General features: G+C 44.1%; 2 protein-coding genes across 3 annotated transcripts in view; both read left to right on the top strand.

The window, feature by feature from the left end:
• The first annotated feature begins 37,979 nt into the window (after positions 1–37,979).
• On the top strand, positions 37,980–101,027 carry CTDSP2 (CTD small phosphatase 2). Its single transcript, XM_075591608.1, has 8 exons — positions 37,980–38,332; positions 70,187–70,335; positions 71,320–71,358; positions 74,124–74,225; positions 75,456–75,512; positions 81,023–81,115; positions 81,957–82,142; positions 98,930–101,027. Exons 1-8 carry the CDS (start codon positions 38,269–38,271, stop codon positions 99,053–99,055), a joined length of 816 nt encoding a protein of 271 aa, XP_075447723.1. The 5' UTR covers positions 37,980–38,268; the 3' UTR covers positions 99,056–101,027.
• Positions 101,028–117,201: 16,174 nt separating this feature from the next.
• The window catches only part of AVIL (advillin), a 61,676-nt gene continuing 34,698 nt past the window's right edge, over positions 117,202–144,179 (top strand). Inside the window, exon 1 of one of the 2 annotated variants that reach the window (XM_075591607.1) lies at positions 117,202–117,394. The gene's annotated coding sequence lies outside the window, so the exon portion shown is untranslated. Of the gene's footprint in view, positions 117,395–126,842; positions 127,031–144,179 lie in introns of those variants that run through there. The other variant, XM_075591606.1, reaches the window with a different exon arrangement.

Below are 144,179 nucleotides of genomic sequence, written 5' to 3'. Positions count from 1 at the left end.
GCAGAGACACAGACACGCAGAGACACAGACACGCAGAGACACAGACACGCAGAGACACAGACACGCAGAGACACACTCACGCAGAGACACACTCACGCAGAGACACACTCACGCAGAGACACACTCACGCAGAGACACACTCACGCAGAGACACACACTCACTCAGGCACACACACAGGCACACTCAGACACACACACGCAGAGACACACTCACTCAGAGACACACTCACTCAGAGACACACTCACTCAGAGACAACACTCACTCAGAGACACACTCACTCAGAGACACACTCACTCAAACACTCAGAGACACACACTCACTCTGACACACACACACACACACACACACACACACACACAGACACACACACACAGGCACACACACACACAGGCACACACACTCACGCAGAGACACTCATGCAGAGACACACTCACTCAGAGACACACTCACTCAGAGACACACTCACTCAGAACACTCAGAGACACACACTCGCTCTGACACACACACACACACACACACACACACACACACACACAGACACACACACACACAGGCACACTCACTCACAACGCAGAGACACACTCACGCAGAGACACACTCACGCAGAGACACACTCACGCAGAGACACACTCACGCAGAGACACTCAGAGACACACACACAGGCACACTCAGACACACTCACTCAGAGACACACACGCAGAGACACACTCACTCAGAGACACACTCACTCAGAGACACACTCACTCAGACACACACACACAGACACACACACACAGGCACACTCATGCAGAGACACACTCAGAGACACACTCACTCAGAGACACACTCACTCAGAACACTCAGAGACACACACTCGCTCTGACACACACACACACACACACACACACACACACACACACCACACACACACACACACACACAGGCACACACACACAGACACTCACTCACAGACAGACACAGACACTCACTCTGGCACTCACACACACACACACACACTCACCGGGTCGCACGCGGCAGCAGGCCCCTCCGCACGGCAGCAGGCCCCTCCTTAAGGCAGCAGGCCCCTCCGCACGGCAGCAGGTCCCTCCTTAAGGCAGCAGGCCCCTCCGCACGGCAGCAGGCCCCTCCTTAAGGGCAGCAGGCCCCTCCGCACGGCAGCAGGCCCCTCCTTAAGGCAGCAGGCCCCTCCGCACGGCAGCAGGCCCCTCCGCACGGCAGCAGGCCCCTCCCCCCCCCCGAAGCACGCTCCCGAACACCAGATGGGATCGGGGGCAGATGATTAGGGGGAGATCATGCGCAGGAGGCGCGCACGGGGGAAGCTGGGTTGGCGCTTCCCCCTCCGTTCCACGTGGGTTGCGCGCGGGGCTTGCTTTGGGCTTCCCCCTCCGTCCCACGTAGGGAGCGGAGGGGGGAGGGAGCGGAGGGGGCTAAATTGCGCGCGGCGCTTGTTTTGGGCTTCCCCCTCCGTCCCACGTGGGGAGCGGGGGGAAGAGGGGGGGAGGGTGCGGGGGATTCTGGGTTGCTGGGGGGAACAGGCAGCGCAAATGGCAGGACACTCTGCTTGCCCTGTGCACGCGCGCCGGGACCAGACCACAGGATTTGCCGCCATTTTTTTAAACTTTTTTTTTTAACCCAATCAGGGAGGGGGATTATTTATTTATTTATTTAAAAAAAAAAAAAAAAATTGGCACGAGCAGGGGAATTCATTGAGCTGCAGCACGGGTCGCCAGCTGCCTAAATCCACTCGCAACGGGCGACTTGTTATCATTATTTGTCGAGCACTGTATATATATATATATATATATATATATATATATATATATATATATATATAGTTTCAGTTACTAGAGAAATGATAGCGGCCAACTGGAAACAGCTTGTTCCAGATATCGCAATAATAAAAAACAAAATGTGGAAAACCATTTGTATGGAGACATTAGCCGGGTTTCTATAATAAAGCTGTGAGTATTGTTTTATAAAGGTTAATGGTAAAAAAAAAAGTGGGTTTTAAAAAATAAATACAAAATTGGTACTTCATAATCTCTAGTACAATTACACTTTTATCACTGATAATTACAGTCCTCCTTTTTAGCTGATTGGATAATAGTGTCATCATTCTTGCTTTCTAAAAAGAAACTACACACTGAAAGTAATCATTTGTATCATTGAGTGATCATTTGTAGTGTTAAGAGCAAGATTACGTAAATATAATAACAGCAATCCAATGCATGGGAACATTTACACTTTAAAAAAGATTATAAAACATCTCTACTCTTGTGTTTTTAAAGCTGCCAAACATCAACATAAGGCACACCACTTTGACTCCAGGTTGGAGTTACCTTAGACCAGTGGTTTTCAACCTTTTTTTGGTTAAAGAAGTCTATAATTATATTGGAAAATTCTACAGAACCTGACCCTTTCTAATAGTGTGTCTGAGATCAGATACATTGTAAGGAACCCCAACCCTTTCTAATAGTGTGTCTGAGATCAGATGCATTGTAAGGAACCCCAACCCTCTCTAATAGTTCGTCTGAGATCAGACGCATTGTAAGGAACCCCAATAGTCTTTAATAGCGTGTCTGAGATCAGATGCATTGTAAGGAACCCCAACCCTCTCTAATAGCGCGTCTGAGATCAGATGCATTGTAAGGAACCCCAACCCTCTCTAATAGTGTGACTGAGATCAGATACATTGTAAGGAACCCCAACAGTCTTTAATAGCGTGTCTGAGATCCGATGCATTGTAAGGAACCCCAACAGTCTTTAATAGTGTGTCTGAGATCAGATGCATTGTAAATTCTTCTGTATTTAGTACAATTTTCAAATTACCTGAAAATTGCAGGGAACCCTTTAGGGATGCCCACGGAAATCAAGGGTTACTAGGAACCCTGGTTGAAATACACTGTTCTAGAAACATGGTTTGTGTTTCTGAAGTGCAGTCCAGACAGTTTATCATACTGTAGCTATGAACACAAGAACAGATATTTACAAGGGACCAGTAAGGTAAATGCAGGCTGCAGAAATACCTCAGTGTGAGTTTAATAACGTTATTTATGTTATGCTGCAAGTGATTCTCAGGAATACACTGGCGACACACTTTATTCGAGCTTGGCTAGTCCCACGAATTCGGGTATACCCGGGCGTATTGAGGTTTGTGACTGTTTTCTGCCCGAGTGCATTGAGGTATTTTCCAGGCAGGAATTAAAGCATTTTATTCCCTCTGGCTGCAATACTGCACAGTATATATATATAAACTGCAATACAATTCATGAATTTATGCCATCTGGTAGACACGCGAAGCATTGCAGCCTATTAAATCCTAATCATTATCATTTAACAGATCAGCCGCCCATCAGCCAGGCATGAACCCAGGCTGGGAAGGCAAATGCAACGGGGCTTGTCAGAGGTGAGGAGCGGCGCATTCCAGGTATCTGCCAGGTACATACCGGGTATTTGCTCGAATAAAGTGTGTCGGTGCAGTACTTGTGTCTAACAAAAGTTACTGCACTGAGCTTGTAGAATAAACGTGTACAGTGGTTAAAGAATTAGGACGTGTTTTTTTTTTTAAACAAAATGCCCATTTATGAGCTAATTATGACTGCCCCTTAAACTGCCTTAAAATTACAAAGAAATAGTTAACTTGATAAAAAACCATTTAATCTTTCAAATGCATTATAAAAACTGGATAGTTTTTTTTTCCAATGGAAAATAACAAGGTTGTAAAGCACAATTGGTGTTAAGGATTGAAATACAGTAAACTTCATATATATTTAATTTTACAAGTAGTACAAACTTACAATAGGGATTTAGAAGTGATCTGATGCAATTAAATTATCCTAGCGCGAATTTACTAAATAAACGGCGTATACAAATATAATACATATATGGCAATATTGTAAGACACGGAGCACTTCAAGCAGGGAACTCATGTTTGACTCCAGCATAATTAACTGTTGAAAGAATGCAATATATGTTACTGGTGGCTAGTGCCTCACTTTCCCTGGTTATTCAAAATATTAGTTTAGTGGTAACGTCACTGCCTCTAAACCCAGCAAAAATTCCAGCCGTCAAGGACATTTGGTCGCGGCCGTTTAGCCACCACTCGCTTCGCCGCAGGGACATCTCACTGTCGGCCGCTTCGCTGCCAAGGTAAGCCCCTAACCTTACCCTTTATCCCCCTAATCTTAACCCCTAATACTAACGCTATCCCTTTACCCTAAAACCTTAACCCTTTACCCTAATCCCCTACCCTAAAAATCCTATACTTAATCCCCTATTCGCTGAAACCCCTTACATGAACTTACCCTATTGGCAAAACGGGCGGCGGCTGAGTGTCCAGCAGTGGAGCGGTGGTGACGAAGGGTCCCAAGTGTCGCCGAGACTTGCTCGCGGTGAGACGACCGCAGCCCAATATCCGATTCCGGAATCCCAGTGTCAGCGCTGCTTGGGACTTTGGGAAGGTCACTCTCTCCCCCTTTATATTATAGAGATTATAAACTCAACAAATGTGCATGCAAAAATCCTATCCTACCAGGCTGCATACAGTGTCAATGCTGTGGAATTAGAAATACGACTATTATTATTATTATGAATGAGAAAGCATAGTTAATGTTTTGTCAAGTGACCGGGAATTCATGCATGTCAGCTGTGCGCTACTCCAATTCACACTATATTCTTCGTGTGTCTGAAACATGAGGAGAATGTATCAGGTGCATGTTGAAGCAAATAAAGTATATAGGCCTGTATTTACATCAGCGTTACTTTGTTTTATGATGCATCTGGGAAGTATGTTTTTTTGTGCATCTGTAAACAAAGGTGGGAACTGTAAAAGTTTTGTTTAAAGTGATATTTCCATTAACTGTCTACTTTTGCACTGTGATCAGTCACCATCACAGAGGTGTTGAGAGCGCTATGAGAGTGCCATGATAGCGCTATCTACTCAGAATTAGATGAAAAAGAATTGGGTGTTGTTAAAATGATTAGTTTGTTTTGCTCTCTTTGGTTTTCCTTTCAGCGTCTGGTCCCCATTTGAATCCATCCCCGGGATAGTCCTTTTTAGGCTTATGCAACTAAGGAACTGAAAAATCTCCCAATGAACCAAAAAGATGGTGTATGAGAGTGGGGCAGGATGCAAAACATAACTGCTCTAGAGTGGAGTTGTGCAGTGTTGCTTTTTAAAGGCCATTTGAAAGCTGACATTAGCGCCCCCCATCCCCCCCAAATAAAAGCCATTATGAGAGTATGAGAGATGTGACCTTTTATAAAGCACTGCTACATGTCAGCATGTGAAAACTCCAACCAGCAATACTCCCCAGCTAGGGTTGCCAGGTGTCCAGTATTGACTCAGACAGCCTAGTCTTTGGCTACTCTGTCCTGTAAAAAATGAGAGATAATACCGGACATGTATGTGCAGGGTATATGCAACTACACACGTGGTTTTCTTGACAAGGCTTATTTATTTAGCCTTAAAAGATATACAGCACACAAAAACAAAAATAGCTTTTCATCAGCAAACAAAAGAAAATCAGCAAACAAAACAGTTTCTATTTAGCAGACAGTCTATAAATAAGGTAGCTACCCTTTTTCTATGCAGGGGACAGACAGTTCACAATTCATCTACTTTGCTAATAGACCTTGTATCAGTAATCTCTTCAGCAGCTTACTCCTCTCTCTCATCAACAGCCAGCCTCATGTGTCTAAAGCCTGGGGTTTTCACACACCTTGATTAGGCAGCTGGGATCCAACTAATTGTCCTGAGATTCCCAGCTGAAGTTAACCTAGTTAGTGCTGCACTGCAGACTAGACATAGGTTTTCCAGGCATATAGCTGGTGGCTTTTATTTACCCTGTCACCTTCCTCCCCTGTTAGTGTGTGGCTGGGGCTACGCATGGCTAAAGCCCGACCATCCACACTTCTCTAGAAAAGAAGTCAGCATTTGCGTTCTCTTTTCCCGGCCTGTGCTGAATCTCAAATGAGAAGGGTTGGAGGGCCATATACCACATAGTCAATCTAGCATTGGAATCCTTCATACTATTTAACCACTTCAGTGGAGCATTGTCCGTCACCAAAGTAAAATGGACTCCTGCCAGGTAATGCCTCAATGCCTCTATTGCCCACTTTACTGCGAGGCACTCTTTCTCAATCACTGAGTAGTTTTTTTCCCTCGGTAACAATTTCCTACTCAGGAAAAGGATAGGGTGTTCAACTCCCTCAAACTGTTGTGACAACACTGCCCCTAGCCCTATCTCTGATGCATCTGTTTGCACTATAAAAGGGCTGTTGAAGTCTGAGCTTCTAAGGATGGGACCCTCTGATAGACACCTTTTTATGTCCTCAAAGGCCCTCTGACAATCCCTTGACCACACCACTTGTGTCACAGTAACCAATCGTGGGATTTCCCCTGAGAAGGGAGGGAGCAGGACTGCTGCTGCTAGGGGGCTGGGCAGCTTCCTCTATCCTGATTGGCTGCTGCTGTGTAATACAACCATTCAGGAGCAGGTGGCAGGAGCCTGGGGGTGGGGCCAAAGAGCGAATGAAAAGCATGGAGTAGAGAGAGGTGAAACTGTGTCCAGTGTGTGTTCTGTGTCCTGCCTGTGTCTGTTCTGTCCTGGTGTGTGTTTGTGTATGTGTTTTTTCTCGGGCTGTCCTGTGGGGGTTATAATGACAGGGAGGGGGGGTGAGAGGATGAAGGGTGGTGAGAGAGGATGAAGGGAGGGGAGATGATAGAGGATGAAGGGAAGGGGGATGAGAGGATGAAGGGAGGGGGGTGAAAGGATGAAGGGAGAGAGGATGAAGCGAGGGGGTGAGAGGATGAGGGGAGGGGTGAGAGGATGAGGGGGGTGGGAGGGTGAGAGGATAAGGGGAGAGAGAGGATGAGGAGGGGTGCAACAATCTTGGAATTTGTAGGAGGAGCAGTAAGATCAGTATTGCTCGCTATATACAGTATGGCTGCAGGTCAGTTATTTATAAATGATCTGACTATTACGTAATTTGTTCTAAATTTCACTCCAAGCATGCACCAATTTGCATCAATTTGCACTATTTCATATTCTATTTCCTAAAAAAATCCACGGAAGGGCACTCGCTCCCTAGACTACTCCCCAGACTTTTTATGAAACAGCATATAATTTGGTGGAAATTGGTGAATACTTGGAGTGAAATTTAGAAAAAATTACGTAACAGTCAGGTCCTTTATAAATAACATTCTTCCCCACCAACGATTCTCGCGCACGTCGCACCTTTCGCCATTGTATCCAGTATTTTTGGACAAGCCACCTGGCAACCCTACCTGCAGCATTGGGAAGACGTATTGAATAAGGCCCTTTGATGGGAAACGAGAGATCTGGAATTCACATGCACTGATGTTACTTAAATAGACGACGTCTGGTAGCTTCCCTGAGTTTAACGGGTATCCACAGAGCTAAATGTATGCAAAACCAATGGCCGTTAGTGATCTCATTAGCAGACTCTTAACGCCATGTGAATTTAGCATTGCCTTGCGTTGGCTTGAAAGATGTGTTACTTCCATGCAGACACTGAATAGTTGTTCAATTAAAGTTAAAAAGGAGAGGGAACGAACCCTGTAAATAACAATATGATAGTTAAATCATACTAAAACTGGTCTTACACTTATTCACAGCCTGTAGAAGACCTATTTCAGGGTCTGGATGTGAGTACTGCCACCTTTTGCTAACGTTACGTTAAATCCCTGCGTACCTATAATGGAGCTTTGGGGATATGCGTTGTTAGAGAGAACATCTCTTTTGTATATCATTAGCACAAAGGCCTGTTATAGTAACGCAAGGGCTTGTTACTGCTGAAAACAGCACTTAATGCATCGTTACTGAGCTTTGAAGAGCCCCATTAGAGAAGAGAGGCGAACTGGCGCACAGCCAAAAGAGTGGGTCACCAATGTGTGGTTGAAGTATAATTCTTTATTGATCCATAAAAGCAAGCGGAGGTAGGTACCCTCCTACGCGTTTCATGTACCACAGTACACTTTATCAAGGTTGTACTTTGGTACACGAAACGCGTAGGAGTGTACCTACCTCCGCCTGCTTTTATGGATCAATAAAGAATTATACTTTGGTGACCCACTCTTTTGGCTGTGCACTAGTTCGCTTCTCTTCTCTACGCTACCAGCATTTCCACGCGGCTGCATGCCACCCAGGACATTACGATTGGGGCAATATGTGAGTACTTTTGACAATCCATTCAAGGGACCATCCCCATGAGTTATACATAGGGGCTACACTTACAGCCTCATCTTCAGGGATTAATTGGCCCCACAGAGGATTTTGCATCTTCACTAAACCTCACTAGCCCCAGTCTGTGAATTTATTTGTATTACATGAATCATATGGATCCAGCACTGGAGCGCATTAATCACTAACTACTCTTCAAGATCCCCATTAGCACTTAATGAGCACTTACTGGTGTCATTCACTGAGCTCTGTGGATCTACCCCTATGGATCTAATCCCTGCCCTGAGAACTTCCAATTTCATTATCTACTTCTCCAGCCTCAGCACAACAAAAGAACTTGTCCACATGTCTCTTTCCCTGTGGCCTCAGTGAAAACCCCAAATGTAATCAAAGATGTATTTCTGTGTACTCTCCTGGAATCCTACAGCATGCAGTGTCAGTGAAAATAAATGATGAACGTATGTGGTTGGAAACAAGGACCCGAAGGAAAAATATGAAACGCATGAATCTTATACAAAAATATAAAATGAAAATATTAAGCACTACCAAAAAATTATGGTTGTTGACTTGACAGACACATGATTATTCTTTTTTTTTCCATGTACTGTATGTAGCAGGGTCCCTTTCCCCGGATCCCCGTTTCCCCATGTACCTCCGTGGCAGCAGGGGGATGTGCCGAGAGTTGTGGCAGGCGAGCGCATCGCCGGAGGCATCGGCTGCTCCCATTGCAGGGTGTCGCCATCTTGTTATTGCTCGCCCTTGCGCAGTACAGTCGCGCATGCGCAGTGCAGTGTTTTCTGTTGTTGCGGCTTTCTTGATTCTGGAATCAATGGTAAAGGATAGCGGTTTTTAATGGTGATCTTGTTAAGGCTTCTGTAGCCAATACAGGGTCGTAGTGATCCGTCTTTTTTCTTCACAAAAAAGAAACCTGCACAGGCTGGAGAAGAAGATTTACGAATTAAACCACTTTGTAAATTTTCATGGATATACTCCTTCATAGCTTTAGTCTCGGGGAGAAAAAGTGTATAAGAAGTTCCCCTGGGAGGTACCGAGCCAGGAAGCAAATCAATTGGACAATCGAAAGGACGATGCAGGGGTAAGACCTCAGATCTGGCTTTATCAAATACGTTGTGAAATTCAGAGTAGACCACTGGCAATTTTACCTTTACTTCTTTGAGAGTAGAGACCCCACAGATACTTTTTGAGGATACCGTACAGTTCTTGGAGCAGAGGGGGCTCCACAAGACAGAATCCTTGCCAAACCAATTGATGCATGGATTGTGAAGTTGCAGCTATGGGAGACCTAGAATCACGTCCACCGAAGGGGTGTGGATGGCATCCAATTGGATCTCCTCTGTTAATGCTGGTTGCAGAGGTCGGCAATCAATGCTTCCAATCCCACCGGGCATCTCTTGCGACACGGAATCCACAAAGGCCAGTGCAGAAACGTGGAAGTCCTCGCTGGTGAGCATAGAAGGAAGCAAAATCCTGGTAGGGGGTTACTCTGTGATAGGGGATAAAAAAAAAGTGTTCCCAATGTGATTCCCCTGGACTTCATTGGGAGCTGGCGTTTCCCAACTTGTGGGGACAATGAAGTACCAGATGACCGGGATTTCCACAGTACAGACAGAGTCCGGCGTTGCGTCAGTGTTATTTCTCCGTGGCAGACAACTTATTACCACCTAGTTGCATGGGTTCAGGGATATCGGGGTGAAAAGATTCCGGTGTGCTCACCTGGGAAGAAGACACTCTTGGAGTGTGCAGGCGATGGCGGGATCTCTCGGACCTCCTTTTCTGTACACGTTGATCAACGCAGATGCAGATAGCGATCAGCTCCTCAAGATCGGTAGGATGCACTTGTGCAGCGAGTTCATCCTTTAATGTCTCGGAGAGGCCTTGCCAGAAGGCAGCTGATAGGGACTCGTTATTCCATCCGGTTTCAGCAGTGATAGTATGAAACTCAAGAGCGTATTTAGTGACAGGATGGTTTCCCTGGGAAATGTGGAAAAGAGAGGAAGAAGCAGTTACCTTGTGACCAGGTGTGTCCAAGACTCTGCGGAATTCCCAGGCGAATTGTCCTATGTCCTGAGTAACGTCCGATCTTTGCTCCCACATGGGGGACGCCCAGGCCAGTGTCTCATCAGTGAGTAGCGAACTGATATACGCCATCCTGGATCTTTGAGAAGGAAAACGAAAAGGCATAATTTCGAACTGAATAAAGCATTGATTAAGAAACCCTTGGCATCCGTGGGGATCTCCCGCGTAACGTTTGGGTGGGTGAAGTCGGGGTTCGAATGTCATTATCATAGGCATAAGAGTAGACGTGGTGGCAGAAGGACCCGAAGGGGCAGGAGCAGGAGGAGGGGCTTGCGCCCAGACCGTGAGCGACAGTAGATTCTCTTGTAATAGGTCCATGCGTCGTTCTGCTCTAAATATTTCTCTATCTTCAAAAACATGCGGGCATGCATGCTCAAACTCGCCCCACCTCAGCGGGGTCCATGTTTGCTGGCCTGAGCATACTGTAACGATGCTCTCACCACAAACAAGGTGTGACCGCGAGGCCGAGGTGGGGATTTGATAAATGCCAACCCACCTGGAGAGGTGTGGATTGTCATGGGTAAGCCAGGGTCAGGAGCGGAGAGGTACGGATCATCGTTGGTACGCCGGGTCAGGAGAGGAGAAGTGCGGAATCCAAAGAACAAGCAAGGTCAGGCAACACAGGACAAGACAGGCAAGGCTCAGACAGGAGGCAGGACTGCAGTGAACACAGTGCACATAAACAAGGTTATGCACAGCCAATGTGCCAGAGGGCAGGCTGAGCATACTGTATATAGGAAGAACAGACCAATGAGGCGGAAGCATACTCCCTAGACAAGGCAGGTGAATCCATTTACACAGCGGAATGGAGGAGACTATGCACTCGTGCACGAGTGCCACGCATAGCGGGTGTGCGCTGAGCGACGATGACGTCACCACGCGAGCGAAGCCTGGAGGCGGGACCAGCGGGAACGGCATTTAGTGCCGAGTGAGATCTGCTGTGAGATCTGCGCGCGCGCCCCTTGAAGGTACACTGGCAATGGCTGGTCTGCGAGGCAGGACACCCGATCGTGATTCTGTGTAGGTTGAGAGCGTGACAGAAGGGGCACGGATGACTGACCTTACATTGTGGAAGAGTCTCTACCTATGGGCTTTCCATGCAGCACCCACAAGCTGAGGTGAGTGGGGCCTAGCTGGGACCTGTGGGGAATCTGGCCTAGTCTGGGAGCCACCTGCACCCAGACACTACCTAACCCCTTGCTGTCCCTGTTCCGACTGACATGCTCCCCCTCAAGCGTGCCAAAAGTATCTCTTAGCCTGCTGAGATTCTCAGAGCTCTATTGGCTGGACTGCAACATGTGGCTAGCAGCCCCTGGGGCTGCTGGGATATGTAGTCCCCACGAGGAACTGTATTTTTTAAGATGGTCGCCGCTCGCGGCCATACTGCACATGCGCGAGGCGTCCATTGCGTATGCACGAGCATTCCAAAGATTGCGGTGCCCTGCAGAGGCGTCCGCCACAGAGCTCCGGCAATCCGCTCGCCCTGCAGCCCTCCTGGAGGCCCCCACCTAGCCGGGTCCCTTCACACTTATGCCAGGTCCGTCCGCAACTCTGGTGGCACCCGGTGCCTTCCTGGAGCCTCCCCCATGTGCCGAAAACCTGGAGGTAGGGGACCTGGCTACAATTATTTTTATTTAAAAAGGCCCAAAGCTTGCAGTAGAGTGTCCACATGACAACTAATGCATTGTTTATAGTACAGGCACGCCTGACGCCCGAGCAATATGTGCACTGTACATGGAGGCGATGGGGAGGTGTGGCGGAGGCTTGGCGGATGCGTCACCAAGCTGGTTTGCCCTCATTGGCTGAACCGCTCATGTGACGCGGCCATCGCGCGAAAAACTAAAATTATTTGTCGGCTCAAAGTTCTGCCACACAATTGCTCTTCATCGCGCGCACACTATGGTCAGCCAAATAGAGCTGCTGTATTTTGTTCATGCCATTGCACGCACCGTCGCGCACTATAATCGCGGGCTTATACTGTTTATTCTCGCTTTCTCTACCCAACCAGGCAGCACTGATATGTTTTCCGTGTAGACTACAAAGTGTCCAACAGAAAAAAACATACGGTTCTTTGAGGTCTTCTAATGTTACTAAGTGAGAGGTGCTGGCATCCATATTCATTTAGGTTTTGGGCAAATTTATTAAAATTACAATACGCAATTGAGGGGGCAGAGAGACAGACAGACAAGGGGGCATATGGAGAGACACAGACAATGGGGCATAGAGATTATTATGGCCTTAAGGGGTTAACTGTAGTGTACAGAGTACTGAGTAATGCCCCTTTCTCCTCACATGATGCTGTAGAGACTCAGAAGAAGTTAAGTCCTGCCCCCTTCTGCCTGGATAAAGTGACATCAGGCTGGGGTATAAACAGAGAGTGAGGAGCTCCAGATCCCTGGAGGAGACACAGAGGAGGGATCTCATTGTATATAGTAAGTGTTTATGTAAATAGGATAGGATCCCCTTTTTATTGTTTGACAGTTAGGAAAAGTGTCCATTTATATAGTGGCCTTAAGAATGGTTCATTGCTACTCTGAGTTCATATAGCAGAAGCCTTTGTTCTGAGGGGGCTAGAAAGTGCACAGCCCTAGGGGATAGTTGGACCAGCCACTTCAGAGGGTCCATAGCTTGCCCCACTACAGATCGCCACGAGGTGGCATACAGTGCCCATGGGAGGGACACTGATCACATACAGAGAGAGCAGCATAAGGCCCAGCAGAGGCTGTCATTCTTTTCTTTAATCTTATATCTTCTTTTTTTGTAATCCAATGTACCCCATGACAAATCCAGCAACGGAAGTTGCTTCATCGTCTTTTTGAGCTAAAATGAGACTATCAATCAATCAGATGCTGGCCGTACACAGTGGAGTTTTTCAGGAAGAAGAAACGTATTCCTTTGCAGTGTTACCAGAGCCCACCAGAGCTTAGTAGTCCTTCTATGGTTCATGCTGTCCACCCCACGCGTTTCGCTCGAGATCAGAGCTTCAACAGGGGTTGTAGAAAAACTTCGCTATGGACGGCCGTCACAGGTGGAATAACAGAGAAGGAGGAAGTGTCGTTTTTTTGCCATTGCCTAAGTCTTATATGTATTTGTGAGTGTAAACTTTTACATTTATTTTTTCTGTTATACAGCAATTTTGCATTATTTTCGTATCCTCCTGTAAGGGAACCAAGGAGTTAAACTCCCTTTACAGGGCAGGAGACTGAACTAGCTGTCAGGTTTCATGCAATTGGAGATTATTGGAGATAAGGAAAAAGCTGAGGTATTAAACAAATTCTTTGCCTCTGTGTTTACCAGGGAAGAATCAAGTTCAATAGTAGTGCCGCAGGAGGAAGCCACAACCTCCATATTAATGAACAATTGGTTAACTGAGGAAGAAGTTCATAAGCGACTTGAAAAAATTAAAGTAAATGAGGCACCTGGCCCCGATAGCATACATCCAAGAGTTCTCAAGGAGTTAAGCTCAGTAATAGCAAAACCATTATATTTAATATTTAAGGACTCCATTTCCACAAGCTCAGTACCACAAGATTGGCGTAAAGCAGATGTAGTGCCTATATTTAAAAAGGGAGCTAGATCACAACCGGGAAGTTACAGGCCTGTAAGCCTGACTTCAATAGTAGGGAAACTACTTGAAGGTTTAATACGGGATAATATTCAGGAATACCTAATGGAAAACAAAATTATTAGTAATAGTCAGCATGGATTTATGAAGTATAGATCTTGCCAAACTAACCTTATTTATTTCTTTGAGGAGGTAAGTAGGAATTTAGACCAGACTAATGCAGTTGATGTGGTCTACTTAGATTTTGCAAAGGCTTTTGATACGGTTTCACACAAGAGGTTGGTGTACAAAATAAAGAAAATTGGACTCAGTAATAATATATGCACCTGGATTGAAAACTGGTTAAAGGACAGACAAGAGAGGGTTGTCATAAATGGAACTTTTTCAGGTTGGGCTAAAGTCGTGAGTGGAGTACCTCAGGGATCGGTACTGGGACCCCTGCTTTTTAACTTGTTTATTAATGACCTTGAGGTTGGGATCGAGAGCAAAGTCTCCATCTTTGCTGATGATACTAAATTGTGTAAGGTAATAGAATCAGAGCAGGATGAAATTTCTCTTCAGAAGGACTTGGAGAGACTGGAAACGTGGGCAGGTAAATGGCAGATGAGGTTTAATATAGATAAATGTAAGGTTATGCATTTGGGATGCAAGAATAAAAAGGCGACTTACAAATTAAATGGAGATATATTGGGGGAATCCTTGATGGAGAAGGATTTAGGAGTGCTTGTAGACAGCAGGCTTAGCAATAGTGCCCAATGTCATGCAGTAGCTGCAAAGGCAAACAAGATCTTATCTTGCATCAAACGGGCAATGGATGGAAGGGAAGTAAACATAATATGCCCTTTTACAAAGCATTAGTAAGACCACACCTTGACTATGGAGTACAATTTTGGGCACCAATCCTAAGAAAAGACATTATGGAACTAGACAGAGTGCAGAGAAGAGCCACCAAATTAATAAAGGGGATGGACATTCTAAATTATGAGGAGAGGCTAGCTAAATTAGATTTATTTACATTAGAAAAGAGGCATCTAAGAGGGGATATGATAACTATATACAAATATATTCAGGGACAATACAAGGAGCTTTCAAAATAATTATTCATCCCATGGGCAGTACAAAGGACTCGGGACCATCCCTTAAGATTGGAGGAAAGGAAATTTCACCAGCAACAAAGGAAAGGGTTCTTTACAGTAAGGGCAGTTAAAATGTGGAATTCATTACCCATGGAGACTGTGATGGCAGATACAATAGATTTGTTCAAAAAAAGGTTGGACATCTTTTTAGATGGGAAAGGTATACAGGGATATACCAAATAAGTATACATAGGAAGGATGTTGATCCAGGGATTAATCCGATTGCCAATTCTTGGAGTCAGGAAGGAATTAATTTTTCCCCTTAATGGGGTTTTTTGTTTGCCTTCCTCTTGATCAATAAGTAAGTATAGATATAGGATAAAGTATCTGTTGTCTAAATTTAGCATAGGTTGAACTTGATGGACCTACGTCTTTTTTCAACCTCATCTACTATGTATGTAACTATGTAATATTGAGCAGGGATAAAAAGCATGAAGTAGCTGCTGTCATTGTCCCTGTTGGAGGTTCTGTGAGATGATCACAGATCACAGAGCTCCCGCCTGCAGGGATCCAGGCTTGTTGACCAGAGGTATTTGCCTGGCAAAAGTGGGGAACTCAAAGCCCCACATAGCAGAAAAGCCTGTGCACAAAGAAGGGCAAAAGACTTCCTGGGAGCAGCAGGAATTCAACGCCTGCAGGTGGAGAAATCGGAGACGACAGACCAGCATGTCAGATAAGACTATATATTGTTCCCTAATATTGTTTTTAGACTTTTTACTTGTAACTGGCCTACCCAGCCAGTCAGATAGAACGGGCCACAGTAATGTTTAGTCAGTCTCCTGAAAGTAGAGGTGTAGGTTTTATGATTAATGTTTTGCTTTAAAGGGGCAGTAGCCCCAATGTTTTAGTTGTTTTTATGGCGAATTAAACCACTCATATTATGGTTTACCCAAAAGTGCAGGTGTGGACTCTTGTCTGACCTCACCTACAGGCCATGCTGTCACACCTCCATTTCCATATATGGGATTATCATCCCCTGTCTCTATGCACGACTGTATACTGATGGACATCACTGCTGAAACCAATACCATAGGTGGTCACTCCTAATAACCAAAAGGCCTTGATCACTCACCGAGAATGTGAGTGATATTGCATATAATTTATTCCTGTTACGTTTATCAAAAACTTTTTTGCACTAAATGGGTTTGTTTTTTCTTCTTTTTATATACACCTCTAAACCCTTATCTGGACTTGGATCGAGTCCACTCAAGGAGCAGCATCCTATTCACCTTCACAAGTGTGATCAGTTGATTTAATACAATTCAGTATTTGCGCTTGTCTTTTGTTGTCACGTTCCCTATATAGTTAGAGTCCATTGTAATGGCCCAAAATTGTTCTTTAGCCAGAAGAGTAGTAAGCATACGTTCAACATGGAGTTCTCAGAGTTGAAGCTCCGGAGCATAATCAATCGTCTCCACCGGAAGGTCCTAAGTTAACTCCTGATCCAATATGCAAGGACGAGGTAGGCAGTACACAGAGTGACGATATACTGATCCCATAGAAAAGTGTGTATTCCCACCATAGGCCACCTTGATAAAGGGCTTTTTGCCTGAAACGCGTACGTGTCGGCTCATGGCCTACATGTCTGCTCTTTTGATCCAATAAATCTGTATTTTTTTACCACTATGGGAACGTTTTCTCTGTAATCCTTTTTTCAATTGGAAACTAGTGCTCTGCCTTTTCTTCCATTTTTTCCTGTTACCAACTTCAAGCGGATGCACATCAAGTACCCCAGGACAAGTGGATCTCGATCTCAAGATTACAACAACATTTAGAAAAACTGATGGTCGAAATAAAAGATAGAAAACAGCGAAAATATCATCATAGCAGGCGACAAACACGTGCAAATCTATATACACCAATGGAAGCTTATGATCACCTTGACCTTATGAACATTCGTCTCCTGTGTGACCTACTAAAGGAAAGTGAAAAAACTCCAGGTGAAGGGCCTTTTACGAGTGTTAGGAATAAATCAAAATTCATGCCATCACTCGAGACGTGCACTAATATTGACATGTTTACTCGCCTGGTCATGCAAGATATTGTGAATATTCAACAATGTTAAAGGAGTCACTTTAATCTAAATAAACAAGAAATGATAGCCCTTAAAGGTCTAGAACAAGATGAGAAGATCATAATTAAACCATCTGATAAGGGTGGAGATACAGTTGTTCTAGATAAAGAAATGTACCTTTCAGAATGTGTACGCCTCCTTAGTGACACTAAATGTTATAAAATCTTAGAAGTAGACCCTACTTCTATCTTCCAGAAGAAACTCAGTCCATCACAGAAGGAATTAAGAACAAAGTAATAATGAAAGTCGAGCATGATTTCATCTTTGTCAAATTCCCTAAAATAGCTATGTTTTACCATCTCCCCAAGGTACATAAAGGGATTTCCCTCCCACCTGGAAGCTCATCTTAGGGATCGGTAATCTTATCTCGAATGCCAGTATCTATCTGGATAAGTTTCTGTGGCCATTTGTTAGCTCCCTTCCCTCACACCTTAGAGACACCAAGGACATTCTCGTAAAACTTGAGGGTATTTGTATTGATGAAGAAATGAATCTGGGTGGTTTAGATGTGGAAATTTTTTATACTAGTGTAACGGTTGGACCCCTACCCTATCTCATATGGGCCCCTAGGTGTAGAAACTGACCCCCGTTACATGTCAGTGTAGTGTGGTGCACCTGCTGGGTCACAGGACTCCTGAGTCTCCCGTTCGTTGGTAGTGGGGATTTCACCATGACAGGCGTGTGAGGTAGGGCTTAGTTCTACTCACAGTCGGTACAGCGCCTCCATCCCTTCCAGATCCCCACGATAGCAGGGAGGAGTCTCTGGAAGAGAACTCCTGGGTGCATCTTCTTCCTGATTAACTCCAGTCACAGGCAAGAAGGGTCTTTAAATCAAGGGCATCTTTATTTGCATCATGCATGGCAGAATGCCCAGCATAGCGGCCGGTACTTAGCCGCACATCATATAGCTGCACACCTCAAGGAAGTTCCCTCTTGACTCTGTAATAGAGACAGGGATATTTCTGCCACCTCTCCCCTAAGGGAGGGCCACCAGCTGTGCCAGAGCCCTGGACACAGTGTGGGGTCAGCTTGTCACTCTGTCACTACTGACACTTGAACTTCACAGACTTGATTCCAGACAGAGCAGACTTGATCTCCTAACTTTAGGAAGTGATGCGTAATATATAGCTTCCAGAAGACCCACCCCTGTGTCACTAATAGTGGACACAGAGCATGCTGTCACTTCCTTTGCTACACCTTACACATCACAGGGGTTGAGGGCAAACCTCCATGATGACTTCTGGCAAACCTGCCCTCTTAACAGGGATTACTGCACAGAATGAGAGAGATATGTAAACCCAAAATTACATAGGGCTACACTAGCATAACACACGAAGTGGGTATGAGATCTGTCAACCATTTTCTAAGATCTTGCAACACTAAGGCAAAACTACATAATGAATTTGTCATCAAATTACTTGATTTCGTGCTTAGCAGTAATTTCTTAATCTTTAGTGGCAAGTATTGTCACCAGATCCAGGGCACCGCATTTGGGACCACATGCGCTCCCACCTATGCCAATCTCTATCCAGGCTGGGGGGAGGAAGCTGTGGTCTTTGGTGAGGCACTGGATCAATATACAGACCAGATTATACTATGGGTCCACTATACTGATATACTGCTCCCGTGGAGGGGCACGGAGATTACACCATGTGAGTTTGTGAATAAACTTAACGTAAACTCACATAACCTAAGACTAACTATCCAGTTTGATCCCGATACGATCAATTTCCTTGACATCACTATTAAAAGGGGAAAGGATGGCTACCTGGAATCTACTATCTTCAGGAAACCAGCATCTACGAATAGTCTCCTGAAGGCAGATCACCCGACCCATTAGGAATATCCCAATTGGACAGTTTTTGCGTCTTAGACGCAACTGTTCAACCCTCTCTGATTTTTTTAATACAATCTAAAGACATGAGTAATCACTTCTATGAAAGGGGCTACAACAAAGGTGTGGTGAGAAAAGCCTTTCATAGAGTACTAGATACCCAACGATCTACTCTTCTGATAAATAATGTAAGAAACGACACACAAAAAGAGGTTATACACTTTATTGGGACCAATAATGATAGATGGGATGATGTCAGATGTATCTTCACTAAGCATTGGCACCTACTAACGGAGGATAAAGATCTCACCCAGGTCCTTAATGTAACACCAAGCATGACCAGTAGGAGGTCAAGAAACTTGAAAGACAGACTGGTCAAAAGCCATTATCAAGGCATGTGCCCACATGACGACAACAAAAAATTTCACAGACTCAAAAAGAAAACAAAACTTTCTGATTAAGGAATTCATTAATTTGCAAAGTAAGGGAGTCATCTACCTAATTCAGTGTAAGTGCAACAAATTGTATGTTGGGAAGACACATAGGACACTCAAGGTCCGTATCTTAGAGCACATTGGATCTATAAGAAATAGCCAGGATACACCGGTGGCAAAGCATGTAATTGAAGCGCATAAAGGTGACCCCAACGCATTAAAATATGTGGGTATTGAGTTAATCCCATTAGGACCGCGATAGGGAGACTGGGATAGGTGTTTGCTACAACATGAATGCAAATGGATATTCAACTTGCAGACACTAAACCCATCAGGACTAAATGACGGTTTCATATACTCGCCCTTCATATGATATGGGTTTACTTTTAATATACAGAGAGTTATGTCCATCTACACTTACTTTGTATATAACCAAATGTATTGACTATCTTCCCATCAGTATGCTCTTCATGCACTTCTATTATTGGTATTCATATCTATACTATTCAACCATCTAATTAATGACCAGTGACCCAGAAAAAAATAATTTATGATGTCGAGGCAATCGCTAACTAAACAGAGAGTGGTTTAATATTATAGGACTGTATTGACTTTATAGGCAGTCCATTCAGTTTGAGGACACTCCTACACTACAATTGTAGATGTAGTTAAAAATAATATCTACTATGGACAGTATTGACCATAGGGGCGGTCCACTGAGAAGCAGGTCATTTCAACACCTTCATATATGAGTATTCACTCCTGCAACGCCATCTGTATACATTTCTTGGGCCACTGATCTTTTTGATATTTCTTATATATATATACAGTATATACATATACCCTCTACAGACTCAAGAACAGTCCTTTCTCTATATCTGAGCGGAGCCAGACAAACTGTAGGCTCTCATTATACCACACTTTTTATATGTGTATACATATGCAAAAGTTGTACTAAGTTGTATATAGCTGTACAAAGGGTTCATGTCTTATTACTCATTTATTAATTTGTTCACATAGTTCCCAGTATAAATGAGGAACTACCTAGGCGGCTAAATTTAGTGCGTCCATAAAATATTATATACGCCCCTGTTCCAACACCGGCTGTGAACGCGGCACGCTGCGAATGGTTGTACGGCGGTATTATCCCTTTACACTGAAATGTATTCCGTGTGCGCTCCAACTCCTGGGGACCGTTGGGTATCGCTATCAGCATCGGTGCTTCATGGTATAATAATATGTGTGACTGTGTGGATTAAGCATAATAGCTACTGGTACCACTATCGTGATATGAGACAGTCCGTACCAATGTGTGTTTTACTGGCACACTATGGCAGCAACTGACTGTTTGACTACCGTGCGGTTTGTTTTGATTATTTGGCCACACTGTATTCACTCTAGACTTTGTGCATACTTTGGTAGTCTTTTTGATGTGGTAGATAGAACACACCAACCATTACTGTGTGTCTATTATGGAAATAATGTACATAATATATAGGTGCTCTATCTACATCCGGTGTCCTTTCGGGAGCATTGGAAGAGTGGAATGAAATATACTACTCATTTGCATTTCTAATAACATTGTAATTAGCCCTTATCCCGAAGAACCAGTCATACCACTGGGGATTTGTAACCATTTAATGTTCACTGTACAGTATATATCTATTTCAGCACTTGGAAGAGTTTAAGACTAATTAAAATGTTATTGTTTTATTTTAACAGTTAAAACCCCTTCTCAGTAGAGTGTATCACTGTGATCAGTGATCATTCACATTGCCAAGATATTTATCTTCTATACATATTATTTATGTTTGGCTGATTAATAGGGGTTTCTTTATGCTGACCACATTTTGATCAGTTTTTGTATATGTTTATCCTCATTCCCCTTGCACCCATTCCCCTATTCTCTATCATCCTTAGAGTATTAAAGTTGAGTGGTTGACACTTTCTCCTTCGTATGTTTGTATTCTCATAAGAAAGGCTCATGTAGTTAAACTCTTTGGCCAAAGCGTTATAAGCTTGCAGCCACTTCACGACATGACCACTATGCAGGTCCTAACACTACCGGTTAATATTCTCATTTACCTCTACAGTGGAGGGAGAAATGTCTCAATAGACTTCCACAGGTGCATGAAAAAACCCGCTCCTTAAAAAGTGAGGAATAGTGAGCTCAAACCCAGGGAGGAGGAGTCACTAACCTCCAAACAACTGTTACAAGTTGAATATTAACAAACACACAAATCCCAGCAAGCTCTAACACCAGCACCCACATCATTATATATATATATATATATATATATATATATATATATATATATATATATATATATATATATATATATATACATATACATATACATATACATATACATATACATATACATATACATATACATATACATATACATATATATATATATATATATATATATATATATATATATATATATATATATACACAGTTAGGTCCGGAAATAATTGGACACTGACACAATTTTCATAATTTTGGCTCTGTACGCCACCACAATGGATTTGAAATGAAACAACCGTGATGCAATAAAAGTGAAGATTTTCAGCTTTAATTCAAGGGGTTGAACAAAAATATCGTATGAAACATTTAGGAATTGCAACTATTTTCATACACAGTCCCCTTTTTTCAGGGGCTCAAATGTAATTGGACAAATTAACACAATCATAAATAAAATGTTCATTTTTAATATTTTGTAGAGAATCTTTTGCAGGAGTTTAAATGTCTTCCGGTTGCCAAACACTTCAGAGATCAAAAACACTCATTGGCAACCTTTAGATGTATGCCCATTTCACAAGTCCCAGTGCCCAGTCGTGGTGGGGACAGAAATAGACTTCTATTACAAAGTGAGGCGAGACATATCTTTAAACTCCGGACTATGGCTCCGTTTGGCCTTAATGAAGATTTATATTTGGGATGCTTTTTGTGATGCTTATAATTTACTGTATAACAATTTCTACTGTATTGGGGCGCTTTATGTTCACTTTTTGTTCACATGTTGTAGGTGTTACACAATCACTAATAGTTGTTTGGTGGCATGGTAAATGGGTTTAGGAATGTTGGTTGCATATCACATATTGTGATTCCTTTTGCGGTATACATGTGAGCACTATATGGACATATAGAGCTTGTGAATGTTAATTTTATGTAATTAATTAAACGAGTTGTGCTATATATGTATATATATTTATTGTAGGCACACGTGCGTTTCTTCTATGCTCCATAGTTAGAGTGTGCATAGTATCAATCTCTATATATTCTTGTGCTCTACTTGATTGTTTGATTATCTTTCATGTTTTCGCATATTTAGTCCAGCAGAATCGTATATTTCATTTATGGATGCACTGGCCCTTTAAGTCGCATACGAATATTTACAGTTGATATAGTGTGCCAGGACTACTATATATGAACCCCATACTTGTGTGCAAAGATGTGGCAACATGTATTGTGGTACAGTACCAGACAGTCACTGCTGTAGAGGCTATTGTATGAGATTCAATAGCGCCCGCGTCGCGCATGCGCAGTGAACCCTGAAAGGAATGAATGAACCTTGTGGGCACCCATAGCACTCCGAAACTGCAATTTTACTTCTAAACAAGTTGGTGGTGCGTTCCAGCACAGGGCTGCGGTCCACAACGAGAGTAACACATGGTTTAAGTGGTTTTTTCATTTGTTACACAGGTGAGCACAATTATTTATTTATTTGATGTGATAGAAGTGGGTATATAAGGGTAAGCACTAGCATTTACACACTGCACATCCCTGAGGAAGGTCACATTCAGATGACCGAAACGTTGGATGCAGTGCCTATGTATCTGTCTTGAATACAACAGCTTTGGATTTCCCTGACTGTGTGCTGTCTGGTATTTCCTGGATCCCCATCTGGTAAAATCTATCTGTGTGTATATATATATATATATATATATATATATATATATATATATATATATATATATATATATATATATATATATATATATGAGTGCTGGTGTTAGAACTTGCAGGAATTTGTGTGTTCATATATAAATAAACACAGTTCTAAAGGAGCAGTCCAACAGTCAATCAAATTTTTTGTTCTGCAACTGATCCACAGAACTTGCTTTCTTAAGAGGCTTCAAGCCCCGACTTACAGTTATGGCGCGTGGCAGAGCTGACACACTGTAAGTGAGCTCGGCTGTGCTACCGCTGAGAAAGTCTGCAAATTAAAAAGAAAAAATCTTCCAAAGGCGAAATAAATAAGATTAGTAGGGGCAAAGGTGAGCGAGAGGTTGCGTGCAGAGAAAGCAGGAGGAGAGTAGGTGGAGCTCCGAAGGGCAACGGGGGTATGCTGAAGCAAAAGGTCGCGGTGAAGATGCGGGGGGAGACTGCAGGTCTGGCTTGGCATGGGGCAGTGGTTGGTGGAGAAGGGGGAGGAAGAGGCCCACGTGGTGAGAGAGCCGTAATGAGAAGAGGCAGACACAGAAGGTTGGTAGGAACAAACTGAAGAAGAGACCGGGCACAAACAAAATGAAAGAGACAGATTGAAAAAAGATAACACCTGCAAAAATTCAGCAAGGAGCTCAGGAAAACCTGCAAGGAAAAAGGAAGCAGGAAAACAGATTAAGTAGAGGAAAAATCCCTTAAATTTTTGCCTGACAAAAGAAGATTTTTCCCTGACTGTAAGAGACTAGATAGCCTTTACTCAAAACCCGAGCAAAGCAGTTTAGAGAAGCAATTAAGCAGGTTAAATACCAGGTTGCACAGATAAATACCAAACCTACCCAAACTGGACAAACTTTAAATATAGTCATTTCGGATGTTGACTCCCTTCAAAGGCAGATGGAAAAAATGACAAAACAGCAAGCATTTATTCTGGCAAAGATAGAAGTCCTGGAAAATAAGTTTAGACCCAATAATCTAAGGGTAATTGGTATCCCGGAGAGCGTGAGTTCAGAAAATTTACTGAATTTGGTAAAAATGGAGCTACCGCACCTGCCTGGTGTAGAAGAAAGTGTGCTCCCATTATAGATAGAAAGGGTGCATCGTTTAGGGGCCCCCAGAGATCAAGGTAACACTTGCCCTATAATCTTTAAATTACTGCATTTCCGAGATTAAAACTGCTTTACTGAAACTGTACAGGAAGCTGTCTCAATTTATTTGGGATAAGAAAAAGTTACTGATATTTCATACTTATGGCTAGACAGTAACGGTTTGTGTAAAGGAAGAAGGAGTGGCTCAGTGAGTAAAGACACCTACTCTGTGAACAATGACACTGAGTTTGAATCAGGGGAGCCTGGTTCAATTCCCAGTGTCAGTTCCTTGTGACCTTGCCTCAGGCACCAAAAACAGATTAAATTGTAAGCTTTACAGGTCAGGCACTTTGTCTGTAAAAATTCCTAGGTGCTGCGTGCTGCGCACTATGCTGTAATTGTGAGTCGCTTTGAGTCCCAGTGGGAGAAAAGTGCTACATGAAATAAAGTTATTATTATTAAAGGCGGTAAGCTTTTATGAGCATTAATGAAAAGTGAATAAATATGTTTTAGTAAGAAGCTCCGGAAGTTTTTCTAGCAGTTTTTCTAGCAGCGCAGGACCCTATAACTGCCGCGCCCCTCCCCCCCCCCCAGAAAATCTTGCGCCCCCAGTTTGCGCACCCCTGTCCTAGAGGAGAGATTAAACATATTTTACCAGATATTATTCGTAAAGATCAGACGGGTTTTAGAGCCGGGAGACACAAAGTAAGAAATGTTCTGAAAGTTGTAACTGCTATATAGTATATGAAACAAACTAAAAACCTCTCTTAAGAGTTTTGTGGTCAGCTTAAATGCTGAAAAGGCTTTTGATTTAATAACATGGGATAAAGGGCAACTTTAAAAAAGTGCTGCAGAGCCTATATCAAAACCCGAAAACATTTATTATAGCCAGTGAATTTATGTCAAGAGCTTTTGAGATAAAAAAGGGGACACCACAGGGCTGTTCATTATTGCCCTAACTGTTTGCCACAGCGTTAGAACTACTGGCTATTAAATTGAAGGACTATGAAGGAATACAAATAGGTATGCAGGAATTTAAAATAGATTTATTTGCAGATGATGTGTTTTTATTCATCTCACTTCCCAAATAAATGTGTTCCACTCATATGTAACATCATTGTAAAGTTTGGAACGTTTTCAGGTTATAAAAACAAATTTAATTTAAATAAATCTGAAGTGTTGTGGCTGGCTGGGTCATCAAGATGTACTAAAGGTGTATGAATGTGGAGCGATCGCTTTTAATGTGGCAAAAAGACACATAAAGGCTCTAGGAATCCTTATTACATCCGATTTGTCCAAAATATTTACACTCAATTACTCACCACTTTTTGTTGAGATTGTAAAAGATATGGATAGATGGGTTAACCTTAATCTCTCAATGTCAGATGTGCCATTGTGAAGTCAATCATTTTTCCAAACATTACGTATACATTACTAATGCTACCATTACTAATTAGTAGAAAAGACATTAAGCATTTTAATAAAATAGGCTTTAAATAGCAACAAACTTTATTTGGAAAATGCCTCCAGATGCCCATGGATTTGCTTGCTAGAGGCTTGTGTAGTGCCCATGGGTGACTGCTGATATGCCTGCACGGCCCCACGGATGGGCCTGGTGGAGGGGGTGGGCCTTACACGTTTCAGTTGCCGGAGAGGTGAGTGGGCCCCTAGACTCAATGGTAGGGTTGTCAGGTGGCTTCTCCAAAAATACTGGACACAATGGTGAAAGGTGCGATGCGCTCGAGATGCACACATACACGCTCGAGAGAGAAACACGCACACACTCTCTTTCTGCTCTCCGCTCAATGCTGTTTCCTCCATTCCTTGGCCCCACCCTAGCAGCAGCTCTGCTCTCTCCCTGTTCTGGAAAATCCCGCGGCCCCCCAAGACAGTAAGGTAATACCGGTATATACATACCGGTATATACATACATGTCCAGTATTAGCTGTAATGTTTTACTGGACAGTGTCCAAATACAGGACAGTCAATACTGGACACCTGGCAACACTACTCATTGGCCCAGGACAGGAGTCCTGGCTGTTTGACACAACCCATCCCCATCGGTGACCCTGAATATATATGTGATCTTCATGAGATACCCAATATACTCTCTCTACTTACTGGTGATGAGGAACCAACATTTTATACCAGTGACCGAAAATTTTAAAATCTGGAAGGCAAATAAGATTATAATATTAGCAAACTTGTGGGGAAAAATAAAAGGCAATATATTCTTTGAAGGAAATTAACAAATCGGTACAATATACATAACAATCACCTATTTTCATATTGGCAGATAAAACATTATATGGAGTATGCCCTAGTTAGCTCTCACGGTCGTTGGAGTAAGAGCAATCTTCAAAAAAATGAAGGGGATATCAGGATCAAAGAATGTTGTTTTAAAAATGATTTACATTCCAATAATAACTAAAAAGTTATGACAAGGGGTGGTCTAACTCATGGGTGCGCAATCTTTCCCCTCTGTGCCCTCTGCCTCTGCCCCCCTGCCTGCGCCCCACCCCTGCTCGGCTTCAGCATCAAATGACGCTGCGGGGTCATGTGACATCATGTTGCTACGACGCGTCGCTGGAAGCCAAGTTAAGTTACGCCCCTCCCCAGAAAATCTTGCGCCCCCCCCAGTTTGCGCACCCTTGGTCTAACTCTTTGTAGTCATGGAAGAAAGATATTCCTGGTTTAAGCTCAGAAGATGATCTAATTAGTGGTATGAGTAGGTATGAGAATGGGACGTTTGGCCGCGGCCACTTGGGTGTGACCAAATTGCCACCGCCGCTCCGCCGCCAGGACAGCTCGCCAGTCACCTCGCTGTCATTCTCCTTGGCGCCTAGCCAGCACACATTTTACATTTCTCCCCGGCTGGGGAGATGTGCGCCTGCGCTCACAAATGCCAGTGGCGGCGGCAGAGATGTTGAAATCTGCAGCTGAGGTGATCCCAGTCAGAGGACATTTAAAAAAGGCGGATGGCGGCGAGGTGACCGGCAGCGTTGTCCTGGCGGTGGAGATGGCGATTTGGTCATGGCCGAGTGGCCGCTGTCAAAGGTCCTAGACTGCATAGAGCGTACATCTCCCCATAGTGTAGACCAGGGGTGCGCAAACCTTTGTTGCTGTGCCCCCCTGCCTTGTCTCCACCGGTGCTCGTGCTCCCCCACCCCCTTACCTTAGTGTGGCATCAAATGACGCCGCAACCCTGTGGCCTCATTTAACGCCGTGTTGCCATGGAGACGCGGCCAGATGCCGGCTGAATCTCGGTAAGTTGAGGTTGCAGAGTCCAAGCGCGGTCCTCCGGCATTTAATTTAAATGTCTTGGGGAAGAGTGCGGGGCCTCTGCAACTGCCGCGCCCCCCAGAAAAATCTCACGCCCCCCAGTTTGCGCACCACTGGCGCAGACACTTGTATGACTGGTCCATTTTATATCGAGCTGACGAAAAATAGTAAAATGTTACGTAGAACGTAGTACGTATATACGTAGAAACGATATTTCACATTAATATTACAAGAGATGAACACAAGCTGTTGTCAGGGAGCACTTCTAGCGGCAGAGGAAAGGACAACAACAAAAATTGAAAGTTATTTTAGTGGCATAAAAAAAGGATACTCCCTTGATTAGCGAGTTAAAGGGAGAGATTTTTAAACAAATAGATTTTATTTCCCATTTATAAAAACTTCGGCAATAATATTTTGTTTTACAGAGGTGCACTGAAAATTGTTACAGAAATATTGGTAGTGGAAATACAGTACTTTATATTTTTGTGTCACTCAAAATCCATATAAAAAAAAGAAAACTTAAATAAATAAACATTTAAGTCATGATAAGTGTGATGGTCGGGGTAGATTTGGCGGCTGGTAATAAAGGCTAAGCCTGCCATTACCCCTACCTGTCAATAATATGTAGTTATGTATATATACTGTGCCCACGTTGGGCTGGTGTGTTGTGTAGCCGGGTTCCAGCACTTCAGGGACCAGGGGTTAACTGTGTCCAGGATGGAATGTTGCTAGTTTTGTATGACTCTTTTCATGTAACAAAACTTATGCTGCATTTAACCCATCAATCAGGGGGGCCAAGTAACATTGGAGGCACCTGCCATTGGTGTGTATTCATGATGTCACCATGGGGCAGTGATTTGTAACCTTTTTTGTTTGGAGGAACCCTTGAAGTATTTCGAAAAATCTCGGGGAACCCCTATCTGGCTGACACATATTAGGTTCGACAGGGGTCACTCACAAAATTTCACACCTCACGAGCCACCTCTATTTCCCACAATCTATCCATGTATTTCTCTTCCATCCGTCTCACTAACTCTCCCCCCTCTCCCGCCTCGCATGTATTTATCCCTTGCGTCTCACTCTTACTCCATTTCCTTACTCACTCCCTCCCGCCCCCTCTTCTCTCACTCGCCCCTACCTTCCCTCAATTACCACACTCTCACTCAATCCACCCTACAAAATACATACCAAAAAAACCCACCCCCCCCCCCCCAGGGGTGAGGGGGCCTGTGGTCCATAGGAGGAACCCTGTGACTGCTTCAAGGAGCCCCAGGGTTCCACGGAACCCTGGTTGGGAATCACTGCCATGGGGTATAAAAGGTGGGGAGAGTGGCCCCAGTTAGTTAGTTCCAGGCATGAGTTCCACATTCAGTTCCCATCATAGGTCCCAGAGTTCCTGGGTTCCTAATGTGCCTGTTGAGGTCTCAGATAGCAGTGCCTGCTAGACACTGCATGGGAGCAGAACAGGGAAAACTTCCTAACGGAGGTCCCCGCACCTAGGCCTGCAGGGTGTTCCCCAGTCACCCCGTTTGGATGTGTGTGTGTTAATGTGTTGGACAGTTGTGGATATCATTTTCCAATCCATTAAATTTGATTAACCCTGTAGTTCTGTCTGGCCAGTTGATCCCTGGTGTAGTAATCCTAGTCTCCCGTCACAATAATAATAATAAAAAATTAAAAAACGTTTTGAGCCTCAGAAACTAGGGGTTTTATTTATTTGCAACTTGTCCAAAATGATTGTATTGTTTTTCTCCGCTGAACTATGAATTCAAGCATACAGTATAAGCTTATGTTTGACTAATGGTAGCTTCATAATTCCTTCGCAAACAAAGAACAGAGTAGAGCTCAATTTACCTGTGGCTTTGATAACTGGCAAACAGTCAAAAAGACTTTAGATAAAAATAGCAAAAACTCTCAATGGAAATTTTTTTTTATTTCAAAATACTTTTACTTGCCTAAATGTCAAAAGGTGCCAGTAAGCTCCACTTACCTATTAAAGTAGCCATGCAAATGTAGTTTATTGCTTTATTTTTTTAATTACAAGATTGAAGCTGGGGTCTGCGGAGTTTAACTGTGTCAGCTCTGGGGACACCCTGCTTCCCGAGATAATTACCTCCGTGGGGGTGCCAGTATCTGCAGCCAGGGAACAAAATGGCAGCGTTTAAATGCCCCAGGCCAATAGGAAGCCGTGATGTAATCCGGTGCGGCTTCCTATTGGCCCGCATGACTGGGACATTTAAACTCCACAGAGACGCCGGCACCCACTACAAAGGTTAGTATCTCTGGAAGCAGGGGGTCCCTCGTACAACATCTAAGACAACACAAACTCAATTTGTTTCAGGGCATAAATTATGTGCAAACGTTAATAAAATTAGGTCATTGTTTGACAGGTTTAACTGTTCTTGCAAATGGACACATTACCGCTACTAGTTTAAGGCAGTGCCACCATTACAAGTCGGATGTATTTGAAACTGATATCCCGCCCAACGTATGTTGGTCAGGTAATGTAAATAGATAAACAGAATGTCCTGTGCTATATGAAGACTATTGGGTGTGGATGTGTATCTTCAATTGCAGTGATGGAATACAAAGGATAAATAAAGTCCACCTTAACTATCTACTCATCTGAAAATACAGGTGACGGCAAACTAAAATCCCCAATGGAATCACTGATGTGTATTAAAGTTGTAAATTGTGACGTGGCTTTAGCGTATTAAAGGTGTAGTCCCTTCCAGGGACCACTCATGTGGTAAAATTGTGTAATAACTGCCTAATTGATGTATTGAAAAAGAAAGCAGAGAAAAGTAGCTGTAACTCATTTTACTAGAGCTGTGCAACATTTTAATTCAGCAAGTTTCACAAAAACTATTTGCCAAGTATTAAAAGTCACCATGTAAGGTCGCATGGGCCTTTATATACTGCCGTGTCCTCTCAATTCTGGCAGCAGCAACAACAACAAGAAAGTGGCAAAGCTATGGTGAAATCGGCAACATCTAAACATCTAAAGCCCTCTCCCGCCTTAAACCTTTTTCATTGACTGCCCCTCACCTCTGGAATGCCCTTCCCCTCAGTACCCGACTAGCACCCTCTCTATCCACCTTTAAGACCCACCTTAAGACACACTTGCTTAAAGAAGCATATGAATAGCACTGTGAACATTCTGAACACATGATACATAAAGCTTGGCCCCCTGCAGATGCACTTACCAGAACTCCCTCCTACTGTCTCTGTACGTTCTCCCTACCTACCAATTAGACTGTAAGCTCCTCGGAGCAGGGACTCCTCTTCCTTAATGTCTAAAGCACTTATTCCCATGATCTGTTATTTATATTATCTGTTATTTATTGGATTACCACATGTATTACTGCTGTGAAGCGCTATGTACATTAATGGCGCTATATAAATAAAGACATACAATACAATACAACATTCTGAACAATGTGAACTTTTGCAGAAATTGTGTAAAAAAACGCAAAAGTAAGGGAAAACCCCGAAAATTTCTCAAAGTAAATCTGAAGGCATTTGAACATTGCTAAATAGTACAACATTTCGCCTGTAAACATGGTAAGGTTAGCGCTTTACAGTAACTGATACTAATAATAATGGTAAACAGAAACATGGGAGGGGTGAAATCTTCCTCGAGCTCCTCCCGTGTGTGTGATGCCTGAGTGTTGAGCAGGAACTGGCTCACAGTATTTCGAGATAACTCCAAACAGGGAGTGTGCAGCAAATAAATATACCACTGTGGGTACATTTGCATGTCTCAGAGAGTTCTGCAACCCTGTCTTTCCCCCATTATCGCTTAGCAAACAGTGCTTCCACTGCAGCCTGGAATTCTGGGTAATAACATGCAAATGAGCACTCACAGTGGAAAGGTTAAAAGCAGAGAGAAGACTAGCAGCAACCCCACACCATCCCTCATAACCCAAAAATTAACAACAATTGTTTACCTTTTCTGAACCGGTTTTCTGAGCGGATTCGTGGTTCACAGAAGTCCAAACCCCCAAACTCCCTGTTTACCGAGATAATTGTCATTTTCTTGTGTCAGTTTTGACCCGAAAAATCTAATAATGTGAACAATATGATGTTGCCACTTTCTATCGGCTTGCTGGAGCGATCCCTGACCAGGCGGCCATTTTGTATCCACCGACAAACCTGCTCCTCGCTGAGGAACCTGGAGGTCCCTAGCCGTTGGGACTGCTTCTTTCATTGATATGCATTTTGATTTCAGGCTCCTCTCTGAAAAAAAAAAATACTTTCTTTCTCTCCTTTCTTCATAAAGATAAAAAAGTTAAATATTTGCTTTGAACAGCATTCACTTTTTTTTTTTAAGGAAGTCAATTATATTGTTATGTAGTAGATGAGGTTGAAAAAATACATATGTCAATCAAACCCTGTTAGGTTACTTCTCTTTCTCATGATAATTGACATTTGTTGTTCTTCTTAGAAGTGACTCACAGCCTGAAACATGCATTGCGTTACTTTTACTTCTTGAATAAAATAAATCCTCCCTAGAAACTATTTAATGTGGATTTAAATAATTTCGATGAGAAAAGAATCATAGTCATTTCTGAGACCTTCTCAAAAACAAGTACAGTAATAACTGATATCTCTGATGTGGCATGGGATAACAGGAAAGCATTACTGTGGACTGTATACAACCAGGCACAAAGTAAGTTATGGTGACTACAAAAAGTGACAAAAACCCTCCAACGCACACTGTACAGCAAATGAAAATACCACTTATAAGCACATTCACGTCTCAGGTCTGCAAACCTGCCTTTTCGCCATTATCTCTTAGCATACAAGGATTCCACTGTAGTCAGGGATTCTGGGTAATGACATGCAAATGAGCACTCACTGTGTTTGGTAAGATGCAACATCAATAACAAAAAATTAACATCCAATTAAACATCAAATATTGCACTGTTAACAAACTTTTTTTAATGTTGTTTGCAGGGATTACTGGAATATCTACTTGAATTTTTGAAAGGGTGCTAAAAATGGCTACCCTTCCCTTTCGTGAGGAAAAATGGTTCTGTTGCCAAATTATGAGTTCTGTTATATATTTTCAAAACAGAGTATTAAAGAGAAATAAAAAATAAACAAAATAAAAGAAACACAGACTATAACGAATTGCCACAGGTTATGTTTTCTTTATTCTCTGTGGTCAACACCCTGAAAAGATCATGCAGCTAAATGATCCCCGTCTCCCGATGTATTAAAGTATTAAGCCAGAATCTCTTATAGCAGGAGAAATACGCCTTGTGAGACCTTAAAGGCATTATTCAGGTAACGCTACAAAGTCAACACACAGAAAACAAAGGGGTCATTTATCAAAGTCTCACGGTTGCAAAACTGGCTAAAAATAGCTGTAACAAATGTATTAAGGAAAATGATTCCTGTAGGAACCAATGGCATTTTTTTTTTTTTGTAAACTTTAGTGCTTGATACATTTGGTGCATTGGTTTTTGCTCCAGTTATTCCCTGGTTCTATAGACTTTGATAAATAGCCCTCTTATTCTCCAAAAACCTAATCTCTAAAGCTCCAATCCCCATAGAAAAATATATTTATATACTGGTTTTGCAGTAACGTGAAAGAATTCAGACTCGTAGCAACTTTTTCCATCATGGTTTAGGTTTTAGGATGCTTCATAATGGGAGATGTGTAGATTTAGAGGGGCTGCGTCTATATGTGCTGAAGGGGTCGATCGGGGAGTTTTCAGACGAAATTCCCCATGGACTTCAACCAAGAGGCCACTTTGGCACATACAGTATATACTGTAATCAGCCCTTAAACTTGGAAACCTCACTGTGAAAAGCACAATACTGTAGCAAATATGGGAGATGCTTTTGTTATGAGCTAGTTAGGAGCTCAATGAGGAAAGAATGGCAGTCATTTTTAAGAAGCCCTCCCCCTAAGAAAAAAAATACACTAATATTAATATATCAATATTTATCCACAAGGAAAGCCGTTTATAGGGTTTCATCATTGAAAGTGAGAAAAGAAGAGTTGAAATATACTGCCATCTTTTTGTACTGTTTATAGAGAAATGTGTATTACCGTTTTATGGAAATTCAAAATATATACAAATTACTTATGTCGTTTACTACTATTTGCAGTAATCAAAAAATGCATGTTGTATGCTTTAAAATGAAAAAAAAAACTTTCATATAATGCGTTTATCGCAACAACTTTTTCTATTGATATCACATGTAGAACACAAGTCCCACTATACTAATATTAAGCAAAAACACAGGAAATCTCCATACTCTGAAAACAATCTGCAGCCTATTTACTTCCAGAATCTACTTAGCAATCATATTAAAATTATTTATTCCCATGAGGGATAATGGCAGCAAAATCATGTAATGAGAATATCTTTTATATATATATATAAGTGAACAAAAAACAAAAAGAAAATATTATTTTAATAGTTTAAATTGTCCTGGAAACGTATCTAAATATTAATAGCTGTAAATGTTGTTGTACTTAGTACCAACTCACAACATATATCTTATATCTTAGTTTCTACCTTTTAGCACCATCTCAAAGACCCATACAATACAAACAGATTTTCAAAGTCCAAGATCCCAGAAAGTAAGCAGATAATAACTGTAAATATCATTTAAAAAAGCTTATTTAAAGATGACACTTTTCATAATTGAGCATTTGTTATTGTAGTATGTAGCTAACGTTGCAATAATAATACTACACTGAGGATACCTATGGAAAGAACAATATTTATAAAAATGTTTTACCAGGAAGTAATACATTGAGAGTTACCTCTCGTTTTCAAGTATGCTTGTTACTGAGTACAAGTACCAACAGTGTCTTGTGTTTTACATGCCACACTCTGGAGTGCTGCTTGTGCGCACATTGTTTAGTTTGCGTCTCGCACAAAAGATTGTCTATCCAAACTATGAGCTAAAACAATGATTATTATACTGGTTAAAAAGCATACTATTTGGAGGGTATGTTTCTTGTGAGATACATGTGTATGTTCTTGTTATACATAGCCTGGATTTGAATAAGATGTTCTTGAGTTATTACACATGAACAACATTACATATCTCTTAGGGTATCTAGTACAGGGCAGCTGGTTGATAGAAAAGGTTTCTAAATGCAGTGTTTCTTTTCACAGTGAATAATACAAACAGTATCCACAGTAACAGATGACATCACTACATTTGTATTACAGACAAGACATACACGGTATGTGCAAGGTCTCATTACAGGTTTCATTAACATTAAATTAGGTAACAATCTATTAAACGACCAATGTGAACTAATGGCAATAATATGTTTAATAGGATACATATCAGTGATTGACACATGTTTTTTTAATCAGAGGAATATTTGTATTTTTAAATATGTTTTGGATTCTTTTAGTATATCCATAGTAACTAACTACTTTGAATTGTTTTTACCACAGTTACCTAATATTTTTTGGTGATAATACTGTTTGACACCCGTTATATACAAAGGTAAATTGCTGATCCAGACCTTTATTTAATTTGTTTTACTTTGTTGTTTGATTTCAACGAATTTTGCCACCATCACTAGTCGCAGATAAATGGAAACAGCAACAATTGTGAGGTAAGGTTATATGTAAATGAGCCGTGAAAAAAATAGAAACATTTCCATTCTTACACAGGAAACAAAGAACTGAAAACTGTAATTTAAGGGTGATTGTATTTTTGTAGGGAAACCTATCACACTCATTGTTGTGTAAATTGTTTAAAATAATAATAATGAATATATATATATATATATATATATATATTCTGCCTTGTATGTGAGCCTAGCTTCCGTAAACACCTTGACCAGAGCAGCCATTTTTTGTTCCCAAGCCTGGAAACCTTTTCTCACTGTGCCTCCACTAATGAACAAAAAAACCCAGCTGAAAGTAAATCGGTTTGTGGTGGTGGAGTTGGCAGGGATGGCAAAAGAACCGATTCAGAGTTAAGGCTGGTACTCTGGTACAAGGCGCACTCTCCCATTATGAAAATATTTAATTGCCAGTAAAACAGCACTAATGTAAATAGTCTAAATGTTTTAGGGGGTAATTTGTATACTCTGAAGTGCTCGTTCAGACCGTTTGTGGACGAAAACTCACATTCATGTGAATGGGGGTTTTGGACCAAAAACGCCAAGAACTGCAGCTTAAGAGTATATAAAATCACTGCCTTAGTCATTTGATATATTATTTATAATATTTGTTAAAAGTAGTTTTCCGTTTGATTAAATAAACGTCTCATGCATGTTTTTTTCCGTGAAGTTTTTGAGAGGAACACAGTAAAACAGTATCTCCCTGTGCTTCAGAGTGAAGAAAAACCTATTAATTCACACCGTATGTTACTACACAGATAAATTATATTGTGCTGAGCACTGCATATACTGTCAGGTCTGTCCTGTTATTAAATATGTGGGTATTAATTTGCATGCAAAACTTGATTGTATGAAGACTGAAGTATACCTGTTCAGCATTATAACCACCTTGTCTGCATCACAATCTGGAAAGCCTGCCTGGAAACTGTGAAAATACTAATTTTTTAAAATCATCATTCGTTACCTGCAAACTAATTCTGGCCCCCTAATTGTTACAGAACCCCAGCTTCTATTGCTGGAATGCACCTCTTATCACACTGCTATGAAGCTGCCTTGCTGGCCTTAAAACAAACTGATAACAAAGGTTAAAAGATAAGATGATTAACCCCTTCACTTTGCAGCACTGGCCCATCTGGCAGGGCAGGAGTTAGTGACTCTACAGTAGGTGACGCTCACTCTCATCTGTTCAGTGTAGTAATAATGCATTCACATCCATTCAGGTTACAATATGTTACTGTGCATTAGCCCCCTTCTCATCATATTGTAGAAGGGCATTTGGATGACTGCTCCTTACGCTGTACCTCAGATGTATTGCCTTGTAGATAAGATAATGGGGTCTATGTATCAAAGCAAAAGTGAAGCAATTCTAGAGCAAAAGAATTGAACCAGATGTATCAAAATGAACAGATTTTTTTTCTGCACTATATCGATTATTGTTTTTGTGCCCACTTTTCCCGAGCTACATAGGGTGAGATTTACTCAGCGCTGATGTTTCAAGTCAATAGCAGTTAGTGCTGGATCAGGAGATGATACCCTCCACATTGGCAGAATCGCAGTGAGAAATCCCCAAATCTTGGGAGGTGGAGGATCTATGTTCTACAACCAAACCCACATCTGGGCTTTTGCAAATCACATTATCTCCATGAGATGACAAACTCTTCATGGCAGGGATTCCTTGTAAGGTGTATGTGAAGATATACAACAGCCAGAAGTTGACCTTATTAGTGCTTTGTACAGTACGCACCTCTGTGACAACACACCAATGTACTTTGTGCCAGCTCTTTTTGTTTTGGCCTTATTTGCATCAGCAGACATTCTAGGAAGAGTGTGGCAGTAGGGACACCATGCAACTTATATATTTCTACCTTCCTCTGTCACAGGAAAACAGAACAACAAAAAATGGATGAGACAGTGTGCACGCTGTAATAAAGGACGCCAAAACAATTGTTGGCCTTAACATGGCGTTATCGCAGTTTGCAAACCATGCTTGTTTCACAGCACCCCACGGTGCCTATTGTCTGCAGCGCTGTTGAATTAGCATTAGCTTTTATAGCAAATGAGCGGTGAGATCATGGAACTACCATTGCACAGTTACAACCTAAAGCAGCTGTGGGCTGCAACACTGAGATCAAAGCAATGCTCTTTCTGTTCTGTACCCTATCACTGCCAGGGGGTCCAGGCAAGCTACCCCTTGCAACCCCCACTGGCACGGGAGGGGTTAATAGGTTCCTGTCTGCAGCCTTCTGACTGTATATAAAAGGTGCAAATGTTTTTTTGGGGGGGAGAGAGAGGTGTTCCTGTCAGTGTTTATGCCTGAAGCAGCGTCCCTAGCTGCATGACTCCAGCCCAGCCCATTAGATGCACAGGGCTTATGCACTGGAATGTAGTTAGGTAAACACTGCATAGTAAAATACCTCCCTCCTTACACTGCCCTGCCAGCCAATCACTGGGCCGGGCGGTTTCAAGGCTCCCCCATCGCACTGCTCTAGGAAAAAAAAAAAAGAAATATATTTTTTTGCGAAGCTTAATTTCCACGAAATCCTCTCTCTCTCTCTCTCTCTCTCTTCTCCCGCCCCGGGAAATCACAGCTTTTCTCTCCCCCCCCTTGCTTGCTAAGCCCGGGCTCCGGCGGGGAGCAGAGTGTAGCGGCGGCGGCGGCGGCGGCGGGTGCGGGGAGGCTGTGAATCTGTAGTACGGGAGGGGGGAGGAGGGGGGCCTTGAAACGGCCGGCGTCCCATTTCCCCCTGTTGTTTTGCTTCTCTCTTAGTCTGGATTCTCCATGTTGAACCAATTCTGAGCTTCGGGCTGGGACCTGCCTATGTGTGTGCGCGCACACCGAGCTGCACACCGAGCTGCGAGCCGGGGAAGCGGGGATAACAATAATAATATTAATAACAGCAGCAGCAGCAGCAGCAGAGTCCCGGGAGCGAGGCGGGGAGATCCGGGGAGCTGGAGAGACACGGGATCCCGGGCTCCTCTGTGTGACTGTTAGATGGAAAGCAGCTGTATCATCGCCCAAGTGCACAGAGAAGAGGCGCTGGTGCACCCCAAGCAAGGTAGGGAAAGCACGCTGCAAAGTTTCTTCTGTATGTTTTTATTTGCACGATCCCTGCTTTTACAGCAAGCCTGTGTGTGCGTATAAATAAATACAATGTTGCCTATCTACACTACCCCCCCCCCGCCTGCATGCTTCATCTTTGCACAACGAAATGTTTCTCATCCTAAAAGCTGAGCATTTCTGCTTGTTTTTGTTTCTTTAATTTTTATAAGGACTTGCACCCTCAATATTTCCTACAGGGGTGTCCTGATCTTTGTGTGTATTATGTATATATATAATATATATATATATATATATTATAATAATCAAAAAATAAATAGATGATACCGTTCTGTGGCTAACGAAATGCTTTTATTTGTGCGAGCTTTCGAGATACACTGATCTCTTCTTCTTCCGGCGACGTTACAATATTATATTATATACACACACAGCTTCCCCTCTCCCCCCTGTTTACGTTCAATAAATGTCTCCTTCCCCTGTGTATTTTGCACTTGCAGAAAATGTGCTTGTTTGTCACTTACAAAAGCCTCCTAGTAATGTTAACGAGTATGAGACTCTGTTTCCAGTTCCCTATGGAGAGGGGGGGGGGGGGAGGGTGTAGGGGAACCTCAACTCAGCCCCTCCCTATGGAGGGTGTGTTCAGCCCCTCCCTCCCCCTCTCCCTATGGAGGGTGTGTTCAGCCCCTCCCTCCCCCTCTCCCTATGGAGGGTGTGTTCAGCCCCTCCCTCCCCCTCTCCCTATGGAGGTTGTGTTCAGCCCCTCCCTCCCCCTCTCCCTCTCCCTATGGAGGTTGTGTTCAGCCCCTCCCTCCCCCTCTCCCTATGGAGGTTGTGTTCAGCCCCTCTCTCCCCCTCTCCCTATGGAGGGTGTGTTAAGCCCCTCCCTCCCCCTCTCCCTATGGAGGTTGTGTTCAGCCCCTCCCTCCCCCTCTCCCTATGGAGGGTGTGTTCAGCCCCTCTCCCTATGGAGGGTGTGTTCAGCCCCTCTCCCTATGGAGGGTGTGTTCAGCCCCTCCCCCTATGCAGGATGTGTTCAGCCCCTCCCCCTATGCAGGGTGTGTTCAGCCCCTCCCCCTATGCAGGGTGTGTTCTGCCCCTCTCCCTATGCAGGGTGCGTTCAGCCCCTCCCCCTCTCCCTATGCAGGGTGTGTTCAGCCCCTCCCCTCTCCCTATGCAGGGTGTGTTCAGCCCCTCCCCCTATGCAGGGTGTGTTCAGCCTCTCCCCCTATGCAGGGTGTGTTCAGCCCCTCCCCCTATGCAGGGTGTGTTCAGCCCCTCCCCCTATGCAGGGTGTGTTCAGCCCCTCCCCCTATGCAGGGTGTGTTCAGCCCCTCGCCCTCTCCGTATGCAGGGTGTGTTCAGCCCCTCGCCCTCTCCGTATGCAGGGTGTGTTCAGCCCCTCGCCCTCTCCGTATGCAGGGTGTGTTCAGCCCCTCTCCCTCTCCCTATGCAGGGTGTGTTCAGCCCCTCCCCCTCTCCCTATGCAGGGTGCGTTCAGCTCCTCCCCCTATGCAAGGTGTGTTCAGCCCCTCCCCCTATGCAGGGTGTGTTCAGCCCCTCCCCATGCAGGGTGTGTTCAGCCCCTCCCCATGCAGGGTGTGTTCAGCTCCTCCCCCTCTCTCTATGCAGGGTGTGTTCAGCCCCTCCCCCTCTCTATGCAGGGTGTGTTCAGCCCCTCCCCCTCTCTCTATGCAGGGTGTGTTCAGCCACATTTTTAAATAATGCCCAGGCACTTGTCTTCTCTTGTTCAGTGTTACCATGTGAAGGATCAGTCCTTCCTACGTCCTTTCTCTTATACATTTTCTTATTCCCCCCCCCCCCCTGATTAGAATAAAATAGTGTGTGTGTGTGTGTGTGTGTAGATACATTATTTTAGTGTGACAGTAAAGCAGTGCAGGAGTTGGGTTACCATCTAAAACCTCTCCCTATATGTATCACTGTGCTAATCAAACTCCTGCAAGGCACAAACCTGAAATAAGTAATACTATATACATTCCTTTCCTGCAGGTTCAAGTTTAAATCTTATTGTTATATACATAGAAGACCTGCTTTACGAAATGTTAAAATGCCATTAAGTACACAAACAAATCGCTGACAGTGTCCTTTTAATCTGGTTTAGTTTGTCAGATTATTTTTTCCCCTCAGCTTGTTGTTTTTGTTTGTCAAGGTAGCAATGTTGCAATCATTGTGTTACATTATTTACACAAAGCAATGCACTTTCCTGCCAGAAGAGTTAAACAATTTACACCAGATCTATGATTGCATCCTTGTGTTCTGACTTAAGACATTAGATTGACCATTAATTAACCATGTGAAAGTCAGGCACGCCAAAAAAGATAAGTCATGTTATAGTCAAATGAAGTCCAGTTTAAAAATCATTTTATTTTTAAATCATTAAATTGACTTACTTGACTATTTCTGTATTTTTTTTGGTGTTCTGTACTTGACTTTAGACATTAGTTATATTTTTACCAGGGTGGTGTAGTCTTTAGTACAATTGTTGGTTCTCTGTTATATTGCTTTGTATAGATCAGGGGCGGCCAACTCCAGTCCCCAAGAGATACAACAGGTCAGGTTTTCAGGATATCACTGCTTCAGCACAGGTTGCACAGTCCTTGGCCACCCCTGGTAAAGACCTTACCTCTGGTCCTCTCAATGTGCTGCATTCATTCCCTTTCTTGTGAGTACAATTAATGGTCACCAAGGCATTACTGAGTTTCCTGCCCCTAAAAGGCTGCTTGCTTTTTTAATCCCATTTGAGCGAAGGGGTCATTTTTATTTTCTGGTCGATGCAATAAGGCATGGCAAGACTTTGGGATACTGATAGTCCCCAAACAAAAACAGGTTTCTCAACCCTCTCCCTTGGACGGCCCGATCAGCCCAAGCTAATAACACATCTAAGATATACAAGCGTGAGCTCGGTAATACTTTGTTTATTCAGAAAATCTGGTCTGGATGGGGTGTCCCAAGAAGAGCAGTTAGCAGCGCTACAGTGTGCTGTCTTTAACACGTAATACACAGGTTAAAACCCCCCTCTCCTGTTGTAAGGTGTTTGCTTCTGTGTCAAATACAGAAACAGTGGTGGAAGTTTTGACTGAGCTTCATTACAGCTGAACCAAAACAAACAGTTGGGTGACGTTGCACTAGGGTTCCTGTGCCTCGTCTCTGCACTAGGGTTCCTGTGCCTCGTCTCTGCACTAGGGTTCCTGTGCCTCGTCTCTGCACTAGGGTTCCTGTGCCTCGTCTCTGCACTAGGGTTCCTGTGCCTCGTCTCTGCACTAGGGTTCCTGTGCCTCGCCGTTGCACTAGGGTTCATGTGCCTCGTCTCTGCACTAGGGTTCCTGTGCCTCGCCTCTGCACCAGGGTTCCTGTGCCTCGTCTCTGCACTAGGGTTCCTGTGACCCGTCTCTGCACCAGGGTTCCTGTGCCTCGTCTCTGCACCAGGGTTCCTGTGCCTCGTCTCTGCACTAGGGTTCCTGTGCCTCGTCTCTGCACTAGGGTTCCTGTGCCTCGCCTCTGCACCAGGGTTCCTGTGCCTCGTCTCTGCACTAGGGTTCCTGTGCCTCGTCTCTGCACTAGGGTTCCTGTGCCTCGCCTCTGCACCAGGGTTCCTGTGCCTCGTCTCTGCACCAGGGTTCCTGTGCCTCGTCTCTGCACCAGGGTTCCTGTGTCTCGTCTCTGCACCAGGGTTCCTGTGTCTCGCTGCGTTTCTCACATTTCTGGTCAGGTCTCCACAGCAGGAAACCAATAAGCTAATGTGTGAAGAGAAATATCTTCCAGAATCATACAAAGAGATACACCAACTCTAAATGGAACTTTCCCGCAAGTTAGATGTTTCATTTAACCCTTAGTTTTCCACGGTGTTCTCCGACAGCATAGTGGTCAAACAAATCCTTTGTTGTGTTTTTTTTTTGCTTGATTTTAACTTTGAGGGTGATCATGGAGCATTCAGTAAACGTCTGTCCGTGACGGGTTTAATACAGATTGGCTGGTGTGTGAGGGTGACCTGCATTTACCTGTATCTCACAATGAGAAGGGTTTGAAGCTCTTGGTGTTGGCTGCCGGATGCCTGCTCTGGATGCATGTGATCAGGACGACTCCTGCCTTCTGGTTTGATGACGAGTCTCACATTAATATGCCTGACGGTGAGAGCCAAGTGACATTAAAAGGTTGCAGCTCTAAAACATCAATTAGCGCATTACTCCCATCTATCATTAGTTGATTTCTATAGTATAATATACAAGTGAAACATCAACGATCCACCATGTGCAGCTATCAAACATTACAATGATTGGCTGTTTAGGCATGTTCGTGATGTACACATGCTAACCCGCCCGTGTTGCTGTTTTTCTTGTTATGTTCCTGTCACGGGTCATTTCCTTTCCGCACAGTACCCAGTTTTTCTGTAATCTTTGTCGCAGTAGATACGTTTTTGTTGTTTTCCAAGTTCCATAAATGTCCGCGGAGACCCATGGCCTTTCATTGGGAAGAGGGACGTCAGACACACCGGTCGCTGTATGACACTGCTGCAGGCTGAAGCGTCTTGTTAGGAAAGCCCTTATTATGAAGCTTGCATGCATGTGATGTATACTTGAGAAGGTCGTTCACTGAACCAGCTTATAGTTTACAGTAAACAAAGTTTCAAATATTGTTTGACCCTTATTTAGAAGAACACTGGGATTATCAAATTTGTGAACTTTGGGCCAATAATTTATCACACGGGTAAAAAAACAAATAAAAAAACCTATAATAAGCCTTTGCAGATGCTGCTGTCCCAGATACAAGGCATTGAAGGGACCATTCTTGATTTGAAGTATGTGAATGAGATCTTGTCTTGTGCCCTCGGAAGAACATGTAGGAGTTATAGAAAGCTCTTCCACGGTCTGCTTTTATTTGCAGCACAATGGGCCATAAAAATGTATTACACCTTGCAACGTGCTTTCTTTTTTCCTTTAATGAACACACGTTTATAAATACTGTTCCTCAGCACATGGAGAATTAGGTAGCACACACTTACCAAGAAAAGAATCATAAGAGCCAGATCTGAACAGTAACACAGAGTGTAATTAACGAAAGATATCGACACTACACTAAACTGTGAGAACTCAATCAGAATCACAAAAGACTGAGATATCAGAGAGTACGTGTCTGGGAGTTCCACAGTGTAAAAATGGAAATAGGACAGAAAGAATGCTGGTATGTGGGAGTGATGCACTCAGGGAGGCAAAACAAGGGCAACATGTAAGTGAACAACTGCACAAGGGTGGGGGGGGAAGGAGGAAGGGGAATACGCACAAAATTTAATTTACAAAAAAGTGACAAGGGGGGGACAGCCCCATTGTCTGGCTCCTGCCCTCCAAGTTCTAAGCCACCTGACGTACTTCCATCACAGAAAAAAACGCCCCAGAGTAAAGCCACTGCACCAGCAAGCAAAACATTCAGGCACACAGTGTCAGCAGAGCAGCAGCATAGGCACAGGCACCATCACCCTTCAGCAGCAGCAACATTATCCTGTTTTCAACTTGCCTTCATATGCTGCTCTGCTGATGCTGTTTGTCTGAATTTTTGTAATTTATTTTTGCTGGTTGGTGCAGTGGTTTTCTGATTGAGAACTCAAAGTTTAGTGTAGTGAGCCTGAAACGCGTAGGAGGTGTTTGTTTTTGTATTTTGTTTGTCCCTATTCTCTTTTTTATGTAGCTTTATTAAACTTTTTTAAGCCTTCCACTTGGTGAGCTGACGGTGCTTTTTTTGGACTTTGCGGTCTATTTTCCAATCCATTTCTACCTGTGTGTTCATTACGGTCTGTGTTTATTATTTAGATCATGTGCTAATATATTCATTTTTTGCTTTATACTCTTTTGCACTTTTGATTTTTCTTTTCTTGGTGAGTGCGGGCTACCTAATTCTATATTTTTCTATGTACTTTAGGGATTGAGGGGTCCTTTTGGTTGCCCTGCACCTCTTCACTTATATCGCTATACTGTTATTTTGGGGTGCTGATTATAAATGTGTATCTATAACTGTTCCTTAGCACCTTCTCCATTTACCTTTTCGCGTCTGCATTGCAATGTGCTATTAAAATAAATACTGCTCCTCAGTTTAAGTACAGTATCAGAAGCAGTGGCTTCGGCAGACATGGGCGGGGAAAAAAAATTCAGGGCCCCATTAATATTAATACTGACTATAATTATTTTTTTCTCCCTCCCCCGTCTTCTCCCTGATCCTCTCTAATCAGCTCTCCCCCATCAGCAGCAGCTCTCCCTCACCAGCTCTCCGCCTCCTCATCATACGCACCCCCTCGCCAGCTCTCGCTCCCCCCCATCATCTTCATCAGCTCCCCCCCTCATCTTCATCAGCTCCCCCCCTCAGCTTCATCAGCTCGCCCCTCATCTTCATCAGCTCCCCCTCACCAGCTCTCGCTCCCCCTCACCAGCTCTCCCCTCCTCATCATCCGCTCCCCCTCACCAGCCGCCCTTCATCCTCATCAGCTCCCCCTCACCTGCTCTTCCCGCCTCATCATCACCAGCTCTCCATTTCCCCCTCTCCCCCCCTCATCATCATCATCTCCCCCTCACCATCTCTCCCTTACCATGCCTTAGGCTGGGTCCATAGAGGGGGAAGCCACGCGGAGCCCCGTCATCCTCAATGAGGATGTCTTTAGTGGGGGCTTCCGCGAGCGTCCGCAGGTGTGCTGAGTCACGGGGATTTTCAGCCGACAGCCGAAACTGTTTCACGTTGCGCTGTCGGCTGAAAACACCCAATCAGGGCGAAGCAGCGTCATGACGTTGACGTCGGCGCTTCGCGGGCTATTGGCCCAGCGACGTCACTGTCCCGCCTCCCGATCGCGCACGCTGGCTCGCCTGCCAGTCCATGGAATCGCTCCTGACCGAGCAGACGAGCCTCAGCGTCAGCGTGGAGGAGCGCGTCTGGACCCCTCTATGGCCTCATCCTTACTGATTCCTCTCCCGGCATCTGTTTGCTGATCCCTGCCGCATAACCCCTCCCCCATAACCCCTCCCCCCCCTCCCTGCCTGTCTCTAAAGGAGGGGGGGGAGAGAGAGAGTGGACCCTCCAAGAGCGCGGGCCCCCAGGCTGCCCGGGCTATAGCTGCGCCCCTGATCAGAAACCTTGTAACTCGCAAGGGTGTCCATTCAGTCAATGGCCCTGTCCAATACCACAGCATGAGGAAAACACAGCAGCACACTATCAATCAAATAAAGTGTATACAACAAGTCTCTTTAGAATACAAGGTAAACTCCTATCATGTAAGATGTGCATGTGTCGAATGTTTCATACACTTTTTGTGTTTTGATTCCTAGTCTGCTGCTGTGTATTGGGACACATTGCAGTCTGCCGCAGATCTCCCTGGAAGTGAAGAGGTTCATTTTATAACCATATTACTCTCTCACATGCAGTGGTGTTAGACATTTGATGCTCCTCGCAAGGCTAACTGGCGTCTACATTTCTGTTACTCCCAGCAACTATTTCTAGCTCGCAACGTGTAACCAGCCGCAGAGTCTCAGAAACAATTACATCTTTCTCTGAATATGAAATCCAAATGGCTGGCAAGTGTCTCTCCGGACTTTGTCCATTTGATTATATATATATACAGTATATATATATATTATAATTTGCTCGTGTAATATGCGCTTGAGACAAAAGGTGGCACTGTGTGTGCTCATTTGCATGTCATTTCCCAGAATTCCTTGCTGCAGTGGAATTGCTGTGCGATAATGGTGAAAGACAGGGTTGCAGACCTGTCTAAGGCTGCGTCCATAGGACTGGAGGCGCGCGGAGGCTGAGGGAAGCGGGTGCTTTCCCTGGCCTTGGTCCGGGGGAATGTCGGGGGGGGCTGACTGGCCCTGCACTCCTGTGAGCGCCAAATCTAAAATGTTTCAAAGACACGCTTCCGCACGCTTGCGGAAGCGTGCGCGGGCCCCTGCTAAAGCCGCTCTCATTGCGGCTTCAGGGGCTCACTGAGAAGCGTCAGCGCGCCTCAGCGCTGACCCTCGACGTAGCCTAAGACATGCAAATGAACATACAGTAATTTTTACAGTTGCGCTATATATATATATATATATATATGTGTGTGTGTGTGTGTGTGTGTGTGTATATTTTTTTTTTTACACGCACATATATACACACACTCTTTGAAAACAAACCATGTATTCTTGACACATCTCTAGGATGGACATTGTCCTGGGGAATACAGATTTTCTTGGTGTAAACAGGTGACATGAGGTCATTGGGATACCCGTTGCTGGTCGTTAATGACCCAGGACACGATGGCTGTTAGTTAGGTCGTGGTAACGGTTATTCCACTTTCACCGTGATGGTTTTCCGTTTGATTCCCGTACATTAGACTGCTGCAGAACGTCGTAGTGCGATTAACACTTGCATTGCTTCTTACTAACCAGTCTACATCGGCATCGTTTTTCCCAATGGACGTCTCCTTTAATATGCTAGAGCAGTGGTGGTCAACTCCAGTCTGCAAGGGCCACCATCAGGTTTTCGACTGAGCCACCTGTGCTGAAGCAGGGATATCCTGAAAACATGACCTGTTGGGTGGCCCTTGAGCTTTTGTGTTGGCCAGCCCTGTACTAGAGGATTCTTAATGGCATAGAGGTAGATGTGAAGCATGCAGGCAACTCCGATGAGATATGTTTTGTACACGCATGTTAGTCGTTTCGTACGGGAAGGGGGACGCATCAATGTTTCTGGCAGCACAGGGGTTAATGGCGCCCTTGTCCGCTCCTTTTGCCAGCGCATGATGTCCTTTCAGCTTGCTGGGCACATTTACTAGCACACTGATAGGCATATTCCTTCGATGTGTGCGCAGCCCTCGGGGAGACATGTTCCCAATACAGGACAATCGTCTTGCATTACAGGGAGGTATGCAGTCGCCCTATTTAACACCAGTATAGATAAAGATGACGCTATCAGCACTCCTTTAGTTTTTCTTTAGTATATCTATGTTAATTACAACATCGTAATGTCCATATACAGATGTAGAATAACTCATGGGAGGGGCTGATCTGTGAGAGGGGGGGGGTGTATAGTGGGGGGGGTGAGAGGGGGGGGGGTGTATAGTGGGCGCTGTTGGCCCTGACGTTCCACGTCTTTAGTTCTTCAAGCTTTGTGAGTGCTGGGGGATCATATTGTTTTGAACACGTTAGACACATATGGCATACAAATAAAGGCACTGGGACAAAGTCTACATACGGTAATCTGTATTCAGATTTACACGCACACCCGTACACATTGATGGTTTTTATTCAGCTGAAACTGTAAGCCAAGCCTGTTTTTGCTTCTGGATGTCAGTGCTAAGTACGACTTTCCGCTTCTCACCAGTTAACATGACTTTTTTCTACTTTAAAATAAAGACCCAGGAAACGCATTATGCTTTTCTCCTCCCCCCCCCCCTTTTTTTTCCCCTTTTCTTTTTTTCCTTCAAATCCCAATATAATAACCATTATAGGACAGGAGTCTCTTGTTGGTTATTACTATGGGTATTTCACATTATCACACCCCTACACATTTTGTAAGGAAAATTTGCTAGTGGGAGTCTGGAAAGCGACACCCAGCTTTTCTGTACAATTCAGTTTCAGGGTTTGTACTTCTTATACAATTTTTATAAATTTAGATTTTACGTTTTTTTTTTAATATATGTTTTTTCACAGTTTGAAACCGCTCTGCCTTCGCTTGGTATCCTCTGTCAGGAATAAGACTCCCTTTGTTATGTTAAAAAAAGGAAGCGGACTGGATTGGATTCTTACGACTCTGAACGTATTTGCGCCGTACTTGTGAATCAGCGCATATTCCTGCTGTGAATGGCCTGTGCGCTCAAATATTATGTTTCTTGGACTTGATGTAGGCAGGGGTTTCAGGTTCACTTAAAAAACAAAACAAAAAGTAGTTGTGAAGACTGAGGGGGAAAAAAAGCTCTGATGAGCTTGAATAAAAATTGTAAAGCATTTGGTTACCATGGAAACATTGAAAAACAGGTTTAAAAAAAAAATATACACACACACACGCACACACACACCTCGTTTTACAACTAATGGCTTATCCAACCCTATGCAATGCATACCTACAGTATGTTCATTTTTACAACGCCAAAACGGCTTATCCAACGCTCTTACGATGCTTTGCAACGTTTTTTATGTATATGTGTGTATATATATATATATATATATATATATATATATATATATATATATATATATATATACTCACATAAACAACTTTGCAAAGCGTCGTAAGAGCATATATATAATATTATATTATACTATATAATATATTATTTATTATGTTATATTATATATATAATAATGTATATACACTATATAATTTGTGTGTGCTGCATATCTTATTGCCTGCGTAAAATATTTGGTGTATTTTAGTGTTAAAAATGCCTTTAGGAACGGAAACCTTAATTTAAACTGTGTTCCTATGGGAAAACGTGTTTCGCTTTACAACGTTTCACTATCCAACGCCATTTTGAGTAACGCATTGTGTCGGATAACCGAAGATCTATCTATCTATCTATCTATCTATCTATCTATCTATCTATCTATCTATCTATCTATCTATCTATCTATCTATCTATCTATCTATCTAGCAAGCATAAGTAATCTGTTACTCGTCAATGCCATTAGTTTACTTTGTACCAAGGTGGAAATGTGGTTGGCAATTTTAAATATGGCTGGTGATTTTCATTGGTATAGTTTTCAGGGAGGATGCTAGTAATAATGGGATTTTTCAGTTAAGTAATGCCAATAAAACAATGTAAAGGTTACCCTTTGTATTATTGTGAGGCCTAAACGTATATGTTGCCTGACCGTGGTGATAAGGGGGTGTATTGGCTGGCAGACTTGGTGACACTGGACTGATTTGCACACCGCGTTACTGAATGCTACCCTGACTTCAACCTTATTTGAAGTCCTACAAAGTATTCCTAGTGTTTTTCAGCCCCGTCCTCCGGGAACCTCAGGCAATAAATTAGCTCGAACACATGCAGGCGTTTAGCTCCTTTTGTGAATGAGTAATTGGTTAATTATCCCCAAAACATGACACGTCTGGGGTTCCCTCCCGGAGATTTATTGTGAAACGCTCCCTTTTCCTCTGGGGAAGGAGGTAATCGCACCGCGGCAACTCTGTGTACCCGAAATCTGCACACATGGGAAGCTTCACTTGACTATTACAAGGCTGGGCTGTGTACAACGGGTCTGGCAGGCGACCTATGCCGAATACAGGAGCAAAGATGGGGCTCGGTCCTGGCCTTGCACGGAACAGAGCGAGATGGGAGCTCCATAATAAGATGCATCTTTCCCTAAGATGCTAATAAAATGCAAGTAGCCGTGTTACTGACGAAGACGCTAAAGGAGGTGTAACCACCACAATATCCTACTAATTATTGGTTACTCAACAACTGATGCTCCCTCTACTAATTAAAGGTGCAATCCCATGCTGCCAGACAAAAAAAAAAAAAACCCCAACCGTTTGTAAACAATTTAGCAATCTTATTGCCTACCTTAAACTAATTGAAACAACATGCTGAAAGCAAAGATTATGCTTCTTTTGTTTCTCTGGAAATTAATTACAGGTTGTATTTCTTAGGGGCCTTTAAATGGGGGAGTGTTTGTCAGTTAAGTGTTTTCTTTACCTTTAACCCTCCTCTCCTTATCAGAGAACTACTAAAGATAAGGGGGGAGGGGTCTCTGGCTGTGCAAACTTTTGAACACAGTGACTTCCAAGAACAGGGAAACAAACCCCTGCCAGGTCTCGGCTCATCATGTTTACAAACGAATTCACATAAAAAATACATTACTTTATAGGTGTCGGATTATGTGAAAAAAGGCCTCAATCTCTGAGACCTAACCCTTAAAACATGCCACGCTGTTGGTACAATTTGGTTTTAAGTGGGACTACCCCGTTAAAGGTGCAGTTTCCCCCCCCCCCCCCCTTTTCTCCATTATAACCTATTTTGATAGTGAACGCCTGGTGCTGCCCTTCAAAGCAGATTCCCACATTTCTATGTTGTTATTTTTTTCCTGACTCTTCTTGATTTTGGTGTAAAAAAAGGCCTGCAGCCTGCAGTAGAGTATTCACATGGCAACTCCTGCTGTTCTCGCTTTCTCCAAGCCACCAGCCAGCACAGAGACATGCAGACTACAAATATCCACTTGTGACACATGATTTGTATCCACTTGTGACATATGACACACCTTGGAAAGAGTACAAATGAAAGCAGAATAGCTTTTGGCATGTAGCCTATTATAGGTTTTTTTTCTCCATTATTGAAAAACTATTTGGGGCGGATGCACCTTCTTTTTTTTTTTAGCTCTCTTTATAGCACACTGAACAGCCTAAACAGGGAAAGGACCAGTTGAAAACTACGATGCGGCACTTGTATATATTGTATTTACTTATTTCGCTCAAGACCATACCGATGCAAAAATATTTTTTGTCAGGGACTTTTTAAAAATGTACACTGTGGCGTTTTCTAAAACCTGTGTTATAGCTCGACATCCATGTACTGCAACTGTGGTATCGCTGCATCAGTGTCTCCTAAATACCTATGCGCTGCGATCACTGAGCTGCAAACCGTTACATATACTGTAATGTGTGTTACTGCTGGTAGATGAGATGATGCACGATACCACCCCGGCCTGGCGTTAATGGTCGTTGACGTGATTGGCAGCACTCCAGATCACAGCAGCACTTGCTGATCTAGCCTCCTTAATGTTCCCCATAATGTATGTAGCTAAGTGGGAAGTCACCTACAGCCGGGGTGCACAATCTTTCCCTGCTGCACCCCCTGCCTGCTTCCCTCCCTTAGGGTTTGTCCCCGCATGCTACTGCAGCGCCCGCTGTGGCGGATGCTGCACGGACGAGAGCCCTCCCCTCAATGGCGCCGGGCCCGCTGCGAGGGGGGGCCGCAGCGCTGTGGCGAGAGTTTCTCCTGCTCTCAATAGAATTGAGAGCAGGACTCGCGATGGAGCGCTAGGCCACGCCCCCCGGCGGTTCAGCCAATGAGGGCGAACCTGCCGGGTGACGTCATGGCCGTGCCCCCGTCACTCCCCCGCCACGCCGCCCCCCCCGGTCTCTCTTCCTGCAGCTCACTGCAGACCAGGGAATCGGCTGCATGCGCCCCCAGCCTTGTGGGCACGCGTGCAGCGGAGGCACTGGGACCTTAGCCTTACCTTGTCTCCGGGGAGGGTGACATCAAGTTGCCATGGTGACGTCACGTGACGCGGCGTTGCCATGGCGACGGCTCGCCGAAGACACGGTAAGGATAGTTGCAGAGGCCTTGCGCGATCCCCCGGCATTTAATTTTAATGCCTTGGAGAAGAGTGCGGGGCCTCTGCAACCGCCGCGCCCCCCTGAAAAATCTTGCACACCCCTGACCTCCTGACCTACAGAATAAGCTCTTTATTGATCTATGGCTAGCACATGCACTGCAAAAGAAGCCCACCAAGAATTTGGTTTGAAGCCCCTTAAGAACTTTAACTCCTTCTGCAGCCCTTGTAGCTGTCTTTTGTAACCGGATTGGCATGCGGTTTTCAGTGACCGCTCTATGACTGCATGTAATGGATCTGTTGTGTTGTTTTGAAAGGGACAATCCCTCAGAGGACCAAAGTGAACTCGTTCCTGGGACACGTTTAACCCAGCGTGCCACTGCCCCTCCAGCACTTGCAAGCACACGTCCTCTGCTCCGAGCACAGTCTTGTGATCGCTTCGGTCACGGATGACAGAACGGGAGGGGTTATCGCCTTCCGTTCTACTGAGTGGCAGAGAACGTGATCTCCCCTATAAAAACTGGTAGGGTCTTTTGGACGTAGCTACTACGTCAAGTGGCCCCTGGAGTGCCAAACCCCATGACGCTGTAGCTACGCCCACAGGGCACTGAAAGGGTTAATGGGTTGGGATATGGATATATATATATTTATAATAATATATATATATATTTTAATACCTACATCTCACCTATAAGTATTTTTTATGTATTTATTGAAATTAGGCTAGGGATGAGTTTGATTTCCTCTGGCTGTTGCACCCGTGTGTGTGTGTGTGTGTGTGTGTGTGTGTGTGTGTGTGTGTGTGATCAGCGAGTGCTTGTACAGCCAGAGTACCCCCTCCCTGCCACCCCTTATCTTTTTGGGCTCTCTGATAAGGACCGGGTGGGATAAGGGTAAAGAAGACACTTGATTGATAATCACTCCCTCATTCAGAGCCCTGAAGAAATGCAACTGGCCGATTTATGTGAGATTGCACCTTTTTTAAATGACAGTAAGCAGCCTTGTCAAGCCGTACTGATCAAACACAGCCGCCCCCTAATGCTTCTTCCATACACGGGGCAGAGCTCCAGAACATTATTGCAGTTCTCCATTAAATGTAATTTACACACAGGGGACAGCAACTACATTATAAACATGCCCGTGGGTGTGCATTGTATTCTTGTGCCGCAATAGGTTATTTCTCTACTTTCCTGTAGTATTCATGCTTGGCCTGTGGAGTTGTATAGGGAACAGCCCCATGTGCAGCCCCAACAACCCGTAATTCACTTAGCAGGCTCCCCTTCCAACAGCCGCTCTAATGTAATATTAGATCATCTCCCTGTTTAGGGTCTATTGATAGAAAGCTAGTTCCTGCAGTGCCTCATTGCCATATAACAGAGAGGTCCGGTTGCCAGGAGCGGGACACGCATCAGTTGACGTTGTGTAATCTGCAACATTTAGCAGTGAGGGGTTTGTACGGCTTCTGGGTCAATTATTTTTCCTTATCAAAGCCATTTCCTGTTATTTTTAAACATGTAGAATTTAAATAGTTATTCAGGATGTCTAACCACGATAAATATGAAGAGTTATCTACCATATTTTGTTTTCAATTTTGATGTGTGTGTGTATATCTATATATCTATTAACACAGTGAAATAGCGCCCAATTGTATAGCATATATAAAGGCTCTACCCTAAACCTAATAATAACAAATGTGTTGGTATACCTGCGAAGTATGTGCCCCTAGGATCAATGATGTATAATAACAATAACCTACAATGCAATGGGTACAATGACCTAAATAATATAGTGATCACTGTGCCAATAAACGTGAGCTGATCAAAACAATATATGCTAAATATTAAAATAAGCAGTACAAAAAGCAAAGACTATAAACATAGTAAAAAAATAGTCCCAATAACACAGTCCTCCGGAGTCTTTGCAGCCTGGACACAGGAATCACCAAATGTATTGGATTGATCAATGTTTTCCTTACAAACATTCTCTATAGTGAGTAGAGGTGTCATCACTGAGGCAATTATGCAAATTCAACTGGACTAATAACTAATTATGTGCAGATGATTAATAGCCTATATATACACCATGTGGTATGTAGTGATTGTTAACCCCTGATGAAGTTGTCCTGACGAAACGCATAGGGTGCCATTTGTGTGTCGAATTGCAACTTCACTGAGCGCAAGCTGTGAGGCTCAGAGAGCAAGCCGCAAGTGCCAGTGTGAACCGGTAAACTTTGTGAAGGAATTTTTGTTGCCGGATTGGAGGCGACACGGTGCCCACATCCGGTTGCGGTCAGCGTGGAGTGCGGGATAGCACAGCAGTAACCACGTGGATCCCTCTGCTGAGACGGAGCTTGAGATTGTCACAAAAATGGCCTGATTTCTAGCGTTGCTTGTGAGGGACCATTTTTTACCTGTCTTGTTCTATTAAATTATATTCAGAACAAAATGACAGCACATACTGGGTACAGTGTCTCAAAATAGTCAGTTTTGATCACTAAAGTTCCCAGGACCGAAACATCGAGGTAATAATTGTCTTTTGGACGGAATAAAGTTTTTTTTTCTTTACTCCTGTGATGGGTTCGTGTGTTTGACCACTTTAGTGATCAAAACTGATTATATATCCTTTTTATTGTAATTTGTATATGATTTATTTTGTTCCCATGGAGTTCAGGAAGAGAGTACAATCCTGGAACTCCTCTTTGCATGATTTGTCCCCCCCCCCCCCCCTCTCCTCTCTCCCTTTCTTTAAAAATACTTGCTCAATTATAAGGAAACATCATCAACATGTAACAAACAAAACCTTCATATAACCATTAATTCTCCAATGTACCTTATCAGTATATCAGTATATGAAGTGATAATTGAGCTTCCTTTTTAGGCTTTTACGAACATCCATGTAAATCCGTTTCCTGTATTGTTTTTCTTTTTAGTGCGCTAACTTTTGTTTTGTTTTAAAATGAAACCCGTCAGGATGCCCAAACATAGCCTGTGTTTATCCGCTCCAGTGCAGGCAGGACAGCAGGAGTCACCCTTTACTCATCACCAAGTAAACAATTGAAGGTCTGCTGTCAGCATCAGCCCCTTTGTGTTTCCTTATGACAATATAAATATCCTTTGTTTATTGTAGCTTGGCGGTTGCCTTTGAAGATGCTCTTGTTCTATTTTTGATTCGAACCCCTAAACTGCCAATTATTCAAGAACATGTAGCACAATGACTCCTTGGTTTGAATATCAGGGTCTAGAGCAGAGGTGCTCAACTCCAGTGCCGCCCCCCCTCCCCTCCCCTCCCCAGGATATGCCAGCTTCAGCACAGGCGGCTCAGCCTGTGACTGCGCCTCTGAGCCACCTGTGCGGAAGCAGGGATATCCTGAAAACCTGACCTGTTTGAGGAGGTGGGGGGGGGGCTTGGACGGCATTTGAGCACCCCGGGTCTAGAGATTAGTAACTGAGGCTTGTTACAGGTGTTTTGTAGACTAGTGTAAGAACCCATCCAGTTTTGGACGTCCCTCCCCCACCCCTGAAAGGGCTATGTAACATGTATTTGCTGAGAAGTGCTATCCGTAAAACACCATACTGGCACCTAAATGCCCAGTCTCTTGAATTACAAATGTAGCCCACGATCTCTGCAGTGTTGAAACAGCTTGTGAAGCCGATTTAAGGTATGTCTAAAAGAGGGCTGGTTGAATGATGGATTAGATTTGGACTGGCCCAACTTGAAAGTCTACATCTCTTTGCACATTTGGTGTTTGCATGTTTTGCTGTATTCGTTCATGTCTTTTGTTTTCTGTATCACGTGAAATGACTTCCATGCTAGATCAATGATATGCACCATATCTTGGTAAAAATCTAGTTTGGGTAGGAGTAATATGCTATGATTGGTCAGGTTTCACACTAATGGAGGAGGGAGAAGGGGGCCGGGATATAACTAACATACAGTATTACATGTTACTTGCAGCGGAGCACTTGTGATTCTTGCTTGGGATGATGCTCTCAAGTGTGATATTATTTGGGTCTCTCCTATGTTATCTGTTGCTGATATTTCCCATGGTATTCTATTCATATTACAACTTTCACAATGATGTTGGAAACCTTTTTTTTATATGTCAAAGCACATACAATATTGGACAGAACAGGCGCTGAATTAGTCCATGTGACGTAGACGGCTCCCAGTATAGATTTGTATTGTAGAAATATTTCATGTGCGGCTTCTACAGCCTCACTGTAAGAAATGATTCGAAATGCGCCGGGGTTGTTTGACATGATACTCATGCGACAACGGGATTAATCCCAGGATGCACTGTGGTGGGCATTATAGTTTACACCATTCTTAGTACAGAGGGCTTTTGCAAGTTCAGTGTGCGGGATTACTTTTTCTGAGCCATTGTTACCCCAGACCCAACATACTGCATCTAGTAATGTGTTATAGGAAATTAAACAGTAACGGTTGTACCAATGCAAAAGGGGTTTAGTAATTGTATTTATATTTATTTCTAAAAATTGTTTTGCCTTATCATATTCCAAATATCTCCAGTCTGTGACAGGACCAAGTATTAGAGATGTGCAAAAGCTCCCAAAACGATTTAAAATGCGCTGTCTTTTTTCTAAGAAAAAAAAAAAGTATATTTGCCCACCCCCAAAATTTTGCCAAACATTTTAGGGGGGGGAGGGAAATAATGAACGTAAAAACTGCAATTCTGTATGTCTCTGCTGTTATGTTATCCTGTAGCTAAGACCCGGTCTCGCGGTCCATCAACCTGTCCAGTTGGCGGTATAACAGTGTGTTACCGTTTGGTAGGAGAGGTGAGTTTTGTGGTACGTAACGCGGTGCTGACTGATATATGCACTACCACCATTTTAAACGGAGGGAAAGATGTAGTAGGTGATCATTTCTGCTCCGTTAATCAAGGTTTCTTTCTGTCTCTACATTGCAATATTACAGGAAATAAGCTCTCCTAAACCAGTGTTCTTCTCAAAACTCGGGATGCCCCAGGCAAACCAAGCACCTATATTTCGACTATATATATACAGTGTTCGTCAAACCTATACATTTGCAAGCCCCGGGCGAGTGGATTTTACATCGTGGCGAGCTCCTATTGGCCCAAGCAGCACACGTGTGGTACTAGGTGGCGAGTAGATTTTTTGGTGATTTGTCGACCACTGTATATGTATGTATGTATATGTATGTATGTGTATATATATATATATATATATATATATATATATATATATATATATATATATATATATATTCATGTAGAGGTATCAGTACCGTGTTAGCCGAGCTTCAATAATCAAAAAATAAATAGATGATACCGTTCTGTGGCTAACGAAATGCTTTTATTTGTGCGAGCTTTCGAGATACACTGATCTCTTCTTCCGGCGATGTTACAATGAATGAAGCAAGGATTACTTAAAAACAGTGTCTATATATACATACATATATATGTATGTATGTACAGTGGTCGACAAATCACCAAAAAATCTACTCGCCGAACAAAAAAAATCTACTCGCCACCTAGTACCACAAGTGTGCTGCTTGGGCCAATAGGAGCTCTCACCTAGTACCAAACGTGTGCTGCTTGGGCCAATATTTACTCGCCCGGGGGTTAAATCCACTCGCCCGGGGCGAGTAAATGTATAGGTTTGTCGAACACTGTATATATATATATATATATATATATATATATATATATATATATATATATATTTATATTTATATGTGTGTGTGAATGTGTGATTAGCTGGGTATCCCTAAAGCCTGGCCTTGCTAGGATGTCCCAAGGATGGGATCAATAAACACTACTCTACTTGTTCTAGAATAGCAAAGCAATAGCAGCGGCCCTAAACCACGGAGGAATATGGATATATATATATATATATATATATATATGAAATACTTCTGCAGAAATGTAGCTGTAGAATGTGCCACACATTCTGTACTGTGGAAAAAGAGCTTGCAGTAACGCTATGATCCAAAACAAAAGGTAACAAACACTTCCGGATGGCGAATGAATAGACGAAGCTGCATTGATGTCTGTTATTCAGAGGGTGACACCTGTGGGGAGCTTGCCTGAAAGCATAATCTGCTTTAGAGAAGCTTAGAGGAGAGCGAAGAGGGCACCTTTTTCACTGGTGTCCTCCAAGACACAACCTGTATGAAAATCCCAGTGCCACTTGCATTGCCAAAGAATAAAGAATAAAGAAGAGCAAAGAATCATAGCTGCATTACATGAGCCCGTATAGGAGACGTCACTTATATTCCATGACCTTTATTTATTCTGCTTTCCACATTTCCGCTCTTGGCCCTCCGTTTGGAAAGATTAAAAATGACGAATTTCGTACACTCCTGAAAAACCTAAAAAGTCTCGTGGTGTTCTAAAACAGGAAGTGGGGGATTGTCGGACAAATAAATAAATCTGAAAAGCATAACATGTGTTATTATTACTGCAGTATAATTGTGCCTTGAAGTAACCCTATGTGTTATCTCACTGGTACAGCGCAGTAATTACATACAGTTGTTGACATGGAAATGTGTTGTACTTCACCCCTGGCAGTTCTTGTGCACTTACAATTAATATATATATATATATATATATATATATATATATATATATATATATATATAATCAAAAAATAAATAGATGATACCGTTCTGTGGCTAACGAAATGCTTTTATTTGTATATATATATATATACAGTGTTCGACAAACCTATACATTTACTCGCCCCGGGCGAGTGGATTTAACCCCCGGGCGAGTAAATATTGGCCCAAGCGGCACACGTTTGGTACTAGGTGGCGAGTAGATTTTTTTGTGTGGCGAGTAGATTTTTTGGTGATTTGTCAACCACTGTGTATGTGTATATATATATATATATATATATATATATATATATATATATATATATATATATTATTATTATTATATTTATTATATACACACACTCTTAAAACTTAGAAACCCAGGCTTGCTTCACAGTTTTTGCTATGACTTCTGAACACTAAATCTTCTTCTCGCTGTACAGCTTGGACATGAGACCTGTGGCCCATTGCTCTTTGACACCATATCTAGAAGACAGATTGCAGAGCCATCTGGTTCCTGGATGCTAGAAAGCGCAGCCAATTTGTTTTCATATCTCTCAATACATTATGTATACTTGGATTAAGCTTTAACAAGAGTTCAACTTGGGAAAAAAAAATTATAATAATTAGTGACTTTATTTATTTTATTTATTTTTTTAAAGATTGAAAGTTTGACGGCTCATCTTGAGAGAGGATGCTGTAAATTAGCGGTGCCGTGGATAGCTTTAAAATCCGAGGATAGGACCCGCAATATGATCCTTCAACTCAAGCCCCCCCCCTGTCAATAGGTCAGGTTTTCAGGATATCTCTGGTGGCTCAATTGAGGCTCAGGCAATTGAGCCCCCTGTGCTGCAGCTGGGATTTCCTGACACTTTGACCTGTTTAGAGGGCTTGTGGACTGGAGTTGAGCGCCCGGCATCAAGATGTTACTTTAAGAAGTAGAGTCACTAAAGCATTTTGTCCAGCCCCCAAAAAAAAACCGAGATGCATTAATAATCTGTTGAAGTGGTGTTAAATTGGTCTTGCTAAAAGACCATTACAATAGTCGTCTAGTCGAGGAAGGATAAGCAATTGAATTGGCAGTCTAATTGCAGAAAATGAAAGTAATTGATGTGTTTTTGCTTAATTTACTAAGGGAATGAGCTCCGTGGGGAATTAGGCTCCATCGAAACCAAGAGTGGTTGATAATGTGACGCTAAAGTGGTCACCACAGAGACTGGAGAGGCCTCAGGGCTCATTTGGTTCTAATCGGGATTTAGGGTGTCCACTTTCTAGGGATTAAACTCTGCAGTTTAAAAAATAGTGGTATAATCTGTACCCTGTGCAGTGGTCCTTGTGATGGGTTTCCATACACAGGAGGGCAGTCCCCTTCATGCCCCCCCCCTAACCCCCTCCCTCGGCCTGTGAAGTTGTTGGGCAGATGTGCTGCGTAGCAGTGTGATAAATTGCTGTTGTGATGCTCTGTAGATTGGTCAGTGAGATAGTAAAGGACATGTGCTGTTAATCACCTGTGTCCACCTGCTCTCCATAAAATGTATCTTCTAGCTTGTTACAATTCAGCCTTAAATGCAGCATTCCTTATGCCTTCCTTACAGGGTAGGGGGCCCTCCTTTGAACAAAAATGTATTAACCCCTTTATAACGGATATCAGCTTCTGCCTTGGAGAAAGCAGCATTGCATGTATATACCGTAATATATAATTGCCATCACACTGCTTCGTGGAGTCATACATACATACCACGTTCTCTGTATCAGAGTCGGGGGGAGAAAACGACATCAATATTTAGTATCATTACTTTACCATTGAGTACAAAAATAATAGAGCATTTTAAGTCCTAGTATAACATTTGACACAAGCATAATGTGCGACAGGATTGCACATTGGGAGCAATGAAAACTGAGCAGCTTCTCTCCCCTAGGAAATTAAAGCCAAACTGCTATGTGTATGATGGTGGGAGGAGGGGAGTTTGTGCTGCAGGACAGGGAGTAATGTCTGATAGATGCAGGTTGTTCCTCACTCTGCCTCCTGGCCCTGTAGTGGCTGACGGAGAAGCGTTTCATGCCTGACACTCTCCCCTGGGTGCCGCTCCGTGGATGCTTCCTCCTGCAGTTACAGAAGCAGACGCTGCCAGGGGGCCATATAAGTTACTACGCTAATGTAATGTACGGTTCTTGCCTCTTGAACATGTACTGCTCTCTCTTTTTTTGTAAAAAAAAAGAGAAACCGCGCTGAATATTCCTAAACTTCAACGTGCTATCAGACTTTTTCCCCGTTGGGATTTTGTTTATCCTTAAATTCTAATTTTCCCGATTTGAAGAATAGACCCAGGATCTCCTTAAGTCAGCCTTGTGATACCTATAGAAACTCCCCTGGATGGCTGCCTTCTGGGCCTCCCAGAGTGCTGCATCAGAGATGGCTGGAGTTGCATTTTCCTGAAAAGCAAATAAAAACACCATTTGTGAGCACATTCACATGTCTCAGACAGGTCTGCCACCCTGCTTTTCACCATTATCACTTCGCATACAGTGCTTCCACTGCAGCTCGGGATTCTGGGTAATGACAAGAGCATGAGCGCTCTGTGTCACTCTTTACTTCTTCGGCTGGGGGCCATGGTGCCTTCGCCCGCGCGGAGGCTGGGAAGTGACCCGCGGGAAGAAGGTGCTTTCCCTGGCCATGGTGGACGGGCCATGGGGGTGTGCCTAGGGGCGTCACGGAGCTGGTTCGCTCTCATTGGGCGAACCGCTCACGTAACCAGCCTGTCGCGCCAATAAATCAGTTTCAACTGATTTCTTGCGCAACGCGTGCCCGCACGCCGCATGGGCTGCGGCCATAGTGTGCACGCGACAGAGCGCAAATAGGCGCTCGCGCCTGTCACCTTAGCAATTTTGTGGACTCCATTAACTCACGCGACTGGAAGGCGTGGCCGTGACGTCACCAGACTCAGTCTCCCTCATTGATGGAAACGCTCGCATGACGCGGACATCGCGCGAAAAATCTAAATTTTGTTTTGCTCAAAATCCTGCCGCGCATAGCGCACAGCATGGCCGGACTGGTGCTCGTACATGAACTTGTTCGTGCCGCGCACGTGCCCAGTCACGTGCACGATGTCCGCAGCCTAATCCATTTTAATATGGACCCCTATAAACTGATGCCTGCTGGATTACGCTGCTTTTTCAGCACAGAAATGGTGGAGGGGCGGCAAAGGAAAGAGATGGATGTTAGAAGCTTTTTCAGCTCTCGTCTTTTTTCAATATATTTTGTGACACACGATTGTTTTTTTTTAAAGAAATTTCTTTCTTCCAGGCGTCTCATGGATATTATTACTTTTATCATCACCATGAGCTTAAATGGGAAGCTCCATCTATACAGAATAAGCTTCTTACGCAGAATGGTTGTAGGAATATAAGACCAGGCGAGCCTTCAAACTTTTAAGTTCTTTTTAAAACGCCCTTCTTTGCTTTGAAGTACTGGAATCTTATAGTCGCATCTCTACGTGTCTCCTATTTGCCGATCACAGCACGGTGAACTCAGTCTAAGCGGGCATGTCCAGAGAGTTGGGGGACCAGGTTGGCCCTAAGTATGTATTTGCTGCAGTTGTCCGCCATGGCCTCCCAGTAACTGCAGCCAAAAACCGCCTTGGCCCTAGTGGGGAGTCCTTGCACATCTTCTTATATTCGCAGTCCTACGCATAGGTCTAACCCAGGGGTGGGCAACTCCTGTCCTCAAGAGCTACCAACAGGTCAGGATAATCCCTGCTTCAGTCATAAACTGAGCCACCTGTGCTGAAACAAGTATATCCTGAGAACCTGACCTGATGGTGGCCCTTGAGGACGGGAGTCGCCGACCCCTGGTCTAACCCCTGCACCGCCGGAAACTTCCCTGCAGCCTGGCGGGCCGCTCCAATGTTGAGAATGGGGGGATTGAAAAGGTGTGTACCCTTTTTGTACGCCACTTCCAAATGTAATTGGATTCCCTACAGAAATCTAATCCTGCTTGCAGCAAACCTCTATACTGTGTTTGTGATCTCGGGGAATTCTGGTGTTTACTCAACCTCCAAGCACACCGTGTGCATAGATGGGCCAATACAGAGAAGGTGAGGGGAGCAAACTCCTTCTCTGCACTCAGGGGGACGGCACAGTGAGCGGTTGCAGAAGGTTAGGTTTTAACATCGGTGTCTTGATTCTTTTTCTTCTTTTTAACTATAAGCAGTGCGCATGGTTGGGTGGGTGGGTGCATGTGTGTGGAAAAGAGACAGGCGGTTGTTATTCATTAAACGGCACTAGTGCTGACTAGGGCATTATCTGGCGGAAACTTCCATTTGACTTCAGCCCTGATCAGTATGATCGCAGTTTAATGAGAGAGAAATAGGACAAACATGGCACAGGGGCAGAGGCGTAAGAAAAGCCAATTACACATGGGGACATAAAAGCACCTATGCACGAAGAGGGTCTGGGTATTGAAGAGAAGGAAGCGGTTCACGTCCTATACAAATGTGCTGCTTCAGGGGAGTCTCGGGGCTGGAATGGTAAAGGAAGCATTTACCGTTTTATTACAGTCATGGCATATCGCCCCCAGTACTGTACAAGCATTTTTTTGTACTGACTGCATAATGAATTACTGCAGAAAGCTTACAATGTCCATTTAAACCTGATGCTCCGGGCAATAAAATGACTTGGCTCATAAACGGGTGGAGATTTCTTTGCAGGCTAATGTTGCACTTCCATTTCTATTAAACACACTTTTTGTTATTGGATGTAAAATGTGTTGGGTGCTGCTCTTTCAGCGAAGGGTAACACAAGTTTTTAGTTACTTTTTTTTTTCTTCACCTAAGCATTACTTATGTTTCTTTTTCTGACAATTCCTATGCATTGCAACACTTGACCCCATCGCATTCTGCAATTGTGTCCTTTGTTTATTTTTGGTATTGACGTATATAGACTTACTTGTATTCAGTCTTGCGTACGCGTGTTCTAGTTTGGCGATATATTATTAAAAAATAATAATTGGAACATTGATGCTTTGCGAGATCAGCAATGCCGTTGGACGAAGAACTGAACGTGGTTGTGAGGGAGCTCATGCAAAGTAATGTTGTTTGCGGCTGTGTATAAATATACGGAGAAGGATACATTTATTAAATCTGAGCTGTTTAACTCTAATATAGGACGTGTACAATTACCTAATGCAACAATAGTACATTTACACAACAAAGGCATTACAATTGGGTCACATTACTTTCTCATTGGTGTGATACGAGTGCACTAATATATATTTCTAAAATAAGTCGGGATTAAATAGGGGTTGTTACATAGCAAATGAGGTTGAATAAAGACATATGTGCAAGTTCAACCTATGCTAAATTTAGACGGCAGATACTTATCCTGTATTTGTATTTACAGTATATTGATCCAGAGGAAGGCAAACAAACCCCCCCCCCCCCCCAGTGAAACATCTAATGATATCTCATAAGGGGTGTGATAAAGTGAAAACACTTATCCATGCAACGCCATTTCTCTTTTACGATTTCAGTGTTTTTTTTTTGTGTTTTTTCATTTGTTTTCTTGTTTAAGCCAATATAATGGAATGTATAAAATTGAGCTACAGCTACCGACTCCTATACCGAAGAGACGCTATTTATTAGTACTATTGTAGGCTTCCCTAGCAGTGAAGGGATTAATTGACATCTTATGCCTACTGTATCTCAATCGGCATATGCCATCATATGGCTTCTAAGGTTTTGATGACTGGCCAAACAGGTTTGCAATATTCTCCATCAAGGCTCTGCTTAGACATTAAGCTCTTAGTTCATGTAATAAAGGTAATTATCTCCCTCCGCGTTTCTGCAAGCATTGCTAGTGTGTAAAACATAAAATAGTGGTTGTCAGACATTTGGGATCGTATATAGCAAAGAAGAGACTCGAAATCAACTTGCAAACTACTGTACCCAGCTTTAAAGAGGTTAAACATGAAGGCCTACATTTTCCAGGCAGTGCTACTCATAATGCACTTCCCGGCATTCACTCGAATGGGCCAGAACGCATCTTGTGTTTATAGCACTGCTCTGTAAATATGGGTCTAAACCCTTCACTGCCAAAGGGGACTGGCTTAAAGCAGCAATCTTTCTCCTCTTCCTCCTCCTAACAAACTCCCAGTGGGCGTCAGGTGGGGTGCTCTGCTCGGTATCCCCCCCATTTGGATTTTTTACCTGAACTCTCCTATTTTAGTGCACATTATTTTAATTTACTGTTGCACTAGAAACCGGTTTATGTTATATTTTTGTTGATCTGGTATTTTGTTCTCACTGCGTCCTTAGGACCAGTGAGTTACCTGTTTGATCTGAAGCCGGCCAATCAGAACTACCAGATTAAATAGTCCCCCCCTCCTCCTCCTACCCCCGCCCCCCCTTTAATAAAAAAAAAAAATCAAAGAGAAAATGAGAGCAAATTGCTCCTCTAGCAGCAAAGGAGTAAATAGACAGGCCCCGTGTGCCCTTTAGCTGGCAGTGAGGAGGCTTAGGCCTTGGCCATGTTTGGTGCTTGCTCGCTCTCGCTTGCTGCCGCTCGCTCTACCAGGAGCTTTTTGCTGTCCTTACAGAGGAGACAGCAAGCGCTTGGGAGGCGGGTATCACTGTGTGTGTGTGTTTCTTGGTAGCTGTCAGTGTGTGTGTGTCACTGGGGAACGTGTGTGTGTGTGTGTGTGTGTGTGTGTGTGTGTGTGTATTATATAATATTTTAAAAATTAAAAAAAAAGACATGTTGTGAGAATAAATTATTTATTAACATTGTGCAACTTTGATAAATATATTCGCGCACGCACACACGCATACACATACACACACACACATGTACACACACACACACACACACACAAAGGCACACACACACATGCATACACATACACACAATGCACACACACATACTTACCCATGCATACACATACACACACAAAGACACGCACACAGGCACACACACACACACATGCACACACATGCACGCACATATACATACACACACACACACACACGCATACACATACACATGCATACACTCACACACACATACATACACATGCATACACACACACACACAAAGGCATACACACACACAGGCACACACACACACACACACACATGCATACACATACACACACACAATGCACACGCACGCACACACACGCATACACAAAGGCACACACACACACATGCATACACAAAGGCACACACACACACACATGCATACACATACACACATGCATACACACACACACACACACACACACACACACACACACACACACACACACACGCATACACAAAGGCACACATGCATACACAAAGGCACACACACAGACACACACACACACATGCATAAACAAAGGCACACACACACACACATGCATACACATACACACACATACACACATGCATACACACACACAGACACACACACACACACACACACAGGAGACATGGATCGGGGCAGAAGGGGGACAGACCGTCAGGGGGCAGGCCGGGGGCGGGCCAGTGACGTCACGGAGCTGGTTCGCCCTCATTGGGCGAACCGCTCACGTGACCGGCCTGTCTCGCCGGCAAGCGGGGGAATTTTAAATTCCCCCAAGACCTGCGCTTCCGCAAGCGCGCGGAAGCGCAGGTGAGCCCCTACTAAAGCCGCTCTAATTGCGGCTGTAGGGGCTCAGTGCTGAGCGGGAGCGCGCGTCAGCGCGCTTCCGCCAGCAAGCAAGTAACATGGCCGGGGCCTTACAATGCATTGCAGACCCCTTTGGTTTATTGCAGTTCAGTGATGAGTGGCAGGTTTATTGGAACTGCTCAATTCATAGTGTGTGTGTGTACATTATACTGTTTGGTGTTATTCAATCAGTTAATTAGTAATGGCTCCACAGTCAACTACAAGCGGTTTCTTTGGTGACACGAGTCACCCCGCCGTGTGTGTTGGAGGTGTGGTCTGAATCCTTTGTTTATCGCCTTTACAGGCAAACGCACCGCACACCATAATCTTTAACCAGTTTCATTACGGAGACCCAGTTTCATGGCGGCCAGTACGCCTGACGTGGCTGACACTAAATGACATAGGGGACAGAGATGGTAATAAGGCTGCATTAAGATTACATGGGTTATGAAGCGGTCTGTTACAATGCTGCAACAGGGGCCAATCAGTGTGTGTGTTAATACCTATTAAGGGCTGTTCTATACAGCGTGCGGCCGCGCGTTCCTATGCGAACGCGCGTGTACGTGCCGCATGCTTTTCATGTATATAGAGCCGGGAGCTGCAGGTTAGTGTATATGTGTGTGTATGTGTGTGTATATGTGTGTGCATGAGTTGTGTGAGTGAAAGTAAGTCCTAGATAGATTTTTTTTTTTTAAAGAAAAACAAAAAGTTTAATAAATATTTTTTTGTTTGTTTTACAATCCTTCACACACACACACACACACACACACACACACACACACACACACACACACACACACACACACACACACACACACACACACACACACACACACACACACACACACACACACACACACACACACACACACACACACACACACACACACACACATCCATACAAACACGCATACATACATACATATACACATTTATACATATACATACATTTGAGCGCAGGTAGCGGCGCGATAAGATGAAATTCTTCATCTTCGCCGCTGTCTGTCGGCTCCCCTGTCCCTGCTGTGCGCCAACTGAAGTTCCGCGCACGGCACTATAGAACGTGCCTAAAGCAGCAATACTACTTCTCCCCCCCCCTTTTTTTACTGTATATGTAAAGCACATGACGATATATAATTCTACATTCTTACCTAAACTGGCAATCGTTTGGTGCTCCTGTTATAAATCTGTCACAATCCTTAATGTGTGCCTAACATAATGGCTGCCTTTTCAGTTTCAATCAATCCTCCCCTCCCGTCAGTGTAACTCAGCAGCTACAATCTATCCTTATATTACTAAGGTAACCTTCTCTATTGTTAAAGTTTTCAGCTCAAACTGCTGGGAACATTGGCAACAAATTATCCCAAACAAGAAGGTGTTGCAAAGATCTTGCACTGCTGGGGGATGTGTGCTAAAGCCTGCTATACAGGCATACCCCGGTTTAAGGACACTCACTTTAAGTACACTCGCGAGTAAGTACATCTCGCTCAATAGGCAAACGGCAGTTCACGCATGCGCCGGTCAGCACGTCCTGAACAGCAATACCAGCTCCCTACCTGTACCGAAGCTGTGCACAAGTGGGGAGACTATAGAGCCTGTTACACATGCATTATTTATATCAGTTATGCACGTATATGACGATTGCAGTACAGTACATGCATCGATAAGTGGGAAAAAGGGAGTGCTTCACTTTAAGTACATTTTCACTTTACATACATGCTCCGGTCCCATTGCATAAGTTAATGCGGGGTATGCTTGTAGAAATCAAAGGATGCTTTATAGCTCATTAAAAATGGCATTGTGCTGAATAATAATTTAAATAAAACAGTCACAATAACTGATTTATTTAAAAAAAAAATTATTTCGCATGTTTTTGCTGCTTTAATACCCAATATTTGAAATCCCTGTCATGCAAAATGATTGGCTGCTGGTCCTACTTAGATTTTAATATTTTTGTTAAATGAATACAGAGACTTCCTAAGAATGTGGCTGTAAATCTACAACAAACGTCTAGTTCATTGGGTTACTTTTTTTTGGTTCATAGTTCGTTCGGCCACTATTAATAAGTAGGTTGTTTATAATTCACGTCATATAATTTGATTTAGTTTTTTTTATTTGTACAGTCTGCTACTGCTTTACTTTGTTATTTCGATTGCCCGCTTTGCAAGATTAAGAGCCCCCTAAATACTGGCATTCTATCCCTGTATGTATTTCAGAACCCCATGTGCTATTTGCCTGTAACATTGCAATCTCCACTACGTCGTTCAATTGTATTTTTTATGCAGTGGTTGGAGCCCTTAAAAAACAAAAACAAACAAAAAACACCAAAATAAAAAGCGCTGGTATTATAAAAAAAAATCTTAATCAGACAAACAGTTGAGCTAAGGACACATTTTTAAAGGGTTTTATACAACATGTATGCCTTAAATGGGATGGTGGAGGGTTTATTTTTAGAAGGAAGATAAAATGTAACTATGGATAAAGAAGTCATTTTCTGGGGTTATAAATAAACATTTAGTGGTGTCCCATACCCCTCCCCCCCTCCCCCCCTCCCCCCACCCCCTCCCCCTCGTCCCCTCCCCCATCCCGCACTCTGAGATAAAATGTTTGTTTTGTAAATCACAATCTATGGTTGCTACAATATGACCATATAAACAATGCTGAGGTTGCCCCCTGCTGGTGATTTGGAAGAATAATAGTTAATAGAACTGTACACCTCCTCCTGTTGCCTAAGCTCTGGTCTGCCCTCTCCCTCTCCCTCTCCCATTCATAAGGATCTGACACACACGGTCATAAATTTGAGTTGTAATCTGCTTTTGTACAAACAATAGTACATAGTAGATGAGACTGAAAAAAAAAACACGTCCATCAAGTCCAACTTATGCTAAAATTTAGACGATATACTTATCCTATATTGTATATATAGCAGAAAATAGCCGTGTTAGTCCAGTTGCGATAGTGGAGAATAAATGAGTTCTTCAGTATTAGGTGTTACCTTGTTTTCCCCTCTCTCTACACTGTTTTAGCCACAGATTCCTTTGTATATCAGTATTGCCTGACCTGAAGAAGAGAGGAGAACTCTCGAAAGCTTGTCCTATGACATAAATTGTTAGTCCAATAAAAAAAATGCCCGAGGCCTAAGTCTCTCTAAAAAAAAAAAAAAATAGCTAATCACATGGTTTTGTTTTTGTTTTTTAGTGAATAACTCTGATTTAAAATTAAGAGAGCTTTGATTGAAGCACTTGAGTAAATGAGGGAGCCAGAAAAGCATTGCACTCTATTGTGACCAGCGAAACTGTGTACTGTTGTATTCCTTCTTCAGTAATGTTTTTGCCTCCTAAGTAAACATGATCAGGTTGAAGATCCGTAGTTTTGTGGTGCTGTAAAATAGGCTTGCAAACCGAAATGCTAATTCCTTATAATTAAAGCAAGCAAATTTACTGGCTCACACACGTGTATATAAAATTACATTTTTAATCCCTTATAATTAAATTATTATTGGCTCACACACATGTATATAAAAACACAAATGGCTCAGGAATCACTGTATACACAATAAGTTGTAGAACACGGTTTCTTTTTTTTTAGTATCTAAAATTTGGCAGCTGTTGTCTCTAGATTACTGGCTTATGTAAATCAATTGAGCCTTCCAGAAATTCAGTACCTTTAATAATAGTGAATTCTGAAATTAGAATTAAAATGTTACATGGCTGGACACTCTCGTCTAATTACAGCTCTACCACATGCAGTATATGGGAAAAACCCGCTTGCTTAGCAAAAAAATTGCAAGCGACTTAACAAAGCGGCCTTCATTTACCCAATATGATCATCATTGAGGCCCTCCTTTGTTTCTTTGGATTGTGTTAAATTTCATCAGCATCTTTAAAGGGGACCATGTATGTCAACATGTAAGCCATCCCCTTCCTGTCACATGGCCTATTGGGTAAAACAGGGAGGAGTTGTCACTTTTTTTGTTATAGGGGGAGGGGGGCTGGGGGGGGAAAGTCACAAACCTGCCAGGTTTCAGCTTAATATGTTTACATAGTAACTTTAAGATATGGGCGTCTGATTTTTGTAAGATGCCATCAATCATATAGATTTAACCCCTTTAAACAATTGTACTGGTGGGACTACAATTCTGAACTATGGACCTGCAAAATCACTGTGAATTTCATGTAACTACATCTATGGGGTAAAGTCCCTGCTCTGAGCCATCTGTAGTGTCGGCATTTTGCATCATGCTGATGTTGCTGTGAAAAGATTTGACGTGGCTGCTCTTTCTCTTCTAGGACTAGTGTCCAAGTCCTCACCAAAGAAGCCGCGAAGTCGGAGCATCTTCAAGGCGCTTTTCTGTTGCCTCAGTGCACAGAATGTCAGCCGGCCGGGGGGCTCCAGTGAGCCTCCGACCCCAAAGGAGGAGGCCCACCCAACCCCTAAGGTAAAGCCAGGGAGAAACCCGCGTGTACCTTGTATTTGAAAACAAGGGGCTGAATGTGCAGGTGAATTTCCCAGGGTGCTTAAGTAATACAGATTGTAGTTTTAGGCTCACCCAACATATACAGCATTTCTACACTTCATACTGTCTTTATATTTATTTGATCTACTGTATTTGTGTGTAAAAAAATAAATATATATAATAATAATAATAATCACACACACCTGTAATTAAACATTTCTTTGAGAGGGCTAGTTTTACAGAATTGTCAGACACCGCGCACACTCTGCATATTTGGCCTTGTTCAGGTAGGTACAGTATGGTGCTCTGAATGGTCTGCCTTATTCTGCAGAGCGTATCACCAGAAAGATCGTAACCTCTTTCAAACCACTTTGATGTGGATGGCTATTACATGGGTGTTGTGAGTCTCTTAGGCACTCAAGGAGTTACTTATTTAATAGTATGGAAAAACTCCAGTTTTTCTAATGTTCTGGGACGATTACGGTTCCTTTCTGCTTATGTGTTAATATTATATTATCTCACTATCATCCTGTTTGTTTCCATTTTTCTTTTCCGTACGTTTTATCTCTAATCTATCACCGTTGTGTAATCATTAATCTGTCACTTCTCTCTTTTTTTCTTTCTGTTTTCATATTGGTGATTTTGTTCAGATAAGTGCCATTTTTTTACTGCCATCTTTTCCCATCAAATTAGCGTTTCCTTCCCGTTTCTCATCCTTTAATCAACATCCTTGTCCATTCCCTGCTCTGGGGAACATGTTAGTTCCATTTATTTGAATCGAGCTGATATCTTCTCCAGCCCCGGGAAGCCCCTTCATAGCACAAGGGCTTTTGTTTCTCATTTCTTTGTGTTTTCACTCTTGTCCTCTTAACCATCTCCATGCCAGAAACTGCCTGCAAAATACTCTGGCATTACCAATGACGCAGCACAAATCATGCCTGACTTGTCTGTTTTCTCTCCTTTCAGTCGGATTTGCTTCAGTGCCTACAGTATCAGTTTTACCAGGTACGTGTCCCATCTGCCCCACCCCGTTTTTTTTCTTTTTGGCCCTTTGTAGATTGGATTGATAACATTTTAATGGGTGGCGATTCACTACTCTCCAATACGGGCTATCACATTGCCATTCCGCGTTCACTGCCATTGACGTCCGTGGCAGCTAATGCGGGATAACGTGGTGCAATATTCCGTATATACGCTTGGTGAATCCTGGCGAAAGACTTGCCACGTGCCACCCACGGCTGGCAAACCCTGTGATCCCTTAGCACTGAAGCAACTGGGGCCGAGATCTGACTCTCTGGCCTCCCGGTTCTCAGTCTACTTCAGGCTCACGGCTTTCAGTGTGCCTCCGGCTGCTTCAGTTTTACGTTTTAGTTGACCCAAATGATAGTCCAAATAAAAAAGCCCACGGCAAATGTTGACTGCGCAGAGATAAACCGAATTCCATTGTTTAGAAAGCAAGTCCACGACTATCTGTTTATATGGCAGCTTGACATGATAAAACTGAAGCACAGTAGAACTGCACCATTGCGTTATCTCTATGGCAGGAGTGGCCAACTTCAGTCCTTAAGGACCACCAACAGGTCAGGTTTTAAAGTTACCCCATACTTCAGCACAGGTGGCTCAGTCGTTGACTGAAGCAGGGATGTCCTGAACATCTGACCTGTTGGTGGCCCTTGAGGACGGGAGTTGCCCGCCCCCGCTCCAGGGAATGCTGCTTCTTTTATCCCTCCAATCCTGCCCCCAGATTCTTATGATTCTCATCTGTTCTGTGCATAACGCGTAAAGCTCGAGAAACAAACTTCTGAGGTTCGCTTTCACCAATAAGCCTTCTTCCACCTGCACTTTTAATGCTTCAGCCATTGGGACCGAAGAGGTGGCTCAGCCAGCTGAGACTCCTGCCTGGATGCATCTGTGTGACCTGCAGGTCGCGGGATCTAATCCCGGCTAGCTCTGCTCACTCTTTCATCCTTTCAAGGTAGATAAAACGAGGACCAATATTAATTGAAGTGATGTCTTCCTGTGCTTGTAAAATAGCTTTTTGAGCTCTAAGGCAAAGAAGTGCACATATAGATTTTGGAGTAGCCCAGAGGTAGAGTGAGCATATCCTTTAAATACACTTCCCCTTGTTAAATAGTATGGCTTTTTATTTATTTATTTTGAAGTCCTGCTAGCTCTTTAGTGTGGATATGCTTTTAATGAAACATGCACAAAAAATAGCCAGTATTGAATGTATGCAATCGTCAAAACGAGTGCGTGTTTGTAACTCTTCGTTTGGTTGCAACGATGACTTTGCTTGATGCTTGAATAAATAGATCTCACGGGAGATAGGGGAGGGGGCTGATGGAAGGTACAGACAGACCAATAGCGTAAGAGGAGAGTGAGGGTTAGAATATTGGGTAAATGGGACATTGAACAATCCTTAAGGCCAGAGAATGTCTTTAATAAGCAGCAAAACATAATTTTTGAAGAAAATTTTGTGGGGAACGTCCAGTTTACATTTAAGAGCGTATTCCCTAAATTTGAATAAAATACATCACATAATGCGGAATTACTACAAGAATAACAACATTTTCAGATCTTTGTGATTGTAACCGAGTTGGATTCCTTTGCAGATAGTGATGCTTGTTGGAACAACATGGGATGTAGTTTGTGCATGGATTTTCAAGACCTTATATCATTCTAATACTTTATCTGAAGAAGAGACTCCTGACCTGTTGTTGTTGGTCCTTAAAAATAAATAAAAGTATGACTATCTGCAAAACATCAGTGTTTTTCCCAGATGAGTAGCTGCTAAACCCTTTACAGTTAGTTACAAATCATAGGTAATTATGTGCAAACTTAATTTCTGTATCCTGCTGAGAAGAATCCCCCTGTAATATTCCTAAAATATGTATGGCTATTAACAATCCGTTTATTATGATGACACTGCTGGTCACGTCACACCAATAGGGTGCTGCGAGGCAAATTTTGGAGCAAAATTGACGCACTGTGTCATTTTCATCTTGCATCAATATATCATTTTTTTGCACTTTAGGGAGTGGCAATAGGGGGTTAGGGAGGAGTTAGATGATGCACAAATTGTAATGAAATCGGTTTGCATCTCTGTGACTTCCATTTTTTTTTAAGATATTGTAATTACATAAAAAAAATAAAATCGGGCAAAAGTCTAAAGTGGCTAGCAAATCAAATGCAGGAAACACTCTTACTTGTGACGCAAACGTAAGGAAAGAATGGAGCAATGCGTCAAAACAGACTACTTTATTTACATTGATACATTACCCTTAATGATGCCCCCTTATTTCATACAGGTTTTGATAAGTAAGGGGGGTTGTCATAGTAACATAATTTTATTATTAAATTAAAGAACATAATAACAATTTAATTTGTAACCCAATTAGAAAATAATTTGCATTTAGTGTTGTACTTGAACCACTTTTTAGGGGCACTTTTTGGTGTGTGTGTGTGTGTGTGTGTGTCTCCATTCTGTCTTACTTGAATGTAAAATGTACTTTGTTGGTACAATCTTTCCTAACCTTCCACCTGTCTGCTTATTTCCAATGGACTGGATTGTATATCAGTTAGCATCTATTGAACTATTAAGTGTATTTGACAGGGTAACAGTAATATACCCTTATGCACCCACTGAGCATATGATATTTAGTAACACTAAGAGGATATAGAATGTACATGATTAATAGACTTTCCTATCATGCCAACACATTTTAATAAATAATATAAAAATAGTTCATGTTTTGCTTTTCTCTATTTAGATTCCAGGTACCTCTTTGCTCCCTGAGGTAACACAGAATGACCAGGGGAAAATATGCATGGTGATTGATTTGGATGAGACACTGGTTCACAGCTCCTTTAAGGTAAGCTGCATCCTCAGGTTACACGGTGACAAACAGCCCGCTGGGTTACACTGGGCTGGCAGGAGGCTTGGCACAGTAGTCAAAGGTGCGAGATGGGAATTCACAAGCTTTTATTTATTTTTTATTCCAACATCTGCCAGTTCCACTCTCTCCAGTGTGATCTTGTTACAGTCACTTTGCCTTCCTTTGCCTTAGTTTATCCCACTGTAAGTGGGTAGTACAAATAGCACTGTTCCTTTATTCCCTGTCCCTTTCAGACGTCCGTGTGGACCTGGATTCCACTTATAGTTGCCTTCAGAAATGTGCTAAACCTCATTCTAAATTCCTGTGAAATGGAAGAAAGCAAAATGAATGTTTTTACTTTTTTTTTTTAAAGAGACTTTGTTTTTTGTTTTTGGAAGGAATTGGTGCATAATCTTTCACAATCTCTAGGAATCGTAGTCATTGGAGTTGAGGACAATTAAGCACTACTAGAGTTAAGTTATAAGATTCCATCACATATATCCACCCTATTTGCTAAACTGTGAACTAGATGTTAATAAGTAGCTCCTTCACTGTCCGAGCCAGGGACTGTACTGTATATGTCATTTGCCGCCAAAGGGTGGAAATCTTTGATGATAACCCTACTTTGACAGTGCACTGGAGTTGAATAGGGAATGGATTAATAAGCCAGCAGAAACCTCTCACTGCCTATAGATGCAGCGAACGTTATTTAAGCACTTCACGCGGTGTATACCTCGGAATACCCACGTCATGGCGCGGGATTTCTTCCAACCGTACCGCCTTAAGACGCGAGTGCAGAAAATGGCATTTTAGTGTTCTGGCTTTTAAACACAAGTAGAACAAAAAAGCACAGGCGCACTGCCAGGGAGTCAGGTGGTGTAAAAGGTAAAATCCGTTTAATTCAGAACATATCTGATGACAAACATAGCCCCAGGGGGGGCAACAAACAACCTCCTACGCGTTTCGGACGGGTAGGTCCTTTATTAAACACCTGAAATTGACACAGTAGCACATTACAGTACACACTACAATTCATTCATTGCACACAATCCATGAAATTCAAACAAAGCAACCGCGATAAACACGTGTGCCTGGGGCGATGGTGGCGTTAATGCCGCATGGAGTACAGCAGCGCACACGAAAACAGCGCCGTGATTTGTTTGAATAACGGCCGCTGCATCTGCATGTGCTGGCTCTTTTGTTAATAACTCTTATTTATTCTACTAGCCAATCAGCAATGCAGACTTCATAGTTCCCGTGGAGATCGAGGGAACCACACACCAGGTGAGGCGACTGCACTTTCCATGTATCCAAACCGGCCTATCTCTTTGCCTTCTCCACCTTTTAACATGAACCGATTTCCCTCCTTACACCTGTATGTGATCTCCCTCCTGGACATGCAATCTCATAGAGGAGTTGTGAGGTGACGGGTGTAGTCGTTGTCGGTGTGATTGACTCGATACTCTTGCGTATGATTGAAAGTATCAGTACTAGGGCTAAACGACTGTACTCGTTAAAGCTGCAGTTCAAGCTGTGGGGTTTGGTTTTCCCATTCAATATGTGCATCAATACAATCTGCACACTGACAAGTGATTAGCGAAGTTGCGGATCGATCCGTTCTTCTGTAATCGAGCACTGAAATTTGGCTGGGGGTTCACTAAATGCATCTTGGGTAATCTTCTGCTGTACTGACAGCCAAAGTTCTGTGAGGAAGATCATGTGACCAGGCAGGCACCAGATTCAATTTGTTCATTGCTGGAGAGGGCAGGGCTCAAAAAGGTGATGCTGTTTCAGAAGGGGAAGGAGGTGTGACTTTGTATATGGTTGCTATAGGAACAAAAATGCTTGTTACATTAGAACAGGGATGAGCAAACTTTTTATGCCGAGCCCCCCCTTTCATCCATGAAATTTCTCGGGCCCCCCTGCCTGATGCCATCAAAATCACATGGGGAAAAAAAAGCCGTTTATTAAACGGTATACAATGTAAATATTAGTATGTCTAAATATTTACATATTTCAACAGCTCGCGCTTGCAAAATTAGGCTGCGTCCACGCTGCAGCTGAGAGCGGTGACATCACCAACCATCCCAGTTTGCGCACCGCTGCATTCAATCACAACTCACACAGGCACAGCACGCATACTCAATCACTGCACGCGCACACTCTGCAGACACTGCTGCAGACACTCTCGCGCACTCTGCAGACACCCTCACACTCTCATGCACTGCTACAGACACTTTCACACTGCTGCAGACACTCACACTGCTGCAGACACTCACACTGCTGCCAACTCTCACACTGCTGCCGGCACTCTCACACTGCTGCAGATACTCACACTCTCACACTGCTGCAGGCACTCTCACACTGCTGCAGGCACTCTCACACTGCTGCAGGCACTCTCACACTGCTGCAGGCACTCTCACACTGCTGCAGGCACTCTTACACTCTCACACTGCTGCAGGCACTCTCACGCTCTCACACTGCTGCAGGCACTCTCACAGTGCTGCAGGCACTCTCACACTGCTGCAGGCACTCTCACACTGCTGCAGGCACTCTTACACTCTCACACTGCTGCAGGCACTCTCACGCTCTCACACTGCTGCAGACACTCTCACACTCTCACACTGCTGCAGACACTCTCAGGCCTCGGACATGGTCAAAAAGACAGCGCTGAGGGGAAACATTATCCCTATCAGCACGGCTTTAGACGGCGTTTTCGCAGCTTTCGCGGAGGCGTGCGGAATTTCAGCCGACAGTGAAAATGAAGTTTTCCCGCTGAGGGAAGCGCAGGGCCGGTCACATGACTGCCAAAAGCCAATGGCAGTCTGTGACGTCGGTGCCGTGACACGCTAGCTCCGCCTCCCACCCGGCACACAAGCGCGCTCGCTGACTCTCATGCAGGGACACGAAAAAGCTCCTGCTTGAGCAGGAGAGCATGAGCGTCAGCGCTGCTCAGCGCTCTTCTTTTCACCATGTCCGAAGCCTCACACGCTCACACTGCTGCAGACACTCTCACACTGCTGCAGACACTCTCACACTGCTGCAGACACTCTCACACTGCTGCAGACACTCTCACACTGCTGCAGGCACTCTCACACTGCTGCAGACACTCTCACACTGCTGCAGACACTCTCACACTGCTGCAGACACTCTCACACTGCTGCAGACACTCTCACACTGCTGCAGACACTCTCACACTGCTGCAGACACTCTCACACTGCTGCAGGCACTCTCACACTGCTGCAGGCACTCTCACACATTGCTGCACACGCTGCTGCACACACTCACACGCTGTTGCACACACTGCTGCATACACTCACACGCTGCTGCACACGCTGCTGCACACACTCTCACACGCTGCTGCACACTCTCACACGCTGCTGCACACTCTCACACGCTGCTGCACGCTCTCACACGCTGCTGCACGCTCTCACACGCTGCTGCACGCTCTCACACGCTGCTGCACACTCTCACGCTGCTGCACACTCTCACACGCTGCTGCACACACTCACACGCTGCTGCACACACTCACACGCTGCTGCACACACTCACACGCTGCTGCACACACTCACAAGCTGCTGCACACACTCACACGCTGCTGCACACACTCACACGCTGCTGCTGCACACACGCACACGCTGCTGCACACACACACACGCTGCTGCACACACACACGCTGCTGCACACGCTGCTGCACACACTCTCACACGCTGCTGCACACACTCACACGCTGCTGCACACTCTCACACACTGCTGCACACACTCACACGCTGCTGCACACACTCACACGCTGCTGCACACACTCACACGCTGCTGCACACACTCTCACACGCTGCTGCACACACTCTCGCACGCTGCTGCACACACTCTCGCACGCTGCTGCACATACTCTCACACGCTGCTGCACACTTTTACCTGGGGGGGTAGTACTCCGCATGCTCCGGTCGGTCCCTGTGTGGGGGAAACAGACAGGAGGAGGAGGAGGGGCTGTCTGTGTGCAGGGAAGGCCCCTCAGGAGCAGAGAAGCAGCAAGGCCCCGCCCCCACAGCAGAGAGCAGAGACACAGCAAGGCCCCGCCCCCGCAGCAGAGAGCAGAGACACAGCAAGGCCCCGCCCCCGCAGCAGAGAGCAGAGACACAGCAAGGCCCCGCCCCCACAGCAAGGCCCCGCCCCCACAGCAGAGAGCAGAGAAGCAGCAAGGCCCCGCCCCCACAGCAGAGAGCAGAGACACAGCAAGGCCCCACCCCCACAGCAGAGCAGAGACACAGCAAGGCCCCGCCCCCACAGCAGAGAGCAGAGACACAGCAAGGCCCCGCCCCCACAGCAGAGAGCAGAGACACAGCAAGGCCCCGCCCCCACAGCAGAGAGCAGAGACACAGCAAGGCCCCGCCCCCACAGCAGAGAGCAGACACAGCAAGGCCCCGCCCCCACACCAGAGAGCAGAGAAGCAGCAAGGCCCCGCCCCCACAGCAGAGAGCAGAGACACAGCAAGGCCCCGCCCCCACAGCAAGGCCCCGCCCCCACAGCAGAGAGCAGAGAAGCAGCAAGGCCCTGCCCCCGCAGCAGAGAGCAGAGACACAGCAAGGCCCCGCCCCCACAGCAGAGAGCAGAGAAGCAGCAAGGCCCCGCCCCCACAGCAGAGAGCAGAGAAGCAGCAAGGCCCCGCCCCCACAGCAGAGAGCAGAGACACAGCAAGGCCCCGCCCCCACAGCAGAGAGCAGAGACACAGCAAGGCCCCGCCCCCACAGCAGAGAGCAGAGACACAGCAAGGCCCCGCCCCCACAGCAGAGAGCAGAGACACAGCAAGGCCCCGCCCCCACAGCAGAGAGCAGAGACACAGCAAGGCCCCGCCCCCACAGCAGAGAGCAGAGACACAGCAAGACCCCGCCCCCACAGCAGAGAGCAGAGACACAGCAAGGCCCCGCCCCCACAGCAGAGAGCAGAGAAGCAGCAAGGCCCCGTCCCCACAGCAGAGAGCAGAGACACAGCAAGGCCCCGCCCCCACAGCAGAGAGCAGAGAAGCAGCAAGGCCCCGCCCCAACAGCAGAGAGCAGAGACACAGCAAGGCCCCGCCCCCACAGCAGAGAGCAGAGACACAGCAAGGCCCCGCCCCCACAGCAGAGAGAAGAGTCACAGCAAGGCCCCGCCCCCACAGCAGAGAGCAGAGACACAGCAAGGCCCCACCCCCACAGCAAGGCCCCGCCCCCACAGCAGAGAGAAGAGTCACAGCTAGGCCCCGCCCCCACAGCAGAGAGCAGAGACACAGCAAGGCCCCACCCCCACAGCAAGGCCCCGCCCCCACAGCAAGGCCCAGCAACAAACAGAGAGCAGGGAAGCAACACAGAGCTTGTTCAACCGCCGATGCACAGCGTCTGCTGGCGCTCCCCGGGGGTGCGCCCCGTGGGTGCGCCCCCCAGTTTGCGCACTGCTGCATTAGAATACATTAAAAATGTCTTTAAAATTGTTTTATTTTAAAAAAAATATTAAATGCTACAAATATTTTCTCATAGTACAGAACTGATTTATTAAAACAATTACACATGTAGGATATTGCTTGAACTGCAGCTTTAAAGGGGGTATGGTTAGATCATTGCCAAGCTTTATTTTGCATAAGAATCCACATACCAAATAACATCAGGAGGTGTGATGCGGAGGTGAAGATGCCATTCTCGCTGCATGCTTTTGAATCACATCACTTTATCTCCTCTGCCTCTGTTCATCTCTCTTCCATGTAACGTATATTGCCGGACATTTTTCTGCTATGTTTCACCCAACGGGTGGTGCTATCGATGGCACTTTGGAATTTGAATGTGCCAAGTAGCGTATGTTCTTTTACATTTCTATTGCTAATACTGTATTATGTCTGTCACTACTGTAAAATCATCCTTGGTATGTGGAGTGTAAAAACATGCATCGTATTCACGCTGAAATCTTATTCGAAGATAGGAGGCCGCCTGTTAGAAAACTTGAGAGAGTTATCTGCTTTCTGTCAGGCTGTGTGAATATAATTATCTCCCATTTTCCTCAACGTGTGAAATACTACTAAGCTTTTCATTTTCGTGACGGCTGAAAGAAATGGCTGCAGCCTGGTTCAAGTAATCCAGGATAGGCTGTTTCCTCACAGCGTGGCCTACTCTCGATTACTTGTTTCGGGAAGCAGCTGATGTTGCAACTGAGTCCTGTCTATTCGCGCTGCTGGGTACCACTTGTTCCATCAAGAACAATTCAGCTGGGGTTAGGAGGATTGAAGATTGAGTCAGGGAGGCAGATGTTGAGGTCCTAGAACCGTGAGGTCAAGTTCTCCACCAGAGACCTTCTGGTTAAAACACGGAACAGTAGTATATCCACCACACTCAAAGACCTTACCCTTGTGCACACACTCATCCGCATTTCACTCGTGGAGGGATGTGACACCAATTTGGTAACAAGCAAAAGGAAGTCTTCTCTGCCCTTGATTTAGATGCAACACCTGTGTTTTCAGTTTAACGCCGTAGTTCACCTTGAATGTCTGGTCGGCAAGTACCTTCGTTTCTAGTGGGCCTTTCAACCTCCCTATACTGAAGGATGTACCTTGAATTCACAATGCAACATTTTCACCAGATTACCACAACATTTTGCGACTTTCAACAGAATTTTGTCCAATTAGCCGTATGTAAAGGCCATGTGACTTAGTCACGTGGCCCAAGTTATGTGAATGTCTTCAAATTTGCTTCGTCAAAAAAAACCTGACAATATGGCCTGGCTTGGGAACTTCTACATCTTGTTTATTTCTTGGTTGTTTTTCTTTTTTTAAGGTGTATGTTCTAAAGAGGCCTTATGTGGATGAGTTCCTGCGACGAATGGGGGAACTCTATGAATGTGTGCTGTTCACTGCCAGTCTCGCCAAGGTAAGGAAGAACACATGTGGATCCTCTGTTCTTAAGGCAATAAACTTCCACAGTTAACATTAATCCTTATTATATGTATGTTTACTGGATGTAATGGTAGCTTAAAGGTGCCTCCCCCTGTGCACCTCTCCTCCCTCCCCCAACAAAGAAATATTATTGAAGCTCAATGTGATTCCCTTTATAGCAGAATAGCCATTTAATTTTTTTATTTGACTTTCATTAAAGTCCAGTAGTCTGCATTAGAGTGAACAGCAAGTTCTCCTGTTTATTCTCTCGTTTTAATTTAGGTTTGGGGCTCATTTTTATCAATACATTGGAGGTTTAAAAAAGAAAATCAGTGAGTAGGGGAAAACTAGATTGGTTAAAACATACACCATAATGTAAAGAAATCTTTTAAAAAGTAACATAGAAAGGGTACCTGAACGTTTGTTGTTTTTTTTTTTTTAGGTTGAATTTCTTAGGGGCGCCTGGAGATATGTTTGTCAATCAAGTGTTTTCTTAACTTTATTGGTGCTTATTAGGGTAAATGACAGATTCCAATACCATATTAATTCGGGGTCCTCTATAAAGCAAATGCTAAAAGATCTAAAGGTTGTTATACCAATATTTGGTCATTTGGAAATTTGGCAAGTAAAGGCAGCAAGTGAAAAAAATGATTGGCTGGAAAGGAACATTTTACCCCCTGCTGACAGTGTCCTGCAGGGCATGATAAATTATTTAAAGCAAGGTTAGATTGGGCATGTAGGTGGAATATTGGTGGCAGGTGGCATCCATGCCCCATGGTGTACTAGAATTCTAGCTGCACACAATCTTCCCCAGTAATCTTTTTGCTCTATCCCAGTATGCTGACCCAGTGACGGACCTTCTAGATAAGGAAGGGGTCTTTCGCTCACGTCTCTTCAGGGAAGCCTGCGTGTTCCACCAGGGCTGCTACGTCAAGGACCTCAGCCGTTTGGGGAGGGACCTGAAGAAAACCATCATCTTGGATAACTCTCCCGCGTCCTACATCTTCCATCCGGAAAACGCCGTAAGTGCTTAGAGCCGCATCACCTTGGAACCGAGTGTATCTTTCGCACCATTTCTTGGATTGTTCGCGGTACGAGGCAGGGACTTGTGCCTGCACAAATTGTATTCCAAGTAAAGGAATATGTATAAAATGCACTTGGACACGATAATGAAATAAAGAATAAAATTGACCTGCATGTTGGCTGATCTGCCATATTTGCAGTATTGTAGAACAAAAAGGTGGAGAGACCGCTCTCTATTCCAGAATTATGTAACACTCACAATTCGTAGGGGAATATCCACATTTACTTCGAGCACTACACATGGATAATGAAGAAAAAGCTGCCTTCATTGGTACATTGCAACATGTCGCACCACAAAGCGACGTTTCAGACCCGTACACGGCCTTTCATCAGGTAGGTGCATTCTGGGATAGAGTGCTGTCTCTCCCCCCCTGTTATTCCACATTTGCTATACGAAGTGCGACGCCACTTGAAAGAGACAAGCACCTTCCCATACAAATAGACGGTGTGACGCCATACTGGGTGAGGTATTGGGGACTTGGTCCTTTATGTTTTGCAACTATTTGCAGTATTGCCACCCTACCATGTTATCATAAAATTAGGTCCAGTCCTGTTTTTTCTGTTAATTTTTAATAAAAATGCAGGTTTACTGTGAACCAGATTACATTGGTGTCATTTTATGATGACCTGGAATTGAGTTGGCAACATGGAATTTGCACACAGAGTTTGCAGTTGTACCGTGTTTGTAAGGCCGCGCTTATAGTGCGCGCGACGGATGATGTCACCAGTCGCCACCCGCGAAAGTTATAATTTAACTTTCGGCGACGTCGCTTGCGACCTGGCCATTGATTGGTTCAGAGGCTATCACATGTGGCGACAGCCTCTGAAAAATAAAATTTTTGGTCGCTGCCGTCGCCTTTACTATAAGCGCTTGTGACGGCGACAATGCTTATGTTTTCAGGCAACGTCGCCGGCACTATAAGCGCAGCCTAATGCGGCAATGCTATCTACAAAAAAGGAAAATGGAAGCAGTTAATGCGACGTGTAAGAATAAACATGACCTGTATTTTGCTTAAGGAGATCTGCCTAGTATCCTTTATCAGCAACTAAATCTCACTTTTGAACTTCAAAAATGTAAAAGGTCACCTAACCTTAGACTGGGTGCTGGATACTTAAGACATCATTGTATAATTAGATGACGTACCTTAAAGGTTCAGTCCCACCTGGGAGCAGCAAACTCATAAAGTTATGCCTAACCAGTAGATATCCTGTTCTGTTAGCTGTAGATGTGTGATTGGTACCTTTTTAAAACCATTAAAAGATCACATTATTTTTAAAATATATACCCTATTTCCTCGATTCTAAGATGCACCTTTTTTCCGATTTTCACATGTCTGAAATCGGGGTGCGTCTTAGAATTGATGTATTAAAAAAAAACAAAAAAAAAACAAGTGTCTGCAGCACTAACCCCCTGTTTTCACTTACCATGTTTCCAGAGAGGTCCCATGTCAGCGGGTGGTGGGAGTGGTCCCAAGTCTGCAGGTGAATGAAGATAAGAAGACAGTGGGTGGGCGTTCGGTGGCGGCAGGAGAGTCGAGCAGGAGCAGAGCGGCATAGGGGAACGGCTTGAGAGGTGCACACTGTAACCGGAAGTCAAACACCTGTCAACTTCCGGTGTTACAGTGTGCACCTCCTATGCCGCTCTGCTCCTGCTCAGCTCTCTTGCTATTATGTTCTCCTGCCGCCGCCACCGTACGCCGCCCGCTGTCTTCTTATCTTCATTCACCTGCAGACGTGGGACCTCTCCTGCCACCGCCCACTTCCTCCTCCGCTGACATGGGACCTTTCCTGAAACATGATAAGTAAAAAAGTAATTTTCCTCGATCATAAGGGCCAAATCGATGGTGCGTCTTACAACCGATGGCGTCTTACAATCGAGGAAATACGGTATATATATTTTTTATAGTAGCCAAATGGTCTGTATCGTCTCTACACTCTTTACCTAATCACTTTTTGTGAGGTGTTGTTTTAGTTACATAGTAGATGAGGTTGAAAAAAAGACATACGTCAATCAAGTTCTACCTATGCTAAATTTAGATGACAGATACTTTATCCTATATTTGTACTTACACTATATTGATCAAGAGGAAGGCAAACAAAACCCCAGTGAAATATCATCCAATGATATCGCATAAGTGGAAAAATAAATTCCTTCCTGACTCCAAGAATTAGCAGTCAGATTACTCCCTGGATGAACATTCTTCCCATGTATACTTATTAGGAATATCTCTGTATACCTTTCCTTTCTAAAAAGATGTGCAACTTTGTTTTGAACATATCTATTGTATCTCAGATGTCCAAAGTCGTTGGGGAGCGCAAATATATGTAAAAGATAAACATACATCCAATGGTGAAATATGTTTCCAAAGTCGTTGGAGAGCGCAAATATATGTAAAAGAAAAATCCAAAGTCGTTGGGGAGCGCAAATATATGTAAAAGAAAAATTGTATCTGCCATCACAGTCTCTATGGGTAATGAATTCCACATTTGAACTGTCCTTACTGTAAAAGAACCCTTTCCTTTGTTACTGTCCCCAAATATATTTGTATATAGTTATCATATCCCCTCTTTGACTCCTCTTTTCTAATGTAAACAAATTTAAATTCGCTAGCCTCTCCTAATTCATTTATCAATCTCTGCACACTCTCTAGTTCCATAATGTCTTTTCTAAGAAGTGGTGCCCAAAATTGTACTTCATATTGAAGGTGTGGTCTTACTAATGCTTTATAAAGGGGCACAATTATGTTTACTTCCCTACCATCCATTGCCAGTTTAATGCAAGATAAGATCTTGTTTGCCTTTGCAGCTACTTCATGACTTTGGGCACTATTGCTAAGCCTGCTGTCTACAAGCATTCCTAAATCCTTCTCCATCAAGGATTCCCCTAATTTTTCCCATTTAATTTGTAAATTGCCTGTTTGTTCTTGTTTCCCAAATGCATAATCTTACATTTATCTGTATGGAACCTCATCTGCCATTTAGCTGGCCAAGTTTCTAGTCTGACCAAGTCCTTCTGGAGAGAAATTACATCCTGCTCTGATTCTACTGCCCTACACAAGTAAGGCCCAGTACATAGTGAAATCAGCGTCGCTGAGGCGCGCTGAGCCGCGCTGAACAGATGCACAAAGCCCCTGCATCTGTAATCAGCGCGGCTATACTTTCTCCCTCCGCATGCTTGCTGATGCGTGCGGAGGCTGAGAAACTTCCCCGAGACAGGCAAGTTTGAAATTTGCCGCTCGGGGAAGCGGAGGAGCGGTCACGTGACCGCTCCCATCCAATGGGGCTGCAGCCGGTCCGGCACAAGACAGAGGCAGCACAGAGGTGTGTCTGTGTGTGTGTCTGTGTGAGTTCCCCCCCCCCTCCCCCCGACTCCCATTGTTTCCAGGGAGGTGGCAGCAGAGGCTATAGCATAGCACTTACCGTGGCAGAGGCCAGGCTGTTCTCTGCCAGGCTCAGGTGGTGGGGCTCCCATCTCCTGAGGAACTTGGAGCTGAGGATCTTGCTCAGGAAAGTCCTGGGGTGCCTGATCACACACACCTGGATGTCACCCTCTGGCAGCAGTTTGTACCTCATCCCATTGAAGTGCAGCAGGGACCTCCTGCATGGGGCAGCCCCCTCTGTTTCAGACATCCCCCCCCCCCCCCAGCAGAGGCTTGCTCTCCTCTATGTGTCTCCTCCTGCTGCCTGGGTCACTGCTCCCGCAGGAGCTGCTGGTGAGGTCCATCCCAGCCAAAGCAGCATCTGCAAGTCTTCTATTGTCTCCCTCCCTCAAATCCCAACAGCAGAGAGAGGGGGGCAGCAGATCTTCTCCAGTGAGAACAAGCCCAGTGCTGAGATCCTGTGAGATCCACTGAGATCCTGTGAGGGTCTCAGATCCCCAGATCCCCCAGGGGGGACTCTAGTTGGGTAAATCCATCTTTCACCTAGGAGCAGGCTGTATGTGTGAGCTGCCTGCTTTCTGTGTGTCACTGTCACTGTGTGTATGTGTGTGTGTGTGTGTGTGTGTGTGTGTGTGTGTGTGTGTGTGTGTGTGTGTGTGTGTGTGTGTGTGTGTGTGTGTTGTATGTGTGTATGTTGTAAGTGTGTGAATACATTCATCAAAGTAGCACAATGTTAATAAATAATTTATTCTCACAACATGTCTTTTTTTTTACATTTTTAAAATATTATATAATATACACACACATATACACACACACAGGTTCCCCAGTGACACACAAACACACAGACCACTTCAAAGTGACACACACACAGAGCTCCCAAGTGACACACGCACACAGTGATACCCGCCTCCCAAGCGCGCTTGCTGTCTCCTCTGCCAGGACAGCAAAAAGCTCCTGGTAGAGCGAGCGGTAGCAAGCAACAGCGAGCAGCAGCACCAAAGTATGTACTATGTCCCAGGCCTTAGTGTCATCAGCAAAGATGGACTTTGCTCTCTATGCCAACCATTAATAAACAATTTAAAAAGCAGGGGTCCCAATACCAATCCCTGCGGTACTCCACTCACGACTTTAGCCCAATCAGTTTGTGGAACATTGGATCTGTGGATACATTTATTCATTTTATCTCTTCTTTATTCTTTGGGAAAAGGAAGTATGATGCCACTGTTGGCCAACACGTGACAGTGGTGGGCGATATCTGTTCTATAATTGTTTTTTAATGCCCGGTTGAAAATAAAAACATTTACTTTTCTCCCCAAAGGTCACAGATAGTAAGTAAACTTTTTTCCTCAGGAAGCATGAATGATTTTTCCTGATGAAGCAAAAGTACACTTTATTTAATAATATTTCTTTCTAGTCTTGTATGTGAGGCAGCACTTACAAAGAATTATTATTATTATTTTTTTTTTTTTTTTTTTAAGTGTCTGACTTCACTAGCTTTCATTATGACAGGGGTAGTGTTCTGGAACAGGATTATCTATCTCTGCTCCCCTCCCCCCTCCCCCCTTCTTTGCAGCTCTGCCTGCTAGCCCTTTATTTAGAAGTACTTTCCCTGCAGTTATAATTCCCAGTGCAGGTGGAAATGGATACTTTTAGATATTTTCTCTATTGCCTAGGCCAGGGGTCATCAAACTCTTAGGCCAAGGACATAGTGCACTCAGCGTCGCTGAGGCGGGCTGAGCCGCGCTGAACAGATGCACAAAGCCCCTGCATCTGTTATCAGCGCGGCTATAGTTTCTCCCTCCGCATGCGCGCTGATGCGCGCTGAGGAGGAGAAACTCTTCCGAGAGCGGCAATTTGAAATTTGCCGCTCGGGGAAGCGGAGGAGCGGTCACGTGACCGCTCCCATCCAATGGGGCTGCAGCCGGTCCTACACCGGCAGCAAAGAGGTCTGTGTGTGTCTGTGTGTGTCTGTGTGTGTGTAGGAGGGGGGGAGCGGGTGATGTGTCCCCCTTCTGCCCCGATCCCTGTCTCCCTTCTGCCCCGATCCCTGTCTCCCTTCTGCCCCGATCCCTGTCTCCCTTCTGCCCCGATCCCTGTCTCCCTTCTGCCCCGATCCCTGTCTCCCTTCTGCCCCGATCCCTGTCTCCCTTCTGCCCTGATCCCTGTCCCCCTTCTGCCCCGATCGCTGTCTCCCTTGTGCCCCGATCGCTGTCTCCCTTGTGCCCCGATCGCTGTCTCCCTTGTGCCCCGATCGCTGTCTCCCTTCTGCCCCGATCCCTGTCTCCCTTCTGCCCCGATCCCTGTCTCCCTTCTGCCCCGATCCCTGTCTCCCTTCTGCCCCGATCCCTGTCTCCCTTCTGCCCCGATCCCTGTCTCCCTTCTGCCCCGATCCCTGTCTCCCTTCTGCCCCGATCCCTGTCTCCCTTCTGCCCCGATCCCTGTCTCCCTTCTGCCCCGATCCCTGTCTCCCTTCTGCCCCGATCCCTGTCTCCCTTCTGCCCCGATCCCTGTCCCCCTTCTGCCCCGATCCCTGTCCCCCTTCTGCCCCGATCGCTGTCTCCCTTGTGCCCCGATCCCTGTCCCCCTTCTGCCCCGATCCCTGTCTCCTGTGTGTGTGTGTGTGTGTGTGTATATGTGTGTGCGTGTGTGTGTGTATGTATATGTGTGTGCGTGTGTGTGTATGTATATGTGTGTGCGTGTGTGTGTATGTATATGTGTGTGTGTGTGTATGTATATGTGTGTTTATGTGTATGTGTATGCAAGTGTGTGTGTGTGTGTGCGTGTGTGTGTGTGTGTGCGTGTGTGCGTGCGCGCGTGAATATATTTATCAAAGTTGCACAATGTTAATAAATAATTTATTCTCACATGTCTTTTTTTTTAATTTTTAAAATATTATATAATATACACACACACACACAGGTTCCCCAGTGACACACAAACTCACAGACCACTTCAAAGTGACACACACACACACCCACACTGACAGCTACCAAGTGACACACACACAGTGATACCCGCCTCCCAAGCGCGCTTGCTGTCTCCTCTGACAGGACAGCAAAAAGCTCCTGGTAGAGCGAGCGGCAGCAAGCGAGAGCGAGCAGCAGCACCTAAGTGCTTACTATGTCCAAGGCCTTAGTCCAAAAGAGCCAAATATGAGTAGCACGGCGATTTTGAATTTTTCAAAGAGCCATAAATATATTTTTACCTATACGGTTGATTAACCGTCATCACATCAGGCTGTCCCCCCATCATTATTCCCCCCCATCACATCAGGCTGTCCCCCCATCATTATTCCCCCCCCCATCACATCAGGCTGCCCCCCCATCATTATTCCCCCTCATCACATCAGGCTGCCCCCCCATCATTATTCCCCCTCATCACATCAGGCTGCCCCCCCATCATTATTCCCCCTCATCACATCAGGCTGCCCCCCCATCATTATTCCCCCCCATCACATCAGGCTGCCCCCCCATCATTATTCCCCCCCATCACATCAGGCTGTCCCCCCATCATTATTCCCCCCCCATCACATCAGGCTGTCCCCCCATCATTATTCCCCCCCCATCACATCAGGCTGCCCCCCCATCATTATTCCCCCTCATCACATCAGGCTGCCCTCCCCCCCCCCCCCATGGCTGCCAACAGAAATCATGGGGCCCGGGACAAATGAAAGGAGCAGCCCCCCCCCCCGTACCCATAGCGCACCTACCACGAAACAATATCTTTTAGCGCACAACTTTTACTTAACTGTTTTCTTATTGTGATACAGAAAAAAACATTACAATGCAACCTGTTTATTTTTATATTTTAAACAAAAGACGTGACTGCCTGCCTGGGTGAGTGGGTGAATGACCGTAGAATGACAGTTGGGTGAATGACGGGATGAATGAATGACAGTGGGTGAATGACGGGATGAATGAATGACGGTGGGTGGGTGGGTGGGTGAATGACGGTGGGTGGGTGGGTGGGTGGGTGAATGACGGTGGGTGGGTGAATGACAGTGTGTGAATGACAATGGGTGAATGACAATGGGTGGGTGGGTGGATGAATGACAGTGGGTGGGTGTGTGGGTGGGTGAATGACAGTTGAATGACAGTGGGTGGGAGGGTGACAGTGACTGGGTGGGAGGGTGACAGTGACTGGGTGGGAGGGTGACAGTGACTGGGTGGGAGGCTGATAGTGACTGACAGTGACTGGGTGGGAGGGTGACAGTGACTGGGTGGGAGGGTGACAGTGACTGGGTGACAGTGACTGGGTGGGAGGCTGATAGTGACTGACAGTGACTGGGTGGGAGGCTGACAGTGACTGACAGTGACTGACAGTGACTGGGTGGGAGGGTGACAGTGACTGGGTGACAGTGACTGGGTGGGAGGCTGATAGTGACTGACAGTGACTGGGTGGGTGACTGACAGTGACTGGGTGGGTGACAGTGACTGGGTGGGAGGCTGACAGTGACTGACAGTGACTGACAATGACTGGGTGGGTGACAGTGACTGGGTGAGAGTGGGTGGGTGACTGCCAGTGACTGGGTGACAGTGGGTGGGTGACAGTGACTGGGTGGGAGGGTGACAGTGACTGGGTGACAGTGACTGGGTTGAAGGCTGATAGTGACTGGGTGGGAGGCTGACAGTGACTGACAGTGACTGGGTGGGAGAGTGACAGTGACTGGGTGACAGTGGGTGGGTGACTGACAGTGGGTGGGTGACAGTGACTGGGTGGGTGACAGTGAGTGACAGTGGGTGGGTAGGTAACTGACAGTGACTGGGTGGGTGACAGTGACTGGGTGGGTGACTGACAGTGACTGACAGTGACTGGGTGGGTGACAGTGACTGGGTGGGTGACAGTGACTGGGTGGGTGGGAGACAGTGAGTGACAGTGACAGTGACTGGGTGAGTGGGAGACAGTGAGTGACAGTGGCAGTGACTGGGTGGGAGACAGTGAGTGACAGTGACAGTGACTGGGTGGGTGGGAGACAGTGAGTGGCAGTGACTGGGTGGGTGGGAGACAGTGAGTGACAGTGACTGGGTGGGTGGGAGACAGTGACAGTGACTGGGTGGGTGGGAGACAGTGAGTGACAGTGACTGGGTGGGTGGGAGACAGTGACAGTGACTGGGTGGGTGGGAGACAGTGACAGTGACTGGGTGGGTGGGAGACAGTGAGTGACAGTGACTGGGTGGGTGGGAGACAGACTGGGTGACAGTGACTGGGTGGGTGACAGTGACTTACCTTGATTGGGTGGGTGGAGGTTGCCGCCGGACTCTTTCCCCTCCTGCCCCCGATATCCCTGCGGCAGCTGCCCGGGAGGGGAGGTGGGCTCGGGAGGTGGGCACGGGAGGTGGGCTCGGGGGGAGCGCGGGAAGCTGGCCGCGGGGGGGAAGCAGGCCGCAGAATTACCTGGTACTTCCCCCTCCGTCCCACAATGGGAGCGGGGGGGTAGGGGCCGCAGCAAGAAGAGCTGGTACTTTCCCCTCCGTCCCGCGGTGGGGGGAGGGGCCGCAGCAAGAAGAGCTGGTACTTTCCCCTCCGTCCCGCGGTGGGGGGAGGGGCCGCCGCAGGAAGAGCTTGTACTTCCCCCTCCGTCCCACGTTTGGTGACCTGCGCATGCGCACGCGCCGGGACCGCAGGGGAATCGACGCCATTTTGCTCCCGCATCGCGCCTGCGCCTCAATTTCAAATATTGAGGGGAGAGCCGCACGGACTTGCCCAAAGAGCCGCAAGTGGCTCGCGAGCTGAGGTTCCACGACCCCTGGCCTAGCCCGCTGAAGTTGGTTGCTATGACAACCCCTTTAATTCCCCTGGCATAGTGGACTGTTCCATTGGCCCCTGCCTGTATTCAGAGTTTACTCAGCCCAGTCTCTCTTCCTGTGAGACACCCTCCATTTTCTTTCTTTCTACCTCAGCACGCTAAGTAAGCACAACCCATGCCTTCCACCTCTTAGTAAGAGCATCGTTTTTTACTTTTTCCCCACTATAAGCACCCTCACTGTAGAGAAGCCCTCTCTCACTACACCACCATCTACAAGTAACTTACTATATCTGCTGCTTTCCAATAAAGTGAAGAAAAGACAAAGAACTTGTCTTGTGGTGCTTGTAAAAGGAACTAGTTGAGCTGTCTGGCCATACTTTACCCAGCGTAAACCCTTTGGCTCCAGAATAGGTAGCAATTAGCGACGGTTTTAGGTTAATCGCCATATAAGGACTCGGCCATGCTCCCTGCTGGCGTGCTGAGGCGCAGGGAAAGCGGGTGCTTTCCCTGGCCTTGCGGTTGCTTACCGCACGCACTGTCAGCAGCCGTCAGGGGGCGGGCCGGGGGTGGGCGTGTCACTGGCCGGGGGCGAACCGCTCACGTGACCGGCCTGTCTCGCCGGCAAGCGGGGGAATTTAAAATTCCCCTAAGACCTGCGCTTCCGCAAGCGTGCGGAAGCGCAGGTGAGCCCCTACTAAAGCCGCTCTAATTGCGGCTGTAGGGGCTCAGTGCTGAGCGGGAGCGCGCGTCAGCACGCTTCCGCCAGCAAGCGCTAAACATGGCCAAGGCCTAAGACAAGTAGTTGCCCTGCACTCCTCCTGTTCTTTATTGATTACATTTCTTGTCCAGTTGTATTGAGGTGCGTGGCTTCTCCGTGGCAGGATTCCCCACTCCTTCATACAATCACAAGAGAGAAATAGCCGCACTTTCAAAAGATCCTCTGATCATTTATTGCAAGTCGGTGAGACAAAAATAGCACAATGTTTCAGGGACCAATGTTTACCCCTTCCTCCGGTTCACATTGGTCCCCAGTGGCAGACCTCCCATAAGGCTCGGGCCTAGAGCGGCACAATTTGGAGGCAACATGCGCGAGAGGTGCTTGCCCCGCGAATGCGCGATGTGGGCTCGCCTGGCCGCTAAAGCGCACGAGCGGCCAGCAAGCGACAATCGTACATGCTCCAATCTCACAAATGCCACCGGCAACATAATGTCACACAGCGGTACATTGCCATGGTGACGGCACGGCGCTGGAAGAGGAGGGCGACACCAGGTCGGTGCATAAGGGCGCAATTTTTTTTAAATCAGCCACTGTTGGTCCCTGAAACATTGTGCTATTTTTTTTCTCTCCACAGTTTGCAATAAATGATCTAAGAATCTTTTGAAAGAGTGCGGCTATTTCTCTCCTTGTTTTTTCTCTTGTGAGTGTTTTAGTTTAATGCTTTATTTTGTTTTGGAAATGCAAAGAGCAGGAAATGAGGAGACAAGGCCATGCATATTGGTAGTTTAACGTTTATGCAGCGTCTGAATTATTTACAGATTTGTTGAATACGGCCTCTTTTTATCCTATTGGCTTTCTGAGCTTTTATAGCTGGGGCACAGGATGAGATGTGTGTACAATCTAAGCATGCCCGGGCTTTGTAGTCATTGCTTTCTTGCGAATCCCTAATGGATACAATAACAGGACTCAAATTGTGCCTGGTGTATGAACCTTGAATGCAAAAATACATAAGGAAGCAAAAGCTCCTCATACTAATGGGTACCTTGCAATATGGTTCTTCAAAGGTAACCCCTTGAAGTCCACGGATGTACATGCAATGTTCTGCTGGTCCCTCTGGCAGTCAAAGTGTTAACAGTGGAAATTGTTTCTGAAAATCACCCTGGATCACATTTGTTGTTAATGTTTTCACTAGGCTACCCCAAACTCGTGCTCTTTACTTATTGCCCTAACGCTCGTAACATAGTGGTCATGTGTAGAGATGTTCAGTATCCCGGTAACCCCACTAATAAAGTTGTGGCGCTCACCATGTTTGTATCTTCTTGATCCTCCACACTATGGGGGCCTCTAGAGAAGGGGAGAAAGGGAGTAGGAGAGCAGTGGGCAGGGCACAAAATCGGATCTGGTTTAGATTTGTTTTTTTATAGATTGAGCTCCATTTGAATGGGCTGTAAATTGTCTTACCAATGCTCCATAAACATTGCTGATAGCGTTGATGGGGTGCTGGTATGGATACTACTTTCTTCCCAAGTGCCTTTCTGTATTTCCCATCTGTCCCTAAATTAAAATCCTTAACAGTTTTGAAGTGCTGCTAGGATGGAGGGGGGAGGGGAATGAAACAGCTAACGAACTAAATAGAATAGATGAGGAAACAAGGGGTTATGGAGGTAGAATGGAAGCAAGTGCGAGTTTGACAAGCAGCGAAAACACTCATAGTAAATACAGATAATACTAGAAAACTCCTAAAGACTAAACCAAGTTGGCGCAGAAAGGAAGGAGCAGATAAGATAATAGTACAGGCTGAAAAAAAAACTTAAATGCATGCTTGCTAATGCAAGAAACCTGACAGATAAAATGGGGGAGCTTGAATTAATAGCTGCAAGGGAGCAGTATGATATCGTAGGTATTACTGAAACGTGGTGGGATGAAACGCATGACTGGGCAGTTAATTTAGAGGGTTATTCCCTTTTTCGGACGGATCAAGCAAAGAGAACAGGAGGAGGAATATGCTTATATGTTAAACCTATTATAAGGGAAGATGTTTATGAAGGGAATGATGAAAATGTAGAGACCTTGTAGATAGAAATTTGCAGTGGAGGTAAAAGTATAAAGAAAATGTTTGTAGGGATATGCTACACACCACCAAATATCTGTGAGATTGAGGAAGCTAAAATACTACTGCAAATGGAAAAGGCATCAAAACTAGGTCATGTTTGCATAATGGCTGATTTTAATTATCCAGCCATAGACTGGGGCAATGAGATTAGCGTTACAACAAAATGAAACAGGTTTTTGGGGGTGCTTAAAGACAATTAAATGACCCAAATTATTGAGGAACCAATCAGGAGATGGGCAATACTGGATTTGGTCATATCAAACAATGTAGAAGTAATAACAAATATTCAAGTCCTGGAACATTTGGGTAGTTATCATAACATGGACTCATTTGAAATAAATGATCAAAAAACAGATTACTTGGGTTCAACAAAGACCTTAAACTTTAGAAAGGCACAGTTTAATAAACTGAGGTCTAATCTACAAGTAATACATTGGGATGCTGTTTTTGCAGGGATAAATGTAGAAGATAAATGGGCAATCTTTAAAACATTGTTAGAAAAGCACACTTATCAGTGTATACCCTTGGGTAATAAGTATAAAAGAAACAAGTCAAACCCCCGATAACTATATGGTATCCTGGGAAAAGGATCTTAAAGTCTGTATAGATCTCGATACCTGGACAGACATCTGGGAAGCTGCTTCCAAAAATTCATCATGCGTTGTAATTAAGGAGACTATTTACACGTTAATATTCAGATGGTATATGATTCCTGCCAGGTTGCACTCTTTTCTCCCAGGCGTTTCCACTCTGTGTTGGCGCGGTTGTGGTGAAGGGGGGAATATACTGCACATATTCTGGTCATGCCTCAAAATCCAACAAACATGGACGGAAGTGTTCACCTTAATACACAAGATACTAGAAATCTCTGTCCCACATGACCCAGTATATATATTACTAGGAAAACCAATGGCTAATATCTCCAAAAAAAAAGCTAGAGTAATATCCCAAATTTTAAACGCTACATGGTGTACAATTGCCAAAAATTGGAAACAACCAGCCCCCCCCCCCCATCCTTAAATCAAATAAACAACAAAATTTGGCATATAGTCTATATGGAAAAACTCTCAGCCTATCTGAATGACTCTACCTCGCTATTCTCTGATATTTGGGCTCCTTGGTTCCGTCATGCAGGTATATCCCCATATATAGATTAGAATACTTTGAACAGAGTGACACATGTGGTATTTAAATTGTTGAATACAGTGCGATATTGGTACAAATGCTACCCCTTCCCCCCCCCCTCCCCGATCTCCCTCTTCTCTATTGTTCCACAACCAGTTTATTTGTATTACTGTATCCCCCTTTTCTTTTGTGTAGTATGTTGTGTTTACCTTATTTTGTATGTTTGAAAATGCTCAATAAAACTTTAAGTAATAAAAAAAAAAAAAAAGAGACAAGTCAAAACCATTGTGGCTAAATAAACAGGTAGGGGAGGAAATGGAAAAGAATAGGCAGGCGTTTAGATTCTTTAAGTCAGAAGGGATGGAGACATCGTATCAGTATTATAAGGAGTGTAACAAAAATTGCAAAAGGATAATCAAATTAGCAAAAATGGATAATGAAAAAAGGATTGCAATAGAAAGTAAGATCAACCCTAAAAAGTTCTTTAAGTACCTTAATAACCAAAAAATGAGAAAAGAAAATATAGGACCCTTTCAGTGTGAGATGGGCAGGCAGATTATTGGAGATAAGGAAAAAGCAGAGGTATTAAACAAATTCTTTGCCTTTGTGTTTACCAGGGAAGAATCAATTTCAATTGTAGTGCCGCAGGAGGAAGCCACAACCTCCATATTAATGAACAATTGGTTAACTGAGGAAGAAGTTCATAGGCAGCTTGAAAAAATTAAAGTAAACAAGGCACCTGGCTCCGATGGCATACATCCAAGAGTTCTCAAGGAGTTAAGTTCAGTAATAGCCATACCATTACATTTAATATTCAAGGACTCCGTTTCCACAGGCTCAGTACCAGAAGATTGGCGTAAAGCAGGTGTGGTGCGTATATTTAAAAAGGGAGCTAGTAATAGTCAGCATGGACTTATGAAGGATAGATCATGCCAAACTAACCTTTTGTTTCTTTGAGGAGGTAAGTAGGAATTTAGACCAGGGTAATGCAGTTGATGTGGTCTACTTAGATTTTGCAAAGGCTTTTGATACGGTTCCACACAAGGTTGGTGTACAAAATAAAGCAAATTGGACTCAGTAAAAATATATGCACCTGGATTGAAAACTGGTTGAAGGACAGACAACAGAGGGTTGTCATAAATGGAACTTTTTCAGGTTGGGCTAAAGTCATGTGTGGAGTACCTCAGGGATCGGTACTGGGACCCCCTGCTTTTTAACTTGTTTATTAATGACCTTGAGGTTGGGATCGAGAGCAAAGTCTCCATCTTTGCTGATGATACTAAATTGTGTAAGGTAATAGAATCAGAGCAGGATGTAATTTCTCTCCAGAAGCACTTGGAGAGACTGGAAACGTGGGCAGGTAAATGGCAGATGAGGTTTAATACAGATAAATGTAAGGTTATGCATTTGGGAAGCAAGAATAAACAGGCGACGTACAAATTAAATGGGGATAAATTGGGGGAATCCTTGATGGAAAAGGAATTAGGAGTGCTTGTAGACAACAGGTTTAGCAATACTTTAGTGCCCAAAGTCATGCAGTAGCTACAAAAGCTAACAAAATCTTATCTTGCATTCAACAGGCAATGGGTGGAAGGGAAGTAAACATAATTATGCCCCTTTACAAAGCATTAATAAGACCACACCTTGAATATGGAGTACAATTTTGGGCACCACTCCTTAGAAAAAACATTATGGAACTAGAGAGAGTGCAGAGAAGAGCCACCACATTAATAAAGGGGATGGACAATCTAACTTATGAGGAGAGGCTAGCTAAATTAGATTTATTTACATTAGAAAAGAGGCGTCTAAGAGGGGATATGATAACTATATACAAATATATTCGGGGACAGTACAAGGAGCGTTCAAAATAAATATTTATCCCAAGGGCAGTACTAAGGACTCGGGGCCATCCCCTAAGGTTGGAGGAAAGGAGACTTCACAGCAACAAAGGAAAGGGTTCTTTACAGTAAGGGCAGTTAAAATGTGGAATTTATTACTTATGGAGACTGTGATGGGAGATACAATAGATTTGTTCAAAAAAAGGTTGGACATCTTTTTAGAAAGGAAAGGTAAACAGGGATATACCAAATAAGTAAACATGGGAAGGATGTTGATCCAGGGAGTAATCCAACTGCTAATTCTTGGAGTCAGGAAGGAATTTATTTTTCCCCTTATGAGATTTAATTGGATGATATAACACTGGGGTTTTTTGTTTGCCTTCCTCTTGATCAATAAGTAACTATAGATATAGGATAAAGTATCTGTTGTCTAAATTTAGCATGGGTTGAACTTGATGGACGTACGTCTTTTTTCAACCTTACCTACTATGTAACTATGTAGCTAAGGAAACGGGACATCATAATACGCCTGGAGATTTAGTATTATACGAATACTTCCCCGAGAAGCAGGCAGTGTACTCCCCCGAGAAGCAGGCAGTGTACTCCCCCGAGAAGCAGGCAGTGTACTCCCCCGAGAAGCAGGCAGTGTACTCCCCCGAGAAGCAGGCAGTGTACTCCCCCGAGAAGCAGGCAGTGTACTCCCCCGAGAAGCAGGCAGTGTACTCCCCCGAGAAGCAGGCAGTGTACTCCTGACGAGATATGTAGTAGCAGGGCCTGGAAAAACGTCAGCCTCCCCCATATCTCTGCTGCCTTAGAGATGCCAAGGGCCCCCTTTTTCCTCCATCTGTTTTGTATTCAGGGCTATGGTTAACGAGAACTGTTATTATGTATTTGCTCTGGGTGGTGTCGAGGAGGTCTTGGAAGGTAGTGTCTTTAATTTTATTTTATTTTTTCTATCAAACTCCTACATTATGTCTGTCTCTAAATGGCTGCTATTATAATCTTGCAGACTGCGCCTGTACCCAGACTATTGATTGTTCTGCTGTTGTACCTTCTTTTTGTTGGTATAGCCTTGAAAACACATTAGTATCTAATATCATAGTCTGGTAACCGGTGATGCTAATGCAGAGGGTTTGCACTTATCAAAGCACAGGTCATTAAGAACAAGGTCTGCATTCTTTCCCAGTTCTTACTCATTATGGTATTGCTGACAGATTGTATTGTGCCGATAACATCAGGTTGCTAGGTAACCCTCAACAATCCTACAATTATAGCACTATCTAATAACACTAAAGTATTCCCGCCTACATAAATGGGAGTATGTGTGCCCTTAGTGCCTAATGTTCTAGTCCGTCACAAGCTTGTGGGTTCAATGCCTGCCCCATCTAATTACACTTTGTATGATGTTGGGCAAATGACTATCTCCCTGGCAGTCTCGAGATCTACCCGTTTTGGATAATTATGTATGTAAGTATGTATGTATGTATCTTTATTTATAGTATGCGCCTTCATCGCCTGCCCTCATTGAAGGCATAGAATGCACGCCCTATTGTCCTACATGTGCTGCCACGATTCTTGCCCAGGTGTGGCTGCATTATTGCCTCGGAAGTAGAATTTAAAGATGCTTTGGAATTCCCCAAAATAGTTTTTTTTTTTTTTTAAATAATTCTAAGATCTAAATAGTAATAATTTTATTTCATATAGCTTGTTTCTCAAAATGCGCTTCACAATTACAGTATTACGTGCAAGTCGTACCTTTTTTTTACGAAATATGTAGATAACTGAACCTCTTCTACCTTCCAGGTGCCGGTGCAGTCGTGGTTTGATGACATGGCGGACACAGAGCTTCTAAGTCTGATACCTATCTTCGAGGAGCTCAGTATCTCGGAGGACATTTACACAAGTCTCGGGCAGCTGAGGGCCCCATGAGTTACTCTGTCTGCCTCCGTTCTTCAGGGGACTTTTTATATCTTTATTATTCTTCGATTTTTCTTTTTAAATTCTCTCACTCACAGTGCCTTCGGCCTCGGAGGAAGAGGAACAGAAGAGGGGAGTTCATGACCGGGCAGGACTGGGGATTTCTTGCAGACTTGGGTTTACAGCCCTGGAGAGAAATCAACTGAACCTACCTGTACCAAGCACAACCGCTACAGCTTACACTCCTAACAGCCAGTGTGGCCAGTGCCATGCTGGCAGTGAATGCAGGGATACATGCAATTGCCATTACTTTGGTGCACTGCTGGAAGAAAGTGTCCTTGATTTGATAGTGGTACCATGTACCTACCATATGGTTCTGCAGAAACTCCACTGCTCTTGCAGTGTCCGCAATATAATTAAATCTGTCTCATTGTACCATTATAGATATATAAATCATTCTAGGACGGGGCAAGGGTTATGACCCTGCCCAGTGAAAGCACACAGTGGTACTCTAATAGTTTAATGTGACAGGAATGTACCTTGATGCCTAGCGTGTTTTGGCGGGGACCTTGTTATAGGTGTGGAGATGCATTACAACAGACTGTGTGAGAGCAGAGAGCGGTGCTAAGGTTTGTTCAAACTCATGCTCTCGTCAACGCATCCTCTCTTAGGCTCATATTCAGTATGCTGTAAAACCACTTCCCGGTGCTGGAGAAGATTTTATCCCATTCATTTGAATGGAGCTAAAGACTTTTCCAACACTGGCAAGCCGTTTCACATCATATTAAATAAGGAGCTTCAAGTCGGGCTATGTACTTAGAACAAGTATGCTTCAAAGTGTCAATGTAAACGTGTACAGCGCCATATTTGATGTGGGATGTCATTTAGAACACTGGCATTATATGATTGGCTTAAGTGCGTTGATACTTATGACTAATTTAGCTCCAGCATCTTTTGGAGCATCACAATCCTTCTCTTCTTCCCCCTTCTTGTTTAACTTGGTATTTTACTCATGAGTAGGAAGAAAAGAGGGGTTGTGCTAGTCCAAAAGTAAAGCCGGAGGGGTTTGTAAGGAGTCTCCGTGTTCTTCAGCTCCTCTGATATTACCCAAATCATCACTTGAACAAAAGATGACTGCACTGGCTCCTCAAGATAAAATAGCCATATCCCAAGCATTTTATTTAACATTTTCTATGGCTGTATAATAAAGGCCGCAGCGCCTTTTTGTTTAGTGGCAAGGGGATTACAAATTGCATCAGAATGTATCTACTCTCTGATCATTCAATTGGCCACATTATTCAAACTCCTTCTTGAACCACCACTTTCAGCTGTTACCTGGACTCTCCTCATTGTGCCACGTATAGGACATGGATTGGGGATTGCTGTTGGGGCATAAGACCAACCATGCAGTGCCTTTTTGGCTATTCTAGTGGAAGCTGCATCTTGAAAGCTTGTAACAGCCCAGAGCTGCAGGCAAGTCTTATACATGGGACTGATTTTTTTACTTCTGAAAATTCCATCCTCTCTGTTATCGGTATGTTTTAGTTTCAGCTCTTGGCAGTGCATTGTTGGACCCTTTGACAATGTAAGGATTACTGGCCTCTGTGTTGGACTTTTACAAAATAAGAAGAAGGACCTCAGGGGGTAATACGAAAAGAAAATCTGCAGAATATGGGATGACTTTCTGCCCCTGTAAATTAACACGCCTCAAATTTTGCTATGATGTATGCTTGATGGCCAAAAATGTACATTCCTGCGCGCCCCTCTCCGGTGTCGCGATGTGTGTTTGGGGGTCTGCCTTTCTTGGAAGAGGGTCTGCAAGGAGTATCAACTTTTTTTTAAAATTCTTATTTTAGGACTACCAACTGTTGGAAGGTCTTTCAGCACATTGCTGTATTAAAGCTATCCAGGACTGAAGAGGTTAATGATTGAAATATGTAATCCCTGTCAGAGAGGATGTAATAAAATATATTTTCATGCCTAATCCTTGTACATTTGGGGTAGGAAAAAAACGCTTAGCCCTGATGAGCCACATATCTTGCAAGGATCAACACCACCAAGGCCTAACCGGATGGTTACCGCGGTCTATATGTTTAACACACAATTCAGCTTGATTTGTATGGAGAATCTGCCTTGTAATTACTGGATTACAGACAGACACACACAACTGCACTACAGAATAATTTTTTAGTGCTAAATCATTCATTGCTAGCAGGGAGATTTCTACATTGAAAATGTAAATATGTTTAGTTTCATGGTACAGATGTGTATTTCTTTCCCTGTTTAAGAAGATTTAATCTGCACTTTGTGATGACAACCATGTTGTTCCCCCCCCCCCCCCCCTGTGTTTTTTGTGTGGGGTTGTTAGTGATCTAACCTGTGGCCGTCTCTGCGTTTTATTCCATTTGATGGCAGGGCTCCACATTGTTTTGTAAATCACCGCAGGACCCTCTGGCACTGACAGGTTTTATGTTCAGTCCGCTGTGATGCGGATTCCCGAAGCTGGAGAAGAGTTCTGTTCCATTGAATGGAACTAAAATCTTCTGTAGCACAGGGAAGGGGGATTCACAGCACATTGAATCAGGGCCCCACGAAGAAAGCACCCATTTTCAGAGATGGCCGTTCTGGTCTTGAACTGCTGCTTGTCAGGCCACTGCCCTAACCACAGGGATAACCAGTTTTACATTTTACACGTGGCAAAGCACTGCTTGAGTTACTGTTACATATTCATAGGTACTGTATGGACAGTCACTGATGTTAACCACAGTTCTAAAACACATGGATGAATATATTAAAGGTGCAGTTCCACTGAGTAGAAACACACACACACACACACACACACAATTTAAGTTATGGTGGGTGAAAAAAGGTGACAAAAAAACTCCACTGTTAGCATATAGCCAATAAAGAATATCACTTGTGAGCACATTCACAGGTCTGCAACCCTGCCTTTCAACCATTGTCACCTAGCATACAGTGCCTTTACTGCAGCAAGGGATTCTGGGAAATGACATGCAAATGTCACACAATGTATCACCTTTTGATTGAAACCCATGTTTACATGGAACCCTTATAAGCTAATGCTCACCATTCACACAGCTTTTAAGAACTGCATGGGATTAGATGCGAAGCCAGGCAAACCACTCACAGACAGCTGTTTTGACCTTTTAGGTGTCATCAGTGTGAGGTTGTTTTTTACTGGCGTTGCAATTTTCAAGCTGGGTAGGTTCACCATAAACATTTAAGTTATGGTGGGTGCAAAAGGCGACAAAAAACCTCCACTGTTAGCATATAGCCATAAAGAATATCACTTGTGAGCACATTCACATGTCTTAGAGAGGTCTGCATCCTGCCTTTCACCATTATCACCTAGCATACAGTGCTTCCACTGCAGCAAGGGATTCTGGGAAATTACATGCAAATGGAAACACAGTGTGTATGTGTATATATATATTCTAAATTTAAAAAGCTTAATTATCTATCAATGTGGGGAAATAATAGATCTATGAATGCTAAAGTGCTTTCACAATATTGTACAATTGCAGCATTTATGGGGTACCATTTTACAACAGGAATTTTGCATGTGCTGTCATTTCTTTTCAACCACGGGGTGTCACTGTTGTTTAGGAGATATGCACATTTCTTGCTTTAACCCGCAAAGTACCAACAGTTTTGTTTTACAGAAAGCGCACTCTGGGGAGAGCGTAGAATTTTTTTATGTCTTTAGTCCTAAGGCATCGCAACACGTTTAATGTAATTCCAATTATGTTTATAAGAGGAAAGCCCATAACCTCATAAAAACACAAATATAAACGGATAGAATAATTGTACAAAGCATAACAAAAATATTGCTAAAAGGTTGAACCAACAAGTGTTTTGAGTGTGCTTTTGCCGAAAACTGCAGCTTTAACCCTTTAACTACCCGATAGGCCTACTACACCTGTTGAATTTTTTTTTAATTATTATTATTTTTTTTTTAAATATGCCTTTTATTCAAAACCAACGTTGCTAATATTTTTGACACTTTTATCGTTGTGAATTTTGCGGTATCGTTCTCCCATGGTCGTTGTGCCAGTTTTATCTTCCTGTTGCCATAAGATTTGAGTCTTGTGCGTTTTGGATCCTGCATTTGGAAACTTGTGCTGAAGCAGGAACTAACTGATTGAGCCACCTGTGCTGAAACAGGGCTTTCCTGAAAACCTGACCAGTATTGGGGGGGGGGGGGTCGGGGTTGAGAATCCCTACATTAATGGATCTCGTCTAATAACAAAATAATTTAAAATGCACATAAAATGCACCTAGCACCTTGCCTGAGTGTATCTTCCTTGAATGCACCAACATGTTATGTGAAACAATACAAGATCTTGGCATATAAACTCACAAAGGTCTACCTTAAAGGAAATTGAAAGTCTCTTATCCTATCCCGCAGCAGTCTTGCCTATAAATAGCCCTATTTGTACGCAGCTACATTATAAAATATTTTTTCATTACTGGGGTGGGGTTAGCAGATATATTTAAAATGTTTTGCTGTAGCTGCAAAGGTGAAAGCAGTGACTTAAAGAAGCAATTCATGCAATAGCTGACGTGTTTTAAAAAAAAATCAATTTTGTAGTATTAGATAATACTAAAAAAAAATGTAATCTCTGCTTTGTTTCCATGAGTTTTAATATACTGAGCATCCTTTGATTTCTATAGCAGGTTTTAGCACACCTCCCCAGCAGTGCAAGATCTTTGCAACACTCCATTTTGTGATAATTTGTTGCCAATATTCCCAGCAGATTGAGCTACAAACTGTAATAATAGATAATGTTACCATGGTAATATAAGAATACATTGTAGCTGCTGAGTGAACAAACAATATAAAGTCCCCAGCGCTAAAGTCCAAGATACCGTGATCTTTTAGGCAGTCTCTGGTCTTTAAGATGGTAATTGGGCTTGGATAAAGATGCTCCAGATGGGATAATGTCCTTGATGTGGATGGATACACCGTATAGTGTACGCCAATACATTCAGTTGAGAGGATCTGTGCTTGTTCCCCTTCTCCTCCGCTCCTCACACGAACCCCACGTAGAGACTGTTTGCTGGAGGCGGCCTCAATCCTCAATGGCGTCGGGGATGTTCTTGTTGCGGCACCCCCACCGATATGGCCTTAGACCAGAGAACTCTGTTATGTGAGCTGCTAGCCAGACGGTTTCACCAAACTAACTACTTGAAACAAAATAATAAAGGTCACTTCATACTACACTATTTTGTGCCCATTCCTGTCACATATCGGTGGGGGTGCCGCAACAAGAACATCCCCGACGCCATTGAGGATTGAGGCCGCCTCCAGCAAACAGTCTCCACGTGGGGTTCGTGTGAGGAGCGGAGGAGAAGGGGAACAAGCACAGATCCTCTCAACTGAATGTATTGGCGTACACTATACGGTGTATCCATCCACATCAAGGACATTATCCCATCTGGAGCATCTTTATCCAAGCCCAATTACCATCTTAAAGACCAGAGACTGCCTAAAAGATCACGGTATCTTGGACTTTAGCGCTGGGGACTTTATATTGTTTGTTCACTGTGTATTATCAGGTTTGGAATAACCTGTTTTTATTGTCACCTAGCTGCTTAATTTATAGCACTCTATAAATCACTGTATGTTGCATTAGCAGTCACTATTGTTATAGCACATTTTTGTTTCATCACTATTATTAGCACCAATATTTTAGTGTAGGTTAGCGCTTTTGGAGGGATTATTTGTTTTGTTTTGATCATTGTAGCTGCTGAGTTGCACTGAACCCTGGGAAGCAGGATCTTTGCTGATCGATCACGGGAGAATAAATCAATCGTCGGCTTAGGTAATTGGTTTTCAATAAAGGTAAACATGCTGCATAAAATTATTTTTTTTATGCTTGATTTGCCTCATTAAAAATAACAAAACATCTGTGTTGCTGGCACCTTTTTAGCCAATCCCTTTTATGATCATTCTTAACTTATTTTGTACTGTTTGAGTCCAAAGCCATCTACCAGTTTGTGTTATGGTATAAGAATTTAGCGTCTAATTTTCAAGAACAAATTTCAAATACATGTTTTAAACATTTAGATAAGGGAGTTAATGCCCAATAAACCTCTCTGATGGTGATGTATGGGATATAAATAGAAGGATGATAGGATCTAAAAAAAAAAAATAATCAACTGCGTAGTCAATTAGAAAGTATAAATATAATTCCATAATTTATTTCTATAGTGGTCACACACAAAATAAAATTGGGCATTTTGGTATTCAGTGCCAATATATCAATAAACATTTCATATACCACATCGTGGAACAAGGTATAGTACGGTATATACGATTGTGGGAAAGCCTGTAAAGAATCTATGTGTGAGTATAGAAATTAAGTGGAATATACGAAAACTATATTTTGTGTCTTTAGTGAACACAAGGTGAAAGTGGTGAAGAGGCGGTCACAGCAAAAAGTCAGGTTCAGGAACAATTGAGGTTAAAAGCAGCTTTATTAGTACATGCTGTACATCTCAGAAGGGGGCACTCTGACGCGTTTCGTCCCTCTAAATCTAGAAGTATAAAAACATTTCTGGAAGCAGCATACATTAACATGGTAGAGGGGGTGTCACATCAGTGCCATCAACACACTTGAAAGATTAAAACTTGACACTACAGCATCACACTTCCTGTTACATAGGTGGTAAACCAACTCCTGCAGTGCTCCGTTGCCATTCTAGCCACACAAATCTCAAAAGCTCCCATGAGCCCAGGGTTGTAATTGCAGACAAAAGTGAGTCTGAAGGTGATGTACCTAATTATATTCCACCCAGGTACTGTATACAGCACTTTGTTTGGAAAAAAAACACGTCACAAAAGTCGCACACCTGTGTGTTCATGAATCTGCACTGGCTGTTGTACAATGCCAACGTATGCCGGGATTCACTAACCATCTGTGCTAGTTATTGCACTACGACCGTGCGTTAACATTCAAGTTGATAGCAGTTAACACTGCGTGAGAGGTTAGTGAATCCCCATTGTGTAGTGCAACTAGGGTAACCACCTGGTCACCAGGAGTTCAGCCTAGTCAATGGTTTCATGCATCGCAGTCCCTATAGAGTGCTGTTATTTTTCATATGCTGGTGCTTATATAATCTGTGCTCTGCTTGTGCCACGTGTTCTCGGCTGAGACCGGGGTGAAGCTTCACAAGCAGAAGGCTAAGTCGCTAAGGCGTTCGGTTGTTCAAGTGCCACAAACTAAACTACATACTTGGCGCTCTATTGCTCCTGCATCTCGGCTCCCCTCCAACGCCTTAGCGAAGCATTCAAATAAATGGATCGCAACGCTTTGTTAACCAGGTGATAAAAACTGGAGCATATTTGATAGGGGCTCAAGGGGTTTATTCTTGAAAGCCCATTATGGGTAAATGGACCTGTTCCGGCATTAGCTCCCATTCAAGTCAATCCCAATTAGAGTGCACTGTGGCTGTTGCTGAGGTCGTGGAAATGTGCTCTGGAGTCATCACCCCCCAGAGGTTTCAGTACGGGGCCCTGGGGCTGGGGTGCTCAACTCCAGTCCTTGACCACTGCCCCCCTCCCAAAAAAACAGGTCAGGTTTTCAGGATATCCCTGTTTCAGCACAGGTTTCTCAATCAGTCCCGAGCTTCAGCACAGGTAGCTCAATCTTGAGCCACCTGTGCTGAAGTTGGGATATCCTGAAAACCTGACCTGGGGGACGGACAAGCTTGAGGACTGGATTTGAGCACCCCCGCCCTATTTATAGAGCAGTACCAAGCCATAAAAACGCGGTTTAGCACCGCTTAGTAAATAAGGCCCAATGTTGTAGGACCAGGAATATTTTTTTTACAGGCATGTGCAGAACCAAAAGGGTAAATGACAAATGGTTGTAAGAATGTACAATCTACATTGTACGGTACATTGGATATATGCATGGGAGGGGGGTTATTATCCTGAAAACCTGAGCTGATCATGCTTGAGTTTATGTTCAAATGTCTCTGCAAAGAATAGACAAAAATGAAATACAAAGTTGCTTCTAATTTAAAACATAGGAGTTAAGAAAAATAAATCCACATTTTTATTTTTAATGCCATTTTTACAAATCGTGACAATTTGGTTGGAGGGACTCTTTTTTTCCCCCTTTTGGTGAATATCGGTTAGACATGCATTGATTTGTGTCTCTTGCTGTATTCCAACAGCTGGCCAAATCCACTAGCGAAAGAGAAGCCCTTCTGCGCATGGCTGGGCCCAGCAGCGTGCTGCTCCTCTTCCCAGCAGATAATGGGTTAAAGCATAGAACATGTTTGTTAGGAGCCAGCATCTTTTTTACATTTTTATCCTGTTGCAATCCAAATGTGCAGCGGGGACAGCATTGCCTTTCTCTCAGCAAGGGGGGTTGCAATGCGTTCCTGGCAGCAAAAGAGTTAAATGTGGTTTGACCAGCTCTCTGCACCCCGGGATCCGCTGCAGCAGTTTCCCCTCTGTGACACACAGCACACACTGAGCTGTGAATGAATGCACAGCGGGAAAGCAGCATTGTGACGGATACAGAAGCGGTTATGTGGCTGAGCTCGAGTGTGGGGATCAAACTGCCACCCCCTTTATTTACTATCGAGAGCAGCATAATAACACAAGGTCGAAATGCATCGCTTTATATTTAATGGGAATGTTTTCCTTGATGAACGTGGATACCGGCTTATGCCGCATAGTAAGGGCTGTGCTCCTTTATATCCGTGCATCATGCCCATCCCCATAATGCTGCACACTATAACAAATAGGCCGAAGCTACTTGTAAGCAATGACACTGACACCACTAAGCCAGCGCATTAACGCCATGCATATGTAATGTCTATGGGCATGGGGCATTGCAGGCTGCCATCAAGAGCATCTACTAGGGCAGGAGTGCTCAGCCCCCCCCCCCCCCAAACAGGTCAGGTTTTCAGGGTATCCCAGCTTTAGCACAGGTGGCTCAATCGGGATCAATCGAAGAGTGAGCTTCTGATTGACCCACCTGTGCTGAAGGAAGGACTGACTGAGCCACCTGGGCTAATACTGGGATTACCTGAAAACCAGGCCTGTTTTTGGGGGTGGATGGAGGACTGGAGTTGAGCACCCTTGTACTGGGGGGCAAGATGGCCATTGCTTGATGGTAACCAGACTCCTGCAGTGCTGCTTTCCCATCTTATAAAAGACACAGTGGGTGGGGTTGTTGTCTGACTCTGCTGATCCTGTTAGAGCAGATTATAAATCAGGGCGGGAGATTTGCTTTACTCTTCATGGGACTTTCTGGATCATATTTATTGTATATGTTCAGATTTCTTGTAAAGAAACACTGATTTATATTACAAGTGCCTCCCCTCTGTCCTTGCATCGTAAATATAACCAATCCTGTTGCCTAAAATAAAGCCCCTGATCACTACACTTTTTTATTTAGAAATATCACTGACCAGCGGTAATAGGGAAGTTTCAGCGAGTTCAGGCTTTTAAATCAATCAAACCAAGACAGGATAGAATTGGGTGCTAAGAGGCACTGGGTGACACTGTACACTATGGGCGTATTCTACTAAAGCAGGTTGTTGTTGAGGGGAGACGGGAGGTGTTGGCAGCTTGAGGGAGAATCGCTAAACTCTGATGAGAGGTTTCAGAGCTCGGTCCCACATCAATGTCAGGTGACGAAGGGCGACGCTCTGATCCTCATAGGAATATGCAGCATACCGGCCTAGGAATCAAAAGCATCAACGTATTTGTTGTTGTGAATGAATACCCATGTATTGCAAGGCAAAGTAACCCCTTTAATGCTGGGGCGTGCAATGCTATATTGTAGGACCCCCTTTGCAGTGAAGGCGTTCATGTCATATGATACAGCTGGCAATGTGCATGCGTGTGCAGGATCACTTCACGTGTGATCATTCAAAATCTCACAAAATTGATTGTCCGTTTCCTGGATTTGCCGTCACTGGGAATAATTGCATCGAGTTTACTTCCTGTCTCGCCCAGTGCTGAAAAATAAAACCCTGCGTGCCACAGGATCCAGAATCGTATTGCTTTGCAATTTGTTACAGATCCCTCTTGCACTCAGAGATTACACAGATTAAATGTGGGCAATGAGACCGTTGGGTTTGTGATGTCACAGATAGTCTTCCAGTAAAAGTATGGGTATGTTTTCTGAACAGCCTATGGGTAATTGTCAACTTTTTTTGTTTTCCCTAAAATAATTTAATATTGTCTCAATATAACCATCTAAAAAAAAAAAAAAATTGGATAAAGACCAACATTTTGCATGATTTGACAGCCCAATAATGTATTTTTCTAATTCTCACATGTTTGACCTATGGTTATTAATACTCTTATTACAGAATACCTGAAGGTAACTAAACTCCTTCAGTGCCTGTATACATAAAAATACAAACTGGCCAGCGATAATTGCTAGTCCCTTTTTTAGCTTGAGTTTTTCGCAATCCATATTTTTATGAAGTCTGTGTGCTGTAATATTATATATCCATATATGACCGTTTATTGATGCATTAATATCAAACATGACAGGGTATCTGTGTGCATATCTCAGATACGAGTTCACTCGTACAAAAGTAGAAATTTTGTTGGTAAAAGTGGTACTCTATCTACACATTCGGGAGAATCATGCAAACGCATGGATGCAGGTAGCATTATTCTGGGGGTTACGGGGAGAAAGTTACAGGGTATCTCATACTCACCATAATTTTCTCTCCCAGCCATTAATGTCACCAGAGATTGATGAGTGGAAAATAGGAAATGCCCAGGTGGATGGGATTATTCTGGTCCCCTTGCCAAGTTTAAGGATAAAAGCCCTGTACTTTGATATCCAAACTACAATTCAACAAAAGGTTCCAGGGATCTAGTCCCAGTAGTCAGGGCTCAGCGGCAAACAGGACATATATATGTAATCCAAAAAGTGATAATCACTCCTAAGGGGGACAGAGCTATGATCAAAGCTACGTGAGACTCAATAAACACCTGTAATGACTTGAGTCATGAGTGATGTATGCGTTCAGCAATATGAGAGTTTGTATGAGGTGGTGACAGACCTATATATATACCATAACGGTCATGCTTACCCTCACAGTAAAACAAACTATACATAGCATAATAACAAAGTCCTGGAATGAACAGGTAAATACTCACTCGTGTAGCAGCTCACCCTTGCATGGTGCGTGCATCACGCCGATATAGCAGAGAAAAGACTGTCCCATGGGGTCCAAAGACGGAGCACAGCTGTAGAGAAATAGGGGCTACAAACCAGTAAAAAACAATTACAATTTGACAAAGGGACTTGTTCCTGAAACACGTCAGAGTAGCCATGTACCCCTCACTGACCACCCAATAAAGTCTTTTTAATTGTTTTTTACTGGTTTGTAGCCCCTATTTCTCTACAGCTGTGCTCCGTCTTTGGACCCCATGGGACAGTCTTTTCTCTAGAATTCAACAAAGACGAGTGTTTTATTCCATAAACACGTGAATTCGCATAACTTTAACTCCACAACATCTTTGGAGGGATCTAATAGTGGTAACATATTTAAGTTTTCTGTTTCATATCCCTGTAACTGTCTGCATTTATATGTGCACTGTATGTCTTTGTGACGTTCTTTTTTCTGTAAACAAGCACTGCGGCGCTTTTTATATATGCGAATAACCACATTTTCAGACACTCTTTGCTACATTGGGTATTTGGGTTGGTTACATATTTTTCCTGTATACAGGAGAACGAAGCTCCTGTGGATAATTCCTTAATCTATTCTTGGTAGTGACAGCGTATTGAGGTGTAGTGTGATGGTTTTTGGGGATATATCACTTATTTTGAGCGCCCTGCGGGAGGTAAATGAATCCGCTGGATAGCTAGATGTATTAACCCTTCACACATACACAAGTCACGTGCTCACGGGCGTACGTGGCTGTAAGCAAAAAACTGCATGAAAATAATTTTTCAAGCTCCCTTTACAAACATTTGAAAATTACAATAAATTTAGTCAATTCTATGCATATCTATAGGGAAATTCATACAAGTGGGATTTGGTGAACTTGGGCACTTGCATGACATTATTGGACAGATGCGTAGCTCACAAGTTTGCTCCATTCTTGGGCAAACATTTGGCCTTTCTCTAGTCTTCACCAACAGGCAGCGTATAGAATCCCCAAGATGGTACTAACTTCCCAAGACCTTGTGTGACCTCTTCTGCCTTCTCATTAGGTGGAGGAGGGAAGGTCGCGGATATATTGGGGGGAAATAACTGGCAGCAGTAAAATGTTTCATAGATTACAATCGTATATTCCAGTGATTTTCAACCTATTAAGAACTGTGCAACCCTTTTATATCAGTGGTCCCAAGCACGGTGCCGGCAGACACCAATGGCGCCCGCCAAGCCTTTTGTGCTGCCGACAGCTGCTGCGTGCCTGTCCATGCTGGAAGTCGAGCCCAACTTCCGCATCCGCGAGCGGGACCGACGCGACCTGGAGGTCTCCCCACAAGGTAAGTGTAGTGTGTGCATGCGCATTAGTTGATGCCCGCCACTCTAGTGAACGTTCAAGTGTGCCCTTGGGCACAAAAAGGTTGGGGACCCCTGCTTTATATTCTTGTCACCATGGAACCTCCCACAAATGGATTGTGGCTAGGACACTTATCCCATGTATGTAAAAATACTGTTGCTCTGGTAAGGGTTATACCTTTTTAAATGAGCTATAGTTCTAACATTAAAGTGTAATCATATCCACTAGGAAAAAGCGGCAGTTGCCCAGGTTCTACACCCATCAGGGCCTACCCAGGGCAGGGGAGAGGATGGACAGCCAAGACTGGTTTTTCAGGCCCGGTGAGTCGAGGATCCTGGGTCCCCCTGCTGGTGAGCCCAACATGTGCTAGATCCATAGAGGTGCCTCTGAGAGGGCCTGCTGGAGGAACTGACAGACACCTCTGTGGCCCACCATTGTGGACCTCCACTGACAGGTCTCTAGCAGCCCCCTCCATCCACTAAGGCTGCAGGTAAGAACTCCCTGCTCCCCTCTCTCTCTGTTGTAGCCCTCCCTGGCCCCCAGGTCCATACCACCTTCTTCCCCCTCCCAGGTGCATAAGTACCCCCCCTTCCCTGCACATAAGTACCCCCACCCCAGGACAATGATAATGTACAATCAGTATCAATCAGTTTACAGATTTTTACATAAAAAATGGGATTAATACAGAATTTTTATTCATATTAATGCACAATATTGATTTTGAAAGTTAATTGTGGGTGGGGGGGCAAGACTGAAGATTTGCCTAAGGTGCCTAATGCATGGCAGCAATATTTGGTGCTACTTCAAATTGTAGACCAGAGATGTTCAAGTTGTTTTTATTTTGTTAATGACGCCTATAATTATATTGTAAAATTCTGAGAAACCCCAACACTCTCTAATAGCGCGTCTGAGATCAGATGCATTGTAAGGAAGCCCAACCCTCTCTAATAGCACGTCTGTGATGATTGAAGAACTTAAGGGTTCATAAGAACCCCTGTTGAAAAATACTGTTGTAGACCCAGGGTATACCACTGCCTAGCAGTCCTTTCTCCTCTCTCCACCCCTACAACTCATTTAGTGCTAGGGGACCTGATTTGCCTCTCTGCAAACTAGATGTAAAAGAGATGTCATACGCTGTTAATTTATTTGCTCTTGTTTTAAAGGATTATTGTGAACACACACATGCAAGTCATCAGTGCACGTAATCAGTTTAGGATAATAAATAGATTATTTTCTTATGTCAAGGTAATTTTCTAAAGATAGATTGATGTTACATAGTTACATAGTAGATGAGGTTGAAAAAAGACATACGTCCATCAAGCTTAACCAATGCTAAATTTAGACAACAGATACTTTATCCTATATCAATTCTTACAGTATATTGATCCAGAGGAAGGCAAATAAAAACCCCAGTGAAATATCATCCAATGATATCTCATAAGGGGAAAAATAAATTCCTTCCTGACTCCAAGAATTGGCAATCGGATTACTCCCTGGATCAACATCCTTCCCATGTATACTTATTTGGTATATCCCTGTATACCTTTCCTTTCTAAAAAGATGTCAACCTTTTTATGAGCAAATCTATTGTATCTGCCATTACAGTCTTCATGGGTAATGAATTCCACATTTTAACTGCCCTTACTGTAAAGAACCCTTTCCTTTGTTGCTGGTGAAATCTCCTCTCCTCCAACCTTAAGGGATGGACCCCAAGTCATTTTGTACTGTCCTTGGGATAAATAGTTCTTTTGAAAGCTCCTTGTACTGTCCCCGAATATATTTGTATATAGTTATCATATCCCCTCTTAGATGCCTCTTTTCTAATGTAAATACATCTAATTTAGCTAGCCTCTCCTCATAAATTAGATTGCCCCATCCCCTTTATTAATTTGATGGCTCTTCTCTGCACTCTCTAGTTCCATAATGTCTTTTCTAAGGAGTAGTGCCCAAAATTGTACTCCATACTCAAGGTGTGGTCTTACTAATGCTTTATATAGGGGCACAATTATGTTTACTTCCCTTCCATCCATTGCCCGTTTAATGCCAGATAAGTTATTGTTTGCCTTTGCAGCTACTGCATGACTTTGGGCACTATTGCTAAACCTGCTGTCTACAAGAACTTCTAAATCCTTTTCCATCAAGGATTCCCCCAATTCATCCCCATTTAATGTGTAAGTCGTCTGTTTATTCTTGCTTCCTAAATGCCATTTACCTGCCCAAGTTTCCAGTCTCTCCAAGTCCTTCTGGAGAGAAATTACATCCTGCTCTGATTCTACTTCCTTACACAATTTAGTATCATCAGCAAAGATGGAGATTTTGCTCTTGATGCCATCCTCAAGGTCATTAATGAACAAGTTAAAAAGCAGGGGTCCCTGTACCGATCCCTTAGGTACTCCACTCACGACCCTAGCCTAACCTGATAAATTTCCATTGATGACAACCCTCTGTTGTCTATCCTTCAACCAGTCTTCAATCCAGGTGCATATATTTTTACTGAGTCCAATTTGCTTTATTTTGTACACCAACCTCTTGTGTGGAACCGTATCAAACGCCTTTGCAAAATCTAAGTAGACCACATCAACTGCATTACCCTGGTCTAAATTCCCACTTACCTCCTCAAAGAAACAAATAAAGTTAGTTTGGCATGATCTATCCTTCATAAACCCATGCTGACTATTACTAATAATTTTATTTTCCATTAGGTATTCCTGAATTTTATCCTGTATTAAACCTTCAAGTAGCTTCCCCACTAATTATGTCAGGCTTACAGGTCTGTAATTTGCCGGTTATGATCTAGCACCATTTTTAAATATAGGCACCACATCTGCTTTATGCCAATCTTGTGGTACTGAGCCTTTGGAAATGGAGTCCTTGAATATTAAATGTAATGGTTTGGCTATTACTGAACTTAACTCCTTGAGAACTCTTGGATGTATGCCATCGGGGCCAGATGCCTTATTTCCGTTAATTTTTTTCATGTATTTTTCACTTTTTCCGGTAGGTTGTAGGAAGACATCAGAAGAAAATGTGTGATATACAAGATCTTGTAGAAAGTAGGTGGCCTTGGCTGGAATCAAACCCACAAGTTTGAGGATTGAAGATCACCACTGTACCAAATGTCACTTTTTCTACCCAAATGGGGAACACGGGTGCAGTCGGTTTTAAAACCTGGGAAACCTTTACAGTAGATCTCTGCCTATGGTTAACCCCTTCGATGCTGGACGTTCAGGGAAGGCAAACCTGTCATTACATCTTTATACATATATTTATATCTTGTTTTTTTTAATGTAGTGAATTGTGATTCAAACCAGTTTGGGACCCAAACCCACTAACCCATTTAGTGCTGGAGCGATGGAGAGGGGGATGGGGGGCGGGGAGGGTTGGGGTTAGAAACTTTGCTGACCCTACCTGTGGAACAAATAATAAATATTTTTCTGTTGCAGGACATTCAGCTCTGACATCCCTGAACTTTAATAACATTTAAAATGTCCTTGTACATGAGACCTCTGATGTTCCTTTCAGATAAGAGAGGTGCCTTTGGGGTCCATAAGTATGTGTTTTGTCCCTGGCAATACTGTAAATGTCAGATTGTGGATGTGCGTCACATCTTTTTGGGTTTCCACTCAAGCTTTTGTGTTCTGCCTAACTTCAGATTAACCCATCCTGTGCGAGAACAGTACGTCTGCATCACTTTTGAACCGGTTTTGCTGCCCAGAGCGGATAGCTGTATGATTGCGCAGCAATCTTTATCAGAGCCCATGTCTTCATTTCACCCCCTTCAAGGTCGGTCTCTGCCCTCCTAAAATCTGCTGCGTCCCCCATTATATTCCACTTTATTTACGGTATATGAGCCTCTCCCTGTACTTGAAGGCCCTACATTCCTCTACTCCTTGCTACGATCTTGCACTCTGTTCCTTCCTACTCCATTTGGCTCTACCCCTCTCTAATAGGTGCATCTTACCCATGGAACCCACTGTCTGCCGGCAGGTCTGGATTTTCAGTGCAGTGTCCTCTGCTGGCAGTGGGGCCAACTATTGAATATAGTAGGCTTCCCAAAACAAGCCAGGTTAAGATACAGTTCTGCTGCTTTCTGACTGTGAAACACAGGATTTTTAGCAAGAAGAACTGTGGATTGGTCCCCCATGAGTGCCTTTGATCCACTTTAAGCAATGTGGAGATTATGAGGGGACGGGGACCCCTGAGAGTGGAAAATAGGACAAAAAGAAAAATGGTCTAGAGAAGAGAGAGAGAATTGACTGGTCATAGAGAGATGTTATTCGAGTGGGAATCAAATGAGGGTGGGTGAAAGAGAAGCATGGCTGTCAGAAAGAGCGGTTGCCATTGTCATACATTTGAGAATAGTACAAAAAGATCTTAAAACAATTTAAAAAAATAAATCAATTTTCTCCACCCATTTGCCACATGAGGGGCAGGAAAGAAAGTAGTGAAGTCATATCCAGCACTACCACCACAGTCTTCATTATTCTCCCTATCTCGCCACCTTCAGTTCACATACTATTAAAATGTATTTTTCGATTATACATTTCATCATCTTGAAAATAATTATTGACTACACCTGCATTCCCTGCTGCATGTTAATGTTATTTTAATGGTATCTTTATGTCCCCTCCCTAGGGTTGCTAGGTCGGCATTATTGAACCAGACTGCCCTGTATCCGGACTCTCTGCCCAGTAAGAAATTAGAGGCAATACTGGGCATGTATGTGTATACCGGTAATTCCTCTCTGGACATAGTGACCTGACCGGCTTGGGGGGCTGCAGGATTTCCCCGAGCAGGGCTGTTGCTAGGGGGCTGGGCAGCTTTTTCCATCCTGATTGGCTGCATTATCCCGCAGCAGCCAATCAGGAGGATGTGTCAAAAGCCTGGGGTTGGGCCAAACAAAGGAGGAAACAGCATGGAGCAGAGAGAGGTGTGTGTTGTGTCGAGAGCGTCGCACCTTTCACCATTGTGTCCAGTATTTTTGGATAAGCCATCTGGCAACCCTACCCCTCCCTATCACTCCTTTTTCTATGGTGAGTGCTCTAATATTTGTATTGTAATCCAAATAATCAGTATCATTTTGCTGTGAAGCGCTGGGCACACTTAGCTCTGTTAACTAATATATCAATATGATCATTTTAAATTAGAATTATTTTTAACTCGTATACCTCATGGCCCTCATAACTCTATCTTATGTTTGCCTTTCTACCCTCGTGTGTGTGTGTAATGTGTATAAGAAAAACAATTCATATCGCAAGAATATAGAAAAAATAGTACACTTTGCAGCTTAGTGTAATGAATTCTTCTTCACAAATATGGAGCATTGGCCAGTATGAATAAACTGTTTACTTGCAGAACAGCATCAGAACAAAATACCAATAATATCCCCAGCCCTCCCCCACTAACCTGCTGAACAATTCCCCAATGTATTTATTTATCATGAATTATTGATTGGGAACAATGTGCACTTTACAAAAATCAATCTCAGTTGGGTGTGGGGGCCTGAGAAGGGCATCACGGAGATGGGAGTGGACTTCTCTGCTGCAGATGCTTTGAATATGGACAAATAGATGCTTTTCATCTCATTTGACTATATGGAGGAGTGGGTCAGCTGTGCTGTGATTGGCTGGGGGGGGTGGAAGAGAGAGGACAATGCAAAGTCAGGCAAATTGAATCAGTTAGCAGAGAACTGGGACACTGGACAGAGACCCAAACCTTGGGTTCCTATCAAGGATCACTTCCTCTTTCTACCTTCTGATCATTCTCTAGGAAGCAGAACTGTGCAATCTTCTTTTCATCCCTGAGGAAGCAGTAGACACTCTACGGTAGGTAATATATACTGTATATAAATTCTATTTTTAATGTAATCCCATTACTGCCAGAAAAGTTGGGAAAAAAAATCAGTTAAAACCCTTTTACATCCATGATTTTATTTGGCTATTAAATGTTTCTAGCAATCATGTATAGAAGCTGCACTCGGTTCACTGTGAAAAATAAGAGAATTAATTAAAACCGTATTTATTTACGGTAATTAAAACTGTGTACGCAAACAATTATGCATAGAAGCTTCAATTTGTGTTTCGCCAACAAAGCAATTATGGGGAATATGCTGAATAATTACAGGAGGTTAGAGGAACAAGTGCACATTTCTGGCAGTTTTCCTGCATCAATAGCCCAATTAATATGTTCCACGATGTTAAATCCTTTATTCGTTTAAATTAGATTCTTTAGGTGTCGCGGGCATCTTCATATAAGCACTGAATACAAAGCACATGCTTTTGGGATGGGCCAGATTTTAAAAAAATTGAACGACTGGTGTACGGATACTCGACAAGTTTATACTTGTGGTTCTGAACTTTTTTGGTGAAATTCTTATTTCTGTTCCAGGTTAAAATATGAAGATTTTTTTTTTTTTTTACATATTTTTGACATTTTTTTTTTTTTACATAATACGTTTTTGGCACCGTTTCCAGTATTTATTGGGCGACCCCAGGTCTATTCTAATTCCAGTCCTGAAGGGCCACCAGCTGGTCAGGTTTTAAGGCTATCCCTGCTTCAGCACAGGTGGCTGAGTCCTTTTTGAGGCACCTGTGCTGAAGCAGCGATATTAAAACCTGACCTGTTGGTGACCCTTGAAGACTGGAGTTGGCCAATCCTAAAAGGTTCTGTAGACTGGAGGAATTCTATCACTGAAACCGTGCATGGAAGCGTATGTGAAGGACACACTTACAGTCATATGAAAATGCTTGCATGTCAGAGGCACCGGGTGACCAGATTTTCCAAAGTAGAAACCGGGACACATGGGAAAAATGATTTCTAAAGCCAATGACATCACTTAAAAATAAATATTATAATGGTATTTGTCCAATAGCGTCCCCAGTTATAATGCATTATTTATTTACTTCGGTTTTAACACAAACTCTCGTGTAGCAAAATGACCATTTGGTTTACATGAATAAATCGTTGAAATGATCTAATCTTACCTCTGTGGCTGCTGACGGGAGCACTTGGCATAGGAATTCCTCTTGTGCAGAGCGCCCCTGTTTTTCAGCAGTTGCTTGTAGAATTCAGGGAGTGTTTTCAGTTTGAAGAGATATTTTTTTTTTTTTTTTTAATTGAATCCAAACCGGGAAAAACTAAAAACCGGGGGGGGGGGACATCTGAACGATTTTGAGAAAATTGCCAGGACATCGCGACATTTGATGGAAATCTGGGGCGTGTCATCACCCTACATATGCATCACGTTTTGGCGTCTCAATCTTCTGACATTACAGCATTCAATGGTAAAAAAAAAAAAGCCGGCACTTTATTTAGTGTGTGAACATTTTTATATCCACCAACATTTTATTCCTTAATTGGGACCAAATTACAGACCAAACGCTGCTGAATTGAAATGTACGCGGCAGTCCCACCTACTATTTTTTTTGTTTTTTATTTTTGCCGCATGTGACCGGGGGGAGGGGGAGGTCCCCCAGAGGTTAGCCATGTTATTTTCAGTTCGATAGACGCCCAGTACCCAGACCCCCAGATGGTGCCCACGATACTTACCGTTTCAGCCTTGATTCAGGAAATCAAAATGTCTGCCAAATCCTGCAGCCCAATAGGAAGCTGAAACATCCTTGTGATTGCATGACATTGCAGCGTCTTATTGGATGAATCTGGGCGCCATATTAGTATATTCAGAATATAAATTGGCAAAAATAAATAAATAGGAAATAACTTGAGAACCGGTGAGCCCCCAGAGCGGAAAAAAAAAAAAAAAAAAATGGTTATATACAGAATTCTCTCTCTCCCTCTCTGTGTGTCTCTCTCTGTGTGTCTATCTCTCTCTCTGTCTCTCTCTCTCTGTCTATCTGTCTCTCTCTCTGTGTCTCTCTCTCTCTCTCTCTCTCTCTCTCTCTGTCTCTCTCTCTCTCTGTCTATATCTCTCTCTGTGTCTCTCTCTCTCTCTCTCTGTGTGTGTGTGTCTCTCTCTCTCTCTGTGTGTGTGTGTCTCTCTCTCTCTGTCTGTCTCTCTTTTTTTTTTTTCTTTTTAAATGAGGCCTCCCTGGACACTGAAGGAATATTTAGAATATAAATAGTTCACCAACTTTATGTAGATTCTTAAAACATATATGAAGTTTTCATACAAGAAAGATTAATGACATTTTATCAGATGGCTAAATGTATTCTATTGTTTTTATGATTGTATTTTTGATTTGGTTAATATAAAATATAGATGGTGTTTGCACAGTACATGCTATTTGCATTCTCTCTTGGATACTCTAGTGAATGATGACTTCAGATTTCCCTTATTTGCAACTGAACATACTGTATATACATTAGGTTAAAAACTAATGGAAATGTTGATGTATTTAGATCAGTGAATCGACGACATCTTCTGAAAAATTCCAAAGTCAACATGTTTCTACACGAATCGGGGTTTGTGAATCTGGATCTATCATGGGCATTACAGGGGAGTGGGTTCCAAAGCCCCCTGCTTTCCCGCATGCTGGTGCTGCATCCACCCTCCAAATACTGTATCTGCGCAATGTGGTCATCTCATTAGCCATGACGTTCCATGACTGCTGTTCCCCACTAAAATACTAATGCATCAGCAAGCAAAAAATAAAAGAAACCCTAGGCATGCCGTGTGTGAGATGGTCCTGGACCACAGGCCCAAACGGGCACTTCTCGAGGCTCCCAAGACCATGTATAAGGGCCGACCCTTCCACTCGATCTATCTCCAGCAGTCCAGGGATCTATTCATCCCGAAGTTTGCGCCCTGCAATAAAATGACAAGCCATCTCCAAAAAGATGTTACGCTCTTTCAGGATGAAAAAGGTGTTTCCCATCGCTCCAAAGGGTCAATTTCTGTAAATATTTGATTAAATGACACTATGTAATTTAATCAAATATCTGCGTAAATGTGACCGTTTGGAGAACCCTCCTTTTTCACCCTGTACTGATGACGAATGAATGTTTGTCCGTCTCCTGGAGCACCTGGTAACTTCTGACTCTTGATTGAATGCACAACATATCCTTCTATTGAAAGGTCTTTGCAGGAGCCACTTAATCGACGGTTAACTAATGATCTTCTATATGTCCACAAGCCTGTAATACAACCTCCTGCTTTCTCCTTTCATCGGATATTAACATTACCACCACTGTACTATACAGTGTATATTGTGTGTATTTATGTATATAGGACAAAATGCTTCAAACAAAAATACAGATATAGGATATTTTATACATTCTATAGTATATTTATATTTTATTATTTTTATTGCATCATCATAGCCGTAATATTACTTTTTCCCAAACTTTGACAGTGTAAAATTAGTGTTCTCTAAGTTTATCGAGTAAGACCCTTGTGTAGAATGCACCTAATAAAATTGTAAAGCCTATTTGATGATTTTCATAAAGTAAGCCTTTTATGTCTGAAGGGAATATTCAGATTAAACTGGTAACAAGTGTAGCTATACTATACACAGCATACGTTGCTGTCCCCCCCCCCCCCCTCTCTGGAAACATGTTGCTGCTACTGATGTCTGTGGTGCGGTCATACCTGTGAGCGTCCAGGAGAGCTGAGTGTCCGCGATGTTGTGGGGTAACAGGACAGGCTTTAGATGATCCTTAGGTTCTTTCCATGTGGTGACAGCGCCTCCAGTCACAGCAGGATGCAGTATAACTGCAGGCAGTCCCTACCATGACAGTCTTACTCATATACTTCAGGCTAATAGACTGCAACTCAGCCAGAAGTATATAAACGGGATCTTTATTTGATGCAGCCACTGCAGATGGTATAACAGCGTTGCCTATAGTAGAGTAGGGGTTTAAGGCCCGTGGATGGTGCCGGCCAGCAGATAATGTGATGAGGCCTTGTGCTAAGCACAGATCTTAGCTCCTCCACCCATGAGGGGCTGAAAGGAACTCCAACACACATCCCTCTCCTCAGGAGGGGCGGAGGAGAACTGACACCTATAATTTAGAACATCCTCCCTCATGCAAAAGGGGAGGGCACAGTGTCTTCCCAATGATAGGCTGCAACAGAGACCCAGTGTCACCACCTCTTCTGCCACTCATGGAGGCTAAGACAGGATAGCCTGTCACTGTCTGTACCTAGGAGAACTTACGTGACAGGGGGGCAGAAAGATAGCTGGACCAGCCATGACTATATATGAATCATTGAACCACGGGGAGAGGTCGGCATCCACAAAACAGACCTCAATAGAGCACTCATAAAATTACCTACAATCTGGGGTTGCTTAAACAAGCAATTTAAATCACTGGATAAAGGATGCATGATATCAGTGGCCATCTTGAAAGCACGCCTCCCAGAAGTCTTAGGCCTCGGCAATGTTAACCGCTTGCTGGCGGAAGCGTGCTGAGGCGCGCTCCCGCTCAGTACTGAGCCCCTACAGCCGCAATTAGAGCGGCTTTAGTAGGGGCTCACCTGCGCTTCCACGCGCTTGCAGAAGCGCAGGTCTTAGGGTAATTTAAAATTCCCCCGCTTGCCGGCGCGACAGGCCGGTCACGTGAGCGGTTCGCCCAATGAGGGCGAACCAGCTCCGTGACGTCACTGGCCTGCCCCCGGCCAGTGACATGCCCGCCCCCGGCCCGCTGACGGCGCGTGCGGTAAGCAACCGCAAGGCAAGGGAAAGCACCCGCTTTCCCTGAGCCTCAGCGCGCCTCAGCGAGCAAGCAGGGAGCATGGACTCAGCCTTATAAGGTATATTTCTATGTAGCACAGTTTCACCCACACTATGGGAGATATGGCGGCTACTGTGTGTGTGGTGCGTTACCTGTGGCTCACAGGAGGCCTGAACCTCTGCTGCTTGGAGCCTGGGTTGTGCCTGGTCCGTCTGGTGACAGCGCCTCCACCTGTGCGGGATCCTCACTATGATGGATAACCCTGTCAAAGGACCCAATGCAATAACACACACAATTATATAGATCAGCGGTGCGCAAAGTGGAGGGCGCGACCCTCAGGGGGGGCGGAAGATTGTGCTGGGGGGGTGCGGGCAGTTGCAGAGGCCCCGCGCTCTTCCCCCAGGCATTTAAATGAAATGCCGGGGATCGCGTGAGGCCCCTGCAACTGTTTACTTACCGAGATTCAGACGTCTGTGGTGCGTCGCCATGGCAATGCGGCGTCAATAGACGCCGCGGCACCATGTGACCTGACGTCACACGCCCACGCAGCGTCATCTGACACGGATGAAGGTAGGCAGGGGGGCGCGAGAGCCGTGGGCAGAGAGACGGGGGCGCAGCACAAAAAGTTTGCGCTCCCCTGATATAGATAACAGTTTACTGCTTGCATATGAAAAGGGATAACAATATACCATCCACACCAATTAGGCCACACACGGCTGTAACCCCACAGTGCCCTCCAACACAATGTCCACACCCGGATGGAATATCCCCAAAATACTGAGGTGCCCCTGGGCACTCAACCACCCTGGTGTCCACAAGAGTCAACCCACCCAAAGTGTGTGTGGCAGCGCTGCCCATATCTACGTGTTAAAGTTGGTGCACTTGTAGGTGTAGGTGTGATACCTGCAGGGTACTCCAGCACTCGGTAGCGCCAACTGAAGACAAGGCGAAGCCGTCCGTTCCCACGTCGTTGTCGTCATCAGCGATGCCTCCACGTGGGGTGGTGTCCAGCAGGAGGGTCCCACCATGAAGACAGTCTCTTATCTGTGGGGTGACCTGGTCCCAGACCACCGGATTGCCAGTTCGCCATCACATCCTGGCTGTGTCCCTCACACTTGGCACTACAGGGGCAGTGTCCCTATCTAATGGGCCTGTCCCTGCAGCAACCACAAGCTTAGGGGAGTTGGGACCTAGCTGGGGCCTATGGGGGTCTCTGGCCTAGTGCAGGGGCCACAGACACCCTGCAGACACACCCTACCCTTTCCTTGTCCCAGCTCCAACTGACGTGGTCTCTGAAGAGCCAAATGTATCCATCTCAGACCTCGGGAATACTGCAACCCTATTGGCTATATCTCCCCATCTGACGAGCAGCCCCTGGGACTGCTGGGGATTGTAGTTCCCTGGTGGAGCTGAACTGTAATGGCCGCCGCTCTGTCTATGCTACTACGCATGCGTGCACCTTTTAAAGATGGCCACCGCCTACACTGAGGAGCGCCGGCGACCGGATCGCCGCTCCAGCCCCCACGCAACTCCCAGCATACCGGGCATCTGTCTGCACCCTCCGTCGGCACCTGCAGCCGCCACAGAGGTAAGGGGGGTTGGCTAAGGGGAGCACAAAGGGGGACCTGGCCACATCTATATGTAACACTCCTTGCCCAGCACTACAGGAGTTTACATGCGCAGACTATATACGGTACATAGATTAGCTCAGTCTTTGTTACCTTGTCAGGGTGCGGGATCAACACATGCTGGGTGTGTATGCGGGTGGAAACATCATGGGTGCTAGGAACTTTTGTAGTACAAACAATGGGCCTTTATTAACATCCATGTATAAGGTTCTTCTTATCAGTCACTTACAGCATATGTACTTCACACTGTTGCGTTGTTTGTACTACTATCTTCTGCGTCCTTAGGTGCCCTTATCTTAACACCCTAGGGAGGTACTGACACGTGGCTTAACTTGGTTTATCTGACCTGTCCCCATTCTGCATAATGTCCTTTTTACTCCCTCCGTCACTAAAGAGCCCCTTGTGGGTTCTCTGTCAACTCATCACTTTCAAGGAATCCATATCCCAGTTCTTTACTCTGGAAGCCACTTCTAGGCATGCTACTGCTGAGACCAATATGAACACACTGAAATCCATCTCTTGAGCCGCGCGTATAGTGCCCGCGACGGGTGACATCGCCGTCGCCGCTAGCGAAAGTTATATTTCGCTTTACGACGGCACGGGCTTACTGGCATTTGATTGGTTCAGGTTCACATGAGGCGACAGCCCTTGAAAAATCAAATATTGCCAGCTTCCAAAATTCGCAACACGACGTCGCTCCGTCACATTGTCGCCGTCGCGCTTACTATAAGCGCATGTGGCGGCGGCGGCAATGCATTTGTTTTTGGTCGCCGGTCGCGGGCACTATACGCATGGCCTTAGAAACCTCTGTAGCGTGTGTAACGGGTATTCCCCCCCCCAATCGCAGATATATGGTGGGTGCAAGGAACATATAGTGTTACCAGGTGTGGTGCATATACCTGCAGGCTCACAGGAGGCCTGAGCTTCCGCTAGTGAGAGCCTGGGGTGAATCCTCTGGAACGGTCTCGGTTTCAGCGCCTCCACCTATGTAGGATTCTATGGAAATGTAGAATGACCCTAACATAGAAACCCACCCAGAAACCACATACACCAGTATTATGGATAACAGATTTACTGAATGAATAAACGATAACTAATACATCATACTCAGAACATCACAACCGTATAACATCCCCACAGTGCCCACAGCCCAACCCCCTTTGTCCCGTGGTCAGCGCTGCCACTATGTGTTAACAGAATGTTATGATCTTTGTTGGTGCACTTATAGAGTCCAGCACTCGGACCTGCAAGGACTTCACAAAGGATCAGTCGTTCTGGATCTGGTCTGGTCCGGTGAGTCCTTGCTTGAGGTCCGCCAGGGGCGATCCCACCCTGGAGATAGTCTCTGATCTCTGGGCATAGACTTGCACCCAGACCTCGTCACTGGAACTGCAGCATCCGCTGACCCCTATCTAACACTGGCACTACATGACACGGTCCCTAACCTATGGCCTGTCCCTGTAGCACCACGAACTGGGGAGTGAGGACCTACCTGGGACCTAAGGGGTTAACTGGCCTATCCCGTCCCCCTAGCTCTTCCCGGTCCTGACTCTAACCAACTAGTACCTGCAGTAACGCACTGCCACTTACTTGGTACGTGCAGCAACCGTGCTGCACAAACACTGTGCCTGCTTGTCAGACCTCACAGCACAGCACTGATAGCTGTGACTCTGACAAGACAGCACTCACACTAAGGGCAGAGTCCCTAACTGGGGCCGTCCCTTATCAATTACCCACTAACCTGGTGGGGAGTTGGGGCCTACCTGGGAGAGGGGGACCTTACGCGATGCAGGAGCTTCACTCGCTCCCTGCACACTTCCTTCCCCTTCTGCTCCGCTGCTCCAACTGACTGCGTAGCTCCAAGCCCAAACAATGTATCTCCTTCTTCTGCCAAGTCATCTTCCAGCCCTATTGGCTCCCTGGGGTCACGTGGGGCATACAGAGGCTCCTGGGACTCGTAGTCCCTGCCTAGAGCCTTCCCTGGTAGGCTAGGGCTTTGCGGGCTTTCTATGCGCTTTCCTGCACATGCGCAGGCTATCTGGGGCTGCCGTGACTCTATCACTGCTTTCCCTACACTCACGCGACTCTCTGCGCATGCACGAGCTATTGTGAAATGGCGGCGCCCTCGCCGCACGGCTCTGGGAGCGCCGGGAGCCCTGTGACGCGCGTGCGGCCTTGGCAACCGGCCGCACGCGTCCCCGGCAACCCCCGAGCCGGAGCCTGACCGCCCTCACCCCTGTAATCGCCGCGCGGTGCCGCCATTTGACTCGGCTGCACCCGCGATCGGCAGCAAGGTGAGGGGGGTGCTGACAGGCTGGGGAGACCTGGCTACACGTGTATGCCTCTTCTGATGTGAACTACTGTGTTCAGCTTGGCCATATCTGCGGGTAATATCTGAAGGGACACTCACCCTAACTACAACACAATAAACGGGGACAGATCCTTCTTGACTTACTTCTATAGACTCAGGAACATATCTACAATATATACAGTGAGGCGCCTCCAACTATTACTCCTCCAGGAACCTGTCTACAATCTTCTTATCTGAGTATATATACTCTAGGTGTGACGTCACTATCACCAGGCAGAAAATGGGCGTGGCTTCGTTTCTGCAAAGTCACCCCATACCATGTGATCGAAGAGAGTCATTACATCTTATGAGCACACACATTTAACCCTGTAAGGCTGTTAACCCCTTGCACTAACTAGTAGTCCCCAAAGGGGGGGTACATATATATTACACCAAAGGTGAGCATTAAGAATTTTGACTCATTCGTCCACAGCTGTCCTGCTTCCAGTCTCTTTTCAATAAACCTATAATTCCACAGGATGTCTGATTAGTAGTTTAACGTAGACACACCAGCCAGCTGCCCAAAGCTCCCTTTGATGTCAGGGACTCACAGTGCCTGGGGTTACAGTGAGCGGGAGCAGCGAAGGCTGCAAGGAGACATGGGGTGACCACAACCCTCTCTCTCTGGAATCTGTCTGCCAGTTCAGCTCTTTCCACGTGGCTCTGGGTGTAACCTTGAAAATAATCGTGTAGGATGCCAGCTCCACACCCCTGCTGGCATTGTTAGGACTCTGCTGCCTTCAGTCTCATGTAATCTCTGTGCAAGTCGAGAGATATCAGACTGGTCCATATCTTGGGAAGGAAAGCTGCGTTGTGTTTTTTGGTTCAGCACAAAACCCCTGCCACATCCAGTAGGTTGCACCTCTTTCTCTTATTGTGAGTGCTGTTATTGTACTGCACACACAGTTGCAGCGATCCATGTCTGTTAAAGGTGCAATATGTGATTCCCAATGTAATTGATGCCTGCATGTAAATTGGTGACATATTTTCGCTTTCTTCTCTGCTTTATTCCACGATTCTTACTTTGTTATGCTGTCATATTCAGAACATATCTGCTTGGATAATTTTCTTGATTGCTTTTTCTGTTTTGTGTTTTTTTTTTTCACAAATCTTTTTATTAGGTTCATTTTCAGTATACAGGCAATCAGCTTATACTTATTCTGTTACAGTCATATTGTATCACCCGTTTTTTACATATAATGTTTACAATGTTTTTCACATACAAATCATATTTATTTTAACTATGAACTCTAACTTGGGTTCCTTTTCAGCATATGGGCGATCAGTTTTGACTTCTCTGTTTTGTGTTTTTAACAAAAAATGTATCTGGCAGAAAACAAAGAAGCCGCCGATGGCATTAAAACTGGTGCAAAAAATAGGGGTAAGAAAATAGTGATAAATAACTATTTTTAACCCCTTAGGCATGTCACACATGCTCTTTACTGTAAATTATTGTTTTGATCCATCTTTTCAATATGTAGTGCAAAAAATTCAAAGGACGCAGTATACAATGCGTGGCCTGGGGATATTCGGAAAGTGTCTCTCTTGCTGTGGTACGTAGCAGGCTTAACATGTTTTGTCCAAAAGATTGAACTTAATGACCCTTACTTATTAGAACGAACTACAGAAATGAATTAAATGACTTTCGCCGTGTGGGATCTGCACTGGGGCTTTCTTGTTTTCTTTTGTATATCTGCGGTCACATTTCCACGAGCGCTCCAGTTGGTACTATTACATGCAGTATATATAAGGAATATTTATTTTGTGTGTAATGCCTAGAAATTACTATGTGTCTTTGAAAGATAAAAAAAAAATGGGTAGCTCCATACGTTGTCCAGTTATTCTGAAACAAGTGACTCCTGCTGATCAGAACAGGAGAATAATGACGTTCTATATTGCTGACATTGCATGAGAGTTGCTTACCAAACATCAACTTCATTGACTGGGACTGTTTTAGGGTGTGGGTGTGGAGTGATAGGGAAAGTATAAGTTCTATAGCTTTCAGTGTGAGTTCTGTAGGTACACGTGCATGTAAGAAGGCTGATGTGCACACGCAATGCAGCATATAGCCTGTGATGCCTTATCTTATCAATTATTTTGCATCCAGTTATTTCAATATATAATATTGTGGATTTGGGTATTGGTGTTGGTACAAATAATGAACCCTAACAAATCTACGTAAGTACCAGCACTCACTGTCTAATAGCTAAATGATGAAAACAGTTGTAATGCAGAATAAACATTTAATAATAATTGCAGAAACCAGTATCACAAATGGGCATGTCACAAAGTGAGGGGTGGGGGGGGGGGAGGAAAAGGGGGAAAAAACATGAAACACAAGGAATATACACAAAAAACGGAGAACGGCAAGTATGCTAGGGGGGCCCCCCTAGCATACTTTCCGTTCTCCGTTTTTTGTGTATATTAGCCCCCCTAGCATACTTGCCGTTCTCCGTTTTTTGTGTATATTCCTTGTGTTTCATGTTTTTTCCCCCTTTTCCTCCCCCCCCCCCCCCACCCCTCACTTTGTGACATGCCCATTTGTGATACTGGTTTCTGCAAACACATTTGATTTATTTCTGGTTCGTTTTATTATTAAATGTTTATTCTGCATTACAACTGTTTTCATCATTTAGCTATTAGACAGTGAGTGCTGGTACTTACGTAGATTTGTTAGTACTATACAGGGGAATAAGGGTCCCCTTTGGTTCCGTGCACCCTGCAATTGCATTAATTTAACATTATCAGAGTGCTGTCTATCGTCCCCTTTTACCCTTAAATAATGAACCCTATTCCCACGAGAAAATCATTGATTGAGGCAATAACTTGGTGCAGTAAATAAGGGAGGTTACCTATTACCATAACTGTCAGGGGAAGCAAACATAAAATGATGGCATCTAATCTATTTATTTTCTTTTTCTTTTATCATGTTACTCTAGCTAAAGTTAACCCCTGGCTATAGAAGGGAAAGCAACAGACACCCTGCATCACAATGTGTATTAGCCCCTCTGACAGGGAAGCGCTTCATCAAGTCCCACAGGACAGTCATTCCCTACTCACATTGATAGCTTGTCTGGAGCTCCCATCTCTTTGCTGTATCTATGAGCGCTCATAGTTTGGAAATGATGGAAATCGCTGTGTACATGGCGAGTGCTCAATAGGATAACAAAGTGTGTAATGTATTTACAAAGTTGGCTGTATTGTGCTATGTATTCCCAGGATAACATTCATGTACACATTGACATTACAGCTACTGCTCAGTAATTAATGCAAAACGAGCACTTAAAGTGGGCGCAAAGCCTCACCACCGCGGATTTCCGAGTCCCGTTGGTAGATGTATTAATAGGAAGCACTAAGTAGCAGTGAGTAAATAGCTGGTTTATGTAATGTTACCGTTTAGTTCCTGCATATGAACCTTTCTCGGGAGGAAGATCTCGGGAATTGAAACATTGGTTGAATAAACCAGTTATTCCCTCTCCCTTACTTGATGTGCTACTAACTTCCTCTGTGTAGTTTGGGCCCACGTTTGTTCTACACAAAGCAAATAAAAGCACATCATATAGTTACACACATACGAGCAGTGCTAACATTTCTGGGCCCTACACAGGAATAGTCAGGGGGAGGGCAGTCATTTACCCGTCACCGCCCTCATTTTTGCACAAACCCTGCTCTTTATTTCTACATATAAACTGAATATATTTAGAGATTCCGGCTTTCTGTGTTCATTTTTTTTTTTGTGTAAAATCGGTATTTATTTATTTTTCCTGGTGTTTTCATTTCATTAAAAAATTTTTTATATATATATATATATATCTATATATATATATATAGAGATATATATCTATATATCTATATCTATATGATAAAACACACAGTTATACCGCATGCACGCGAATTATGAAAGTTACCCAGAAACTGTCACAAATATTCAATTGTATAATTAAGTAGACAGTGGTGCTCAATGGATAAAGGTAATAGTAATACAACAAAAAAGCATCCATACAGTGATCACACGGGTATACCAAAAGAGAGTATAAGTATTAATTTTCTTAATGAAAAATAAAAACGGGATTGTAACAGGGGACTTATCCCTGTTCAGTAATGTGCCTTTAATCTAGCAGTGTGGTAGTTAATTACTAAACACCACCTGCCTGATTAGATTGTTTACAAAAGCCTGCCTTTGAGACAGGAAGTGACTCCTTAGCTCAGACTGAGAGCTCCTTAGCTCTGACTGAGAGCTGACCTTTGGAGACAGCACATGTCTTGAGCTCTGCCCAGCATAGCTGATTGCAAGACACCAAACAAGACTTCTAAACCTGGATGCTGATATTTTCAGTGCACGCACGGGTGCAGTTCCAGGAGAGCAGAGAAGCTTACTCTACAGAAGCTAACAGATAAGACTTTCATTATTAAGAGACTGCTTATATCTGCTTATTTTCATGCTATGTGTTTGGGGTTGGGAGAAATGCTTAACTAATGGAGATGTGAACTAATTGCATAGGATTTCACTAGAAATACTCCCAAGTGAATGGAAGCTTTGTTCCCCCCCCCCCCTGTGTTTGGATAATTTCCTGATGAAAAGGAACAGGCACAATAAAGAGTATTATAGTTTCACATTATAAAGCCTCCTAATTGTGTACCTCTGTGAACGTCCGTCTACATATGGTGTCCGAAGTGGCACAAGAGGTGTCTTTGAAGTTAAAAAGGACCGGAGATTTTTATGTGAAATTTTTTTGTGATGCTTTTTGCCTACAAACAGTCTGAGAAAAAAAAAAAAAAACCTCATGCAGCAGAGATCAGAGTTAAAGGGACACACCACTGAAACTTACACTGCACTGAAACTTGCAAAACCACAGATGGACTCTTTGCCCCAATCCCAAGAGGAGAGAGACTGTTGAAGCAGCTAAAACTTTATTTGCCTATCACAAAGCGAATATGGTCATTGAAATAGGGGTTTTGCCTTCCAGCCATAGTCAGGGTTCAAGAAGTGAGTCAGCCCTTAAAAGGGATAGGTGTTTGTTGTTTTCAAAAGTTTCGCTGAAGCAGTGAATACAGATGGTGACCCACGAGTGGTACTGATTTTGCAAATAGAGGTTGCCACACCGCATAGGGCTACCAGCTGTGAATGGAGTATATGCAGAAAAGTGTGAAAATTGATACAAGACTGTGCTGAAGCAGGGGAATTTTTAGCAAACAAATGCTGAGTGTAAAATTGCCCTATAAAGGAAAAGGTTTTTCAAAGCCAATTGCTGAGTGTTGAGTCCACTGCAAAGAATGTTTTTTTTTCTGCAAGTAAAAAAGTATGCCTATTATCTTGGGAGCAAAACAGACACCCAAAGTGTGAAGTGTGAATGCCATAATACCCAAAGATGAGACTGAAAATTACTGAACTCAGGCAGAAAACCAAATTCTGTTGCTGAAGCGGAGGAATTGCACCTAGCAAGTAAATGGTGTATAGCAAATAGACTTGTTTACCTAGCAACTGCACATCTTGTATACCTGATAAAACAAAATGCATGCACAGCACAACTGATATTGAAAAAAAAAATTACCCAAGAAAGAAAAGTCTACAGAGATGCCTGTGAGAGCTACGACCTCTACAAGCAAAATATGCCAATCTGTAGGACTACCACAATTGGGGGTTCTAGCAAATACAGTGGCAACAGCTGCAATAGCGCCTCCTGAGGTCAGGAAGAAAATTACACCTGATAGCCTAAAAATGGAGGACAAGATGCAGCATTCCTGTAATGAACCCTACCCCACGGAAGAGTGGCCCTTCCAGTCCAATAAAGAGGAAGACATCTCTTACGGGGAACCCGAACCGAGTCACACCCACAAAACACCCCAAGAATGGTGGGGGTGCCTGAACTTGGCACGAACAGAAAAGACCGCTCCCTTTGATGATGAATATGATCAGCAGGAGACAGAGCGGGAGCAGTGGATCACCGAATATTTCTGTCAGCTAAAGCAGCTGCAAGAAAAGCCTGGCGTATATAATGAAGCTGCTAAAATTTCAAATGAAGATGGAGACCCCAATATCCCTGAAGGGACGGTGTCATCCAAATCAAAAAGGCGGAAAAAGAAAAGCAGTTCTTCACTTACCATGGAAGGAACATACACGTCCGCAGATCCTGTGGAGGAAAAGGGGGACCGAGTTGCCCTGCAGCCTAGAGAAAATGGAGAATTCGTCCCGCGGGTAACCGAATATCCAGAGGGCCCAAGGCAGAAGTCGTGTACCCCAAAGAAGTGTCTGTCCGGTGCCAACAGTGAGGAACCCTCGGCCAACCATCCCAAGGAAGTGGAGTCGGAGCCAGTGAGTGACGATCCCTTGACCAGCCCTGAAGATGCACTGCAAGCTGCCAGGCATGACTGTGATCTACTCTGTGAAGAATTGGAAAGGGAGAGAAAAAATAATGCTGAGCTACAGAAGACTGTGCTCACAATTTACTCTGCGGCCAAGACCAAATTGAAGGATCTCAAGACTGAGCTAGATACTGCAAAGGCTACTATTTCCGCCATGGAGGAAAAGCAGAGCCAATCTGATAAAATGGTGGCTATGCTAAAGCGGAAGTATGAGGAGGCACTGAAGCAGATGACAGTCATCCAGCAAGAGGTTCACACTCTTCGCATAGAGCTGAATGCCTCACAACAGGAGGTCAACAGTGTCCGGATAGAGGTGGACGTATCTCAGAAAGAGGTTTAGACACTCCGCAGAGCACTGGATGCCTCACATCATGAGACCAACAGCTGCCGCACAGACCTGGAAGTTTCCAGAAAGGAACTACACAGTCTCACTGAGGAGCTGGACATTGCTAAAGAAACTATTGGTAATCTTGAAACAGATCTCAAAGTCTCTCAGAAGGAGCTTCAGACCCTCAACCTAGAGAAGGAAGTCTCACGCCAGGAGATTGTCATTCTCAAAGCAGATGTGCATAAATGGAAGGAGGACTGCAAAGAGGCCCTGAAGAATACAGAGACTGAAAAAGGAGAAAATTCAAGATTATAAAGGGAAAACTTAAAACTGAAAGAAGAAAATTTTCAGTTAACAGAAGAAGTCAAGGAAAAGTTTGACGCAGAGCACCGACTGCAGAACCAACTGCAAGGTCTGCGTACACACCTCCAGTATGCTGAGGAGAAGCAGCAAACACTACAGGAAGAAAAACTGCAGGCTGCTAAAGAGGTACACGCGCTGCAGGAACGTCTGAATACCCAGTACGTCCCCACAGAGCAGTATGAGGAGCTAAAGGCCACGCTGCATGTCTTCAGAGCATCGTTGGAAGCGGAGCTTCGATACCAGGTGACTCTGTATGAGAGAGAGCGTGAGAAGGCTCAGAAACTGGAGCAAGAGCTGGAGAGACAGAGAGACTGTTCCATTCCCTTGAGTCAGTACACCAAGGAGAAAACAGACGCAGCGGCAACCTTGACGACAAAAATTACAGAGCTCCAGAATATGAAGGAGACTCTGATACAGATTCCTCCAATACGGAAAAAGGTATTGGCTCTGCTCAAGCACCAGTATTCCAAAGTAACTAATGCCCGTAAGGACAAGGGTACAGTGAGAGTTGGGGACTCCACGCAACTTCAAAACAAAATTACGAACTTTGAGCCACCAAAGAAAGCACTAGCCAAACCTACAGCTGCCCAACAGGCAACAAACAGAGGTAGGAGTGCAGAATCAAAGCCAGAAGAATCCTTAGCAGAAGAAGCTGAACTGGCGACTCCGTGGTGTGGAGAAGCTGCAGAAAGACCACTTCAAGAGCAGAAAACTCTAAGGGCTAGTCCTAACTGCTCTAGAACTGTTGCCATACAGTTTGTCTACAAAAAGAGGAGTGTCCGACGCAACAGAAATCTCAAGACCGCGCACGCGATAAAAAGACTTTACGTGGAAAAAGTCCTCCTCGAGCGACTGAGGAGTGCTGATCTCAAGCATCTTCGGGAGGAGACATAAATAAACTGGAGAAAGGGCTCCAATCCCAGCGGGACAGAGGGTTCTCTTCCTCCATCCACTCTCATTCAAGTCACACAGATATCTAGAATGAGGGTGGAAGGATGGGCTTTGGCCGTGGTAAGCCCGAGCTTCCTACAAACAGGGGAGGTATGTAACAGGGGACTTATCCCTGTTCAGTAATGTGCCTTTAATCTAGCAGTGTGGTAGTTAATTACTAAACACCACCTGCCTGATTAGATTGTTTACAAAAGCCTGCCTTTGAGACAGGAAGTGACTCCTTAGCTCTGACTGAGAGCTGGCCTTTGGAGACAGCACATGTCTTGAGCTCTGCCCAGCATAGCTGATTGCAAGACACCAAACAAGACTTCTAAACCTGGATGCTGATATTTTCTGTGCACGCACGGGTGCGGTTCCAAGAGAGCAGAGAAGCTTACTCTACAGAAGCTAACAGATAAGACTTTCATTATTAAGAGACTGCTTATATCTGCTTATTTTCATGCTATGTGTTTGGGGTTGGGAGAAATGCTTAACTAATGGAGATGTGAACTAATTGCATAGGATTTCACTAGAAATACTCCCAAGTGAATGGAAGCTTTGTTCCCCCCCCTGTGTTTGGATAATTTCCTGATGAAAAGGAACAGGCACAATAAAGCCTATTATAATTTCACATTATAAAGCCTCCTAATTGTGTACCTCTGTGAACGTCCGTCTACAGGGATGAAATGTTAAAAAGGGAGGGGGTCTCCACAAGGACAATTCAGATAACCAGATAAGGGACAAGGCTTAATACAAAGGACAGACAGAAAATTCAATGGTTGTAAGAGTGGGCTGGCATCATGGATAGTAAGCGTAGCATAAAATGCAATATTACTGCTGGGCCAACCAGATAGGCACAATGAATCACTTGGAACAAGCAATACTACAGTGCTGCAGAAACTGGGTACTAATGGTCATAAGGAGGGTAGCATAAGCCTCAACTCGTAATAATAGTGATGATATCAGACAGTGAGTGCCAATAAAAAAATGTCCTGAAGCATAAACACCATATAATGGCATAAGGTGGAAATAATACGTCACCAAGAGCCGATAAATGAAGCCAATAGACAGGTGTGTCCCTATGATGAAAAGTCAGGGGTCCCCCTCCAGAACACTCCCACCCCAACGCGTTTTGACTAAACTGTCTTCTTCTGGGAGTGGTGTTATGGAGGAATGGGCCAGTATATATAGGGGAGCAAAGGTAGCAAGATTCGCGCCAAAAATCTTGAATATGGCAGCTGTAGCCAATAATAATCAATGAGATAGTGTGTGGCCAGCATCATCACATGATAGTATCTCCATTTCTTTGTAAATCTATCTGGTAAGCTTGAAAGCGCCGAGTCGCGCTGATGATGTCATCGCGTCATGAAATTACCAAGTGACGCATGTGACGTCATTACGTAAGCGGCATCGGGACGTGGTGACGTCATGGCAGCCATGTTGGTATTGGCAAAGGCTGCTGGAGTCAGGGGGAAGCCTCGATTACACAGGAAAACAGAGGCACTGCGTAGCCTACCAATGGTGTCATCACGGAAGAGGCCTTGAAGCATGCCGTCGTCATGGCAATCCTGGCAACCCTGCTGTCACTCGTGGAACCATAATAAAGCCTCATCTGCGGGACATATATAAGCAAATCAAACGGCAAAACACCAGCAACAGCTGGATGATAGATATAATGTCCCTTATGTCCCCAGTCGGCTTTGACAATATCATAGGGATCAAAGTTAGATATTTGAATCATATGGTTCTATGTTTGTGAGAGGATAAATGGTACAATAAAAAGGCTCCCATAGCAAAGTTCATTAATGCTGAATCGTTTTCTTGTTATAAATAAAGTCTTGGTATAACATGATCTAATTAAGATCTGTGTAGAGTCCCGTCCTTAGTCTTTGAGTATTCATTGTATCGTAAGATCTTTATTATGGAACAGTTGTGTTTCCAGATGCCATGTTGGGACCATAACGAAGATGTCATCTCTGATGCCATGTATCCCGTTGGTATGGACTGGCAAAGGACATCGGACAGCAAATCAGGGAAAGGAGAGAAAAAGAACAGCAGTAAGTGGGCCATATATTAAAACATGGGGAAACATTAGATTGCAGAATCAAAGGAACATTGCGAAGCCCAAATAATCATTCAAGCCTTGCGGTATCATAGTGCCCAACTGCACAATACACCTGCTCTCGCGTTTCAAAAGGGCCTTCTCCATGTCCCCACCACGGGCACCCAGAGAGAAGCCTTGTCCCTATAGGTTATCTGAATTGTCCTTGTGGGGACCCCCTCCCTTTTTAACATTTCATCCCGTTTTTATTTTTCATTAATAAAATTAATACTTATACTCTCTTTTGGTAGACCCGTGTGCTCACTATATGGATGCTTTTTTGTTGTATTAATATATATATACATATCTTTTTTTAATTGATTTTTATCTGTGCACTTTTGTTATCTCCCCTCGTGTTGCTTTCATCTTGTACCTGGGGCTGGGCTGTCAAAAGGGGTAGAATTTCATATGCAATGATGCTGCTGTTCTGGTTTTACGTGGTGTTGTTTTTTGGTTAAAAACCTAAAATTGCCCCTAAATATAGTTAACTGATAAGTGGTAATTTAAGGTGTTGATTGTTAAAAGTATCTCCTTTTCTCACAATGACAGTAACTATATACTATTTGGTGCCCCACAGCAATTGAGGGGTCTGTGCCTAACACAAACTACATACTAACTTCAATGTCTCCGATGTAGAAAGACGCCCCATGAGCTTGTTGGGGCCCTAGTATCCACACAAAGATACTTTGCAAATACATATTTTGGCTGTTCTTGTGGTAACCAGTGGACTGAGTGTGATGGTACGAGAGGGTTCGGAGATGCTACTAAATGTTTAGTTTAAGCGTCAACATCCCGTTCCTTTAATTCAGTGTTTTTCAGCAGGGGTTCCTAGGAACCCTTGGGTTCCCCGGACATCACTAAAGGGTTCCCTGCAATTTCCATGTAATTTAAAATGGTACCAAATACGGAAGAATTTACAATGCATCTGATCGTGCTGTTGGGGTTCCTCAGAATGTCACAATATAATTATAGGGTTCCTTAACCAAAAAAAGGTTACAAAAAACCTCTGCTTTAACTGTAATATGGGATTTATTTTATAATAATATCTCCTCTTTCTTTAATTGTTCAAAAGGATCGTGCTCATGCACTGAAGCAGGAGAATGTTATACTGGCACTTTAGCCCTGGATAACCCTTTTGCTGTGAAGGGTTAGAAATGCGTTTTTAAATGGCAGGTTATTAAGATCGCAAGGAGCATAATAAGACCTAAAAAACCCCAGAGACTTCATCGTCTTTATACTGTAATGGCAAAGTCTTTTTTAAATTATGTACAAGAATTTGAGGCATGTGATGAAATGCTTTCCATGGTTGGTGGGCTGACGTTTCTGGAAATAATGTCTTATAGAAAGACATGGTGTTCTGGAAATGTTATTCAACATGTATTCTCATTATTGGCATGTGGTTAGGGTGTAGAAATTGTGAGTCACAAGGCTTGGCATTCTGAGGGATCTTGAGACCACCCCCCATACAATGCTGTGTGACACGCATGCTGCTAGCGCTTCTGATGAGCAGCTCCCTATGCGTGTGTGTAATGTAGGGCGTCTCATAGAAAAGTAGCTGTTGGATTTAGAGATAAGTAATCGGGCAGGCGAACTGAACACATTGTCACAGAGTCTGCTCTACACACTGTTTTATTCGGAGTGTCCCACCAAAATATAAATGGTTAATGTTACTTATTCCTCATTTCTGTGTTTTTATAGAACCATATATTTTGCTGTGTTTTTATTCTGTATCTGTGTCAATAGGGTGTCTGTGGCACCTCTGCTGCTTTATATGTAGTGAATAACAAAGATTTTCCACACTGGGAATTAAAAATGGCTGCTACCTTTACATTTGCAGATGCAACAACAGAATTTAAAATGATTTAGAGCACTAAAGTCAACCACAAAGGGATTCCATTATCGTGAAAAGCCAAAAAAAAAATACCCTTTGTCTCAGCGAGCAGTGTGAATTTCTGCTATAAACGCTTTGCGTCCAGGTAAGCGACAAGTGGAACTTCTACCACCACAGAGTTTAATGTGTTTGCTGCTCTTTGCGCATGCGCAGTCAGCGCTCGTCATTCACGCAGGCTGCCGACTGCGCAGGTGCGACATTTGTCCCGGGACAAATATGGTCACCCTACACATGGAATACTGCTAGTAATAACTGTGCTGTTATTTAATAATCATTATTGTTCTTCTAGACCAGCGGTGCTCAACTGCAGCCCCTCCCCCCCCCCAACAGATCAGGTCTTCTTTATATCCCAGCGTCAGCACAGATTGCTGAGGCTTAGTTGGAGACCACCTGTGCTGAAGCAGGGAATGGTTGAACCACCTGTGCTGAAGCAGGGAATGATTGAGCCACCTGTGCTAAAGCAGGGAATGCTTGAGCCACCTGTTCTGAAGCAGGGAATGATTGAGCCACTCGTGCTGAAGCTGGGATATTCTGAAAACCTGAGCTGTTGGGGGGGCTTGAGGACTGGAGTTGAGTACCCCTGATCTGTTGCCTTAAGCATAACGCTATAACCTTTATTTTGATGGTAACATATTACTATACTTCCACTTTATAGTTACCGCAAAGAGAACCATAGAAACGGTATCACTGTCCTGGCCTATCAGTATGTTGCTAACTGATACTTGGGAATATATCATATTTTTTAAATTATTTATTGTATGCCAAAAAAAAAAAAAGCTACAAGTGGACAAAATTGGAATCAATAATATTATATCGCTCCCCTTAAAAATATAAGTTCTCTCTTGGGTATCAGTAGGACTATTGAGGGGAACCTGGCAAAAACTACATTTGAAATAAAGAACTAATCGGAGGCTTGCTGGTAGTTGTGAGGACTCGGATAGATAGGAAGCGGATTGAGTCTCCCTCTCCCCCCCCCCCCCCAAACACGTTATTTTTATTTTCTTATTTTATTTTATTTCCTGACCACATGGACAGAAGGTGGAGCTGAAAGGGTTTCAATTGAAATATATATCTATATATCCAGTGGTCGACAAATCACCAAAAAATCTACTCGCCACCTAGTACCAAACGTGTGCTACTTGGGCCAATAGGAGCTCGCCACGATGTTAAATCCACTCGCCCAGGGCTTGCAAATGTATATGTAACGGGTATTCCCCCCCCCCCCAATCGCAGATCTGATGTGGGTGCAAGGAACATACGGTGTTACCATAGGTGTGGTGCATTACCTGTTGGCTCACAGGAGGGCTGAGCTTCCGCCACGGGGAACCTGGGACATAACACAATACTAGGGGTGATCACTTACACGATGCAGCGCCTCCACCTGCGATGGCTCCCACCAGAGGGGGAGTGGTTCCTCGCAGGACAATCAATAATACCATACACAGTGGTTTATATATTAACTAATACCATTTACTGGGAACAGCATATAACACATCATCACATCCATAATGACCTGTGTCCCTCTCACGAGGAGACACTTACTGCGACGTCTCGCAGGATGCTCCCCAACACTAGGTGATCCCACCCAGTGTCCAAAGAACCCCACCCAATGTCCCGCACTCTTACAGAGGACGTGGGTGACTGCGCAGTCACTAATTACGTTAAGGGCCCGGTGGTGCACTTAAGAATGTGGGATACCTGCCGAGCACTCCGGTGCTCGGGTCAGCAACTCTTCACAAAGGGTCAGACGTGTGATGAATCCGTCTGATCCTCCAACCGAACGCCGGGCACGCGCGGACCGCCAGGGGCGATCCTATTCGGACGAAAGTCTCTGTGGACCCCAACGTGGGTCCGAACTCCGTCGCTGGAACCACAGCATCCGCTGAGTTCCTAACTACTCTAGGCACTAACGTGACAGGTACCCTAACCTAGGGCCTGTCCCTGTCGCACCACAACTGGGGAGGGAGAGCCTATCTGGGGCTTAAGGGGTTAATCGTCTGCCTACTCCCCTAACGATGCCCAGTCCTGACTCCCACTAACAACTGACTAACCTGAGTGACAGGGTCCCTTACTCTAGGGCAGTCCCTGGCAACACTCACTATATGGGATAACTAGAGCTATCTTGGGCCAAGGGGGTGCTGGCTAGTACAGGGGATCCCTCTCTCCCGTACCCTACCTCCTTCCCTTGTCTGCCTCCTTGCTCTGACTTCCTCCTCCCACTGACACGTAGCTCCAGCCCGCCAAATGTATCCACTCCTGTCCAGGGCAGTCCTACAGCCCTATTGGCTCCTATCAGGCACCTGGTGCCTGTCTCGCTATGCCCCATGGGAGTTGTAGTCCCATGGAGCCTAAAAGCACATAGGGACCGCGTGCGCGCCGTTCCTGCGCATGCGCGAACAGCTAATGGCCGCCTCACTGTTTCCCTACCTATTCTCCCGCTAGCGCGACTCATACTTGCCCCTGAAGCTCCCGCCGCGCATGCGCGAGCTGCTCGGGGGCCTCTGGCTCTTAATGTCCCCTGCGCATGCGCAACGCGCAGAGCAATGGTGCCGCCAGGATTACCGAGCCGCCGGGACCTTAGCGACGCGACCGCGGCCATAGCAACGGCCCGATCGCGTCCCTGGCAACCGGCAACCTGCAGGGGAAGACGCGCTGCTCCCTCCTCGGCCCCCACCCTCCGGAATGGCCGTCGGGTCTGCCGCTGGCCTCCGGCAGCACCCGACATCGCTCCGGGCCACGGAGGTTCCCTGGGGGGTCGCAGGGGGAAAAAGGTGACCTGGCTACATATAGGTTTGTCGAACACTGTTTAAATATAGACATGTCCTTACTCGCGAGTGTATTTAAACCAGGGTATGCCTGTATGTGTGTGTGTGTGTGTGTATATATATATATATATACACATATATATATATATATTGAAAAATGTGTGTCCCTGGCTGTTTGTTGATGGCCATTGATTTTTAGGAAGTATGTTCATGTGATATGCATTCTGTATTTATGATTTGCACTGTAAGTGCATTGCATTATTTTATTGGTGTTTATATTCATCATTGAAGCATTAATATTGTGACTACTTAGCAACAACTGCCTTATATTATATTCACATGCAATAAAGAAATGTATGGAAAAAGTACATATAAATGTTCTCATTTAAAAAGCATAAACCTCCTTTATATAAATGTGTGTATTCGCAATAATCAATACAAAGTGTAAAATGCTAGTGTGCCTACAAAGTGTATGGCACAGCAAGCAGCGTGTGTATCCTGCGCCTTAGAGAGGCGATATACTGAGAGAGATGTTATATAACAGTCACCACAATTCTCACTTTTCTTTATAAAACCTGTACTGACGGTTCCTCAGTATATTGCAGGGGGGCGCAATTTTTTTTTGCTGCGCCCCCCGTCTGCTCTCTTCTGTTGTGCGCATTCCCCCCCCCCCGATCTCGCGGGGTAGTGTGACACGTTGCCATGGTCACGTGTCCTGAAGCCGGCTGAATCCCGGTAAGTAGAGGTTGCAGAGGCCTCGCGCGATCCCCTGGCATTTAATTTAAATGCCTTTGGGGAAGAGCGCGGGACCTCTGCAACCTCCTGCGCCCCCTCCCCCCCAACAAAAATTTGCGCCCCAGTTTGCGCACTGCTAGTATATCGCACGGAGCCAAAAATAAAGCAGAAATAAAGAGTAAGGCTACAGTCCCAGTGCGCGCGACGGGGTGCCTGGCGGCGCTCGTTCCTGGCATCAGAGCGATCTGATGGACTTCAGGCAACTCGCGGCGTGGAGGCGCGACCGGGATGCGGCCATGACGTCATGAGGCTGGTTCGCCCTCATTGGCTGAACTGCCACCGTGATGTGGCCAATGCTCGGACGCGCATCGCGCCTGGTGTGCCCACGCACACACGCTGACTGGGGCCTGCGCCATAGAGGGTTGTACTTTGTGTGCATCGCACGCAGCCACCGCGGACGAAGCCTAAGAGAGAAGGTGATTTCATAGGAACACCGACACATTGCACAAGTGTGAGGAGTTAATATTCTCATATAGTCAGAACAGTAGATTTATAACAGCCGGATCCCCAGATGGTACAGAGCTTTAGCCTGCTGTTATCTCACAGTAAAATAAATCATCTCGATCCTGACAACCACTGCGTCAGAGAACCATCGATAACACTGAGCAACCTCCATCTGCAACATGCATCATGGCTGCTCAATACATAAGACGCCACTCGATCGCAGGGTCACCATCACTTCTGGTGGCTGTGCCTGATGCGTTTCGTCTCATACTTCATCCAGACCATACATATGTCTCTCTCCCCCTCTCCTAATTCTATTACTTTTGTATGCTGATTCACATTATGAAATTCTCTTTTGGATTATTACTGATTTATTCATATCTTTTTACCATTGCGCTGTAAAGTGGGATGGGCTATGTTTTTACTACAACAGTGAAGATTGCTATCATATTGTTTTACATCTAAACAAACAGTCAGCCCAGATAAGGGATAATTGAGTAAGGAAGCTCAAAGACTGAAATTAAGTAGATCAAAGGGGTTATATATATATAAAAATCTTTTTATGTGATAAACCACGTGCCATTTCTGACTTGTTTATATAAGTTGGAGCCTTTTATTTATATATATACTGTATATATATATATATATATATATATATATATATATATATATATATATATACATACATATATATATATATATATATACTGTATATATATATATATATATATATATATATATATATATATATATATATATATATAAAAATAAAAGGCTCCAACTTATATAAACAAGTCAGAAATGGCACGTGGTTTATCACATAAAAATATTGCGTTTAAAAGCAACCATTCTAAATCCATTTTGCAGCTTGGAGGCTTTTAGACAGTACATAACCCCTTAGTACTCTTTTACTGTGTAAATATATACAGAGTGCAGGAGATATTCTTATACTTATTGAAACATGGTTAATATAGGCAGTGCCACATTATCAGTTCTAGACAATCATGACAGTGCAGTAGGAAGTAAGCAAAGGACATAAGTGCATTTGCCATATTATAATAAGTGCATTAGTCAAAGTGAAGAGGCTGGATGGGAAATAATTGTATAATTGCATTTATTACAGCAGAGAGGACAATGAACACTATTAGTGACAAAATATTGTATCCTTTTTTTATTACCTAATCGTGATCTGCAACGAGTTGCTGGCCTCTTCTTCAGCAGTAAGGAGATCCTTTATGCCTGGGACATAAACAGAAGTGCACAAAAGGGTCATTGTAAAGCCAAAATCTATTCTACGAATAAAAAAAAAAGTTATTTCTCTTTTCAATTAACCCCCTTTACCAGTTCTTCTTTTTTTTATGCTTTGTGAATTGATTTTGAAAATGTCTTGAAATTGTTAAAAATGTTTAACTCGCCATCGCTGATGTGCGAGTTGTGTATGCCAAGCGAATGTAATACCTAAATGTGGGCCGCCCCTTCCATTTTCAGAGAAGGAAGCAAGAGGAGAGCTAATGCTAAGTAACACACAATAGAGTAATATCCTCCTTAATGATATGACATGGTTGTTGATGGCTATAAGGCTGGAATATATTGTTGATAAACTTCCAGAAATTAGCTGGATTTGATATATTCTGATGAAGATTGTAAGAGTAATATTGTGCTTTTGCATGTCTTGCTTGCTGTGTGCACATATTCCGCAGGCACCTGTAGTTATTAAGTTCCTTGGTAGTGCCAATTGCTTTGTAACTTTTCCACAAAGCATCCCTAAGATGGTAGAGCGATATAAGGTCGGTTGCAACCCACGGAAGGTGGGCGCCCATACTTTTATTCTGCGTAGTGGAGCATGGGTATCACAGAATTATTTTTTTTGTAACTTAGATTTTATTGCAGATTTCAGACATAAGATACAATTTACAACACACAATACATGTGATCTGAAGAGTAATCTCAACTGTGAATTGTTATCTAATTTGAGAAAATTCCCGGCTTTTCGGGCCCTACTCAGCCGGGAATAACAATA

The sequence above is a fragment of the Ascaphus truei genome, chromosome 3 (genome assembly GCF_040206685.1).
Source record: "Ascaphus truei isolate aAscTru1 chromosome 3, aAscTru1.hap1, whole genome shotgun sequence".
NCBI classification, from domain to species: domain Eukaryota; kingdom Metazoa; phylum Chordata; class Amphibia; order Anura; family Ascaphidae; genus Ascaphus; species Ascaphus truei.
Note: the sequence above shows the minus strand (reverse complement) of the source record. Positions and strands in the feature narration are given on the sequence as shown.

Excerpts from the sequence above, each read along its gene's own strand:
- CTDSP2 (XM_075591608.1), top strand. The coding sequence starts at position 38,269 with ATGGAAAGCAGCTGTATCATCGCCCAAGTGCACAGAGAAGAGGCGCTG. Across the intron at positions 75,513-81,022 it reads TCGAGGGAACCACACACCAG|GTGTATGTTCTAAAGAGGCC; the intron begins GTGAGGCGACTG and ends TCTTTTTTTAAG. Across the intron at positions 81,116-81,956 it reads TCACTGCCAGTCTCGCCAAG|TATGCTGACCCAGTGACGGA; the intron begins GTAAGGAAGAAC and ends GCTCTATCCCAG.